General features: G+C 50.0%; 7 protein-coding genes and 1 non-coding gene across 18 annotated transcripts; 4 read left to right on the top strand and 4 right to left on the bottom strand.

The window, feature by feature from the left end:
• The first annotated feature begins 7,616 nt into the window (after nucleotides 1-7,616).
• Nucleotides 7,617-17,337, top strand: Ptov1 (PTOV1 extended AT-hook containing adaptor protein). 2 transcript variants are annotated; one of them, XM_027920476.3, is made up of 13 exons: nucleotides 7,617-8,016; nucleotides 10,554-10,691; nucleotides 10,822-10,904; nucleotides 10,976-11,033; nucleotides 11,121-11,228; nucleotides 13,457-13,612; nucleotides 14,232-14,321; nucleotides 14,439-14,512; nucleotides 14,586-14,643; nucleotides 15,077-15,181; nucleotides 16,586-16,783; nucleotides 16,859-16,928; nucleotides 17,210-17,337. In XM_027920476.3, exons 1-12 carry the CDS (start codon nucleotides 7,846-7,848, stop codon nucleotides 16,868-16,870), a joined length of 1,251 nt encoding a protein of 416 aa, XP_027776277.1. In that variant the 5' UTR covers nucleotides 7,617-7,845; the 3' UTR covers nucleotides 16,871-16,928; nucleotides 17,210-17,337. The 2 variants fall into 2 exon arrangements, with proteins under 2 accessions (XP_027776277.1, XP_027776278.1); XM_027920477.3 differs by having other exon boundaries at nucleotides 17,149-17,337.
• Pnkp (polynucleotide kinase 3'-phosphatase) lies at nucleotides 12,808-24,015 on the bottom strand. 3 transcript variants are annotated; one of them, XR_003580455.2, is made up of 18 exons: nucleotides 23,905-24,015; nucleotides 23,557-23,719; nucleotides 22,913-22,959; nucleotides 22,310-22,615; nucleotides 21,645-21,724; nucleotides 21,501-21,558; nucleotides 21,321-21,428; nucleotides 21,014-21,085; nucleotides 19,873-19,921; nucleotides 19,718-19,788; nucleotides 19,536-19,628; nucleotides 19,364-19,460; nucleotides 19,215-19,276; nucleotides 18,911-19,020; nucleotides 18,750-18,837; nucleotides 18,603-18,664; nucleotides 17,697-17,808; nucleotides 12,808-17,008 (listed from the first exon to the last, which is right to left on the bottom strand). XR_003580455.2 is itself a non-coding variant. In XM_027920472.2 (17 exons), the coding sequence occupies exons 2-17, from the start codon at nucleotides 23,705-23,707 to the stop codon at nucleotides 18,417-18,419; spliced, it is 1,572 nt and encodes a 523-aa protein (XP_027776273.2). In that variant the 5' UTR covers nucleotides 23,708-23,719; nucleotides 23,905-24,014; the 3' UTR covers nucleotides 18,360-18,416. The 3 variants fall into 3 exon arrangements, 2 of the variants coding, with proteins under 2 accessions (XP_027776273.2, XP_027776274.2); XM_027920472.2 differs by lacking the exons at nucleotides 12,808-17,008; nucleotides 17,697-17,808 and adding an exon at nucleotides 18,360-18,534 and having other exon boundaries at nucleotides 23,905-24,014; XM_027920473.2 differs by lacking the exons at nucleotides 12,808-17,008; nucleotides 17,697-17,808 and adding an exon at nucleotides 18,360-18,534 and having other exon boundaries at nucleotides 23,954-24,014.
• A 1,176-nt stretch (nucleotides 24,016-25,191) lies between these two features.
• On the bottom strand, nucleotides 25,192-32,421 carry Akt1s1 (AKT1 substrate 1). 5 transcript variants are annotated; one of them, XM_027920538.3, is made up of 6 exons: nucleotides 32,011-32,122; nucleotides 31,682-31,840; nucleotides 28,323-28,702; nucleotides 27,551-27,628; nucleotides 27,301-27,470; nucleotides 25,192-26,174 (listed from the first exon to the last, which is right to left on the bottom strand). In XM_027920538.3, the coding sequence occupies exons 2-6, from the start codon at nucleotides 31,732-31,734 to the stop codon at nucleotides 26,031-26,033; spliced, it is 825 nt and encodes a 274-aa protein (XP_027776339.1). In that variant the 5' UTR covers nucleotides 31,735-31,840; nucleotides 32,011-32,122; the 3' UTR covers nucleotides 25,192-26,030. The 5 variants fall into 5 exon arrangements, with proteins under 5 accessions (XP_027776339.1, XP_027776343.1, XP_027776344.1 ...); XM_027920542.3 differs by lacking the exons at nucleotides 31,682-31,840; nucleotides 32,011-32,122 and adding an exon at nucleotides 32,334-32,421 and having other exon boundaries at nucleotides 25,193-26,174; XM_027920543.3 differs by lacking the exon at nucleotides 31,682-31,840 and having other exon boundaries at nucleotides 25,193-26,174; nucleotides 32,011-32,121.
• A 190-nt stretch (nucleotides 32,422-32,611) lies between these two features.
• On the top strand, nucleotides 32,612-43,064 carry Tbc1d17 (TBC1 domain family member 17). Of its 2 annotated transcripts, XM_027920528.3 has the most exons (17): nucleotides 32,614-32,832; nucleotides 33,194-33,292; nucleotides 33,442-33,516; nucleotides 35,943-36,066; nucleotides 36,718-36,925; nucleotides 37,456-37,567; nucleotides 37,653-37,814; nucleotides 38,387-38,515; nucleotides 38,598-38,701; nucleotides 39,067-39,161; nucleotides 39,613-39,729; nucleotides 39,807-39,907; nucleotides 39,994-40,093; nucleotides 41,506-41,603; nucleotides 41,743-41,859; nucleotides 42,246-42,332; nucleotides 42,412-43,064. In XM_027920528.3, the coding sequence occupies exons 1-17, from the start codon at nucleotides 32,812-32,814 to the stop codon at nucleotides 42,607-42,609; spliced, it is 1,947 nt and encodes a 648-aa protein (XP_027776329.1). In that variant the 5' UTR covers nucleotides 32,614-32,811; the 3' UTR covers nucleotides 42,610-43,064. The 2 variants fall into 2 exon arrangements, with proteins under 2 accessions (XP_027776330.1, XP_027776329.1); XM_027920529.3 differs by lacking the exon at nucleotides 41,743-41,859 and having other exon boundaries at nucleotides 32,612-32,832.
• Nucleotides 43,065-43,293: 229 nt separating this feature from the next.
• Nucleotides 43,294-56,718, bottom strand: Il4i1 (interleukin 4 induced 1). 2 transcript variants are annotated; one of them, XM_027920532.2, is made up of 7 exons: nucleotides 56,590-56,718; nucleotides 49,342-49,580; nucleotides 47,898-48,010; nucleotides 47,001-47,202; nucleotides 45,286-45,354; nucleotides 44,844-44,980; nucleotides 43,294-44,483 (listed from the first exon to the last, which is right to left on the bottom strand). In XM_027920532.2, the coding sequence occupies exons 2-7, from the start codon at nucleotides 49,483-49,485 to the stop codon at nucleotides 43,310-43,312; spliced, it is 1,839 nt and encodes a 612-aa protein (XP_027776333.2). In that variant the 5' UTR covers nucleotides 49,486-49,580; nucleotides 56,590-56,718; the 3' UTR covers nucleotides 43,294-43,309. The 2 variants fall into 2 exon arrangements, with proteins under 2 accessions (XP_027776333.2, XP_027776331.2); XM_027920530.3 differs by lacking the exon at nucleotides 56,590-56,718 and adding an exon at nucleotides 49,666-50,625.
• A 1,764-nt stretch (nucleotides 56,719-58,482) lies between these two features.
• Nup62 (nucleoporin 62) lies at nucleotides 58,483-81,245 on the bottom strand. Of its 2 annotated transcripts, none has more exons than XM_027920534.2 (2): nucleotides 81,038-81,245; nucleotides 58,483-61,197 (listed from the first exon to the last, which is right to left on the bottom strand). In XM_027920534.2, the coding sequence occupies exon 2, from the start codon at nucleotides 61,132-61,134 to the stop codon at nucleotides 59,572-59,574; it is 1,563 nt and encodes a 520-aa protein (XP_027776335.1). In that variant the 5' UTR covers nucleotides 61,135-61,197; nucleotides 81,038-81,245; the 3' UTR covers nucleotides 58,483-59,571. The 2 variants fall into 2 exon arrangements, with proteins under 2 accessions (XP_027776335.1, XP_071460254.1); XM_071604153.1 differs by lacking the exon at nucleotides 81,038-81,245 and adding an exon at nucleotides 65,407-66,393.
• Nucleotides 68,733-68,833, top strand: LOC114079309 (small nucleolar RNA U13). The gene has a single exon (XR_003580464.1). It is a non-coding gene; the product is annotated as a small nucleolar RNA U13 (small nucleolar RNA).
• Atf5 (activating transcription factor 5) lies at nucleotides 80,895-85,218 on the top strand. The gene is made up of 3 exons (XM_027920536.2): nucleotides 80,895-81,112; nucleotides 82,308-82,601; nucleotides 83,854-85,218. The coding sequence occupies exons 2-3, from the start codon at nucleotides 82,424-82,426 to the stop codon at nucleotides 84,540-84,542; spliced, it is 867 nt and encodes a 288-aa protein (XP_027776337.2). The 5' UTR covers nucleotides 80,895-81,112; nucleotides 82,308-82,423; the 3' UTR covers nucleotides 84,543-85,218.
• The last annotated feature ends 16,439 nt before the right edge of the window (nucleotides 85,219-101,657 follow it).

Here is a 101,657-nt window from a genome sequence, read left to right as displayed (position 1 = left end):
CATACTAATATGAAATTGAATTTACATGCATGCAATTATGGAAATATTCATCATAATTTGTTTTTCATCATAATTTTGTGTATGTGTGTGACACAGGAGATTGAACCCAGGGGTGCTCTACCACCAAGCTACATCCTCAACCTCTTTAAATTTTTTTTTTTTTTTTAACTTTGAGACAGTTGCTGAGGCTGGCCTAAAACTTGTGATCCTCCTCCCTCAGCCTCCTGAGTTGCTGGAATTACAGGCGTATCACCACTTCACATGGCTGATAGTTTCTTAATCTTTTTACATAGGTGGTGTCGTCTATATGCTCTTCTTCAGCTCCCCACCCCCAACCTGGCCCACTTAAGTAATGGTCACCTGTCCACATCTTTACCTGTGGCTCTGTGTCTGTCCTGTTTTCAAGTGATTGCCATTAATAGCCCATTACATGGCTGAATTGCAAGTCTACAACCAACCTACTTGTGTAGGTTATCTGTTGGATTATGACAAACCCCACCACAAGCCCTTGGTGGAGAACAGGCATTCCTTGTCCCACACTTGCTGTGGGCCAGGAGTCCAGTCCCATGCTTGCTGAGGGTTGGGATCTCTGGTTTCTTACCATTATTAAGCCTCTTCTAGGGCAGCTCAGGATGTGGTGACCAGTTTCTCTAGACAGAAGAGAGGGTGCCTGTGGTGGAAGCTGCAGTCTTTTTGTACCTTAATCTAAGCCCATTGCCTCTGCCATATTCTGTTCATTATAAATTACTAGATGTGGCCCACTCTCGAGCTGAGAGGATGATACAAAAGCACAGTTATCTTGGTTGGGGGTGGTCCCAGAGGCAGCCATCCTTCAGCCTGCTTGCCACATCATTTGTGGCAGCCAGGTAGCCGTGCAATTCCTCATGTTCTCCAGAATGCTCCAAAGGAGGAGTGTGGGTGTGAGTGAATGTGAGCAGGGATGTGTGTGTGTGTGTGTGTGTGTGTGTGAGTGTTTGCTCACTGGAGCAGGCATTCCTATGGAATACATTCCTCACAGTAATATTTCAAATCGAATGTGCCAGTTTTATTTTTATTTATAAGCCTTCAAATATTGAATTTATTTTTGCATAGTTTTCAAAATGGTTCATACTTTGGTTCCAGAACCGAACCCAGCTCCTTCTAGAAATCACTTAGCAATTCCTTATGTGTCCTTTCAGAGAGATACGCAATGGGAGGAAGCAAATAGAGAAGCAGATGCGTTTTTTTTGGTGTTCCTGCCCAGAGGCAGCCTACTCTGTTCTCCAGCTTCATGTTTTTTTTTTTTAATTCTAACATATCTGAGAGTCTGTACCCGAACAGAAGCCCTCATCCATCTTCAGGGCTGCAGAGAGGTCTCTCCTATGTATGTGCCATATTTTTTTTTTCGTTCACCCTTGCTCCCTTTCTCATTCTCTGAGATGGGTCCTCACTGCGTTACCCAGGCTGGTCTTGAACTGGGCTCAATCAGCCCCCTATTGCTGTCCATTGAGGATATTTCTCATCTTTTTTGGTGCCTTTTTAAAAAAATATTTACTTTTTAGTTATAGGGACACTATGTTTTATTTCATTTTTATGTGGTGCTGAGGTTTGAACCCAGTGCCTCTGTGTGCTAGGTGAGTGCTCTACCATTGAGCCACAACCCAACCCTTTTTTTTTAGTACAGGGATTGAACCCAGGGGTGCTTAACCACTGAGCCTCATCCCAGACCTTTTTATTTTTTGAGACAGGGTCTCACTAAGTTGCTTAGGGCCTTGCCAAGTTGCTGAGGCTGGCCTTGAACTTGCAATCCTCCTGCCTTAGCCTCCCAAGTCACTGAGATTATAGGCATTTGCTACCACACCCTTTGAGTGCTTATTTTGTTTTGCTTTTGGTGGTGCAGGGGATTGAACTCAGGCCTCACGCCTGCTAGGCAAGGACTCTGCCACTGAGCTACATCCCCAGCCCTCAGTACCTATTGCATTTTATTTTTTTATTTTAATATGTATTTTTCAGTTGCAGTTGGACACAATACCGTTATTCTCTTTATTTTTATGTGGTGCTGAGGATCAAATCCATGTCCTCGAATGTGCTAGGCAAGCGCTCTACCGCTAAGCCACAGCCCCAGTCCCTTCAGTACCCTATTTTAAACTGAGACGGAACTGACACCTCACCCCTTCCATAAGGCATTTCCATGCTGCCCATCAACAGCTGTACCAATCTTTTTCTTACCACTTTACCTGGTGTGGACCACCTGGCAGCCATGGGGATGGGCAGTGCGTGGCAGGTTCAGCGCTTCTTGCCCTTGATGTGAGAAGTGGGCGCCTTGGGTTTGGGTCTTATAGCCCGGGAGCATCTGGAGTGGTGTGTGCTGGGGTGGCTGAGCAGCAGCTGTGAAAGGCTGCAGTGAGAAGTGGGGATGTCCCAGCCCTGTGTTGACAGTCACAGGTGGGTCAGAATGAAAGGTGAGGGTGTTCACTGCTCGTGCCCCATATTTTTCCCACCAAGTGAGTACCAGCAGCTTCTGCTGATGTTCAGGTAACACCTGGCCCCTCTCCCTCCATACCCATCTCAGTCTGTGAGCTTAGCCTTTTGCCTCCTGAGCTTTGTTTTCCCCATTCAAATGAGGGTAGTATTCAGAGGCTGAGGCAGGAGGAGTATAAATTAAAAGGCCAACCTCGGCAACTTAGTAAGACCCTGTCTCAGTATAAAAAAGGGCTGTGGATGTAGCTCAGAGTTGAGGTTGCAGCTTGCCTGGCATGTGCGAGTCTCTGGGTGCCATCCATCATACTGAAAACCAAACCAAAACCAAAAAAGAAAAGAAAAAGAAAAACGAATCATTAACTGTTTGATTTTCCAAGAATCTTTTTAAAAAATGAGGTGTTGCAGGCAGAGCACTATTTCATCATAACACATATTTACTGCTGCACAGCAAAGGGGCTGAACGCATCTAGAGAACAGCAGGTAAACCTGGCACTGTGGCTCACACCTGTAATCCCCGTGGCTCTGGAAGCTGAGGCAGGAGGATTGCAGGTTCAAAGCCAGCCTTAGCTTAGTGAGACTGTATTGGGGGGGGGGCGAAAGAAGGGAGAGAGGTCACAGATTTGCAGTTCATTCATCTGAACTGTAAGGTGAAGATCTGACTGTGTCTGTTGAGGTGAACTTGAGGGACCCTTTTGAAAACTGAATGAGAACTCAGTTTCCTGGTTACTTACTGTAACTGTCCACCATTATGGGTCATTCTTTGAGAGGTACAGCCTGAGTGAGAGGACTGTATAGGCAAAGGCCTGGAGGCAGGGCACCGGGTGGGTAGCGATGGCATTAGAGTTCTCCCCCTCCCATGCCCCTGACTGAGCTGGTCAGGCTCCTCCCTCCAGGCCTTCACCCAGTAACCAGTCATCCCTCTACTCCAAGGGACACTGGGAACAAGAGCAATAGAGCAAGATCCTGGGGAGTGCACCCTGCCCTTAACTGCTTGGGACCCGAAATGATGCCAGTGACATCATGCTCCCACTGTGAGGTCTGTTCAGGTCATTCCTGAATAAACTCTAGGGGAGCTGGGGCAGGTGGGTTCCTTATGACCAGGATGAGAAGCTGGGTGGCAAACGGTACACTGGCTGGGGGGTGTTATTTTGGTTTTGGTGGTCATGGAGGTTGAACTTGGCCTCCACAAGGTAGGCAAGGACCTGACCACCGAGCTACCAGCCCAGCCCTGTGGAGGAGGTGTTCTAAGTCTGGTATATATTTAGGGAGGCCTAGAGGTCACAGAGATTTCCTTGGGAGCTCTGTGACTGGGGGCTATGTCACCATCCACCCAGCAGGTAGTTTTTTAGTTTCGGCTTGTTCCCTATCTAATCACAAATTCTGAGGAGAACATTAAAGGTAGAATATACAGAGCTTGTGGAGCATATATCAGCCAGACTTTTTTTTAAATCATACATCATTTGTAATTGCAAATGAAAATGAAAAAATAACCCAAGACAGAGATCCTCCAACTGCCATTTCTCAGTATAAAAATGTATTATTTGTCCGTGTGTCTTCATGTCTTTTGTCTGTCATAATTAACATTCTTCCTCTATGTACTCCCAGTTCATCCTTTTAGGAAACTCAGACGGGCAGCTGACTTTAAACTCATGCTGGGTAAAACAGGACCATTTGTAAAGACGTGCCTTTGTCGGGTCAGGCCTGGTGTTGTGCAGTAACGCCTTCTAGCTGCAGTGGCTGGAAATGGCAAGAGTGGATTTTCTCTCACGCTGCGCTAAGTGTCAGCTTGGTGCCAGGCTGAGTTCACGTGAATCAAGATGGGATTTTTGGTTGTTTTTGTTTTGATGTTTGTTTACCGAGCTGGGGATGGAACTAGGGCCTCATGCAGGCTAGGCAAGTGCTCTACTGCTGAGTTGCATCTTCAGCCCTTTCTAAAATTTTTCTTTTGAGACAGGGTCTCGATAAATTTCCCAGGCTGACCTTGAATTTGCTACCTTCCTGCCTCTCAGGTAGCCCTGAGGTGTACATATGTCATTTCTGCTCATATATTATCCTGCTCAACCACGGAGGTTCAATTTCTGGGCAAGTAGAGTACTAGAAATACATGGCAAGTAGCACTAATTACCATCTTAACACTTTACATGTTTTATTTTAATCAAGACCATTTGAACAGACATTCAGCTCCATTTAGAACAAAGACCTTTTCTTTCAGTATTGGTCTCCCAGTTAGCATACAGCATCATATTCTTGTATTTTACTATGCTTACAAACCACAATGAGTGATCTCCCTTTTAATTAAGTCTTTAAGTGACTTGAGAGCCTGAACACATTTATGAAGCAAACTAAGAGTGGATTCTTGCTAGGTTTTTATGAGCTTATCCATTAAATCACTTACAGTTGCTTTGCTTGCACTTAATTTGGCAGCATTTTTTCTTTCTAACAACTCATCTTCATTCTTTCCAATGTAACCTCGTTTGCATACAGAGAACTCTTACATTAATTTTTAAAATTTTTTTTAAACATTGATGAACTGTTATTTATTTTATATGTGGTGCTGATAATTGAACCCAGTGCCTCACACATGCTAGGCAATCGCTCTACCATTGAGCCACAACTCCAGCCCCACATTAACATTTGATAGTGGATTAAATTATTAACTTAAGAACAACTGGATAAACAGGTTTGGGAACAACTACCTTACAGGAAGTAGGTAATCCAGCAGATGGAAGCAGAACTGTTTAGTCACAATAGTGGCCCAACAGTCTGTGCCCAGGTTTTACAGGTGAAATCGAGAGTTTATTTCAGATTGGCGGACTGGGTAGGTGACATGATTTCAGAGAGCTTTACTGCAGTATTACTAATAGAATTCAGCCTACATTTTCATTTCACCTTTTGACATGAGTTTCCAGTTTGGTCACCCTGGAGTATATCCTGGTATAGCTCTCTCTATGTGTGTATAGTCCTGGGCATTCATCCCCACATGTGTCCTGAAGAGGTCTGAAGGAAAAGGAAGTGTTAATTAGAGAAGAGGAAGGATGAAGAAGAGATCCAGAGATGATCTAGAGGGCAGCAGGGGACATGGCTAGGAGTTTGGGTTAGTTAATTCTAAAGACACTGGGAAGCCACTGAAGGTTTTGGTGAGAGGTGTGAGTGTTAAAGTGACAAAAGTTAGGAGGTGTCATCCAGGTAAGAGATCCTAATGGCTTGGACCAATGAGAATGGGGAGAAGTGAAGATTTAGAAGCTCTTGTCTATTTTCTCTCCTCCTTGCTATGGAGTTATCTGTTCATATCTAACTTGCTGTCAAGGAGCACTGACTCACCTTTTGCCACAATCCAGTTCATATTCTGGATTCAAGCCATTCCTGTGAAGCCCTTAGGCAGGACACTTAGTGGGGCAGAGAACTGACCTGGCCCAGGGGTTCTCCCCATTCACCAGCCACTCCTATCTCCTTTGTTATTTGCTCCCAAGGCTCCAGGGTTGGAGTGACCAGTCTCAATCCATATACAACACACTTGTTCCTCATCCATTCAAACACTGAGGACCATTGGTTTCCCTAGCCAGACCCCTCCTGTCTACACTGTTTAGTCAACATCTCAAACAAAAGTGACATTTCCCTCCTCAGCTTCAATTAGTGGCACTAATTCCCTTCTTCACTTCAATTAGTGGCACTCCTGTGCAACCCAAAACCTTGTTCTCAACCTTCTCTCAATGCACAAATCCTTTGGGCTCCAGCTTGAAAATCAATTTTGAAACTGACCACCCCCACTGCAGCCATCTTGCCCTTGATGCATCCTGTCCATGCCTCTTGCCCAGATTATTGCTACAGCCTCTCAGTTCTTCTGTTTTCACTGTTATTTTCAAAACAACAGCCAGAGGGATCCTTTAAAAAAATATTAAAAGTTAAACCTTCCAAAAGTAATTCTTCAGTAGATAACACTTGCTAAGAGAAGAATAAACAGAATCTGCATTTCAGCCGTGTAGGCCACTTTATTTCCCCTACCATCTGTCTTCTCTCTTTAGAGCTAACTGTGGAAGCATGCTGTTTCTGTAGTCTTTTTTTTTTTTTTTTTTGATCCAGAATTGAACCCAGGGGTTGCTTAACCACTGAGTCACATCCCCAGCTCTTTTTTTTTTAATGTTTTATTTAGAGTCAGGGCCTCCCTGAATTACTTAAGGCCTTGTTAAGTTGTTGCTGAAGCTGGCTTTGAACTTGTGATATTCCTAACTCAGCCTCCCAATCTGCTGGGATTAAAGGTGCATGCCACTGCACCCAGCTTCTGTAGTCTTATAGTGTGATTATGTGCATTTTACGAATGATTTGTTTATAAAATTGTCCCCCTGGTCCCCAGCCCATTGAGCTGTGCATTTGCTCTAGTCAGCAAGCATTGCAACTTGTAATATTTGTTTTCCCCAATGGATGACAGGCTCATTGAGGGACCTGGTGTGATCTGATCATCGCAGTATACTCACCGCCCAGCATAGAACCAGCCAAGGTATTAATAATAGGATTTTTTTCTTCTTAAAAGGTAACTAGAGTTACTGTGCCAAGCACTGATCCTGACACTTTATTAAATTCACTTGATTCTCATAACCACTCTAAGGTTGGAATATTATCACACTAGAGGAAAAAAGACTGAAGGAAGAAATCGTACACAATGACTAGTAAGTGACTACGCACTTAATTTTAGTTGAGTGAATCAACGAATAGCGGAGAGACAGAAGCTTGAAGGCGATGCAGAGGGTGGAGCCTGGGCGCGTAGCTGTGACTGGAGGGGTTTCCAGGGGCCGATGGCCCCTCCCAAGTCCCCAAGGGGCTCGCTGGGAGTTGTGGTCCCCTACCCACCTAGCCACGTCACCCCTCCAAGCTTTAAGTCCTCCCCTCATGCGTGGTGCTACCCGCGCCCTCGGGCCTCTTGGTAGCGCCCCCAGGGCTGTAGGTGAGGTTCCCAGACTCCCAATAGGGAGCCGACTTGGTATCACCTAGTGTCATTCAGCCCCCCCCCACACACTTTGGTACGGTCTTTGGCTCCGCCACGCGCCCCCAGTCGTTTCTCGTACCTCGGAGCTCCTCCCCCGTGCTGGAGCGGCCCAAAGTATCTTCCCATTGCCATTCTTCTCACACACCTTCTCTTCCAAAGGTTCCCCCAGCCCTTCTTGGTACGGCCCGACCACGCCCCCTCGCGGACGCCGTTGGTACGCGCCGAGCTCCCCCGCTTGCCGCAGTGGTTTGGCCGCGGCGACCCCTCTGGTAGCGCGTCCCCCGCGCTTGGTACGGCTCAGCCCGTCTCCCCTGAAGCCGCGCGCCCGCGCCCCTCAGTCGGTGGATCCCGCAGCCCCCCGTGTGGCCCGTGGCAGCCGTCAGCCCGCTCGGCCCTCGTTCGCCATGGTCCGTCCGCGCCGCGCCCCGCATCGCTCTGGCGTTGGGGGCCCCCTCGGGGGTCGCGGTCGCCCCCCGCGGCCTCTCGTGGTGCGTGCGGTCCGCTCGCGCTCCTGGCCAGCCAGCCCTCGAGGCCCGCAGCCACCGAGGATCAGGGCCCGCTCGGCCCCTCCCATGGTGAGCCCCCCGCCCTTTTTCCAGAGCCTTCCACGACCCCGCCCCCGCCGGCCCCTCCCTCCGAGATCACGCCTTTGTCCGAGGTTTCCTCCTCTTTGGGCTCTCCCCAGTGGCCCGAAGGGTGGTCCCGCCTGGGGCAGTGGCCCCTGTGGAACCCCCTGTGGTACACGCCGGGCTCTCTCCTTTGTTACGCGTTTCTGCTGCGGTGGGGGTGGGGTACGGGGGCGGGGCGGGCTCAAATTACTGCTGACTCCGCGGCCCAATTTAAACGCGGGGTGGGGGGCGGGCGGATGCCGCCCGCGGTTGTTTTTCCTATTGGAAAGTTGGTCCCTCTTCGGGCAGGAAATCTGAAAATGCGTGAGGGGGCTGGGCGATGGCGGTCAGTAGGGGTGGGGGTAGCGTTTTGCACACGCGCACCCAGATGTTGCAGTCGGGGGCGTTCTCCCCTGTGCCCGAATGATGCCTGTGGCATGCGCACCTAGAATCTGCACCCACGCCCAGATATGGGATGCCTTTATGGATTGCAATGAATTCAGGACTTAAAGGTAAACATTCAACTTTGGAGGTATGTTAGGGTGCACATGCTTCATCAGACCCCAAACATACACAGACTTTTCAAAAACCTTAAAAATGCTTAGGGGCCGTAAAAGTGCACATCACGGCGTTTCACACGCAAACCATGCACACACTTGCCCAGATGTGAGGCTTCTACACTTGTACTCAGGCTCTCTTAGAAACACTCTGCCCAGAGGTTGCCCAGAGCTGAAGCAGCTTTACTCAAGCCTCAAACACTCTCCTGCGGGTCTGAAACATACTCCACTGCCTTCCTACTGCCTGAAGCATTCCCATCTAGTTGTTCAAATATGCTTCCTAAATCCTCAAACATGCATTGGAAGACTTTAAACTTCCCTCCAAATCCCCACAGAGCTACCCTGTGCAGTAAACAGCAAATCAGCACAATTTTGCACACACTTGCCTAGGTATGAGATTTCCTTTGGGGTTGCTTTCAGTCTAGACCCTAACTGTGTCCTTCTGCTTCCATATGCTCATCCTGAAGTTGCAGGTGTAGGTAGGGTTCAGGCAAACATCCTGGTGTTTACCCACTGTGTGTGACTCCAGATCCAAACATAACAGATTCTAAGTGCTCAGTCTTCTCTTCTAGACAAGCAGACCTTAACTGTTTGGATCATACATTGGGCTAGTTCAGGTATCCCAGGTAAGCACTCCATAATCCCTGGGTCTTATGTATCATAAATACACCCCCATCTCCCAGGACTCCTGCAACTGTGTTTTTCCTACCTTTGCTCAGGTGTTGAGCCTCCCAGGTGGGTACCTGTAAACATGGGCTTTCATCACCTCTTCTCTGTCCCGGACACACTCCGGCCTTGAACACATCAACGCTTTCTTACACTGGAACGTTCTCTATCTAGTTTTCTTCCTCCCCCCCCCCCCAATGTATATCCCTGGCCCTCTCTGGTTTTCTTCTTGATCTTGTATGTTTGCTCAAATCCCCGACTCACCTGTCCAGGTAGACTGTATGCTTGCTCATGTTTTTATTCGTCTTAAGACCTGTATAAAATAAGTATTTTCCTGCTTGTCATTATTCTGGGATAAAAAGATCTCTATATGCTTTATAAGGAATGTGGAAAATATCCATTAGTGACTAGGTAAGAAGAAAGGTAACAACTCTTATAATTTTGCTTGTACCTACTACTGAGATTTTCACACATTTCCTGCTTCCAACCTCTTTCTAAAGCTTTCTCTTGTTTGCTTTGATGTGTTTGATTTTAAAAAGACAGGTTAGAGAGGGCCCTGTCAGAAGAACTTGTGCTTTGGTTTGGTAGTATGGTGCTTTCTGGTGTTTTGCAAGCATTCTGGTGTGACTCCTCCAGGATTTGTCATACCCTCTTCTTAATGCCTTCCCCTTTTTCCTGAATAGCCTGTTCCTCCGTTTATTTCTTGGTACTGCCTCCCTGGGGTCAGCAAGAAAGGCCACCCTGTGCCTGGAAAGGTTGGCACAAGCTGGCAAGGGAGTTTGGATTTTCTCTTTAGGATTTTAGGATGATGGGTAGTCCTAGAAGTATTCTGAGTATTGGAGGGACAAGACCAGCCACTGTACAGGACAGGGCTGGTTATATATGTGGGGCCTGCCAGCAGGCCCTGCTGGGTATAGGAATCCTCCAGACAGCTGGCTTTTGAGTTAGGTCTGACAAATTGTTCAGGCTGCAGAGGATGAGTGGTGGCATATCCCCTAAAGGGACGGGATGACATTCCAGACTAAGCACACAGCTGGAGCAGAGACTGAAGGGGGAACAAGACCTATTCAGACCAGTGTCATGTGACCAGTGGGCTGTGGGGGCGGGGAGGACATGGGGTAACCTTGAGGGGTGTTGACTACTAGGGCAAGGGGCTTGGATGGGGCCCTGGGAGTGTCTAGCATGGAATTTGAACATTGGGATGTCTTTTCTGGAGTGTGTGTACACAGCCTGTCCTTAAAGGTCTCCTGGTCTGAGTTTCTTCACCCCTCTCTGCCACAGGAAGGTGCTCGGGTCTTCGGGGCTCTGGGTCCCATCGGGCCTTCCTCACCTGGCCTCTCCCTTGGGGGTCTGGCTGTAAGTGAACACCGTCTCAGCAATAAGCTGCTGGCCTGGAGCGGCGTCCTGGAATGGCAGGAGGTGAGCAAGTCTTTGTCAGGTTCACTGGAGTTTTTGTGGACTGGCTAGGCTTCCACCAGTCCCCATGGGTGGGGGCCAGCCTGGGCTTCTAGGCTGTGTCCTATGACCCCCATTCTCCTTGCTCCCACAGAAACGCAGACCCTACTCTGACTCTACTGCAAAGTTGAAACGGGCCCTGCCCTGCCAGGCCTACGTGAACCAGGGCGAGAACCTGTGAGTGCCTGGACAGGGGACTGGGTGGGCTCATGGCCAGAAGGCGCTCCCTGACCTGCTCCTTCCTGCAGGGAGACTGACCAGTGGCCACAGAAGTTGATCATGCAGCTGATCCCGCAGCAGCTGCTGGTGAGACTCCCCCCAGCCCACCCAGTCTACCCCACCCCCATACTCCATATCCTCGTGGTGACCCAGTTGTACCCTCGTTGCCTCCAGACCACATTGGGCCCCCTGTTTCGCAACTCCCAGCTGGCACAGTTCCACTTCACCAACAGAGACTGCGACTCCCTCAAGGGGCTTTGCCGCATCATGGGCAACGGCTTTGTGAGTCGGGCAGCAGGGTGGGCAGATGTGGCATGTGGTGAGTCGGGCAGATCTCTACCCATAGCCCAAAGCAGGGAGGGGCCTGGGGTAGTTGTTCCCTTGCATGTGTGTTGGTCTCTCTTTTTTTGTGGTATTGGGGATTGAATCCTGGAGTGCTTTACCACTGAGGTACATCCCCAGTCTTTTTTTTTTTTTTTTAATGTTTTTTTAGTTGCAGATGGAGACAGTACCTTTATATTATTTGTTTTTATTTTTATGTGGTGCCACGATTGAACCCAGTGCCTCATGCATGGTAGGCAAGCTCTCTACCACTGAGCCAAAACCCTGGCCCCATGCATCCCCAGTTTTGACACAGGCTCTCACTAAATTGCTAAGGGTCTCACTAAGTTGCTGAGGCTGGTCTTGCACTTGGGATCCTCCTGCCTCAGCCTCCTGAGTTGATGAGAGTACAGGCATGTGCCTTCCTGTCTGGCTGCTGTTTTCAGTCTCTTGAGGAATTCTTAGTAGGACCAGGAGAACAGTAACTCCCCCACTTGAGTCTGTCTCAGGCCCTGAGAGCTTGCATTGGGGTGGGAGTGAGTGGAGGGACCTAGGCTAGCCATGTTGGGACCCAGAAGATGCTGGTAAATGGGTGTGTTTGGGGAAAAGGAGCAAACTAGCACAGTGTGTGTGGGGCTTAGTCTCCTCTAAAATGGGGCTACCAGGGCTGGGGATGTGGCTCAGTGGTATAATGCTTGCCTAGCATGCGCAAGGCATGTACTCGTTCTTCTTGGACGAGTACAGGAGCATGAGCTTGGATGGGGCCCTGGGAGTGTCTAGCATGAGTGCAATCCTTAGCACTGCCCAAAAAAAAAAAAAAAAAAAAAAGTGTGCGAGGTAACTACTACCAGGAGCCCTTATTTCATGGGGTCTCTGGGAGGATAGAATGTTTGTGTACAGTGACTTGAGTGCTCAGTAAATGTGAGCTGGTGAGACTGCCAAAGGACTTGCGGTTTGGACATAAGGCAGGTCACGAAGTAAGCCCATTGGAGTTGTGGGCCAGAATGTCCCCTCTTTGGTCTTGGTTTTGGCAATGGCTTCTGGCCCCTTGCAAGTTGTCTAGCTGTGGAAGGTGGGCTCTGGGGGCAGGTGAGCATCATCTATTCATGATACCCAGAGGATTGGTTCTGGGCTCATCCCCCAGTCCCTGTTCCCCTTTTAATAGTTGGCTCCCTCCTATTCTGTACCACCATCTCCAGAAATGCCATGTGTGGCAAGACCCCTATGTCTAGGTTGTTCCCCTTTCCCTCAGGACCTAGACACATCAGGACTTGTGACTGGTGTGAGGTCTCCTAGCCAGCAGGTCCCCTTCACTTAGTTCTTGCTGAGGGAGGATGTGTTGGTCCCCAAGACCCAGTCTTCAGGGAAATGAAGTGTATAACCTGTAGTGTGACCTGGGATGGTCCCTTAGCAGGTGGTCACTCACTGAGCCCAGGATCAGGAGGTTAGGTTGCTGGTTGTGGTGGGGCAAACCTATAACCCCAGTGAGATAGGGAGGTTGTAAGTGAGGCCAGCCTCAGTGACTTAGTGAGACTCTATCCCCAAATAAAAAAGTAGTGTTTACTTAGCATGTGCAAAGCCCTGGGTGGAAGCCCCTAAGCCCCCACCTCCCCCAAAATAGAAGTAGTTGCACAGGTAGCCTTGTCCTCCTAATTGCCATCGACAAGGCACTAGAAGCTCACATACTGAGCATTCATGTAGTACTTAGAGTGTGTACTGCACTGTCATTAACTGTGTTACAATGGGGAAACTGAGGTTGCAAAACAAGAGGTGGCTTGCCTTAGCACACAGCAAGGAGGTAGCATGTCTGGGTTTGCACCCGCAGCCTGGCCTGTGTGTGTTCTTAACCACAGGCCAGTTGCTGTCATCAGGTGGGCTCAAGCCCTTCCTGGAAGCCATTCAGGTTTAGGCAGCAAATCTAGTTTCTGCAGAGATGGAGCCTCTCAGGATCTTCACACCACAGTGTGGGTCCAAGATGCCACCCCAGCCTGAGTCACTGCAGGGTAGGGGAGATGCTGAGACACAGCACATGTTCTTAGAAAGAAAGGCACACTGTAACTGCAAGCCCTGCAGGAAGACCATGGCCTGGACTCTGACGACTTGTGCTCCTCTCGGTCTCTGGGTAGTGTGGAGGGCGAGTGGCTTCTCAGCAGTGTCCGGGGTTCCTGACCTGCTGGCCTCTCCCCCAGGCGGGCTGCATGCTTTTTCCCCACATCTCCCCCTGCGAGGTGCGCGTGCTCATGCTCCTGTACTCGTCCAAGAAGAAGATCTTCATGGGCCTCATCCCCTATGACCAGAGCGGCTTCGTCAATGCCATACGGCAGGTCATCACTACTCGCAAACAGGTCAGGTGTGCCAGTCCAGTGCAGCCTGGCCCCTAGCTGGTGGACATGGGCAGAGCATGGTATGATAGCTGGAGCAAGGAGCATTAGGGGGAGCTCCAAGGAGTCAGTGGCTGATTTCCATCGAGGTTCAATGGGACAAATGGCTTGTCAGGCTTGGGTTGGAGGGACAATGGATGGTGGGTGCTGGCAGCAGAAGAGCCTCGGGAACAGGGAGGCAACATTAGGTCTGGCATACGTATCTCAGGGAAGGTGGTGTGAGGCTAAAAGGCTCTGGAGGGTGACATGTGTCCTGGTTCATGCCTGTCAATTACTGATAGTGCTACCATTTCTGAGAAGTGTACCAGGTTTTACAACAAATTATAGGTTCTGTGGGCTTCATAAACCAGGTGAGGGGATGAGACTCGTCTCTGGACCCTTGGGAGTCATAAGGAGGTATTCAGCAGTCAAGGGGCAAAGCCACCTGAGGTTTCCCTGGGGCTGTGATCAAGGCAGAGAAGGAGGTGGGAGGATAAACAGGGCAGGAAGAAGGCTCAGGAGCCCTAGGACAGTGGTCCAGGGAGCCTCCTCTATAGCAGAGCCTCTCCTGGTGCATGGCCCACCCTGCCTTTTTCCCCCACAGGTGGTGGGACCTGGTGGAGTCCACTCAGGCCCTGTCCAAATTGTCAACAACAAATTCCTGGCATGGAGTGGTGTTATGGAGTGGCAGGAGGTGAGTCCTGGCAGGCTGGGGACCTGGACCCAATGTATCTCACTGTCTCTGGGCTTCAGCAGCTGCTGGCATCTAGTGCCCCACCCCTGAGGCTCCTCTCTTCCTCTGTCCCCAAAGCCTAGGCCTGAGCCCAACAGTCGGTCCAAGAGGTGGTTGCCATCCCATGTCTACGTGAACCAAGGAGAGATCTTGTGAGTGTTAGATTTGGGAGCAGAGGCTACTTTCTAGCAAGACGTATTCCTGACCCCATCCTTGTGCCCACAGGAGGACTGAGCAGTGGCCGAGGAAGCTGTACATGCAGCTCATCCCACAGCAGCTGCTGGTGAGTTGGATGGCAAGTTGTGTACATATGTGACTTCAGGGCTGTGGGGGGCTTCCCTGAGGAGGTGGCTCTGAAGTTGTCAGCTGGAGCAGCGAGACCGGCTAAAGATGGAAGGAAGCAGTGGCAGAGGCCTTGGGCTGTGCAACCTGTCCAGCAGGTGGAGGAGGGGCGTGGAGACAGGGTTGATGTGGACTGCTGTGGCTTTAGTTGAGTGAGGTCCAGACTTGGTGCAGGCTGCCATGAGAGGCAGGGCAGAGGTGAGTAAGGAGTAGGAGGAGGGCAGGACTTTCAGGTTCCCAGCATTTGCAGAGGTGACATTTTTCTGAGCTGAAGGGCAGGTTGGTATAGCATTAACAGATTGCCATTGACTGGTGTGGGAAGTGGGTGACCCGAGGGAGGGGACCATGGAGTCAGTCCCTTGGTTTCCCCACAGACCACTTTGGTGCCACTGTTTCGGAACTCCCGCCTGGTGCAGTTTCACTTCACCAAGGACATGGAGACGCTGAAGAGCCTGTGCCGGATCATGGACAACGGCTTTGTGAGTGGGGCTTGCACAGGCAGAGGCCACCGAGCAACATGTTGCTTGGAGCCTCAGGGGGAGTCCAGCTGGGGTAGGAAGTGGTGGCGGCGGCTGCTCTTGGGTTTGGAGACAAGAGTGGATCAGTGTAACTTTCCACAGAGCCAGCCAGAATGGCTGTGCCCAAGAGTGGGAATGTGTCCTGCACAGGCACCTGTGCTGCTCCAGACAGATATCCTCATTCTCTCAGCTCTCCTGATTCTGCTGCACAGGCAGGCAGCTGGTATGGGTTCCAGACCTACCCCTCTAATGCCACGTCCTAGTTTACTTTGTCTCAGGACCTGGTGTCACTGCGCATCACTAAAGCACCTAGTCAGTATCCTAGGTCCCACCTGTGGTCTTCCTCACCCTTGCCCCCCGCAGGGTTTTCCAATGGGAAAACTGGAGCTCTGAGCTTATGGCCCTTGCTGGAGGGTGCCTCCCAGACAGGAGGTCGGTCTGCTTCCAGCCCAGGTCCTATGCACTTGGGATTGTCTTGTCTGTGGTTTTAGCTGAGTCTTTTCCTTTCTCTGGACCTATTTCCCCATCAGAGGTGAGGAAAGGTAGCCTTCTGTGCTTCTGAACTCTTAACCAAGGATGTCTCCTTCTGGGTACTTGCTGTGCCTGGATGACATCAGTCTATAAGAACCATTGTTATTTACCTCTCCATTAGTCTGTAATGAAGGATAGCCCTGAAATCTGGGAAATCTGTTAAGGCCCCATTTTCTCCTAGGCCCCTCCCCTCCAATGGCTCTGGTGGGCACAGGCACAATTTCCTCTGGGACCCTTACACCACAGTCCCCTGAGGCAGTGCCCAGGCCTGAGGCTGCTCAGTTCTTTCTGGTTTTGGTGAAACTTATATGAGTCCCCACCCCCACCTTGGTTTTATTTCTATAAGGTGGGAGGGGTGACTTCCTAGGTAGTACCCAATGAGCTCCATCAGGGACAGCCATATCAGTGTCCTAGGCCTGCCTGAGACAGGTGGTCCTGGACGCCTGATCACGGTGGGGGCTTTGGCGCCATCTGCGGCAGCTTTGCTTCATGTCCCCCAGCAGGAGGTGGGGTTCGCATGAGGTGGAGGCACTGTGCTTAGTGCCACTTGTCTGTCCTGATGGGCTCTTTGGAGCCCTCCTGTGCGGCAACCTCTTGGGCTTCAGCAGCACTTGTTTTGCACAAACTGCTGGGTCATTCCGCAGAAGCCTGTGGGTTCTGGTCCACTTGTTGCTCCTGGCCTTGGTCTCCTTGTCCTCCAGATGGGGCGGCAAGGCAGGGCAGCGGGCAGCACTGGGCTGGCAGTGTACTCAGTGGCACCACCTTGGGGCTAAGGGTAGTATGCGGGAAGAGTGTGAGGAACAACCACCTCTGACACGTCCCCTACCCTGCCAGGCTGGCTGCGTGCACTTTTCCTATAAAGCCTCATGTGAGATCCGCGTGCTCATGCTCCTGTACTCCTCGGAGAAGAAGATCTTCATTGGCCTCATCCCCCACGACCAGAGCAACTTCGTCAATGGTATCCGGCGTGTCATAGCCAACCAGCAGCAGGTCCTTCAGCGGAATCTGGAGCAGGAGCAGCAGCAGCGAGGGGTGAGGCCATCCCCAATACCTGCCTTCCACCCCCACCCTCCCTACTGCTGACTCTCCCCCTGACTTCCTCTGCAGATGGGGGGGTAGTGCCCCTCAACAAGACCAGGCCCTCCAGGAGTCACAGATGAGGCCCCTGCAGAGACTGGTGAGTGCTGATCCTATTCAGTGCAGATGGATCTCCTCAGACTTGCCTGGGGTGTTAGGAAGAAGCAGGGTGTCCCTGGCCTGGGGAAGACCAGAGAGAAAAAAAAACATTGTGGTCCCCAGTGTTCTGTGGCCACCTGGGAATACTAGCCCCACTAGCAGGGAATTGAGTCTGGGGCAGCAGCTTCAAGGCCTAGGCATGGTGATTGCTCTTCCCACAGTTCCTGGGGCTGCTGAGGTGCTGTGTCCAGCTCTTTCCACTATATCCCCTGCCCCCCCCAGGTCAGATGCTTCTGTGCTGGGGCCCCTGGGACTACAACTGCCCAGCAACACAGAGGACAGCGTCCTGAGGTCTCAAAGGACAGTCCCCATCCCTTTGCATTTCCCTAATAAAGTCTTTTAAGAATCTACTTGTCAGCTCAGCTCACTGCCCGAGTGCTGGGCAGCTCTCCTGCTCCGTGTGATGCCGTGGCAGGGTCAGACAACAAGGCAGGAGACTGACCCCTGTCCTAGCAGCAGTCCTCACCTGAGTGTTTTTATGTCCCCAGGGCTGGCTCAGCATTTGAGCTGTTGATGGTGTTCGCTAGGAAGTATGTGTACTTAGCAGGTTACAAGGGAAAAGCTGTGTCTACTGATCAGGAGTTGCTCTTTGAGATCCTCGTTACCCAGTGTGGGAAGGAAAGTGGGGCTCAGTGTGGAGCCCCCAAGTTACCTGACATGGGATCTTCCCCAGCTGTAATAAGTGGGTAAGGGTGTTTGGTGGCCTCACCTCCTGGGGCCTTTGTGTCAGAAGCATGAAGCCGTGTGTTGGTTCTCTGTTTCCAGTACCTGGTGCCAGGGCCTCGCAGGTAGTGCTCATGGTTTCTTTCCCCTGGACTTACCTGTAAGAAAGCATAGGTCAGGGGCGTTTTTGCCTCCTGTAGCTGGAGGGGGGAATCCATAGGCAGGCCCAAGACCCACATCCCCTGCATTCAAGTCCAATGCAATAGAACCTGAGCCCTGGACATTTTGTCCTCATGCAGTACTGGGAGTTGAATGCAGGGCCTCACACATGATTAGGCAAGCTTGCAATCACTGTGCCCTCATGGGCCATCTTGAGCCAAGCTCTGGCTAGCTTATAGGGGCCCATTCAATGTCCTACATTCCCATGTCTCATCTCAGTCTCTTGTTTGACCTGCTCATGACAACCTCCTAGTGACACCTTTCCACAGCCCAAGGTGGGTGGAGTGGTTTGGTGTAGAACATGAGATGTGCAGAGGACCAGCCTGAGCCAGTCCAGGTCCCTCCTTTTCTGTTAACCTGAAAATGTAGAAAAGTGCGCGCGCGCGTGCGTGTGTGTGTGTGTGGGGGGGGGGGGGCGTGGGGTTGGCCCAGGCCTGGTGACGCACCTCCAAGACGACCACCCTTCCTCCCAGCAAAATGCTGGCCAAGCTTGGAGAAAAATAGCATTTATTGCCAGGTCAGGGAGGGGAGCATGGGGCTGGGCAACTCAGCCCTCAGAGAACTGCCGGTAGAGTCGCTCTAGTTGCGGCTCTAGCTGCAGCTGGAATGGGATCTCCAGGATTGCAGAGAAGCCTTCCGCCACCGTAGGAGCTTCAAACTGTTTCCTGGTGGCAGAGAAGGTGGTAAGGAGAGGCCAGGCCCTACCAGCCCACAGCCTACTAACTAGAGGTACCTGTAGCCGAATATGACGACATCTGACACTGGTGTGTGAGAGGAGCCAGTCATCTCCCGGAACTGTTAGGGGATGGTTCAGAGTGAGGCCATCAGGGGGACAGAGGGGCAGGGCAGGGCAGGAGGGAGGGGGAGGGCAGGGGCTCACCCGGTTGTTGTGGCGAGCCTGCTCCAATGTGGCAGTGAAGAGGAAACAACGGCAGGGAACACCTGCATCCCTGGCACACTGGACATACCTGTTGAGGCCAGGAAAGCGCTGTCACCAGGCCCTTGCCAGCCCTACTAGAGACCTCCCATGGGGCCAAGTACCTGGCCCTGGTCGGGATGTCTGGATTTGTGTTGTCGATCACCACGCGTTTCCTCTGCTTCAGAGCTGCCTCACAGGTGCTCACACAGCGCTGCCAGGAGCCTATCGTATCCTGGGGACAGAGGAGAGCAGGTCACAAGCAGGAATTGCCCAATAGGGAATAGAAGATGAAGGGGTGTCCTGGTGGGGGCAGGGCAACAAATCAGAACTGCAGGAGGGAGGCAGGGGTGCTGGGCGGCAGCCCTGAAGGCCCGGTTGGGGCAGCCAGGGAATGAACCAGTGGGATGGGGCGCGGCAGCCTCTTACCCTGTTCACGTGGACGTACCCAGCTGACACGAGATGTTTCTTGAGGAAGGTGGACTTCCCAGCTGAGAGGCACAAAATCACTATCAGTGGATACCCAGGACCCAGAAGGACACTTACAGCACCCAGAGATGGGGATCAGGATATCTCACCCCCAGGGAATCCCACGGCGACAACCACCTCTGGGTCAGAGCTCAGGAGGGAGCTGGACTCTGGGAGGCAGAGAGGCCCTGAGCAGGAGACAGTCCTCTAGGAGGGGTGGAACAAGAAGTTGAGACCCTCATTCCCCTGCTTGTTCCCTGCCTTCCACCCCTCGGGCCTCACCGGGTCAAATGCTGGGAGGACAAAGGCTGCTGTGGGCTGCTTAAGGAAGAACTCCTCCGGGGTGGCGAAGGGCAGGCCAAGGTTGAGCGCAAACTGGGGCAAAGGCAGAGGTGAGGCAGAGGTAGAGGGCGGGGTGCGGGGCTCACCATTGGTGACCGATCCCCAATCGGTCACCTGCTCACCAATCGGTCAGCGCAGGAAAAGTCTTTCTTCTTACGGCCAGGGGCCCAGTTGGCTGGGCGGCCTGCTGCATCTGGAACGCACGAGGATACCCTTCACTGCCAGCAGGTTTGGAGAGAAGGGTCTTGGCCCACCCGCAGCAGCCCCAAGCCCTTACCTCCCACGAAGATGCTGTCCCCCATAGAGATGGGCACGCCCTCGTTGGCCTGGAGAGACAAATAGAACCTACTGCTAACAACTGTCCCTCTGCAGTAAAGGGCTCCCTGGGGCAGCTCTTCTTGGTCTGTGCCCTGCATCAGGCCAGATCTCAAACCTCTCAAGTCCTCACCATTGCAGCGCTTCTCACGCTTCACTGCCTAGACTCAGGCCAGAGCGGATAGGCTTCCAGGCTCCCATCCCCACTTAGACCCTACACGTGTTCCTACTCTGCTCCCGTGGCCCCAAGGCGAGGCCCCACCCTCTCACTCACCTGGGTCCACCAGGTGGGCATCCGCACTGGTGAACACGCAAGGCTCGGGGCCTTCACACCAGCTGTCACTCTGGCCAGGACCACTTCTGCAGATATCCATGTGGCTTCTTCCCTCACCTCCCTTAGACTTTTACTCAAATGTCACCTTCTTAGAGACGTCCCCCTGGCTACCGTAGGAAAATCACACCCTACTTCCTATTTTATACTCATGTGTGCATTTATAGCTGGCTGCCATCAGCGGTCTACGAGTACTGCTAGAGCAGGCATGCCACTATTATTTACCAGGATTTTCAGCTCAGAACAAACCATTGGTTGAATGAATTAACAATCTCAACCACTGATTTTTTTTTTTTTTTTGGTGGTACTAGGGATGGAACCCAGTGACTCAGACATGCTAGGCAGGTGCTCTACAGCTGAGCCACATCCTCAGCCCTATTTTGTATTTTATTTAGAGACAGGGTCTCACTGAGTTGCTTAGTGCTTCACCTTTGCTGAGGCCAGCTTTGAACTCATGATCAGTGAGTTTGATCAGCTGCCTTTGAACTCAGCCTCAGCCTCCTGAGCCGCTGGGATTTCATTCATGCGACACTGTGCCCGGCTTATTTTATAGTTTGAGACAGGGTCTCCTTAAGTTGCCCAGGCTGACTCAAACTTACCCTCCTGTCTCTGCTCCTGATGCAACCTCTGACTTCAGCTTAATGGTACTGACCTCATATACCAGCACCTAGGACCTGACAGCTAAACCACATGACAAGGACTAAGGGAGGAGAGAAAGAACAAGCCCTAAGAAACAGGGGCTAGAGCAAGAGGAAGAGGAGGTACAGCTCACCTGCTCCTGCAGATGGTCCCACATGCCAGTCACCGGCTTCCGATACAGGCCTGCATGTGTAGCCACCAGCACCTGAAGTGGGGCAGGGGTCACACACCATCCTCAGCTCTTCCAAGCCCCAAAGAGCTGGGTACCAAGCCCCAGAGAGCTGCCCATGCTCTGGGATATACAGCTCATGACAACTGCTCATGGCTTGACCCCAGCAGAGGCCTCTGTCCCATACATCCCAGGGACTCTCTCTGGGTTTGTCTCCCACCCAAGGGTCTTTGTTACCCTACCCTGGCCCTAGCCTCCATTCTAGTCATACCTGAAAGGGAACCCCCAGCTTCTCTACCACAGCCTCCACCTTGGCCTTGAACTCCTCTGCTGGCAGTTTCCCTCGTCCAATGCCCATCTGGTTGGTGAAGATCACCAGCTAGGGAGCAGACAATGTCACCAGGGCCTCCTCATCAGAGACCCTGTCGCGCTTGCTCACATAGGCACAGACCTTGTAGCCTTCTGCTTCCAACTCCTTCAGCTTGCGTGGAATCTCTAGGTACAAGACCCTAGAATGGGTCGGAAGTGGACAAGTGACCTGGGGCCTGGAGGGGTCAACCAGCTCCACTCACTCCCTTCCCTTGCCCCTCCTCACCTCCAGTCACTGGGGCCAGTGGGAAACACCTTCCCAGAGCGGGTGGTGATGAGGGTCCCATCCAAATCAAAGGCAGCTACCTGGTGTCACCAAGAACAGAGGAGGGGCAGCATTGAGACACCTGTCTCTTCACTCACAGGATGAGTCACAATAACACTTTGATTCAGGGAGATGGTTTTCTGTAGATATGACCCAACAGGGATGAGGCACAGACACATCACCTGAAATCCTACTGTCCTGTCACTCCTGTGTCCACCCCACCTCTGCATTTCTAGTATTAAAATGAGGATTAGTTTCTTACCCGATCTCCTCCCCTGGGCTTTTACACCTTGGAGATTAATAACTACAGGGGAAATAAAACCAGAGCAAAGCTTTTTTGGGGTGCCCACTGCCTGTCAGGGACCAAGGCCACATACTTTTTGGGAAGTCATCATTTCAGAGGTGAGATGTAGACTCAGCATGGCCTTGACCACATCTAAGTGCAGTCTGAAGAGCCCCTGCTGACCTGTTCCTGGTCATCCTGCTGATTCCTGGGTGGCTACCAAGGGGCAGCAGGGACCAACCCACACTTCCCCCAAGGCTAAGAGGCTGACAGCCTTGCCTAGGATCACATTTGAAGTTCAGACTGAATGCCCAGCCTAGGGCAGAACCTCCAGCAGCCTCACCTTGCCCCGAGGCTTCACCCCAGGTGCTGTGAACACTAGCAGCTTCTCCAAGCTCTCCCAGCCAGGGGATGACTTCCTTAAGCGCTTTTTCTGCTGCTTAGCATCCTTCTCCTGCTCTTCATCTGAAGCTACTGGAGAGGTGCCAGGCGGAGTATCTGGCTGGGATCCTGATGTATGGGTCTCTTTCCAGCGCAGGGTCAGTGGGTGGAGGCCATTGACCAAATAGAGTGTGTCCCCCACCCCCAGAGAGCCCTCCAACCCTGGTTTCAACTGCTGGGTTCCAGCAGTTGAAGGGTTAACGCCCAGCTGCAGAGAAAGAGGGAGGGGCTGGGACCAGCTCCACCCACTGTGAGAACCTCCCCCCTGCCCCCTCCCAATACCACAGGGTGATTTAGTCCACCTACCAATCAGACCCTTATAGGCTTCCAGTCTTGCCCAGTTGAAAGGGGACAGATGGATACCCAAATAAAGCCGACAACTCTTTTTCACCAGCACACCCCCTTCTTCTGGCCAGTTTTCTAATGGGTCTATCCCCTGCCAGTTTGCAATTCCCCTCCAGACCCTACCCCCAGACACTGCTGCCCCTTGCTGAAGCACTGGTACCTGTTTCACAGCCACTGTCCGGGTCTCAGGGTCTGCAACCAGCTCCACTAGGGGATGAGGGGGTGGGGTCAGGATCACATCCTTGTGTGAAGGGCCCCCTCATACTGGGGAGCGGTGGCCAGTTTCAGGCCACAGAATGGAGCTACAGCATCCATTCCGGAGAGAGTAAGAGACAGTTTATTTCTCAATGGGATTGGATCCCACTGCGAGAGTCCCTAGGACTGCGCGTGGCATGGTCCTTGCCTATGAACAGGGCAGATACTTTCATATAAATAATAATAAGCGAGGCTTGACGCAGGCCCTGGGCTTGCCCTGTTACCGTCCACGTCCACCCGGCTTTTACTTTTCTCTGTAGGATCACCTCTCTTCACAAAGGTGGTGGCCAGTTTTAAACCTTCAAATGGCCCGAGAGCAGCCTCCTGTGCCCACTGACAATTCTCCCGGGGTTGGCACCACACCCTCTTCCCCAAGGTCAGGTACAACCTCTCCTTCTGCGCTCCCCAGAAGGCACCAATCGACCCCTGGGCTGGACGCACCACGCAACTGTGCCTAGTAGCCGAGCGTCCCTCGGTGCATCATTCTTTAGGATCTCATTCCCGCCTCTAGAGCAGGCCACACCCCTTCCCGCTCAAGCCCGTCCCCACCTTGGTTTCTGGAGCACTTCCGGTCCGTAACACGGGTGAGGGGACCCCGGCCCAGGACCAGAGCCTGCCGGTTTGAAGGCAGGAAGATGGGAGGAGCTCCCCCAGCGGGGCTCTCCAGCCACAGGCGGCCCTGGACCTCCTCCTCAGCCATCCTGCTGCCGGCCTAAGGGAAAGTAGGTTCGGGGGTCTGAGCGACAGGTCGACCTCGTGAACTACAGGAAGCCCCGCCTCCACCTTCCGGCACCAAGGTTCCCCTGCCTCGGTTACCGGCTCCGGAAATCCCACCCCCTCGCTGTCGCTTCCCAGGCGACAACGCCGGCCCCAATCCCCAGTGAGTGAAGTTCCCACCTCTCCCGGCAAAGGCCGAGAGCGTCGCGCGTACACCCCCAACTCTCACGCGTGCTCGCCGCTCCGACCAGGAAGGCTCTGCGAGAGGTTCTGTCGGCTACCCAGAGGGCGGCTTCCGGCGAACGGAAATGACTGTCCTAGCCCCGCCCCCTCCAGTGCTTTGGGTCCTTCTGCCGCTCTGCCCTTCTTCCCTCTTGCGGCATCGCGCGCCTCAGGCCGTTAGGCGGAGTGGATCCTCCATCCATAGATTTTTTTTCCCCTTTACACGTTATCCTCTTATTTTAATCTTCTTTGCTGGAGAAAATTGCAACAGGAGGAAGCTTTCCGATTTGACGACCATCGTCAGTAAAAGAAATTCAGGCCCCCTAGTCATCTATCCGACTTTTGTTTTACCCCCGATGCTGCAGTTAAATCCGCAACTATAAAGTGGAGATAATCGTTCCCAGTTGTGGGGTTAATAGGAAGATAAAGAGTTGATGTATGTAAGTGAGCGACAGTAAGGCTGTTTTGTCTTTTTCCATTGTTAACACTTCTCAGGTGGTAGTCTGACGATAGGGGATGAAGATTCCATTTTTTACCTTTCCCTGTTTTTTTTGCTTCTGGTATTGGGGATTGAATCCAGAGGTGGTCTGTCACCGAGCCACCCTCCCCCCCAGCCCATTTTTATTTTGAGGCAGAGTCTGGCTGAATTGCTCAGGTTGGCCTTGAGCTTGCTAACCTCCTGAGTCGCTGGGGTTACGACGTGTGCTCCATCAAGCCTGCTGAACCTAGTCCTATCTTCGAACCAGGTTCCACCTGCTGTCTAATCGCCCCCAGCATTCTTGTGGGAAACGCCCGCCTGAAGATTCCTGGCTTTGTTTGGGAACCTTAGCATGCTCTCCAGAGACCGATTAATTAAGGGCCATTACGATTCCATCACTCATTCCGCTTCAGGTTGGAGTTCCATAGTCACATAGGACTGAAGTGGTCTCCACGACCCCGTGAATTTAAATGAAAACCGAGACGAGGGGCTGGGGATGTGGCTCAAGAGGTAGCGCGCTCGCCTGGCATGCGTGCGGCCCGGTTTCGATCTCAGCACCACATACAAAAAAACAAAGATGTTGTGCCCGCCGCTAACTAAAAAATTCTCTTACTCTCAAAAAAAAAAAAAAAAGACGATAATTCCAACATTCAGCTTTGCACTGAGAATCAATTAACTGCTGCTCTCCGTCTTCGGAAAATGTAGAACACCTAACACACACTTGTAGAGGTAAAACTCTTTAATCTCAGAGCGCCCCTCCCAATTTCCGACCCCCCCCCCAACTCTCTCCCCCACACCAGGGCCGGAGAGTGAGCCCCCTGCCCTCCACCTCTGGTGGACGAGGGCCCTTTAAGGCACCTGTGGGGGTGGGGGAAGAGGAGCGGGAGCTGGTTCCGTCCTGGATGCAAGGACGGGCTTGGATTGGCAGGTGTTTGTGGGATGGAATCAATGAGGTGGGGTGTCAGAGGCAGACACGGGATTGGGCCATCCCTGAGGTGGCCAGGGTCACAACTGTCAGGACTAGGGGCAAAAAACGACCCCAACCCGGTAGTGTAAAGCCATAAACTGGAAGCCGCAGTTCTGGGCGCCGGAGGCTTGGCCGCTGTCCCCGCCGAGCCAGTGAGGTGGGACAATTCAGGAAGGGTGGGCGGGCCTAGGGAGACTGACCGAGCCCGCGAGCAGACTCAAGCCAATCACAGAGCTGCCCAGTCACCAGGCTCGAGTCGGTGCCACCACCCACTCCTGGGCTTGGCAGTGCTCCTTCAGGGACCGTCAAGGCCGCGAGAGCGAAACCACCTTCGCTTAGGCAGAGCTGACCCCGGGAGGTTTAGGACCGGCCTGGCCCCGACGGCGGGCGGAAGCAATCAAAAGAATCTGACGCTGGGCAGAAAAATGGGCGACAGACACCACGCGAAGAGTGGCCAGATCGCGCTCCTGGGCGGGAGATCGAGGGCTGGAAGGGCGGCGGGAAGTGCAGGGCGGGTCAGTCCTGGGACCGCGGATTCGTGGGGACTGTCCCGGCTCCGGCTGGGATTGGCCAGCCCCGGGGGCGCGGCGGGGGTGTAGTGTGGGCGGGGCGGACGCGGCCCGAGAAGCTTCGTGGGCCTCAGTATTTCCGCTTCAGCTTTTGGAAGTCGCTGGTGTTGAGCCGAGGTCGTGGCAAATCCCCGAAGACCTGGGTGTCCTCAGCCTCCCGCAGAACCAACGCGCGCATGCTCGCCGCGATGCGGTCGAGGTCCGGCGAGGAGGGCTGCAGAGACGTGGGCGGGGCGGGTCAGCACCCTCGGCCCGCGGCACACACCCAGAGCTCCAGCATTCAGCCCCTGCACCCGGGGCAACAGGCCCGCTCCCAGCTGGTCCCGACCCTCCCGATTGTGCCCTGCGATGCCCACCGCCAGCCATGCCCTCTTGCTCCGTTCTTCTACCCAACTCACACTTCCTCTGGCAGCTTTGTTGGCCTCTCCCCCTCCCCATCTTGACCTGTGTGCCACCACAGCTGCCTGTTCCACCGCGGGGAGGGGTCTCAGGCACCATTTGGGCTAAAGATACAGTCACATTCCAATCAGATCTCTGCTGCGGACTAGCTAGCTGTACATAAGAGATTTTGCCTTCCTAGGCCTCAGTCTCCCCTTCTGAAAGATGGGTATAACAGGGCCTGGGGAGGGCTGAAATTGGATAGTCATTTCAGAGATGGAGCAAGGAAGGTGAACTATCAGGTGGTCTGCACAGAAAGGACCCTCATATCCACCCAGTGCTCCTCCATCAAAGCCCTCCAGTAGGCTGGGAGAGGCCACAGGCACTAGTTGGTCAGGAGCCCATGAGGAGGACAGCCCAGGGTCCAGCACTAGGAGGCCTTGAAGGTTCAATCGGTTAACTGTGTGACCATAAGCTGCCAACATGGACAGCAGCACTGCACCTGATGCCTCACTGGGCCCTTCTACAACCTGGGGGCAGAAAAATGGGCGACAGACCCCACGTCCATTTTTCTGCCCAGCGTCAGATCACTCATCTCTAAGTAAATAGACACTGAGTCTTGAGGGGAACAATGCCAGGCCTTCTCCCTTGCAGCCCACTGCTCTTCTAAAGGAAGCTGGGTTCCGGTCTCAGACCTCTGGGAGGCCATGCGTCCTCAGTGCCTCACTTTCCTCCTGGCTTCAAGGAGTCCCAGTGTTCGGTAGCTGGAGCTACCCCAGGAGAGCAGAGGAGGCCTTCCGAACAGCATGGCTACAGGACTGTGGCTGGAAACCTGCCTCTCACGGCTGAGTGGGCTTCAGGGAGCTCACAGGTGAGAAGGGCAGCAGATCTGAGGGCTTCCTGCAGCAGGTGGCTCTGAGCCTGTCTAGCCTCCCTCCTCCCCAGCCCCACCTGCGCCTCACCGGCCCGTTCTCCTCATCTGATGACCGGGCCTCTGTCCTCTTCTCCTTGAAGGCCCAGACAGGCACCGACACGGGCAGAGACCGGGCATACTGCTGTGTGGGCAGCGCCGAGGCTGGGGGCATGGAGTAGGCTGGGGGGCCAGCTGGGGTCTCCTCGCTCAGGCTGCCATCTGTGAGAAAGGGGTACTTCAGCCTCTGTCCCTGTTAGCATTCCTGGTTCCTGGGTGTGGGGACAGCGGGGGACACTCACCATCTGTGCTCTCAGGGTCTGACTCGCAGAAGGGGGGCAAGTCCTGGAGGGTGGCATCCTCGTCCATCACAAAGAGCCCTGAGGATGGTGTCAAGAGGCCCTGGCCAGTCAGGTTGCTATCCTGCTACAAGTGCCCCAACTCCAGCCACTGTCACTGCTTTCTGGGGTCTCCTGCAATTATTAGTCTCTCAGCCTCAAATACACGGTGCTCGTTATCTGTCCGGTCATGAGGAGAATTCATCTGTCAACCTGTCACACCCTCAGATGCAAAAAATACCCTGGCTAACAAGGAGCCTCTAAGATCTGTTTTGGACAATCAATGTGACTCAGAACATAGGCTTAGAGAAAATGGCACAATTGTGACACCTGCTTGACAAGAGGAGAGGCTCTGACATATTGTGTCGCTGGCTGGAGGTCCCACAGCAAGTAAGTGACATCACCAGGATTTCAACTCTGCACACCTGGCTCCTGTCTGTACCTTCCTTCTCGGCAGGTGGTGTCCAGCAATGGGAGGAGGTCGAGGCCAGGCATTGGTGACAACAGAGAGTAATTCCTATTAATTGATTCCCCTGCACTCTCTCTCACTCCTCAGAACCTCAGTGTTGAGTGCAGCCTCTGGGAGGAACCCCTGCAAGCTGGCTGCTCCCTGACTGGGGTGGCTGCTGGGTGACGTTTCATGAGACACAGTCCCAAGGGCCTCGGCCCCCCTGGAAAGTCACAGCAGGCAGCTAGCCAGGACCAGATCCCCAGCCCCTGCCTGGCACCTTCTTACCTCCGTTATCGCTGCCACCCAGCCGCTCCCCGGAGGTCTCTGTCTCCGTTGGTTCATCCTCCTCGTCCTCCTCATCCTCCCTGGCCAGGGCAGGCTGGGGTGGGCTTGGGGCAGGGCTGGGCGGCTGTGGTTCTGGTGGGGGCCCGGGGGGCCGGGCGGCAGCAGCTGCCCTATGAGCTTGGGCAATGTCATGGAGGCAGCGGCGGGCAGCCTCAGCCAGGGCCCCACGGCCATGGGCTGCATAGGCACAGGGCCCTGGGCGTGGTGGTGGCGCAGCCGTCAGCAGCACCAGCTCTGTGCCTGTCCGGGCCCGGAAGCGCTCGGCGGCCCCCACCACAGCCTCCCACAGCTCCTCCGGCCGCCCTGACGCCATCAGCGCCCTGTGGGCCAAAGCAGGACAAAGGGGGATGAGGCTCAGGTGCCCATACTGTTCCCACCCAGCCTTGTCCACCTGCCCCCTGGATGCCACTCATGTCCCTCACATCCACTTTGCCCGGCTAAGCTTGGTGCTTTCTGCAAACCTGCTATCCCCGGACCCCTCACACCACCCCTCACTCACACCCACCTCCCTCCTGCCCCAAATATCTGCACCATCCTTTCCCAGCCCCAGGTCTCCTTTTGGCTCTGCCCTGTCCCACATGCGAGTCAGCAGTCCTTGGAATGTGGCAGCTACAAGCAGAGAGGTGCTATGAGCGTCACAGCCATGCCGGGTTTTGAAGATTCAGTATGAAGAAGCAGAAGGCAAAACTGCTCGGTAGCCGTCACTCACTCTGGACCCCATGTTGAAAGGATGGCAGTTACACATACTGGCCAAATAAAACAGATGGCAGAAATAAATTTCATCTGTTTTCTTTTTCCAGTGGCTTCTAGGAAACTGGCAGGCTGGCACTGCATTTCTGTTGAACCAGCTGCACCATCACCCCAGCCTCCAGTCACATAACATGAGGCCCAGAGGGTCATCTCCACCAAGAGCTGACCCTACCACTTGCGGAATTCCCAGGACAAGGTGGTCCCCACACTTGGAAGACTGGACCTCCATTCAAGGCCAACCAGTCACTCATCCTGTGTGAATGAAACTTCCCTCACCCCTGATTAAGCCAATTCCCCTCCTTGGGGCTCCTGCATCTGAGCAACCTCCTGTTACAGCCCAATCCCCTCAGGAAAGGATTGAATAAAGGGAAAAAAAAAAAAAAAAACGCCATGTGAGCTGTTCTCTGCCTAGAAATCCACCCACTGAAAGCTTTGCGCTTCCTATGAGATGCTGTCTTGCCACCTTGTCTGTAAGTCTTCCTTGGTTCCCAAGTGGACGACATCCTCCTCAGCCCCCACAATGCTTAGGCTCCCTCCATCCTAGTCAAGTCACCTCAGCTAGTGACAGCTGTACCACTGACTGCCTCTCTTATCAGACTGCAAGCTCCCCTAAGCAGGAATCTGTCTCTAGGACAAGTCAGCTTTGGGCAACATCGGTGGGAAGGCCAGAGGCAGGGGACTGGCTTCCTGCCCTGATTCCAGCCAGCTAGCTATGTGACCCTGGTCCACTCTTCCCTCCTTCTTCCCCGTTAACCAAAGCAGTGAGCCAGAGCTGCTGGGGAGCTGAGGAGCTTCCTTGGAGACATAATTAAGTACCCTGTCACTGGAGGGATTCAAGTCCACCAGAGGCAGGGTGAAAGGAAGCAAGGAATCGGAATTCAACTTTCAGGCCCTTTTTGATTTGTGACCACAGAAATGGGTACAGGAACTCGATGTCCTCACCTCACCTCCTCTCAGCTCACTAAGGTGGGGGCTGATAACCCACAACAGGGTTCAGGGAGTACACAACTCTGCTGGGAGGGAGGTCCACGCAACACATTCCATATTCCAGGCAGGGCCTGAGGGTGGAATCAACTTCATCTCACTCCCCACCCTAAGGGGAAGGGAGAGTATCACCCCACTTTACAGTTGCAAACTCAGGCTCAGGGAAATTCAGTACCTTGTCCAGGGTCACACAGCCAGAAATAGGAGGGCTGAGGCCAGGACTAGGACAAGATCTAGAGAGTTCTTAATCCTGCCTGCCTCAGGTGGGAAGATTCATGATCTTCTTATCCAGATGGGGAAAATGAGGCTCAGTGAGCTTAAGAAACTAGCCAGAAAGCACACAGCTGGACAAGGCAGAAGTGGGGCTAAAACCGCTGTCTGTCTGATCCCCAGGTCCTGCAGCACTGGGAGGTGTCCAGTGTCTTGTACACTCTCAAGTTCTTTCCATCTGATGCAGGAAACTCAGGCTCAGAGCAGGTACAGACTGGTCTAAAATCACAGGCAGGTCCTGACAGTGACAGACATGGCCTGGGCTCTCACTTTCCTGGGCCCCCTATGTGTACATGCAGAAAATAGAAGAGGACATTAGGATCCAACTACCTCTTTGCACTAGAACTTGGGGTGGCCACAGAGCTGACCAGTGTGAAAACGGAGGCAAAGCGGGTTGTGAAGGTCCCTGCACCTCAGACAGTAGACAGGGGCAAAAAGGACCAGGGACTTACACAACCTCTCTGCCAAGGCATGAGGGCTCTCTGGACTGCTCCCCAACAGGGCAGCAAAGAGCTAGGAGCCTCCCGCCCCCTCCTCTGGGAGCGGGTCCAGTCGCCTCTCAGGAGCCTCACCCCCGTGGAGTTTAAGATTGGGGGTGGGACATGTCCCCTACGGGAGGGCGGGGGGCGGCGGCAAGGCGACTGGCCCCTTCATATGGGATGTGGAGGGAAGAAAGGTGAGGAGGAGGGGAGGGGGAGTGAGGAAACTGACTCCAGGAAGCGGTGAGAAAAGGGCAAGCTCCCCCCAAAGCATGAGGGATGCTAGCGAAGCCCCCCACCTGTCAAGCTGGAAGCGACCCTCGCCCGGAGGGGTGAGGAACGCGAGCATGCACGCTGGTGCCGGGGCAGGGTGAACGTCGGGGACCAGCTCCGCCGCTCAGACCCATTCCCACCACGCCCGGGGTCCAGGGAGGACCCACTTCTACAAGAAAAAACAGGAAATCCCGCCCAGGTGGGGCCAGGACCGGAAGTCCCGCCTTTGGACGGGTGAGGGGCGCCGCGAACCCCCCCGAGCGACACCTAGGTCCCGTGGCATGGCCCACGAGTCAAGGTGAGGATCCTGTGGGTAGGGACACCGGAAAATAAGGTTGTCTAGGATTTTCCTGAGGTCAGACATGACGGTTCCCATGGGAGACTCTCTTCCAGCATTCAGCCAAAGGTCGCTGGACGATCTCTGCCCGCTGAATGATGCAGGCCGTACCCCTTCCGTGAACCGATAGCCCTCCCAGCGCCCCCTCTGCCTCCGGAACGCCAAATCCTCCCCACACCGCGGTTCACAACGCCGCCTCCACTCACGTGCCCGTAGCCAGCATGGCCGGCCCGGCGCCGTCGCCGCCCTCAAAAGGCATGGCGGCGCTGCGTCACTTCCGTGTAGTTGCCCCTCCTCCACTCCGCACACTCCTCCTCCCTTATTCGGGTCTCCTGAGACCAAAATGGCAACAATAGATGCTTCATCTAGACCAATGGGGGCAATAGTAACAGCAGAGTGCCCATAAATGAGATGGTGAAAGAAAGGTTTCCGCGCAAGCCTAGGCCACTTCGATTTGCCCCCAAGAAATATGGCTGACAGCAGATCCTCACACAGGATTGTAATAAACTCAGGCAAGTGACCTGACATCCCTCACCCGTAATCAAGTTTTTCCGCAGACACAAAAAATGGAGGAAATCAGAGCCCGTCAGCGACATGGCATCCAGTCTGGCTTCATTTTCTCCCAATGTGTATGGACACTCCCTCCCACCAACCTACCCCCCAGCAGCACCAAGACTGGCAAATATCCAATATGGCAGCATTTCTTGCTTCGGTTTGCCCAGCTTCAAGATGGCGGCTCAGCCCACTTTCCACGGTGACTCAGGAATTCGTCTGGGACAGCTTCGTTTCTGGGGGCATTTACGGCTGCATCCCGTAATCCCGAGCCCCTCCGAACGTCTTGTGTACATCTCCTCTCACCTTTATCTGTTCCTCTTTTCCAACACCTCGCTTTCGTGCCCCGCGAAGAGATGAGACTGCCCCGCATTAACATGGCCTCGGCCGACCTGCTAGGGCCGTGCCCTTGAGCAAAATGGCACCTCTTTGACTTCGATGCCAGTATACAGCATGGAAAAATAAGTGGACTTTTTGGGGCGAACTCGAGCTGGGGGGGCGGAGCTCTTGGACCCTCCCACTTGTTTACTCCGTGGCGAGAGCGGAGACGCTGCGCCTGCGCACCCTCTGACAGCTCCACCTTCAACGTCTATGCCTTGTGACTCGAACCCTTGCAGTTCAAGTTCAACTACCCCATTCTGAAAAGTGGTTTCACCCACTCCTGCTTTAGAATGGTAAGGGCGCTACCACCATCTGGACTTGAGGGGGCGTGTCCTTTCCGGATGTGACACCACACTGACCCGGAAAAGAAGGAAGCTGGGGCAGTGGGGCCTCTGTGGCAACTATGGAGGGATCCGGCTACAGGGTAAGTACTCAGAACCCATTCCTTCGCTTCTGTCTATACAAACCTCCCCCTTTCGGTAGTCTACTGGCTGTGCATGGGTTATGGGAACCAGGCAAAGCCTTAGCAAACACCATTCCCTGGTAAACGCGCTGTCACCCTTCGCTTGGCTGTCCGGAAGGACACCCTGCCTTTTAGCCCCGCCCTCTTTGGAATGCGCACCCACGCCGGAACGCGGGTCTGGTCTTCAGGTTTGGTCACACTCTCCCTAACCCCTCCGCAAAGCCCCAGGCCCCGCCCCTGGGACTAGCTCCGCCCAGGCCCGCTCCCATTGGCTCCCTTCCGTGCCGCCCCTTCATGAGCCCGCCCTGGTTGTGGCCCGCAGGTGGTGTTTGAGAAGGGAGGTGTGTACCTGCACACCAGCGCCAAAAAGCATCAGGACCCAGACTCGCTCATCGCTGGCGTCATCCGTGTCGTGGAGAAGGTGGGCTGGAAGAAAGCAGGGCCTTCAGAAGGCAGGGGTGGTAGGGTGTGGAAGGCTGAGTGAGGGTGGTGACTGCATTATTTGGGAAACTGCACTGAAAGCTTTGAGGTGGTTTGGAGAGCCCACTAATTCCTCTTCATTTACCCCAGGACAATGACGTCCTTCTGCACTGGGCTCCTGTAGAGGAGGCTGGAGATTCCACCCAAATCCTCTTTTCCAAGAAGGTAGGGTTCCATCGAATCCCGCTTCTTACTCTTTTCTAGGTCTGAGTAGCAGAGGCATTGAGGGACCTGGGTACCATCCTAGACACCTGTGGGGGCATGTGTGAGCCTGGCTGAGATCTAGGAACTTTCTGCTCCACTGTTCCTCTTTGTGAATGGGCTGAAAATGCCCATTCAAGGGAAGAGGATGGGAACCATAAGATTCATGGCTGTGAGGACACCTGCTCCTGTACCCTTTGCTCCTTGGGGGAGCCTTGCCAGAGTGGGATGGGAGAGCTGAGCCTGTGCATTCCAGTTGCTTGAAGGGGTATGACATTTCTTGGGTGTAGTCTGCCATCATGGTAGAGAACAGCTCACTGAGGCTTCTTGTCCACTTCTCCCCTCCCCTCAGTTCTTACATACTTTGTCCCTTTCCTGTCTTTCACGGGTTATCACCAGCACTACTGGCTTTCACTCTACTTAGCCCTCAGCACAGCCCTTGTCTGCACCATTTCACAGAATCTGTGCAGCAGCCCCTGAGCTGGCACCATTAAGAGCAACCACCATCTATGGCTCTTATTGTGTACCAGCCCCCATAGTGGGGATTTTGTTAGTTTCATAACAATCTGTGAGTAAACAATTTTTTTTCACTGTTGAGATATAATTCACCATAACACTTTTTTTTAAATACTTATTTTTTACATATAGGTGGACACAATGTCTTTATTTTTGCTTTACGTGGTCCTGAGGATCGAACCCAGTGCCTCACACATGCCAGGCAAGCGATCTACCTCGAGCCACAACCCCAGCCCCATAACACTTTAATATACAGTAAGAAATTCATTTATTTATTTTTATATGGTGCTGAGGCTCAAACCCCAGTGCCTCACACATGCTAGGCAAGCGCTGTTCCCCAGCCCATAAAGTAAAAAATTTAAAGCATGTAGTTCTAACTAATTAGAACAAATTAAAAAAAAAAAAAAAAAGCACGTAGTCCAATGTATTCACCATCATCACTAAGTTGAAAACATTTTGTCATTCCCCAAAGAAACAGTATGCCTCTTGGTGGTCACTCCCTGTTGTCTGTGCATAGCCGTTTGTAATTGTGGATCTGTCTCCCCAATGACCCGTGCTGACGAGATGAGCTGGCTACAACATTAAGCTAAGAAAATGGCGAAAAAGCACAGGACACAGAAGTAATTTTCATATCAAGAGCAGGACTGCTCTGTGACCTTAAAAGTCAGCTTCCACACTGGAGAGAGCACTGGAAAAGAGTGTGCACCTGGAATCTCTTTATTTTTATGGGGGCGGGGACACAGAAAGGAGGTTCAATATAATGTTCTTCATCAAATAAGGCAGGGGATAAGGTTTCAAATGGGGGGTTGTTCAATCCCATTGGGTAATGCCCAAGTCCAGAGCTGAAGCAAACTTCTTTGCCCAGTGGAAGGTAAAGGCCACTTGCTTTGCACAGCGCGTGGTGTGCAATGCCAGATCAACATCCCCTTTACTCAAGGTTGAGAGGGGATGCTTAGCTCATGGGCAGGTGGCCTCCCACAGATCTATTTTCTTTCTTTGACTTTGCCTATTTGAGATGTTTCCTGTAAATGGAATCATGCAATCCTTTTACTCATACTTGCAAGGACCATCCATGTTGTAGTGTGGCCCTTTTCCTTCATGAGGCTGAATAGTATCTGGCCTTCATGTCACCTGGATATGCAGCATTTTGCTTCTTTATCAGTTTGATGGATGTTTGGGTAGTTCCATCTTTTGGCCATTATGAATTATATGCTGTGACCATGTCTGAGTTTTTGTGTGGACATAGATTTTCCTTTCTCTGGGGCCCATACCTAGGAATGGATTGCTGGCTCATCATGGTAACTCTATTTTTTAATCTTTTGAGGAACTGCCAGACTGCTTTCCAGAGCAGTGGCACCATTTTACATTCCCATGAGCAGTGTAGGCAGGTTTGTTTCTTTGCATCCTTGCCAGCGCTTGTTATCGTCTGTTTAATTCAGCAATTCTGGTGGGTATGAAGTGGTATCTTCTTTCTTTCTTTCTCTTTTTTTCTTTTGTGGTGTTGAGATGGAACCCAGGGCCTCATGCATGCTAGGCCAAAGCTCTGCCACTGAGCCATACCCCAGGCTTGTGATTGGCATCTAATGGTGGTTTTGTAGTGCAGTTCCCTGTTAAGTGCTAGCAACTTTCTTTAAGCACTGCAGTCTCGCTGTCTCACTGTCTCACTGCAAAGCTACTTGCTCAGTAGCATTCATCCCTACACACTGGAAGACCTGGGTTCACGTCCGGCTATGCTGGGTGACCTTGCTCGAGTGCTGTGCCACTGTTGTGCCTTACTCCCTGTTCAAACGGACTGCCTTCTAACAGAGACTCTAGGCTCAGATCTGGAAACTCTGAATCCGTAGCACCTCATTCTCCTCCTTTCCTCCCTCAAGGACTCCAGTGGGGGTGACTCCTGCACCTCTGAGGAGGAACCTACCTTTGACCCAGGCTATGAACCTGACTGGGCTGTCATCAGCACAGTGCGGCCACGGCCACATCACTCAGAACCCACAGAAGGTAGGCTGAACTGGTGTTCCTGGGAGGCAGGTGGAACACATCTTGCCCTTAGTGGCAAACATTTTGTTGCTTAGTTGGAATGGCCACCTGGCACCACCTTCCTGTCTTAGGAGAGTGGAGTGGATTGGCTTCGGGCACCCCCTTGGGTCCTACCCGTGAAGGTTTCTAGGTTGGTGGGTGTGACAGATGCAGCCAGTTATCAGCTACAGCAGGGCTGATAACTGGGTTATCAGGGTTGGTCACGTCCCACCTCTCTGAGGGACACTCAGGAATTTTCTTTCCCAGCAAGGCCAGAAGAAGGAGTGCAGGGAGTGTTGTGGTTGAGTGTGGGGTCTGAACTGAAAAGGAGGTTGGAGGTGAGACAGAAAGGAATCTGATTTGGGACAGACCTGAAGGACCTCAAGTAGCAGATTAAGGAATATAGTCTTCACCCTGAAGGTTGTAAGGAGCTTGAGAAGGTTCTGGAATAGGCACATGTCTACCAGGCTTCTTTCCCATTTTATTGTTTTATTCTCTAAGAAATATAAGGTGGCTCAGTTGTAAAAGATTGGGACATGGGAACCACTTTTGGTGGGACCTCAGGAGACAACTGTGCTGACCTGGCTGCCTCTGTACTTCTACGCTGCTTCCAACACAGTGCTGTCCTCCTAGGTGCAGAGCCAAGCTCCACCCGGGGCTCCTGGGCCTTCTCGGTGAGCCTGGGGGAGCTCAAGTCCATACGCCGGTCCAAGCCAGGCCTCAGCTGGGCCTACCTGGTCCTGGTGACTCAGGCTGGAGGCTCGCTGCCTGCTCTGCACTTCCACCGTGGGGGCACCCGAGCCCTGCTGCGTGTCCTCAGCCGCTACCTGCTGTTGGCCAGGTGAGCCTTCTCTCAGCTGTAGGCTCTGACTAGGCCCTGGCCCTCTGCAGCTGCATCTTGACCCCTTCAGATTGCAAAGAAGACACAATTCAAACTGACTTAAAGGAAGAGAAAAGGAATTGCCTGGCATAACAAAACTGAGAAGCCCAAGAGTAGTGTGGATTTCAGTCAGGCCCTGGGACCCACAATGCTAGAGATTGCTTCTTTTCCCTTTGAGCTTCTGTCATTCTCTGAGGCCCCTAGCAGCCCAGACTTAGCAACAGGCTGCATGGAAACATCTTCCCATCACATTCCAACAGAATCCCACAGCTGCCTCTCAGGCTCATCTCTGAGTCGAGTCACCCTGGCCAGGGAGGTGCAGACCCTTATTGCCCAGCTCTAGTCCCTGACCTCTCCCTGCAATAACATACCTGAGATGAGGGATTCCTCAAGAGCTGCTGGGATGCTGAAATGAACAGATGTGTGCCTGGACAGCCCAGGACACTGGGTCTCCACCGCGCATCACCGGTGCATCCCCTCCCACCTGCCAGCTCACCACAGGACTCCCGCCTCTACCTTGTCTTCCCTCACGACTCTTCCGCCCTCTCCAACTCCTTTCACCACCTGCAGCTCTTTGACCAGGACAGCTCCAACGTGGTGTCTGTGAGTGTCCTCTCTACCAGGCCAGCAGGGTGGGAGTGGGGCAGGACCCAATGGAACCTGTGATAATCTTTGTCTCTGTGCCCAGCGCTTCCTCCAGGACCCCTACTCCACCACCTTCAGCAGCTTCTCCCGAGTGACCAACTTTTTCCGAGGAGCACTGCAGCCACACCCTGAGGGGACCTCCTCCCCTGACCTTCCTCCACCACCTGATGATGAGCCTGAGCCTGGGTTCGAGGTCATATCCTGTGTAAGTATCAAGTGGGCCCTGCTTGTTACTTTCTGGCTGTTTCATGGGCACATGACTTAATTTTCCTGGGCCTCTATTTCCTCCTTACAACGTGGGACAGTAGTGGCACCACTCTTCTGGGGTTGCATAAGAAGTAATTTCAGTTGGATATGGTGGCATACAACTGTAATGTCAGCAACTTGAGGAGCTGAGGCAAGAGTATCATGAGTTCAAGGCCAGCCTGGGCATCTTGGCAAGACTCTGCCTCAAAATAAATAAAAGGCTGAGACTGTAGCTCAGTTGTCCTGGGTTTGAACCCCAGTACCAAAATTTAAAAAATAGCAAAGGGGAGTGATCTGACAGAAGCACATTCGGCTGTGCCAAGCACAGAGCACACCCGATGGCTGTTGTCACTGGGGGCTGTCCTGCCTTGGGTGGCCTTGCTGCTGATTCAGGGAGGGCGCTGCTTTCTGTCCCTGATCATTAATGGTCTGTTGAGCTAAGAAGGGCTCTGAGCTCCCTTGGAGGTGGACTGAGATGGTGCTAAGGGCCAGATCTGGCAAGCCCCAGGCTTACCTCCTCGTGTACTGCAGGTAAAACTGGGGCCACGGCTACCTGTGGAACGGGCTTCCCCAGTCACAGAAGGGGAATGGGCCCTCCACGTGGGCCCTGAGGGCCGCCTACAACAGGTCCCTGAATTGAAGAACCGGATCTTCTCAGGGGTGAGCACCAGAGGATGGGGGGATGGGCAGGGCTGGTGGCATCAGGAGATCCACTGAACTACCTCTGCCACTCTACCCCCAGGGTCTGAGCCCCAGCCTGCGACGAGAGGCCTGGAAGTTCCTCCTGGGATACCTCAGCTGGGAAGGCTCAGCTGAGGAGCACAAGGCCCATGTGCGCAAGAAGACGTGAGTGAGAAAACATGGCCCCTGTGTTCTTGGGGCAGTTTTGCCCTTCAAAGCTTTGGCTTCCACCTCCCTAAGTCTCCCAGGTGGATTAGAGCTTCTTGATCAACAGCATGTCCCATGAGCCAGCACGGCACCTGGCTCTTCACAGGGATGCTGTAGACAATAGGCTTGTTCCATGAACACTGGTTTTGAGCCTGCCATACGCTGGGCACTGTGCTGTGCCAGAGGATATGGTGGTGAACAAGTCAGATCTGCCATCCCCATGTGGTCTGTCTCCAGTCTGAATTGCTGCTTCATTCCTGGACCATGCTGTGTCACTAGTCATAATAGTTTTGTGGTCAGCCTCTGCCCTCCCTACTCCTTAGGGATGAGTATTTCCGCATGAAGCTGCAGTGGAAGTCTGTGAGTCCCGAGCAGGAGCGGAGGAACTCACTCCTGCATGGATACCGCAGCCTCATTGGTGGGTGTGCTGGGTTTTGGGGTGGTACAGAGATGAAAGGGTGGGAGAGAGAGGAAGTAGCGAGGAGGGCTGGGGCAGGGATGAGGTCATCTGGGCAGGGAAATGGGGGTGAAGCATGGTAGAAATGGCCTGGGGTGACAGGCCAGGGACGGGGGCAGGGGAGCCTTTAGGATTAAATGTCAGTTGTCACTGGGAGGTCTAGACAAGTGATTTTACCTCTCTGGGTCTCGGTTTCTTCGCTGGCAGGATGGGGTAAGCTGGTGAGTTGAAGCCCAGTGCCTCACAGCAGGAGTGTTAGTGATGATTTTGGAACCAGTCCCACTCCTGCCCCAGAGCGAGCGCTGAAGCTGGGGGCTGCCAGGGAGCAGAGGAGGCAGGGCTGGTGCTGGTGGCCAGGAGGAACGGGGGCCTCACCTTTTTTACGTTTGCACTCTGCGCTGGGTTCCTGCAGAGAGAGATGTGAGCCGCACTGACAGGACCAACAAATTCTACGAGGGCCCCGAGAACCCAGGGCTGGGCCTCCTGCATGACATCCTCCTCACGTACTGCATGTACCACTTTGATCTTGGTGCGGAACTGGCCCCGGCTGGGGGTGGGGTGAAGGAGCTCTGCCCTAGATCCTGACCTTGCCCCCCTCCCCCCCAGGCTACGTCCAGGGCATGAGTGACCTTCTCTCCCCGATCCTCTACGTCATTCAGAGTGAAGTAGATGCTTTCTGGTGTTTCTGTGGCTTCATGGAGCTTGTGGTAAGGCCCACTACAGGAGTGGGAAACAGACCTCTGAGAGTCAGGGCTGGGGGCTCCTGATACCCGCTGCCTTCCTCTCCCTGCAGCATGGAAACTTTGAGGAGAGTCAGGAGACCATGAAGCGGCAGCTCGGGCAACTCCTGCTGCTCCTGAGGGTGCTGGACCAGCCACTGTGCGACTTCCTGGGTATGTCCTTAGGGCTGGTGGGTGAGTAGGCAAGGGATTCACAGACCTTGCCAGAGATTCTCTGTTAGTAGCCACAGAAAGTGTCTGGGATGCTTGGTGCTGATCTGAACAAGAGATCCTGAAACTTAAGTGTAAGGGCTGAATGGCAGTTTGGAACTGAGCTTTGGCATTGCCCGTGATCCTCTAGCCACCCCCATGCTTCCCTCCACCTGAGGGGCTTCAGCTACAGCGTGGTCTGCCCAGGGTGTTTCAGAAACAGGGAATCTACCATCTCTGTCCATCCTGCTCCCGCTCAACCTAGGCCAGGATCAGAAACTGGTTTTGTGACTCCTGGGTGGGGCTGCTGCATGCTATCTATAAGCTATTTGTTCAATATAAAAAATGCTGAAAATTCAGATGAAGAAAAAAGATGATGATAAGGTAATTTATTTATGATATTTCCTTGAGGAAGCTCTAAGACTCTTGGGGGAGGGAGATAAACGCCTCACCTCACCTTCTGGGGCATGAGGACCTGAGCTGCCTCTTGGCAGCTGAATGCGTGGAATTGTCTATGCCTGAATGCGTCTGAGATCCTCTAAATGCATGGAATTCTCTTCCCTGAAAGACACACGGAACTGATTTATCCTGATGGACATCTGCAGTTTCTTATCAGGATAAATAGTCTGGAAGATATGTTAAGGTCAAAATTCAAAAAGGGAACTGACCATGTCCAGGGCTTTTGGGCTGGGGTGTGGCTTAGTAGTGGAGCACTTGCCTAGCATGTGTGAGGTCCTGGGTTCCATCCCCAGCACTGCCAAAACTTTTATAAACCCCCCCCCTCCACACTGGGAATTTAACCCAAGGGTGCTTTACCTCGGAGTTACATCTCCGGTTCTTTTTAGTTTTTATTTTGATATAGGGGTCTTGATAAGTTGCTTAGGTTGGCCTAGGACTTGTGGTCCTCCCATCTCAGCCTCCTCAGTTGTTATGTGCCATCTTTTGAACTGATGTCCTCATCACCACTTGCCTGCAAAGTTATCACCCCAGCTGACATTTTGGCCAACAGTGTTTCTAGGGGCCAGTGTCTACAACCCTCACCAGCACTGGTGGCTAAGATTTTGTTATCCTTGGGAGTGTTTATCTTGTCAGAGTGAAAGATGTGGAGGTAGTGCACTTCCTCTGGAGAGTGGCAGGCATGGTGGGAAAGCTGGAGTGGGCTTCTGAAGCCCCCAAGCCTGCACATATGACCTGCCTGCACCCAGGGAGGGCCTGACAACCAGGACTACTCAGAGGCGTTGTCCAGCTGTTGGGCATGTTGTGAATTTTTTTTTTTTTGGAATTGGTTTTGAGTTTGGGGGGAATTGGGTTTTGAATTTGCTTATTATAGGGCACCTGCTCTGGGTGAAGCTGAGTCACGCATTGTCCTCCCCCAGACTCCCAGGACTCTGGTTCTCTCTGCTTCTGCTTCCGGTGGCTACTCATCTGGTTCAAGAGAGAATTCCCTTTCCCGGATATCCTTCGGCTGTGGGAGGTGGGCCAGCCAGTTCTGGTGGGAGGACTGAAGAGGAAGGAGAAGTGGGAGGGGCTGGAAGGTTGGAGGGAGATGGGCAGACCTGAATGGAGCAGACTTGGGTAGGACTTCAGGCATAGGTTCCTTCTGGCACCCCCAGGTGCTGTGGACAGGGCTTCCTGGTCCCAATCTGCACCTGCTAGTAGCCTGCGCCATCCTGGACATGGAGCGGGACACCCTCATGCTGTCTGGCTTTGGCTCCAATGAGATCCTTAAGGTGAGGGCTCCCCCTGTCGTCCCTGGCAATGCCTTGCCTGTGCAACAGTTGGACTATTGAATGGATGGTTGGCTGTGAACACTGTCAGGGTGGATCTGCTGTTCTCTCCTTTCTCCTATGCCTGCCTCCTAGCATTGTACCCACGGAACAGGTGAATGGGGACATGCCCCTCCCCTTCATTTTACAATATATCTGCCAGCAGTGAGCAATGGGAATGATTACTGTAGGACTGAGAAGCCTGACTCCCTGACCCCACAGCCCTGCTCTGAGCCCCTACAGGGTCATCCCTGTCTTCCCTCCATTCCCCAGCAGGCAGGTGTGTAGAGTAGGCATTGGGTGGTGATGGTGAGGGAGGGCTGTAAGCTTGACCCACTCCCTCTCCACAGCACATTAACGAGCTGACCATGAAGCTGAGCGTGGAAGACGTGCTGACACGTGCCGAGGCCCTCTACCGGCAACTGACTGCCTGCCGGGTGAGTCCTGGCTCTCCCCACAGTGGTCTCCCAGCTCTTCTGCTGGCTCACCACTGACTTTTTGCCTCCACGCCCCTAGGAACTGCCCCACAACGTTCAGGAGGTTTTGGGTCTGGTGCCACTCTCAGAGCCCCGCAGCCCCTCGCCCCTGGTGTCCCCACTGCCACTATCACCTACACGGGCCCCGCCTGCCCCGCCGCCTCCAGGGGACACAGCCCCACAACCTGACAGCAGCCTAGAGATCCTGCCAGAGGAGGAAGACGGCCCAGACTCCTAACCTGTATTGACCAGTGGCCTGCACAGGTGCTTTATCTGCCTCTGGGGGCTAAGGGAGGGACCTGTGAGGAGGGCTGCTGCCCACTGCACTCCTGATAAACTGGTTTCATTAAACTGACATTTCTCACTTCACTTGGCATTATGGCCAGGATGGGGAGGTGGTGGCATGTGGCCCCTGTGCAGAGCCCAAGCCTGACCACCTGACCTGGGACTCGGCCAATGAGACATAAGAGGTGGTCCCCGTAGGGCGTGTGGAGGCAGGGCTTTTTTTTTTTTTTTCCAGAAGTCTTTGGGGCTTCTGGAAAAGTAGAAGATGAGGTGTTTCAGGGCCACAGCAGCAGGCACCTCCTGGATGTAATGGCAGTGAGGGGCCTGCAGAGCTGCACACTGGTACCCTGCCCATCAGCTGCTGCTCATGTGAAAAAAAATAAAATAAACTTGTTTAGCCCACTGGAAGTCAGATTTTCTGTTGTCACAGACCTGGTTGGGTGGGGAGCACTATAACACTAGTAGTGCATTGTCTGTCCTGTCCCCTTCCCCCATAGAACCCCCTGTCAAGGAAAAAGCTAGGGACAGCTTCTGGGGCTCCAGGATAGGCCCCTTCCCTTTGAACTGCAGGGCTAGTAGCTCTTGTCCAGGCAAACTGGGGAAGCAACTGAGCAGGGAGGGGGCTGAATCACATGACTTTTTCTGAAAATACTTTAATTCAAGCTGCTAAGGTGGTTGGTGTGCTGGACAGATGGGAGCTGATGGGTTGCACCATGGGTGGGTTCTCCTTTTCCCTCTCTGCACGGGGGATAGCTGGCTTCCTCCTGGACATCTCCCGGCCTCTCGTGGACCACATCCACGTGTGTCTCATGGACCACGTGCTGCTCGCGAGGCTCCTGCTGGTCCACGCGCTGAGGCTGCAGCTGCTGCGGCTGCGGCTGCTGCTCCTGCTGGTCCACGTGGTGCTCGTGGTCCACGTGGTCCTCGTCCACGTGGTGCTCGTGGTCCTCGTGGTCCACGTGCCCTTCGTGGTCCACGTGCCCCTCCACGTGCCCCTCGTGGACCCTTACTACATGCATCTCCACACGCCCTTCTTTGCCCTTATCCACACTCCCAGGCCATTCCCGGGTGTTGATTTTTATGGCGACCCGCAGAGCCGACTTGACAGCCGTCTCCACCCAGCCATGTGGGTGGGCAGTGTGCTCCCCGGCGAAGTAGATGCGGCCGTAGGGGACCACCCAGTCGAAGTCCTGCCCATCGTCCTGGTCAGTTTGCCAGAGAAACGGCGGCTGCACCACGAAGCCACCCTGACTATGTGGGTCATCCTCCCAGCGCTTAACGACACCGCTGCCGTCCCAGAGCCGGTACACAAGCGGCCCGTGCAGCCTCGCCAAATCGTTGAGTGCCAAGCGCATCGCATCATTCGGGCTAAGGCCAGAGAACACAGCCGCGGAGTCTGCCCACGTGTAGGAGGCCAGCAGCAGCGTGCCCTCATCTGGTGCCGGGTAGAATATCTGACGCGATGGGCGATCGGTGTTCGAATGGCCGCCTTCAATACGCTCGTCATGCCAGAAGGCCCGACGGAAGTTTAGGAACACTTTGGTGGCGGGCACATAGTGTAGTTGGCGCAGCGCCTCCTGTCGCTTGTGCGACAGCGGCGGTGAGAAGGTGATACGCTGCAGCGCGGGCCCGCTTGCGGTCAGTAGCACTACATCTGCCGTCAGTGCCTTCGGATTCCGCGACGTGTGCGAGGTCGCAATGTGCACGCGCACTTCTTGCATGCCCTGAGTTATCGCTATGACCGGAGCGTTCAGCAGCACTGGCCCCGACAGCGAGCTCAATAGCGCACGCGGCAGCAGGTCCCAGCCGCCCACGATGCGGCTGTACCTGTGGTCAGGCATAAGCGTGAGTGGATATTTACAGCGGGATTCCTCAGCGCAGGCCCCTGCGCGTTACTTGCTCCTATTGGCACCCCCGTCATCCCCCTCATCCTCCCCACCCCTCTCTGGACCTCAAGGGCAGGAGGCCTGCAGAGTAAAGGATATATGACCCGAAACCACACCTCTTCTCTGGGTTACACCCTTCTGCAGGAACCTTTCTTACCAGGTCCTCTGGAGGACCTCTGTTGCCCAGGTAAGCGGGACCAGACCAGAGGGACTGGCCTCTCCAATCCTTTAGCCCATTCCTTCACCCCTGCAGACCGCGCCCTTCACACCAGCTCCACCAACCCACCCATCCCACGCTCACCGGAGCCGGTCGCTTAGACAGCTGTGCGCCCGCAAGGCCTCAGTGAAGCTGAGGTGGAAAAATCCGTCCTTGGACATCACGTCTCCCAGAAGCTGCACGGCGGACTGGCTCAGGTTGCTTTCCCAAAGGAGGTATTCCTGCGGGGCCAATGAAGGCCCAAATCAGGGCCCAGGTAGGCTGCACTTGCCAGCGGTCAGCTCTGTCCCTGCTTCCCTGAGAACCTCTCCCTAGCTGGGTCTCCTGTTTCTATGCCCTGGACCTTAAAGATTTGGTCCCCTCTTGTAATGGATGAGGGAAAAAGAGGTTCAAAAAACGGGTGTGTCCAGCCCCAGGGGAAGGGAGCAGTCACACTGGAGCCTCAGATTCCTTACTTCTTTGGGAAAGCCCCGTGGACACCCTCTTTGCCTTCATTTCTGACAGCAAAATCGAAGCCACCACTCACCAGAAGCGTGAGCCTGTCAAATCTCTTCATTGCCTTTCTGCAGCCCAGCACCATGACTTCTTTGAGGGCCTGTCCGGGAATAAGCAGATGGTGCCAGCAGAAAGGGCTGGGTTCCCCTGGTTCTGCCCAAGGCCAGACATCCACCACTCCTTCAAGCCCCCAGGCCTCCACCATCAGCATTGCCCTCCACTGCAACTCAGTTGTCACCATGGGGAGGAGTACTCTGAAGTGTTCATTCCCCTCACCCCTCATTTGTTCAGTCCAGCCTAGGATTGTGTCTGTGCCAGTTGTGCTGTGTCCTTCTGGATACTTGCTGGCATGGACAGAAGATGAGTCCCCTCTGCCGTCAGCATCAACAAGACATGATGGCTAAGAAGGTGTAATTCCCCAGCCTTTCTCTTGACCACTACCCTCTGGCCTCCTCTTAGCCCGGTGTTCCAGGTTCCCACCAGCTCCTTGGTCAACCTTTCTCAAGGCAGCCCTGGTTCTACAGAACAACGGCCAGTGCCTTGGCTGCCCTTAGTGCTCTCCTACCTTCGTCGCTGCACTGTGGCTTCCTGCCTCATCTATTCCTGACACAGTGATCACCCTTTTCAGTCTTTCAGTTTCCTACCAGAAGCCTTGCCGCTCAGGTCAGATTTCAGCCTTCTCATTTGTCCACCTGCTTTTCACTCCCGACCAGGAACTCCCCACAGAAGGATGTGCCCCTTCACTCTCCACTCGCTCACTCAGCTAGCATTTCCCTAGGCTCCCTGTACTATCAGTGTCAGGTCACAGAGCTGACCAGGACTTGGTGCTCACCCTTGTCCATGGGAGAAATGGACAAGTAAGGGGCTCCTGGAGTTGGTTGTGGCCAGTCCACCCTAAGGGCATCTGGAAGGCCTCCTGAAGGGGAGCTGGCTCTCAAGGGATAGACAGGAGTTCCTTGGTGGGGAAGGAAAGCAGAGCAAGCAGGAGGTGTGGTGGGGGTGCAGGTATGGGATGACAGATGAGCATAGAAGACTTCGAAGAGCAAAGAGCAGGTGCATCTGGACCACTAGGAGGACTTTGGGGGTAACATAAATTTCTTAGAAAAGAAAAGCAGCAGAGGCTGGAGAGCTGGGGGAAGTAAGGCCATTCAGAGCTGACACCTGAGTCTAAGGACTGTGACTTTGTCCTGGAAGGTGTGAGGAGTCAAAGAGGGCTGTGAGCAGGGTTAGCTCTGAGTGGGAAGACTCTTCTGGTGCAGGAGGCTGGGCAGCCATGGAAGAGACTGGGGTGAGGGTTCAAGGAGAGGATGGGTGTGGGCTTGGGCTTGGGCTTGGGCTGGACACAGAGGTGGGAACATGCAGTGTGGGTAGGAAAGAAGGGAGTGTGGATGATGATGACACCTGTGGGTCTGTCCCATGACTTGGGGCTGGTGGAATCATTGTAAGAAGGAACCTGGGAGTACGAATGGGTTTAGGGAAAGATACTAAGCTCAATACAGCTGAGGGGTGGCCAGGGGACATGGCACAGGTCTGGGTTGCAGGGAATAGATTTAGGAAACATCACCTGGGTGATCAGTTTTAGTCAAAGGTATAGAAAGGTGAGGTGGTCCAGTTCAGAGTGCAGTGGGAAGGGAAAGCTTGTGGCAGGGGAGCTAAAGGCAAGAGCCAGAGGCAGGAGATGATTAGGGACCACTGGGAAGGTGGGGCACAGAAGGTCAGGGTGGAGGAGGACATGGGGCCACCTACTTTGTGGAGAGCCATTTGGTAGATTTCTTCAGGTGAATGACCCTTCTCCTTGGGGCGCAGGTTGTAACCCAGCTTCTCGGGCATCTTCTCTACCACGTAGTTCCGCAGCTTCATGTCATTCACTTCTGTCCATGTGTTCTCATCATATTGGGTAAATTTTGTCAGATTGAGGCCCAGGCTTTTGCAAAGCTCCTGAAGGATCCTGAGGGTGTGGGAGAGGTTGGGTGAGGGCCAGAGTTGGCAGTCCTAGTGGGGTTTGGAGGAGGGAAGTATGTATGGATGTGAGGCTGGGGTAGACTTGGGATCATCAGTGCTGGGGATGGGAATTAAATGTGGACAATGCTGAAGGCTGAGGGTGGAACGAGGATGAGGACTGGGTCAGGAGCAGGGATTGTTTTCACTGGGGATGAAGTTGGAGCTCAGATTTGATTTGAGAACAGGAACAGAGTTCAGGATGGATAGAGGTTAGGGATGGGGAAAGGGCCAGAGGCAGTGGCCACGCTTGTGCCTGGGGTCCTGAGGGTGTTGGGAGAGGGAGAACTGGGGAGGCTTGAAGGGGATGGGATGGTACTGGCTTGGGCTAGGGGCTCTGGCTGTATAAGATGACCTAAGTTCTGCAGCAGGTACCACAGCAGGACTGGTGCCAGGGAACCATGAAGTTAGGAGAAAGATCAAGTTGCAGATTAGATTTAGATCCAATTTGTGTGGGACATCTAGGTTTGAGGGTGAGACACTGGAGTGCTGTGCTCATTGCTAGAGCACTTGCCTAGCATGCATGAGGCTCTGGGTTCCATGAAAACAAATGAAGACACTGGAGCCTAGAACTGGGATAAAATTGGGGTTCTGGTTGTGTCTGGGTACAGAGGTGGGGCTGGGGGCAGCCAGATCAGGCCTCACCTGTGGGAGTTGGGCATGCGCATAGCTCCCAGCTCCCCAATCCAGCCTGTCTTCCGGTCCCGGAAGGTAAGGATGCGGCCCCCAATTCTATTATCTGCCTCCAGGATGGTGACCTGAGAGATGAGGGGAAAGTGGGGACCTTCAGTTCCTTCTACTGAGCTTCCCACCTCTGCCAGACCCTCCCTTCCTCCATCCTACAGTGGTGTGATCTAGATCAGAAGATTGCTTTCTTCCTCCTTCCTCTCCCCCTCTTCTTTCCCCACCCCCCAGTACAGGGTACTGAACCCAGAAGTGCTCTACTACTGAGCTACATCCCCAGCCCTTTCTATTTTGAGACAAGGTTCTCGGACTTGCAATCCTCCTGGTTGAAAGATTCCTTTCTTTATGGGTGATGAGAGGAGCTGGGAAGAACAGAAAATGGGCATTTCCAGCAGGAAGGCCACTGGCTGGATTGCAGAGGGACTTCCCAGCTTAGGAAAGGAATAGGGTGATTTCCCATATGCATAGAAGTCCCTGGGCTGGCCCATTCTCATTCTTGGATTTCAATAGGGAACACTGTGGTTAGACCTCAGGTGTCACTTCCACTTGGAGTTTCTACCTCTATCAAACACAAATCCCCATCCTGGCTCCCACCTGATATTTAGAGTGATTTAGAGCTGGGTGCAGTGGTACACACCTATAATCCCAGTGACTCAGGAGGCTGAGGCAGGAAGATTGCAAGTTTGAGGCCAGCCTCAGCAATTTAGCAAGGCCCTAAGAAACTTAGCAAGACCCTATCTCAAAATAAAAGATAAGTAGCTGGGAGTGGTGGCACTCTTTGGTTTGGGAGGCTGAGGCAAGAGGATCACAAGTTCAAAGCCAGGCTCAGCAATTTAGTGAGGCCCTAAGCAACTCAGTGAGACTCTATCTCTAAATAAAATATTAAAAAGGGCTGGGGATGTGGCTTAGTGGTTAAGTGCCTCTGGGTTCAATCCCTAGTACCAAAAAACAAAAAAACCAACAACCAAAAGAATGATTTAAGCAAGGTACAGTGGCTCATGCATGTAATCCCACTGGCTCGGGAGGCTGAGATAGAATTGCAAGTTCAAAGCCAGCCTCTGCAATGGGAGGCACTAAGCAACTCAGTGAGACTCTGTCTCTAAAAAATATACAAAAAAGGGCTGGGAATGTGGCTTAGTGGTTGGGTACCCCTGAGTTCAGTCTGGCAGCCTCCCTGGACTGGAAAGTACCAGTACGAAAAAAAAAGAAGAAAAAGAAAAAAAAAAAAAAAAAGACTGAGGAGTGGGACTGGGCACGTCAAAGATCTCTCAGGGCAAACATGTTAGAGCGGGGGTTTCAGGAGAAAGGATAGGTCTCTTTCTACCCCCACCACTCTGCCTACACAGGTAGGATATGGTGTCCTCCACCCAGGACTCCCAGGGAGACTGTAAAAAGCACTTCTCACCTTGTGTCCAGCATTGCTGAGCACCTTGGCAGCCACCAGCCCAGCCACGCCAGCACCAACTACAATCACTTTCTGGGGCTTCAAGGTCCGATTGAGGCCCAAGGTCACCACCTTGAGCAGCTGCTCGTAGTCAGGATCATGCATGCATTTCTCAAAGGGGTCCTGGCTAAAGGCCACCTTCCAGTCCAGGGAGGCTGCCAGACTGAGGAGGATTGGCACAAGGGTGAGGAGGCGCAGGGCTGAGAACAGGAGGAAAGGGTCAGTGCACATATGGGGGCAGGATTCTGCCCCGCTTGTCCCATGGCCCCTCCCCTGCTTACTTACCCAACTGGGCCATGACTCTCAGGTGGGAGATGCTGTCTGGGGTGGAGGAAAAGCAGGGGCCACTGTGACCAGCGCCTGTGTTCTCCCAAGCCTGACTGTCTCCCTGTGGAGTGCCTGGCTAAGCCCTTGCCCTGCAGCCGTCTTTCTCTCTGGGCTTGTGTGTCCCCTGACTTGGCCCTCCTTCTCCTGCCTGCCTGCCTCTGCTCTTATCTCCCGGTTTCTGCCCCTCTTTCCCAGGTGTTTCTTCTCTCTGCCCTCCTTCTGTCTTCTCATCTGACAGTCTCTTGTTTCTCTTTGTCCTCCCCTCTCTCCCTCTCAGTCCAGGTCTCTGCAGGCTCCTCTCTCCATACCCTGACACCAGCCTCTGTAGCTCTACCTTCAGTTCTCTGAGGACTAGCTGGCTCTGCTGCCCCTCTCTCTTCTTAAACTAGCTGGCCCCACCCTCCCTTTCTTTGTGAAGTCGGGCTGGGGAAATGAAACTGCTTGTTTGGAATCTCAGATGTCAGAGGCTAACAGAGGCTGCAGGGGCAGCCAAGGGGGAAAGGGGTTGGAAGGAAGTAACTCACTCTATTTTCTGATAAATTGGTATTCAGGTAACCATGCTGAGGGTGGGGACTGCCCCCTGAGCCTGCCCCATCCTGGTTACCAGGTCCCTGTTTCTACTTTTCCTGTGCTCTCTGCTCCTGGACTCTTGGGGCAGGGGGACCAAGGGTTTCTTGTCTTGGGGCTTCATGTGCCTGGGCCAGACCTCCTTTCTCCTGAGTCCTTCCCTCTGTTAGCTATGGCTGTGCCTGCAGGGCCCCTGCTGGCTCCATTTCCCTTCCCATATACCATTCAAGCCTTAATTTCCCCTCTATGGAATGAGGACAGCAATGTTCTCTCAGGCAGCAGTGCAGTGGGCAGGCTGTGGGCTCTAGGTCAGCCTGCCTTGGTCCTGGATCCAGTGCTTGCCACCCTTTGAGCAGGGTCTTGCCCTCTTTTTTTTTTTTAAACTATTTTTTTTTAATATTTATTTTTTAGTTTTTCGGCGGACACAACATCTTTGTTTTGTATGTGGTGCTGAGGATCGAACCCGGGCTGCACGCATGCCAGGCGAGCGCGCTACTGCTTGAGCCACATCCCCAGCCCAGGGTCTTGCCCTCTCTATGGTCCCTATGTGCTGCTGTCAAGTGGGGGCTGTTACAGTGTAATGGGATGGGGTGCATCCTGGTAAGATCCTATAGACAGCATCTTGATTAGACTAGAACCTGCCCCTCTGGTCAGCTACTGTGGCAGCAGGGACATTGGGGCTTCCTAAGTGGCCACCTAGCAGGTGAATGCTTGACCCTCCTTTCCATTCCTGCCTTGAGAATTACCATGTACTCCGTGCAGGCCACAGTGTGGGGTGGCACCTTGAAGAAATGGCTTCCAGGAGCCTCTACCTTTGTTCTTTGCCACAAGGTCTTCATGTCAGGCAGCAGTGAGACCAGGTGACTTGGAGTCATCTCTGAGCCTCTCTCTTTTTTTCTTTTTTTGGTACCGGGGATTGAACTCAGGGGTACTCGACCACTGAGTCACATCCCCAGCCCTATTTTGTATTTTATTTAGAGACAGGGTCTCACTGACTTGCTTGGCCCCTCATTTTTTTTTGCTGAGGCTGGCTTTGAATTCCCAATCCTCTTGCCTCAGCCTCCTGAGCTGTTGGGATTACAGGTGTGTGCAACCGAGCCTGGTTTATCTCTTGAGTCTCTACACTTAAGTCCCTAAACCAATGGTGAAGAAGCAATCAGGGATTAGAGAGAGGGAGGAGTGGCTGAGGAGAAAAGTCAGAGGCAGCTGGTTCTCTAGCTAGGGTGGGGGGCATTACCAAGAAAGAGTAGGCTGGGAAATTCTGCAGTAAATCAAAGGAGGATGTGGTTTGGTGCAGAAGACTGGGTACACAGGAGGACTGGGTGCATAGGAGTGAGTCAGAGAAATTGATGAAGGGGTTGGGGAGGAGTGACCAAGGGGCAAAATCGGTGAGCTGGACAGATCCTGAATGCTGACAGAAAAAGCTCAAGTCAGGGGCCAGGGTTGTGGCTCACTGGTAGAGTGCTTGCCTAGCCTGTGTGAGGCACTGGGTTTGATCTCTGGCACCATATAAAAATAAATAAAATAAAGGTATTGTGTCCATCTACAACTAAGAAAATATTAAAAAAAAAAAAAAAAAAGAAAGAAAAAAAAGCTCAAGTCAGCATGAACAGCAACAAGAGACTAAGGGACCTGTCCCACTGCAGTCTCCACTTGGGTTACCCTATGCTCAGGACTTTACATGCACTGTGATCCTTACAAGGCCTGCATTTGACAGATGAGGAAATTGAGGCTCAAACACGGCAAGGAGGACCACAAGGCTCAAAGGGGAAAGACTTGCCCAAGGTTCAACAGTGGGAGCAGTTGCACTGGGGATTCCTCAATCCTTGCTAGCCTGGCTCCTGACCTGAAGACCCTGGGCCTCCATATCCTCATCACATCCTACACCAGTTAAAGGAACTAGGAACCACCATGAAAGGGTGGAGGTGACAGAGCCAAGGGTTACTAACACACATCAGGGCAGGTGTTTGGGTCCCCAGGGTGGGTGAGTGAACCCCCCTTGTCCTTCTGGCAATGGGCTACTCTGTTCATTGCTCCCCCTTACCTGGCAGAATCTAGGGAGCAGGAGGGGGGCATAAATGGAGAGTAGGGTCCTACCGCATAAAGCATTGTAAATCCTGAGCTACTGATAGCAGCTACTGTTCAGTAGTATTTAACTGTAGGCTAAATACATTTTACAGTGAAGAAAACTGAGGCCCAGCTAAGTCACTAGCTAGAGTGATGAGCCTGCATTTGATGTGTGTGCAGCCTGGCTGCAGGCTTGTGTTCTCAACTGCTTCTGCTATAACAAGCTCAGATTATTTTTTTTGTTTTGTTTTGTTTTTTGGTTCTGGGGATTGAACCCAGGGGCACTTTAACACCTAGCCACATCCACAGCACTTTTTATTTTTTGTATCTTTTTTTCCCCTAGCCTCATTGGTACTGACAATTGAATCCAGGGGCACTCTACCACTGAACTATATTCTCCTGTCCTATTTATTTATTTATTTATTTAATTTATTTTGAGACAAGGCCTCGCTAAGTTGCTGAGGCTGGTCTCAAACTTGCAATCCACCTGCCTCAGCCTCCAAAGCTGCTGGGATTACAGGCATATGCCACCACACCTGGCTCAGATTTATGCGTCAGGGTAGGGTCTCTTTAGTTTGGCACTATTGACATTAGGCCAGATAATCTTGGGTGGAGCTGCTTTGTGCACTGCAGGATGCTGATTGGTTCCTCTACCCACTAGATGCTATAGCACCCTATCCTCCACTAAAGTGCAACAACCAAAAATGTCTCTGGACACCACCAAGTGTTCCCAAGGGAAATGGGTAAAGTGAGGGTGGGATCAGGGAGGTATGGGCCACAAAGAAGAGTAGCAGAGGTTAGGCTTGGTGTCCTAGGTGTGGGCAGGAGACAGGACAGGATGCCCAGACAGATGGCCAAGGTCAGACAACAGGGTGAGAGGTGGGGTGGTACTGAGAGAGGGCCACACTAATTATCTGTTTGCTTCCTTAGTTTTGGGAAATCCTGGAATTTAAGATGGAATTTCAAGAAAACAACTTTAATCCTTCTAGGTAGAAACGGTCTTTAGGGGGAAAAAGCGTATCAGGTGGTTTAGGTTTACTTCCAGAATCATAATGATAGTTCTAATGGGATTTAGGTCATATCCACAGCAGCCAAAGACCTGGCCCTGGCCCCACTGGAGGTCTCTGTGGCCCAACAGGACAGGAAATGCTGATAGTGACCATGCAGACATCCCAGGGACTGGGCTACTGCCTGACATTTTGTAAGCTTTTCTCTGAGTCTATCTGAAGACCCTGAGTGGTCAACATTCAAATTTTCCCCAAGCCAGGCAAGGTGGCCCATGCTTGTAATCCCAGCTACTCAGGAGGATAAGGCATGAGGATCCAAGTTTGGGGGCAGCCTAGGTAGCTTAGTGAGGTTGTGTCTCAAAAACAAACCAACAAACAAAGGGATGGGTGTAGCTCAGAGAGCTTGTTTAGCATGCATGAAATCCTGGATTCCTTTCCAGCATTGAAAAAGCAACAAAGCACTCCAAAGTCACAGAGGAACAGGGATTACCCAGGGAAAAGTCATGGGTCCAAGCCCTGGATGCAGGGGGCACAGGGAGCAAAGGACAAACTTACCAAAGGCCCCTGATATTTTGCCTGACCCTCAGAAAGGGGTTCTCTTCCCACAGAGCCCTCCTCCCCAGTTTCCAGAACACCCCTGGACCCCAGATGCAGGGGGACGGGGCACTCACTGCATGGCCGGCTGTGAGGGGCTTTCTCAGTGCCCATGGCCTTTCTGGTTAGCCTGGGACAGAAGTCATCATCAGACATATGCAGAACTGGAACGAATGGCAGTGGCTTTGTCGTGCTGCCCTTGTTGGGTCAGAGATGCCAGGTCCTGGTGTGGGTTAGAGTAGTTGGGAGGCTGTGGAGGGCAGACTTTCCTTTCCTAAAAGTGTGTTATCATGGAAACTTTTCAACATATATAAAAACAGACACTAGGATGATGAAGCCAAGTGCTTCTACCATCTCATAGCCCTGGTTTCTAATTACATTTTATTCCTTCCCAAACTGGATTATTTTGAAGCAAATCCCAAATGTTGTTTTATAAATAAACACTTCAGGATATTTGTCTAAAACAGGGAAAGGCAAACTTTTCCAGTAAATATTTTAGGTTTTACAGGCCACATTTTTTTTTTTACTTTTATTTATTTATTCGAATTCACATGTCTCTGTTTCAATGTACCCATATTCAAACCAATATATAAGTGAGGGTGTGGCTATGTTCCAATAAAGCTTTATTCACAGTAACAGGGCCATAGTTTTCCATTCTCTCATCTAAAAGATAGGAAATTACTTGAGATTGAATCCAAGGGCACTTAACCACTGAACCACATCCCAGCCCTTTAAAAATATTTTATTTAGATCCAGGGTCTCACTGAGTTGCTTAGGGCCTCACTAATTTGCCGAGGATGCCTTTGAACTAGCAATCCTCCTGCCTCAGCTTCCCGAGCCATGGGAATTTCAGGTGTGCACAACCCAACAAGAACTTACTTTTTTTTAAAACTATAATTACCACTATCACATTTTAAAATGGCAATAATTCTTTAGTATCACTAAACCAATATTCATATTTTCCCAATTGTCTCACAATTTTTGTTTGAATCAAGATTAAATTGGAGTTCACAAGTACATTTGAGTGATGAGTGTCTGTCACTTTTGGTTTTGTGGATTTGGGTTTTTTTTTTTTAGAACCAGGGATTGTGATGGGGTCCTTGGGGACCAGGTGAAGTGCTAGCAAGGCTGTGCAGGTCTGGTTCCTACCACAGAAAAACCTTTTGGTATTCATGGAGGTTGAGGCAGATGGTGTCTTGAGGTGAAATGGAATTAGGGGTACCCAGATAAGTCACTGAAGAGACCAGGTGTGTAGTGCTGTGGGACAAGTCTGGGGAAGCTGGAGTTATTTTGGCCTATGGGGAGTAGGGGGGTTTGCGGGGGCGGCTGGTATCCCAGCAGACCTGGCTCCCAGGGTGAGGGATTTCACTCTTGGAGAAATTGCATAGAGAGCCACTGCCCCTGAGGTTATGAGGGCAGACTTAATTTTTTAAAAATTTTTTGGGTACTAGGGTTTGAACCAACAATCTACATCTCCAGCCACCCCCACCCCCACCTCTTTCTTAAATTGGAGACAGGGTCTTACTAAGTTGATGAACTTGCTGGCTTTGAACTTGCAATCCTTTTGCCTCAGCTTCCCAAACTGCTGGACTTTTTTTTTGGTACCTGGGATTGAACCCCGGGGCACTTAACCACTAAGATACATCCCAGTCCTTTTTTATATTTAGAGGCAGGGTCTTGCTGAGTTGCTTAGGGCCTCCCTAACTTGCTGGGGCTGGGTTTGAACTCAAAATTCTCCTGCCTCAGCCTCATGAGCTGCTGGATTTATAGGCAGCATGCACTACCATGACTGGCAAGGGCAGATTTTTTTTTTTTTTTTAAGTTGGACACAATATCTTTATTCATTTATTTCTATGTGTTGCTGAGGATCGAACCTAGGGCCTCGCATGTGCTGGGCGAGCACTCTACTGCTGAGCCACAACCCCAGCCCCAGATTTTTTTTTTTTTTTAAAGCTCTTAATTTTTGGGTTCCCTAAAATTTAGAAGCAGTGGCACGCTGGAGCTAGCTCCATCAGATTCACAAGAGCTGATTTAAATTTTCAGGGTGTTGTTTTGTAAGTAACTCAGTCTTAAAAAGATACCTACAATTTAATAAATATTATTATTATTATTATTTGCAGTACCTAGGGATTAAACCCAGGGGCAGTCTACCACTGAGCTCCATTCCAGGAAACCCAACTTCCTCCAGAGTTGCTGGGATTACAGGCATGCACCACCTCTTCATATTTGAGTATGTTTTACCCTATTACACATGCTCATGAAGTGAATGTATTTTCTGAATTGGTGTGTGTCCGCTCTCAAATCTGTGTTCACCAACCTCACGTGGACAGCTAGAAGTCAGCTGTGGTGTGAGGAAACACACCATGCAAACTGGCTTCTACTGCCTTTAGGCTTCCCCACTCCCAAGACTTACTGTTAAGACACTATCAGCTTGCCACTGCCAGGGAACCATCTATTCCCAACCTTCCACAGGGGTCCAAGGCTACTCTTCTTCTGGAAACTTATACCCGTTTTAGAAATCTGACCTTTCCCATGCAAGCTGAGCCTGATGGTTTAAGGACGTCATCTAGGGGAAGGGTCTGGGCTGTAAGGTGAGGGTCATCCCTAAACAGGGTAAAGGAATGCAGGGAGAGCTTTTGAGAGTCACCTTTAAAAGCCTTGGATTCCAAATCTAGTCACCACCTGTTTGTTGTCTTCATAATAGTTAATGAAGAGGAACTTAAGAGGAGGGGCCAAATGCTGGACTGGCAAGGAAGCACATCTGCCTGTTTTCTTCCTGAAAAGGGACAAACTGCAGTTATAATGAAGCCATCATGCTAAGGGAGGCCCCAGTAGAGTGCTAATCCTGTTTGTTCTTGGGGACCCTCCATGACTCCCCCAGGCCTGCTGGGGCCATTTCCCTATGGATCCAGAGAACTATGCACAGTGATCCATATTTATCTTGCTTGTGTTCTTCAAAGTGGGGTGCCCAAGGTCCTCCAGGGTGTGAGAAGAAAATATTAGAACTCCAATTTGTTTTTTATTTTTTAAATACAAGAAAGCTGAGAGTATAGCTCCATGAGGCAAAAAATCCCTCCTGCCTGCACCCCCACCTGCACACACACAAAAACCCAACTATAAAAGTAATTAAGCCTTACCCTTGTTTAATATGCAAGGAAATAAGAATGTTATATATATTTTTTGTACTGGGGGTTAAACCCAGTGGCCCTTTACTACTTCACTCAGCCTTAGCAAAAATTCATTTTGAGATAGGGTCTCCTCAGTTGCTTAGCGTCTTTCTAAACTTCTGAGGCTGGCCATGAGCTTGTGATTCTCCTGCCTCAGCCTCCAGAGTTGCTGGGATTACAGGTGTGTGTTACTGGCCTGGCAGTGATAGGGATATTAAACACACACACATGAAACGTTTGCTCAAAATAGTTTTTTCTCTTCACATCTGAATGGCTCTTGCCAGTGATGGGCAGAGAAACACTGCTCCATTTTCTAACTACATTGCTAGATCAGAACTGGTGTAAAGCGCATGCTCCAAAAATGGATAATGAAGGAATAAACACAGTGAAACAAGCAGTTTTTTTTTCTTTTGTTTTCTAGGGGAAATTGAGGCCTTCCTTTGGGCAAAGGGATCAGACAGGCAAGAAGGTCCACAGCAGAAAAAGGACAGTTAGCTGGCAGAGCTTTTAGGGAAAAGCCACTAGGGCACTCAGGGCTCCTCTCCTCTAGTTCATTCTGCTTCCTCTCCTATGGCTTCTGCTGGAACTAAACTCTTGGTATTTAATTTTTTTTTTAAGTTGTTGATGGACTTCATTTATTTATTTATATGCAGTGCTGAGAATTGAACCCAGTGCCTCACTTATGTGAGGCAAGCACTCTACCACTGAGCCACAACTCCACCCCTAAACTCTTGTTCTTTAGTGGAAGATAGTCCAAGGAAATAATCACTCATGACCTCAACTTTGGAAAACTTCTGGAAACTGGGCCATAAATCTCCAAAATATGTGGCCCAGCTTAGTGTTGAACAGACTAAGGAAAGCCAAAGGGCCAGATTCTCCATTCCCCAGAAGAATGAGACTCAAGTACTTGAGATCACTTGAGCCCATGGGGGTCTGGAGGGCTGAGGCAATGGGGCTTTACCTGCAAAGTGCCCTCCCATACAAACCCACACTCTAGAGCTTCACCTCTTCACCACTGAAGCATAACCTTAATCCCACAGCTGGCCCTGTGACAGAGAGGAATGCAGTCTATGATGTCACTATGACATTTACACCCGCTGGGGTGGTGTCTTACATATGGTGGCGGATGACAGCATTCACACATTATTTCAAGACAGGATTCTATAGAAAATATGGACCCTGCCTTGGTGCTGCTCTTCCACCTCTAGTTAAACTGTCCCACCAGAAGAATGCTTGTCTTGAACTTGTGTTGCTTCCTCACCATAGGTCCAATCACATATTGATTGGTGTCTATGAACAGTGTAGTTTTGCTTGTTTCTGCTTTTCAAACTGAAAAGCAACTCTCTCCTTCTAATATTTACCCAAACAGCAGGTTTTATTTCACAATACACTTTATTTAGGAAAGCAACATACCATCACAGGTATTTCAAAGAATGCAGCAAAGTACAAAGACAAGATATGAAAGACAACTGGAATACAACCAACTAACTGGCTTTGGCCTTCAAGACACTGGATCTTACCATGACTAAGTTAACTTTGGCAATGGGAAGAGAGCAGAACCAAGTCTGTGGCTGCCTCTGGCAACTCAGGCCATATTACACTTTAACAGGTACTTTTGTAGAGTAACATGCTGAGTTTTATCTTCATTGTTTATTGAACATGTGACAGGACTGTGATGGGGACACAAAGGGGAATGACAGTCAGTCTCTGCCCACAGGAGCTCACAATCTAATGGTGAGATAGAGAAGCACACAGTCAACACAATACAGTGTGAAGTGCTAGCTCCAGTGTCCTAAGGGGACCCCAGGATGGTTACCTAACCCAGCTTTGCACAATCAAGAGGTTTCCAGGAGGTAGCAAGCCTAAGGCAAGTCCTGGAGGATGAACATGTATATTAACCAGGCAAAGGGAGGCCTCTGGGTGTGAATTCTGACCTTTTGTCATCCCTTGTGGACCCTGAGGGACCATCTCTTCCTCTGAAACTCTCTATCCCATTGTCAGTTCCATTTTTTTGTCTTGGTGGTTAATTTTCATGAGCATACGTCTTGCACTCCAAGACCAGGCTGCCATCTCCTCAAATGACAGGGAGTAACCTTAGTCTTTTTTCAGCATACCCAAGACTGAGTTGGACAGAGTGGCTGCCAAACACAAACCCTGGATAGGGAATAGATTGTTCTTCAGTGAATGAGCATTTCTCCATCACTTGGCTGGAACAAGAAAGAAGAGGTGGGTGGTTGTAGTAGGTGAGAGGGGCCAAAGATACACATATAACACAAAAACCACCCATTATGTTGCTGCCTGGACCAGAGGACTCAGAATATTTCCTATTTGCTAATGGGAAAAGTCCAACCACAGAACCATTCTCTCAACAGCACAGTAATTTGAAAGAAAGTTATTTCACTGAAACCCAACATGACCCCCACCCTGCTGCCCCAAATCCATGGCCCTGAAGAGACCTGCATTCAGTCAAAGGTGATTCGGAAGCTGCGCTCCTGCTCCTTGCGACGCCCTTCGCACACTTTGGTCACTTCTTCCACCTTTCTCTGCAGCAGGGCTGAATTCTGGTCAATCCACTGCAGAGAGTCCATGTGTGCATTGAGGATCTTGCAGATCTGCTGTAGAGGGTCACTGGTGTCGGCAGGGCCTCCAGATGTGTTCAGGTGCTCGATGATATCCTTGAGGTCCTGGGCCATACGTTTCAGCTGTGCATCAATGTTCTCAGCCAACTTGTAGGTCTTCTCACGCTCCTCGTCAGCATGCTGCAGGTAGATGGTCCCGCTCTGTTCCTTGACTGACTCCTCCAGTGGGCTCAGCAGGTCTTCCAGCTCCTTCTGTTGCGATAGGATGAAGTCAAGCTCTTGGTCCAGCCGCTTCTGATCCAGCTTCACCTTCTCTACTTCCCGGTGCAGGCTGGTGATCTTCTCCCCATTTTCAATCAGGGTGCGGTCCCAGGCATTGACCTGGGTGGCCTGCTGAAGGAAGTGCCGTTCCTGATCCTCCAGTTCCAGGCTCCACTTGTTGATCAAGCTCTCCAGCTGCGCATAGGTCATCACAGGACAGGTGGCTGCTCCAGCAGCTGTACTGGTGCCAGGTGGAGCTGTCACAGCAGCTGGTACATTGCTGGGGATCCCACTTGGCACCAGTGGTTTTAAACTCAAGGCAAAGCCAGTAGAAGTGGTGGTGGTGGTGGTGGTGGTACTGGAAGAGGATGTTGCTGTGGAGGCACCAGAAGCTGCTCCAGGAGCCTTTAAGCTAAACCCCAGTGTACCAGCTCCAGGAGCTCCGGCAGTGGTTGCTGGGGCACAGAGGGAGAGCCCTGTGGTGCTGGATGAAGTGGGAACAGTTGCTATTGAGGCAAAGAGAGTAGGCCCTGCACTGGTGGTGGCAGCAGTGGGTGTGGGAGCGGCTGGCTGTGTGGTCCCCGCTCCAGTGGTTGCTGGTGCTGCTGGAGTGAAGGGTAATCCAGACAGTGCGGTGGGCTGGGCAGAACTGCCAACGGAGCCAATGTTGAAACCAGAGGTTCCAGTCTGGGACGTGCTTCCACCAGTGAAGGAGAACCCTCCAGATGTGGTAGATGGGGCTGCAGAGGTGGTAGAGGAGCCAAACACAAAACCAGTGGGTGCTGCCCCTTGGCTGGAGGTAACAGTGCTTGAAATGGCATTGGTAAGGGTGCTGCTGCCAAGCCAAAAGCCACTGGGGTTCCCTGTGGCTGGGCTGGTAGTTGTATTGCTCAAATTTAGCTTTGGAGCATTGATTCCTAAGGAAAAGCCAGTTCCTCCAGAGGCAGGAGTTGTTCCAAATGTGAACCCTGAGGACTGTGTTGCTGGAGCTTGGGTAGTGAGTGAGAACAGACCAGTTGAAGGGGTGGTTGTAGTTGGCTGTGAGGAAGTCCCAAAGTTAAACCCTCCAGTGCCCGAAGCAGAGAAAGAAAACCCCGTTGCAGGGGTGGTGGTTACTGTCTTTGTAGTGCCAAATGTGAACCCGCCTGTAGGAGCCCCAGTGCCTCCAAAATTAAACCCGCTCATGACTCCAGACTCTGGTGGCAGCAGCTACTCCAGCTTCCAAGCAAATCCAACAGCGTCTGCAACCTTGGGGAAGATTTTTAAAGCAGAGGAAGCAACATGATCAGATGGCAGTTATGAAAAGGCAACCTCAATGGCATGATGGAGCACGCTTGGTTTGGAGGGTGGTAGGGCTAGACAATTACAAAACAGGCAGCAACCTTTCCTCTTCCTTCTGTATAACCCTAACTAGACTCTGCTAAACTAGCAAAGGAAGCACTAATCCATGCTCCAAGAGTCAGGTGCTACAAGCTATGTGTGTCTGGGTAGTGTGCGAACATGTTCAGGACAGTGGGAGCCTTCCACTGTAGGGAGAAAGTGGGAGACCGACCCTGAAGTGAACTCAGCCCCCATGAGGAGGTCCAAATGGAGGCACTTCCAGTGAATGAAACTAGAAGGATACAAAATAACACCTTTGGGACCTGTTCCCAGGGTGGGACCCAGTGAGGTTCTCCTGCTGGCTATAAACAGAGCATTTGGGAACTGATCTGGCTCATGCTGCTGAGAGGTTGGCTCTGGCACATCCCTCACAACTTCAGGGGGCATAGGGCAGGCTGGAGCCTATGTCATTCTTGGATGGGTGTGAGACCTGAATGCTTAATCAGGGCACTAAATGCCTCTGGATGTGATGACTGGCTCAGGAATAAAGTGAGATGTGGTCAGCCAATCTAGGGTTTTCCACCAGGCTAAAAGGCAATAACTTCTTTTATTTGCAGATGTAGCCACAGTGGGTATGTATCCAGGCTTTCCCCTGGGCATCTTCTTAGCCATCTGCAGTGGGAAACAATGAGTTGCCAACAGAGAGTGATGGGTTTGGGGAGAGAGAAGGGAGAGGGATAAAGAACAACCCAGAAGCTCCCAGGGCCAGAACATCTCCATTCACTTTATTTTGGTACTGGGGATTGAACCCAGGATTGTTTACCACTGAGCTACACACCCAGCCCTTTTTATTTTGAGACAGAATCTTGATAAGTTACTGAGGATCTCACTAAGATATTAATGGCCTCCAACTTGTGATCCTTCTGCCTCAACCTCCTAAGTAGCTGGGATCACAGATATGTGCCACAAGCCCTTCAGGCCTTGGTTTTTGAAAGAACCAAATTACAGAGTATGAATTCATTATAAGGAACTAGTGGACTCACACAGCCAATTTTTATAATCACAATCTGAATGGGATACACTGAGTTAATGAATTAAACAAGCCATCCTAGGCTGGCTTTCTGTCATATTGTGTCTCAAAGATGATGGGGAAGGGGACCCTAGACCAGGTAGGAGTTAAAGGCGGCATGTGTAAACCACACAGGCCTGGTCAAGGCATAAGAGTATAATCTTTCCAGGTGGGCAGTAAGTAAGGACCCCTAATTGGTTTCCAATAGAGTTTGGTGTGGCAGACAGTATAATGATCCTCCAATGTGTCCACTGGGAGTACATCACCATACACAGTAAAAGGGACTACGTAGATATGATTTAGAATCTTGTAATGGGGCCTGGCATGGCAATACATGATGCAGAAGGATCACAAGTTTGAGGCTAGCCTCCAACTTAGCAAGACCTTAAGCAACTTAGTGAGATCTTATCTCAAAATTGGTTTCAATCAATCCCCAGTACAACAACAAAGAAGACAAAAACAAAAACCACACAAAAAAACAAATAAATCTTGTAATGGGGAAATTATCCTGGATATCCAGATGGCCCTAAACGTAACCACATGTGATACTATAAGATGGATGCAGAGGGAAATTTGATGGGAAAAGAGAAGGCCACGTGATGATGGAAGCAGAGATGGAACTGATGTGCTTTAAATCAAAAATGGAGAAAGGGGTCCCTGACCAAAGGAAAAGCAGGGAAACAGTTTCTCCTCTGCAGCCTCTAGAAGAACCAGGCCTGCCCATACCTTGATTTGGCCCTATAAACTTAACTTCGGACTTCTAACCTGCAGAACTGTACAAGAACCAATGTGTGTCCAAGCCACTAAGTTTATGGTAATTTGTGAGAGCAGTCAAAGGAAACGAATATGGTTCTGAAGTAGAAGATGCTCAGTTCTCTCCTCAGGAAAGGTGGGGTACCATCTGGGGTACAGCCAACATAGGAAGGGTACAAGCCTGGGTGCTCACTATCACTGTGGCCACAGGGCAAAAACAAAACTGCATTTTCACATTGTGGATGCCTCTGGAAGATGGTGAGAAAAGGGACTGGGAGGTACCGTAAACACCAGCTGTGAAGTTCTTTCATAAAAGACCCTGGGTGTGGCTGACCTCAAGTTTAGTATGAATTCACAGTTTGTTAACACCGTTCAGTGCATCCTTGGGCAACAAATGTCAATTCTTAGAGCTTTCTGGGGCAGCTGACTCCAACTCTAACAACTTTGTGTAGTTAGCACTATGCTATACTTTCCTCACCAAGACCCTCAGCTAACTTTATAACTGTCATGGGAGGGAGGTCAGGATTTTGGCCCTTGTGCACAGTTAGGGGAAAAGGCTGAGGTGGAAATAGGTTGTCAATTCTTTTTTTTTTTTTTCCTTTTCTTTTTTAAAAATATTTATTTAGTTGTAGATAAACACAAAGTACCTCTTTATTTTTATGTGGTGCTGGGGAACCCAGTGCCTCACACATGTAAGGCAAGCACTTGAGCTGAGCTACATCCTCAGTCACAAGAAACCTCCTACAGCTGTCCTCATCCCTTTTACTGTATCCTTTGCTTTCCTCATAATCCCCTATTTTTTCCATACAGTCATGCGGGAGATGTCCCCACGGTCACCATGCTGGATTGGCCTGGTCTAAGCCAGTAGATCTCAACTGGCTGCCCAGTGGCACTACCTGGGAGCACTCAAAACATGCAAAACTGCCAGGTCAAAGGTCAACTCTCTGGAGGTGGAATGCTGGCCTTGTCATTTTTACAAAGCTATCCTAGGAAATTCTGTAAAAGATTCCTTCATGCTGGGCATGATGATGCATGCCTGTAATCCTAGCGACTCAAGAGGAGGCAGAAGGATACCAAGTTCAAGGCCAGCCTCAGCAACTTAGCAAGACCATCTCAAAAAATTAAAAAAAGGCGGGGCTGGAGATATAGCTCAGGTGACAGAGTGCTTGCCTTGCATGCACAAGGCAGGCCATGGGTTCAATCTCCAGCACCACAAAATAAATAAGTTTAATTAAATTAAATAAAAATGGGGAAAAAAGAAAAAAAAAAAAAAAAGGCTGGGATGTGGTTAAGTGCCCCTGGGTTCTTTATCTGGTATTCCCCCGCCCTCCCCATAAAAAGTCCCTTTATTCTCCAGAGGCCATGGCAGATGTCTCAGCTCCCAGACCTTCTTGTGTAAGACCACACTGAGCCACCTTGAGGTGGGTTTGTTATTAGAAGCCAAAAATAGCTGACTGGCTAACTTATGTCTCAGTTCTCAAGAACTCAGTTTGAGAGAGCTTTTGCTATTAATAAGTTGAAGCTAAATTTTTCACAAGAACATTTATAAAAAGTTCTCAACTACTGCAAGAGCCAGGTGCGGTAGTGCACGTCTGTAATCCCAGCAGCTGGGGAGGCTGAGGCAGAAGGATCATGAGTTCAAGGCCAGTCTCAGCAACTTAGTGAGACCCCGTCTCTAAATAAAATATAAAAAAGGACTGGGGATGTGGCTCAGTGGTTGAGTGCCCCTGGGTTCAATGCCTGGTACCAACAAAACAAAACTACAAGAGCTAGACATAATAGCACATGCCTATAATCCCAATGAAGCAGGAGACTGAGGCAGAAGGATCATAAGAGTTTGAGGCAGCCTGGGCAACTTAATTCAACCGTCTCGAACAAAACAAAAAAAGGCTGCTAGGATTTAGTTCAGGGTTAAAACACCCAGTACTATGAAGAGGAAAACAACAAAAAACAATCTTAGTAGACTACAAGAGAAAAAAACTTGTGGGCTTGACTGGTGTAATGGCTCACCACTGATTAAGTGCTCCATCAGTTTTCCAACAATATAGGAGCCAGGATCTATTCCTGTGGTGCACACATGCTGATCCAACCCTGTTCTACATGCTTCTGACAGATTATTATTCACTCCTGAAAGCAAACTCTTCAGGGTAGGTCCATCTTGTCAATAAGGACTACGAGGGCCAGAGTTGTGAGCTAAGCCATGGCTCCTGCCATCAAGGTGGTCAAGAGATATGTCAAATGTGAGCTTCAGGACCAGGTTCCAGGTGGGGACAGGGCTGGGGCACATGTCACAGGAACAAGGAAGAGGCTCTTACCCTGGCCTGGGTTCCAGGGAGTGTTGAAAGAATCAGGGTTGTCAGGGCCAGCCAGGAGCTGGGTAGGGAGGATCCTGTGTAAACACAACAGAGCCTGAAACAGCAGGTGTTTGGGGTGTCAAGAGGGGCAGTGGATGTGCAGTGAAGGGTTGACTTGGCAGGTGTGAGCTGTGCAGACCGTAAACATTCTATGAAGACTTGCTCTTGCCCAGCTCCTAGGAGAGAACCTCTAAGACCCTGGAAAATAGAAACTGTGTCATGATTCCCCTGTGGCCTTAGGCCATTCCAGGTAGTTCACACCAACAATGATTTATAGTGGACATTGAGGACTGAATATCTAAATTTATCCATAAAGATATTGTAGGGACAAATGCATGGAGTACCGCATACATGGCATATGTTAAGGGCGTCTGAGTGGCAGGCCATTCCCCTTGTGCTAGGCGTTGTGAGCGGCAGGCACAGCCCTGGGTGTGAGGCCATGTGTTGTAATCCCTGTGCTTGCTCCATGGCCCACTCCTTGATTGGTCGCTGCAAGGACAGTTAGCAGAAATTGTATTGGTGGCTGCCTGTAATCTGCTTAGCTACTGCCTGAGTATATATGGAAACTGTGCAATAAAATCAGACCTGCTTCCTGCTTGGTCTCCGAAGGTCTTGAATATTGACTCCACAGCCACACTCTCATCTACCCTGTTCTGTGGGCCTCCTCACTGGATGAGAGAGCACCCATGCAAGATATTCCTTGCCAGTGGAACTGATCCCCCACAAAACTTTAGATATCAAGGTTCAGGTGAGCTTCCCTGGTTAACACTACAAACAGTCCCTTATTTACAATGGTTCTACTTAAAACTTGCCCTTTTTATTTTTTATTTTGAGACAGGGTCTCACTAAGTTATTGAGGGCTTAGCTGAGTTGCTGAGCATGGCCTTGAACTTATGATCCTCTGGCCTCAACCTCCTCAGTTGCTAGGATTACAGGCCTACACCACCATGCCTGGTTCAACTTACAACTTCTTTTGACTTTGCAATGGTGTAAAAGTGATATGAATTCAACATAAACTGTACTTAAACTTTTACTCTTTTCCCAGGCTGGTGACACATGGAATGATCCTCTCTTGAGATGCTGGGCAGCAGCCAACCAGGGGTTGCTTGCAGTCAACCCTTCAATCATGACAGTAATCTGAAGTGTGCAGTGCAGCTAAACCAGCTTGTTCAGGTTAGGCATACTTCATCCATTTTCAACTTATGATGGATTTTCTCAGGACACAGCATCATGTTAAGTCAAACAGCACCTGTACTCCACATGTGCTGCCACATGTTGTTGCCGGGAGCACTAAATGCTGTCCATGAACTCCAAAAGGAGCAACACCCGGAAGCTTGTGCTTCACACCTATGCACCTCTCCCCTTGGCTGATTTTAGTTTGTGGCCTCTTGCTGTAAAAAACTGGCCACAAGTATAACAGCTTTGCTGAGCTTGGTGAATTGTAGTGAATCACTGAGCCTGAGGGTGGTCTTGAGGACATACAGTTACACAAGATGTGGTAGGAGAAATCAGCAGAGTCACAAATATTAGTCTGGTAACTTAAAACTTTTTGTTGAGGGAGCCACAGGGACTGTAAGGGGTAGGAGTTATTATGGCCAGAAATTAGGGAGCACTAGATTAAGGCAAGGGCAATGGTCTGGCTGAGAATTCAAAGTCTGACCTGGGACTCTTTAAGAATAGAGGTGAGAGAATCACAATTTGAAAAATGTGCACAATGTGACTTTGATAAACAAAGTCACTGACAGCCAAGACTTGGAGAGTTTCTCACAAATGCAAGCTAGCTTGAACTCTGACACGGGCATTTCCATTTTTACCATCAGGGAGAATTTTCCTAAGAGAAGCCAAGGGTGCCAGAGGAAGCAAAGAGGAACCCAAACTAAGGAAGTGGTGCATCTCCTGGTAAAGCGGAAGGGAATGCTTGCACCAGGTGCTCAGGGCTGGATGGCACAGCTGAAGCAACCTGTGGCTCACCTGGATTACTGGTCCTCTTGCCACTCCTCATATATCTGTTCTTGTGTTTCAGAGCATCCCTACCATCTGGGAGCTGAGGAAAGACCCACCTGGGATTGTGACCTACAGATTCATCCCACCCCCCAGCTTGGGAACCATGGTTCTCTTCTGTCATTGCCAACCATCACTCAGTTCTACTAACTCACCTCCATCTTAAGTTGTTTTGCCACTCCAACTTAACTTTACCTGAATTGTTTACTTTAATAATTCACTCAGTACTACCCTGAGTAAGGTGATGACAACACAGAGGGGAATAAAGGCTTGTTCCTGCAAGGCACAGTGGCGCACAACCATAATTCCAGCAACTTGGTAGGCTGAAGCAGGAGGTGCCCAAGTTCAAGGCCAAGCCTCAGCAACTTAGCAAGGCCTTATCTCTAAAAAGGGCTGAGTATGTTGCTCAGTGGTTAAGCCCAGCTGCTGGGTTCAATCCCCACTACCAAAAAAATAATAAAATAAAAATTGTGGAAGAGTAATCCTAACTACTGAGAAGGCTGAGACAGAAGGATCACAAGTTTGAGGCCAGCCTGGACAACTTAGTGAGACCTTGTCTCAAAATGAAAAATAAACACTCACTCACTCTTGGGCACCACCTTCCCTCACTTGCCCTACCACATTGGTGATGGGCCTGCACCTTTGCTACCTGTGTTTCTGGAGGGATTACCTGTCCAAAATCCCATCTTTTGTCCATTTGAGCATATTCACTGGGCAGCATATCACCAGCCAGCAAACCCAGCATGTCAAATAGGACTTGCTATCCATTTATCATAAATATCCTTTGAATCAGCTTCTCCCTCTCCCTCCTGTCAAAGAAAACCCTAGAAGCCTCAAGGGACAGATCAGCTCAGAGCCTGATTTCAAGAATGGAAACCAACTGATGAACAAGAAGCACCTTATTAAGACCTCAGCCAAGGCAGAGGTGCCAATGCTCTTGGAAGAGAAAGCAATGCAGAGGAAAGGCAGGTATTGCCGGGCAGGTTCTGCAGTAGAAAGGCCTGTGCGGCCAGACCAGAGCATGAGTGTGGGTGGTAGTAGGCCATAAGAGGGTTCCACCAGGCAGACTCATCCTGGTTGCTGACAGGAGATCCTAGTGGCTTAGGCTGTGTTTCATCTTTTTTCTCCAAAATGAATCACAGGAATCTTTAGAGCACGTTCAGACACTTAACATTGAAACGTTCATGTGTTCCTGCATGCTACCTGCCATAGAGGCCTTACCATACCTGCCCCATTTCTCAACCACCTCAATGACACACTGATGGGCTTTAAAAATGACAAACTTGATCTTTTCTGTTCCTAAGTATGATGAGTGAGTGTTCACACGTTCTGTGAGATGTATCTTCCACTAAACCTTGCATAACATGCACACATTACCTAACATATAAAATTAAAACAAACAAACAAAAAACTACTCTCTTAATTCTATGAGCAGGTCCTCATAATTCTATGAAGAAAAGGTACAAAAAGGAATACTCTGGTCCTCTGTCCCAAGCCACTTAGCTCTCACTCCTGGAGACAAGTTGTTATCTGTGCTTCTTTCTAGAGGTTTTCTGTACACTCAAGCAAATTCGAAATTTGTAGTCTGTTTGTATCTAAGAAACAGCATCCTAGATGCACTGTTATTTTTTCATTTAATTTATCTTAGCAGGCCTGTTCTCCCCATTGGGTAGAAAAGGAAATTGAGTTTCTCAGAGAGGCACTGACCTGTCTGAGGCTCCCAAACTATGTCTGTCACCTGCTGCATAGGGTGGTACCTAAATGACTCTTGGATTCTTCGAGGTCCTCAACCTTCTGTTCTTCCCTCTTTCCCTTGAAAAATACTCTTTCCCAAGAAGTCACAACTAATTAGCAATTATATTTTCTTTCCTACTCCTGAGGCCCAGCTGCACCTAAGGAGCTCAGGTGGTGGGACAAATAGCAATTTTCCCCATGGGAACGCCAATCAGCTTAGACATACATGGTAAAGAAGCCAGGAAACAACCACAGGAGTAGATCTTAAGAATTTTTTTTTTTTTTTTTTGGTGGGGAGTGGGAGGTGATGGTGCCAGGGATTGGACTCAGGGTCACTCAATCACTGAGCCACATCCCCAGCCTATTTTGTATTTTATTTAGAGACAGGGTCTGGGTTGCTTTGTGCCTCACTTTTGCTGATGGCTTTGAACTCGGGATCTTCCTGTCTTAGCCTCCCCCAAGCCGCTAGGATTATAGGCATGTGCCACTGTGCTGGTCTGTTTTTTGTTTTTTTAAACAGAGGGTCTCACTGTGTTGCAAAAGCTGGTCTTGAATTTCTGGGCTCAAATGATCCTCCTATTTCAACCTCCCAAGTACAGGTCCATGCCAATGTGCCTTGCTCCTAAGGAGTCTAGAACCACCGTTCTTAATGTAAAAATAATAGAACTGGAAGATATCTGAGGAATGCTCTAGTGCTGGGACCCTATCTCTTTGCTAAGATTGTTTTCTTTATTGTACTGAAAAAATTCCACCCAACTACATTTTTAACATTTAAATTTTAACTATATAATTAATAAGTCATTTCTTTAGGCATATTTTTTAGAGCCATTACTGATAAAACTAATCCTCCCTTGAACACTACCTTACACTCTGGTCCACAACACCTGTGAGGTAACCCCTATTAAAAAGCTACTGTGTAGCAGGGCACAGTGGCACATGCATATAATCCAAGCAGCTTGGAAGGCTGAGGCAGGAGAATCACAAGTTTAAAGCAAGACCCTCTTTAAAAATAAAAACAGGCTGGGGATGTGGCTCAGTGGTTAAGCACTGCTGGGTTCAATCTCTGGTAACAAACAAAGACCTGCTGTGTATCTTTCCTCTGTTTATCTGTGTGCAGTCATAGCCAGAATGTTTTTATGTGTCTTTGCTAATACATAGGTCATCATACTGTAAAGCATCATTCTACAGTTTGATTTTAATTCCTTCTAATGCTGTCAATCAGACCACTGTAGAGACATATCACATTTTATCTATTCTTTTACGATGGAAACTTAGAACTTCTAATTGTTCTTCATTACAAACAATGCTGCAGTAAGTATCCTGTTCACATCTTTGACACAGGCTATAGATGTATTCCCAGGACAGATCCTGAGAAGCAGAATTGCTAGCATGCTACCTACATTCTGAGTTTCCCAGAGACTATCAAACTGCCCTCCACCCTTCCTGTACCTGTTCATCCTAATAATGAGCAGTACCGGAGAGATACACTTCCTTCCAACACTTCCTTCCAACCAGTTAAGCACCTGAAATTACAAAATTTCCAATCTAAAGTATCAGTTGTATTTACTAAAAATGATAAAAGGCATTAGCCACTCGGCACCCACCATGTGCTGGCATATGTTGAATAATTCACAAATATACCTCATTCATTCAACAAACATCCACTGAAACTTAGGACAGGTTCAGCTCTGTGCTGAGTCAAATAAAAACAATATGTCAGCTGGGCGTGATGGTGCACACCTGTAACCTCAGCGGCTTGGGAGGCTGAGATAGGAGAGTCACCAAGGTATTAAGCAACTCAGTGAGGCCCTGTCTCTAAAATACAAAAAGGGCTGGGGTGTGGCTCAGTGGTTAAATACCCCTGGGTTTAATCCCCCTGTACCAAAACTAATATGGCATGGCTACTCCCCTCAAGAAAGTGTTATTCAAATGTGATTAAAGAAAAACATATCAGGACTGAAAACAGGTCTTCAAACAAGAACTTGCACATAAGTGTAAGGTGCCTTCATCCACTATGCTGCCTTTACCTCCTTCATTCTAGTTTAGCTTGAGGTTTCCTGCTTATACTTTGGACTTGCTCAAACCACTCCTGCCCCAGAAGGTTTGCATCTGTGGTTCCTTATCCCTGGAATGCTGCTTTCCCTGAAGAGGACCTCCCTTACTTCCTTAGGCCATGGCTAAAATGTCACTTACTATGAGGTCTTTCCCTGACTCACTTTAAACCTATGCAAAACTAAAATCCCCTCATCCCCCAACACTCCTGAATACCTATCCTTGTTTATCCTTAGGACTCAGGGGTCACATGAAACACATCCTTACTTTTTGGATCTTGTTTATTTTTTTGTCTGATGTTCCCACTGTGGGCACTCAGTAAATGCTCAGTAAAACACACCAGCTCCAGAGATTGCTTTGTGCCAAGCATACTGCTAAAAACTTTAGTGACTAGCTCATTTATTTCTCAACCCTTCCCCCAGAGGTTAAGCACCATTAGCATGTTCTTTTTAGAATTAAGTGGCTTCCTCAATATCAACATAAGTGTCAAAGGCAGGATACAAGGTCCTGGTCCTCAAATAATTCAAAGTTACTGGAGATAAAAGACAGAAAGGTAAACTATAGGACAATATGTTGGATACTATAAGAGTTTTGTTAAAAACTACTGGAAACTCTGGGAGCAGTGGAGATTAACTTTCCCTGGGGGATGGGTGAAGGGAGGGATCATAGAAAGTGGAGGAAAGGCAATCCAAGTCTAAGTTAGGTCAACTATGTCATTCTAAGCAAAAGCTCAGATGGGCAAAGGCCTATTGCCTTGGGGACAGGAAAACAAAGAATGCCAAAGAAAATATACAAATGGCTGATGAGCATGTGATAAGATGCTTGACATTATTAGCTACCAGGAAAACACAAATCAAAACCACAATGTACAGCCAGGTGTGGTGGTGCACGCCTGTAATGCATGTACCGCAGCTAGGGAGGCTGAGACAGGAGGCAGCCCTAAGCAACTCTGTGAGATCCTGTCTCTAAATAAATAAAATAAAAGGGGGGGGGGGGGGGGGCTGGGGAAGTGGCTCAGTGGTTGAGTACCCCTGAGTTAGTTCAATTCCCAGTACACCCCCCCCAAAGAAAAACAATGGGATACCACTTCACATCCACAAAGGTGATTCTATTAAAAAAAGATGGCAACAAGTATTGTTAATAATATAGAGAAACTTGTAATCAGCATTCCTTGTTGGTGGATATATTAAATATGTTAAATGATGCAGCCACTTTGGAAAAGTCTGGCAGTTTCTCAAGAGGTCAAACAGTTACCCTATAGGTACCATTTAAGAGAAATAAAAACACATCTCCAGTCAGACACGGTGGCACACACCTGTAATCCCAGAGGCTTGGGAGGCTGAGACAGGAGAATCACGAGTTCAAAGCCAGCTTCAGCAAAAGTGAGGCACTAAGCAACTCAGTAAAGCCTTGTCTCTAAATAAAATACAAATTAGGGCTGGGGATGTGGCTCAGTGGTTGATTCCCAAGCTCAATCCCCAGTAGCCCTCCCCCGGGGGGGGGAAACGTGTCCACACAAAAACCTGTACATGCATCTTCACAGGACAGTAACATTATTTGTAAGAGCCCCAATGTAGAAATAATCCTAATGTCCACCGATGAAGGGATAAACAAAAATGTAGCACATCCATATAATAGAATATTATCCAGTCCTAAAAAAGGAATGAAGCACTGATGCTGGGTGCAGTGGCACACGCCTGTAATCCTAGTGACTAGGGAGGCTGAGGCAGGAAGATTGCAAGCTCAAAGTCAGCAACTTAGCGTGAACCTGTCTCAAAAATAAAAAAAATGGTGTATAACCAAAAAATATGAAAATTGTGCCCTGTATGTGTAATATGAATTATAATGCATTCTGCTGTCATATTTAACAAATTAAAATTTAAAAAATGAAAGATTCGTTTACTAACATATTAAAACAAATTGACAAAAGTTTAAAAATAAATAAATAAGAAGGGGGCCAGGGTTGTAGATCAATGGTAGAGCATTTGCCTAGCATGTGTGAGGTCAGCACCACATAAAAATAAATGAATAAAATAAAAGCATTGTCTTACATGAACAAGGCCCTTGGGTTTTATCCCCAGCACCACCAAAAAAAAAAAAAAAAAAAAAAAAAAAAGACACACAAAAAACCCCCACAAAATAAAAGCACTGTGTCCCATCTGCAATATTAAAAACAAACAAATAAACAAACAAACAAACCTGGCTGGAGATATAGCTCAGAGGTTAGGGTTAAGATTCAATCTCTGGTACCCCCCCCCCAAAAAAAGTCATGAAGCATTGATATATGCTTCATTGCAGATGTACCTTGAAAACATGATGTTGAACTGGGTGTGATGACACACGCCTAAAATTTCAGAGATTTGGGAAGCTGAGGCAGGATTGCAAATCCCAGACAGTTCCAGCAATTTAGTGAGACCCTGTTGCCCCCCCCACCCCCGAAAAAAAGGGTGGGGGGATGGGGAGGTTAAAAATTTAAAAATTGAGCTCAATCATTCGACTCCCAGGGTGCATGCGTGCGTCACACACACAGAGAAACATGATTTTGAGTAAAGAAGCCAAAAACTAAATGAAATGTCTAGAATAGGTAAATCTATGAACAGGAAGTAGATTATCGTTGCCTAGGGCTAGGCAGGAAAAGAAGTGAGAGATAATGGCCAAGGGCTTCTTTTTGGAGTGATAATATTCTAAAATTGATTGTAGAAGTGGCTGCACAACTCTGTGAATGTAATAGAAACCACTGAATTGTATACTTTGAGAAGCAGATGTGGCTTATACATTAAACAAACCAACCAATAACCTCAGCATGCTAGGAAGGTCAGGTCAAGGGTAACAGTGAGGCTGCAGAGGTGGGCAGGAGTCAGGCTGTTCTAAAGACAGGACCACACTTTCTCTTACGGTGGCTGGTAATGCTGTTTGAGAACAGGCTCAACCAGGAAGAAACTGGAATTGAATGCACTGGTCACTTATGCAGGCCATCAGGAGGTTCCATAGGGAACATAGCATGGCCTGGATAGGACAGAGACCTGAGAAGGGGCAACTTTTAAAAAAAGTTACGGGGGTGGTGGGTAGAGAACCGCACATCACTGTGCTCCCTCCTGGGCCTCTCTCCTCTCAACACTAGTTTCCTGGGGGAAAAGCAGTGATGTCAGTGAAGAGGGAGGGAAGCATCCAAATCAGGCTGTGGGAGCAACGGTTACTGTGGAGGAAGTCTCTCAGGGAACTACGTGAAAGCAACCAGAGGTGGGGGTGGGGTGGCTTTGATTCTGAGAACTAGACCCAACCACAGTCTCTATCCTGGCTTCTGGGTAGAATCACCACACTAATATTCCAAAGGCATCTGTTGGGTGCTGGGTCCTGTTTTCAGGGCTTTACCTGCACTATGGTTACAACTCTGATCTAGACTGTTTGGTTCCAGGGCTGAGCTTCTAACCGTTACTAAGCCTCTCCTGCCTCTCCAATATGACATTTTTCCACTCCCTACCACCACCACCCTATGTCATGTCTCTGATGACATCTTAGGCCATCTCCATGATCTTCCAGCCCAATCTGAATCCAATTCACCTTATCTGCCTCATGGCATAGAAGTAAGGCAAGAGGGGTATCAGCTGCTCTTGCCCCTCAATTGCTCTGTTTCTGGAGTTCCTGCTCCATGGTAGGAGCAGGGAGAAAGGTCAGAAAAAGTATCAAAGGACTTGATCTAGCAGACCTAAGGCTCAGTGTTATGACTCTCAACCTTCTCCACAGGTAGTGTCCACAACACTGCTGAGGGAACAGCAAAGAGCCCAGGGGTCCTGTGAGGTCTTCACATTGTGGTTCCCTCTTCTTCTTCTCTCCCTTCAGCTTCCATTAAGACTGTCCAGCCCAGGAGAACTGGCTGGGTCCAGGCGCAGATACTTTTCCTCCATGCCCAAGTACCCCTGTGGGAACATGCATCATGGCCTGCCAAATGAGGGGAGCTGCCTCTCAGTCCTGTCAGCTCTCTCATCCCCCTTTCCATATTGGCAAGATGCACATTATCTGCTGTGAGAAACAGAAGAACAGCCCAAATGTCTAGGCCCTGGTGCTCTCCTGCTGGATGCTAACATCAGACAAGACCACTGTGACCATGGTACACTGAGAAAAGACACTCTTGGAATCAAATCTTAACAGACAAAAACATGAAAGCTTTCCAAACTACAAAAATGATCACTCACCCCTGGCTCAGAGCTGATCTGTGCTTCCTAACAAACTACAGCACTGGCTCCAAACAGTCCTCCTGTCTCCACAGTGTAAACATCCAACCCAGAGCAAAGCCCCCCTTTCTGAACCTGCCAAATCACCTGACACAGCCCTTCCTAACACTCCATGAGATGCCCCACCCCCCAGGGCCTCTGTGGATCTCTCCCTGCAATAAGATGTGGTCCTGGTGGCCTCTGACTGAGGCATGGAGGGCTGATAAGAAACAGACAGGGTACTAAGCCTCTTCTCCCAACAAGTACCTTTTCCTCACAAGTGTTGTCTTGCCAAACTTTACACAGAGTTGGCCCATAACTGAATGAGACCCTTTTCCTTTTCAGTCCTAAATCCAGCAGAGAGGGGCCTGATCCCAATTCTCAGTGACTCTGTATAATAAGCACCTGGCTCTCTGCTATGACCAGAGAGGATTGCAAAATTGGGAAAGGGAAATCACTGAACATGAAGGTTACAACGGCCCACAACCTGAGCCCTAGACACACTCATGATTTGTCAGCTGGAGTTTTTTTCTTAAGTACTTGTTAATGCTAGATTTAAAAAAAAAAAAAAAAAAAAAAATCTTGATTTCCAACCCCTCTTGTAAAATCTGTACTGTTAGTCTGGTGTTGCTGCCTAGTATAAAAGGTTGTCCCCAAGTAGTATCTGTGCCTTCCAGGTGGTCCCTGTGCTTTGGGGGCCCACCACTCTTTCTGGGTCTGTGAAAGCCCTGTCTTGGGGCAGCTCATACTTGCTGAGTCAGACATTGGTCTAGACCTTCCCATGTGTTAACTCTGATCCTGATCACTGTCCTCTGAGGGAATTCTGCCATTGTCCTCATTTTCCGGATCAGGTAACCATGGCACAGAGGGGTGGAGCCACACAATTAGTGATGGCATTCTGGGCTCCAGAACATTAGGCTGTCAACTGTCATCAGTCTGCCCTGTTCTTTTCCCATTTCCAGTCCCTGTGGAGATGCAAGGGAGGATGCACCCAGGCCTGGCCCATTCTTTACCTGCCAGATAAGGAAACAGACTATGAGAGGAAGGATATGTAGGCTGAATAACAGCTGCCCAAAGTTGTCTATGTCCTAGCCCCAATTACCTTATTGACTCTGTGCAGACATGATTAAATTAAGAATCTTCGATGCAGAAATCATCCTGAATTATCCAGGCAGGCTCTAAATGCAATCACAGAGTCTTCATTAGAGGGAGAGCAGGAAAATGAAGAGGTATGACAATAAAAGAAGCTAGAGTGATGTGAGGAAGAAGCCAAAAGCCAAAGAATGAGGCAGCCTCTAGAAACTAATAAGGACTAGGACACAGATTTTCTCTTAGAGCCTCCAGAGAGAACAGAGTTCTGTCCTCTTGCATCATCAGGCAGTAAAGGTGTGTTGTTCTGAGCCACTGAATTTGTGGCAACCTATCACAGCAATAAGAAGAAACTAATATAGTTGGTAACATTCAAGATGCCAAAGCTGGTCAGGAACATGGGCCTAACCAGTCTCTGAGAGCTGTGACTATTTCTGAAGAGGGGCTGAGGTAATCTGAGGGCAGGGGAGGGGCTCTGGAGGACTCTGAGCCACTGGGCCACGCGGCAGCCTGTGCTCTGCCTGCCCAGCCCCTGCACTGTTCTTTCCCCAGCTAAGCAGGCCTTGGCCTTCCTGCCCTTGTTTGTCAGGATACCCACCTCCAACCCCTGCCCCCATGGCCTGTGTGACCCAGTTACCTTTCCTGGCATTGATCAGTGACCAGGAGAGCAAATTCTTCAGCCTTTGTGCAAGTGCAACTCATTAGAAATGTATTTACACTCATGGAGGTGATTGCACAGGGTTAGGAATTGTGGCGAACAATTCTAGCAAAGAGGAAGTTAGTGACACACTGTAAGCGTTTGGGGCATCAATCATGTACACTAACATCTGTCTCTGAGATGGCTCCGAAAGCAGTACAAAGTGTAAAGGGAATGGGAAGAGAAAGAAGCATGTATAGACCCTGAGTTCATAGTAAGAACTGGGCTTTACCTGTGTCATGTCCTTAATCCTCCAGCACCTGGCATCTTATACAAAAAGATCTAATGCTCAGAGGGTACCTCCCACATACCCAGCTGTTTTAGGCATTTTACATATATTAATGTACATCACTACCCTATGAGGTGGGTCTTCTTAGCCCCATTTTATGAGTGAGGAAATAATCAGAGATAATGACACTTACCAAGGGTCAAAGAGGAGCAGAGCTAGGATGTGAATCTAGCAGGCTTGCTCTGACCCACTCTGCAGAAGGCAGCTGAGGCTTAGGCACAGTAGACCTTTGCTTCTAACCCTAATTAGAACTAAATGTTGTGAGTTCAGGACCAGAACATTAATCCATCAGACACAAAATTCAAGAGTGTTTTCTATCAGGCTAAGCTACCCAGATTAGGAAACCAGCGAGAGATTGCTGCAATAGGGCAGGTGAAGAGGGCCTTCTCGAGGGCAGACAGGATGGCAAGGGGCAAGTGGAGATCAATAGAATTTGGCAATTGTGAGCAGCAGCAAATCTGAGTTGAAGGTCCAGGCTTAAAGGTCTCATGGGGTCCTGGAAGCTGTGCAGCACCATGATACCTGGGCTCTATTTAAGGAGTAATTGATTCTGCACAACCCACTTTATCTCTTGAGGCCTCAGTCTTGTCTCCTGAAAGCCAATTTGGGGGCTTCTGTGATGTGAGGCCCTTTTTTGGCATCAAGTCTCAGGTTATCAGGGTCCTGCAGATGGCTAGTCTCCCTCCCCCTTTGCACCCCTGCTCCCTTGCTGTGCTGGATCCTTGCCTTTATCCAGAGTTCTGCTACCTAGGAGCCACTGCCAGGTGCTCGGAGGTCCCCAGAGAATTCCTTTACTCCCCCTCCCCTTCAAGGAGCCAGGGCTGATGCAACCTGACTGCAACTGCCACCTCACTCCCCAAGCTAGGCCCCTCCGCACTGAAAAAGAGTCCCCAGCAGCCCCACCCTTGCTCCAAACTCCTACCAGAGCTAAAGAGCTGGGCACCTGGACCCTAGAAGACTTTGTGAGGCTGGGAGAGGTCAAGGCATCTGAGTCCAGAGGGTCTAGGTCAGGAACAGATATTGGTAAGGGATCAGGATTCTAAGAGCTGGGGTGGCAGGGAGCCACTGATAACTCACCATCACAAATTAGAATATGCTAGGAAAGGCTGGATAGCTAAGTGTGTGAATTGGCACCCACTCAGCAAAACCAAGTCAAACTGCTTAGGTAGAGGCACAGGTGAACTTGCGCCCTTTTCTCTTAGCTAGAGAGAAAAGGGCACAAGAGGATGAAACAGAGGGGCCAGAGTCCTGGCACCATTACCTTCTCAGTTAGTATGTGCCACATATAGCCAGAAACAAGATTCTCCTACTGAGAAAGGGCATTTCTATTTTTTTTTTTTGGGGGGGGGGGTTGTTTGTACTGTACTGGAGACTGAACCCAGGAGCACTCTACCACTGAACAACCTCCCAGCCCTATTTTATTTCGAGGCTCGCTCTCACTAAATTGGTGAGGTTGGCCTTGAATTTGCAATCCTCCTACCTCAGCTTCCAGAGTAGCTGGGATCACCAACAAGCACGATTACACTTGTTTTTTTGTTTTAATTTTTTTCATTTTTGTTTACTTTATATTTTTGCACTTGGTTTTCCCAGTTAACAGAAAACAAAGGCATTAGGGAACCACTAGTGAAACTGGAACAGAGTGGCATTTAGTCAAAGGTAATGCACTAATTAATGTTTGAGACAAATGTGTCCTAGTAATAATACAGAATGTTAACAAGGGGGAAAACTGGGTGAGGGCATGAAGAAATATCTTTGTAACTTTTCTAAACAAGACCTATGGGCTGGGAATGTAGTTGCTGAGGCTGGCCTCAAATTTGCAATCCTCCTGCTTCAGCACCCTGAGTAGGCTGGAATTATAAGCATGTGCCACCATGCCCAGCAATCAGTTTTAAAACACTAGTTAGCAGCAAAGACAGAACATATCCACCTCAATGATAATAGTAACAACCCCTATGCAGCACCTACTATATGCTAGGCACTAGTCTATAAAGGCTTAATGTGGACTAAATCACTCACTTCATCCTCATAACAGCCTAAAGGGTACTATAACTATCACTTTTTAACTACAGAGAAAACAGCCATAGTGAAAGAAAACTGTCATGGTCATAACAGCTAGCAAGTGTGGTGCACGGTTTAAACACAAAAAACCTGGCTCCAGAATCATCTTAATTTCTACACTATACCGCCTATGTTATAATATAGCCCCTACAGGCCCAAGAAAATATAGAACTCAAAAAGTGCTCTAAAGGAAGGTGATCAGATTCCAAGGACATCCTGCATGCAACTAGGAAAAAGGGTGTGGAGGGTGAAGTAATCTGCCTGTAGCGATAAAGATCAGATCGGAGTCCTGCCCACCACCTTCAGTACTGGGGCATGAACTTTGGGCGCTTTACTGTTAAGCTACATCCCCAGTTCTTTGAGACAACGTCTCCCTAAGTTGTTAAGGCTGGCCTTGAACTTGCAATACTCCTGCCTTAGCCCCCAGAATGGCTGGGATCATAGGTGTGCACCACTACCACTGGTTCCCCTACCTTCTTTGTATCCTGAAGTCAGTTTCTTAACTGCCACGGAAAAAAGCTAAACCCTATGTGCAATGTTCTAATGTAGCTGGATGCAGGGTGGGAAAGGAAGGGGTTTCTGCAACAGAGGAAAGACTCACACCCACCCAGGCTGGTGGAGGGCCAAGGCATGGGGAGAAACATGAAGGATGGTTACCATGGCCCCTCTTTAAAAGGTGATCAGGGGTGGAGAAAAGAACACTGGGACCTGAAGCTCTGTGGAGGAACGGGCTGAGCACTGGTCACGCCACTCTGTTCCAATTTCACTAGAGATGTGAGAATGACTATCTTCAGGATGGTGTTGGATGTTCAACTGTCTGGGGGCAAAGGAGGGCCCTAGAATGAGACTGGATCCTAGAGTTGTTATTAATAATAAAATACCTTAAACAGGAACGGAGGAGCCAAGCTCTCCTTAGGGCTTCGCTGACATCACCTAGTCTGATTTCCACAAAGAAGTCCGCCAAGTAGAGTTGATTTTTATCCTCATTTTATAGAAATGAACTGTTGCGAGTTTGAGGTAAGAGAATGGGGCCAGATCTCCAAAATCATAAAGAGGAAAGAGGGCCAGGACCTCGGAGTCAAGCAAGGAACTAGACCCTAGAATCAACGGGAAGGTGGCAACTTCAGAGTTATAAGGAGGGGGACGGCCCCCAGGTCAAAGGGGGTAGACCCGAGAACCCCACAGGTCGTTGGGGGTTGGGGTTCAGATTCGTGAATCCAGGAGAGGAGGCCGGATCGCCTCCCGTTGGGGCCGCGCGGAGGCGGGGCGCGGAAGGATCCGAGCGGGCCGTGCTGCGCCGCCCCCTGTATATCTGTCCCCAGTCCCCGAGGTTGCCTCATTCCCCGTCCTCTGATCACAGCCTCTCCTCACGCTACCGAGACGCCGCCTCCGCCCGCGTAGCCTCGGCCATGGCTCTGTAGCCGCGACCCGTTAGTGCCCCCGGCTCCTCTCCGCGCTTACCGCGCCAACGCTCTCCGCTTCCACCGTCTTTCTTCAATCGAGGCAGCCGCCGCCTCTCCTTTCCACAGCCATGGAGTGAGTAGCCGCTCGCGCCTCTCTTCAACTGCCTTTCCCGCCCTTTAGCAGCTCGGGGCACTCCAACAGGGCCTTAGGGTGGGGAGACGCCGGCAGGGAATCACGGTCGCGCAGGCGCAGAAGAGGGACGACGGCCGTCGGCGCGCGGCTGAGCATGCGCACTTGGCCCGAGTGGTGGGGGGAGGGTGAGTTCTTTCCGTGAGTTGCTGTTTAAGGTCGGCCCGCGTGCGATTGCGCCTGCGCACCAGCCTCCAGAAGGGGTAGTTGTTTTTTTCCTCTGAACGATTTCGTCCACGCGCGGTGCTCCTGCGCATGAGCCCACCAGAACCCTGTACTATGAGGGGTGGGCTATAAACGGTTGCACATGCGCACTGATCCCCAGGAAGGCTGAGGCCTGCTAGAACAATGAACGACTCTATGAACGGAGCATGCGCTTTAAGCTCGGCGAGAGAACCGCACGAGGGGTGGGGGTTGGGCTGCTGTTCTCGGCCCCTCCCTTTCAGTCTCCCGGTCTCCACGTGGCTCTTCTGGCTCACAGTTTTACTCCCTTATTTCAAGCAGACATCTGCTGGGGCACGGAGTAGCCTAGATTGACAGTACAGAGGGCGGGGCGTAGGAGCCACCTGTCATTAAGGGGATGGAGCTCAAGTCCACAGCTTTAGCGAAGAGGCTCTTAGGGGAAGTCCTTGTGAGGGGGGGGGGGGCTTGTGGGGACATCCGAAGTCGCCTTAAAGTTGAAAGAGAAAAGTGGAATTGGAGTGGATGACCTTGATGAAGGGACAGGGCATGGAGAATTCCCCTGGGAACTGATTTGGGATGGAATCTAGGAAGGGAATTGGGCCTAATGGAAGTATTAGGAAAGAGCATGGCTGGAAGAAAATTCCCCTGGGATTGAATTTTTTTATGAAGAATATTATGAAGTGGGTGGGAGGGGCTCAAGGTAATTCCCTTGAGAAACCATTAGGGTTCTGTATTGGGGGAAGAGGTGGACCTTGGGGAATCAAAAGAAAAGAATTCCCTTGGGAATGGGTGGGAGTCAGAAATTTGGGGAAAGAAAGGGCAGATTTAGAATTCAGAAGGGACAAGACTTGGTTCCAAACCTCCCTTGGAAGGGGGAGGGAGGAGCCCCATTGGCATGGGGTGTGGCTTGGTTTTCCTTTCACCGTGACGTGATACCCTCTTGTCTCCTGTGCAGGTACTCCACTTTTGCCTTGGTGCCTGTCTTTGCCCAGCTGAGCAGCCCACAGAGCCTCCTCCCAGCTGTTGGTGTAACCTCTTCTGCCTTCGGTGCCCAGCGCCTGTGCCACAGTCATGTCACTCCTGGCGACCCTGGGGCTGGAGCTAGACAGGGCCCTGGTCCCAGCTAGCGGACTGGGCTGGCTGGTAGACTATGGGAAACTCCCCCTGGCCCCTGCCCCCCTGGGCCCCTATGAGGTCCTTGGGGGAGCCCTGGAGGGTGGGCTTCCAGGGGGAGGAGAGCCTCTGGCAGGTAAGGGCAGGTGGAGATTGGAATGGGGTGTGCTAGGGGCTTGGGGGTGGGGGAAAGGAAGAATTCATCATTCCTTTACTTGTTCATTTGATGAGTATTTATTGAGGGCCTACAATGTGCCAGGCACTGTTTAGGTGCCATAGATAAAGCAGGGAACAAAAGTAACATGATCCCTGTCCTCTTGGAGCTCACAGTGTAGTGGGGAAACAGGCAAGAGACAAAAGATTATGTATTGGGAGAAGTGGAAAACACAGCAGTCACTTAAAAATGAGGCCCCACTCCTCCCCCCACCTTCCCCCCCCACAAGCATGTTCCCTCCTCCTCCCCTTCCCCACTTTTGACTTCCCCCAGTCCTCTGTCCTGGATTCCCTTGACCTGCTAGCCATCTCCTGCTGCAGGGAGGTTGAGCAGGGGGATGTGTGCTTGATGCCCCTCGCCCCACCTCAGCAGCCTCCTGGTTCAGAGTTCAGGTAGCCAGGAAACCACCAAGTAGGTCATGTACAGACGGAGGCCTAAAGGATGAGAAGAAGTAAGCATGAAAAGACCAAAGAAAGAACATTTTAGGGGAGAGAAGAACATATGCAGGGATCCTGATGCAAAAATTAACATATCCATTACTATATCCCAAATGCTTGGCACATAGTGGGTTTTCAATAATTAATAAATAGCCAGATATGGTAGCATGTGCTTGTGTTCCTAGCTGCTTGGGAGGCTGAGGCAGGAAGATTGTGGAGCCCAGAAGTTCAAGGCTAGCCTGAACTAGACCCAGTCTCAAAAAAAGGAGAAATGAAGAAAACTGAAATGGTGTGTGTGTGTTTGGGTGTGATGTGATCTTGCTTGCCTTTTAAGAATAGAGAATAAATTGGAGAAACTGCAGATATAGGCTCTCAGGAAAGAGTGTACCAGATGATTGAAAAAATGGTTGGTTGACTGTTTTATTAACAATGGGGTCATTATTTGGTTAACTCTTTTATTCTTTGGTTGATTTATTGGTTTAGTCAACTAAAATTAGTTAATGGGTTGATTGGTTAGTTGATTCCTTGAATGGTTGGTTGGATGACTGATTGGTTATTTGGTTGACTGGTTCATTTGTTCCTTTACTGTGTGGCTTGTCGACTGGTTTGATGACTTATTAGTTGGTTGACTGATTGAATAAGACAAATGAGCCTGAGACAAGACATATAAGTGATCACTTGATTGGGTGGAGGACCCAGAAACTCAGGGCACTTTATGTCCCCCCTCCACTCCCTAGGTGACGGCTTCTCTGACTGGATGACTGAGCGAGTTGATTTTACAGCCCTCCTCCCCCTGGAGGCTCCCTTGCCCCCAGGTGCCCTGCCCCCACCTTCCCCACCTCCCCCTGACCTGGAAGCCATGGCTTCCCTGCTCAAGAAGGAGCTGGAGCAGATGGAAGACTTCTTCCTTGAGGGCCCACTCCTCCCTCCACCTTCACCACCACCACCACCACCACCCCCACCCTCCCTCCCCCTCCCCTTCCCCTTCCCCACTTTTGACCTCCCCCAGCCCCCTGCCCTGGATACCCTCGACCTGCTGGCCATCTACTGCCGCAGCGAGGTTGGACAGGAGGAAGTGGGCTTGGTGCCCCTGGCCCCACCTCAGCAGCAGCAGCAGCCTCCTCCTCCTCCTCCTCCTCCTCCTCCTCCTCCTCAGTCCTCTCGCCCAACTCCCTATCCAAATCCTGCTACCGCCCGAGGGGACCGCAAGCAGAAGAAGAGAGACCAGAACAAGTCAGCAGCTCTGAGGTACCGCCAGAGGAAGCGGGCAGAGGGCGAGGCCCTGGAAGGCGAGTGCCAGGGGCTGGAGGCGAGGAACCGGGAGCTGAGGGAGAGGGCTGAGTCGGTGGAGCGGGAAATCCAGTACGTCAAGGACTTGCTCATCGAGGTGTATAAGGCCCGCAGCCAGAGGATCCGCAGCAGCTAGGGGCTAGGCCTTTGGGTTCTAGGGGCTGCTCATCAGCTCAGGTCCATTTTTGTCCTGGGGCTGAGGTGGGAGGAGGGGTCCTCCTGCATCCCTTGGCCTCTATCCTTATTCTGCCCCCCCCCCACACACCTGCTTTTGTCCTTGTCTCCTCTTGCCTATTCTGGATTTTGTGCCCCTCATGGGAATGTTTAGCCTTAGTCAACACTGACACCCACCACTACAGTGAGGAGCCAGAGCCCACAGGGAGCTCAGAGCAGTGGGAGCCAGGAGCCCTGCTCTCTCAAATTTCGAATTAGTGGCTTCTTGCAGGTGCCCTTGGTGGGGTGGACTGACTACAAGACAGAGCAGGCTTGTGAGGCCAGGAAGACATGTAGGGAGACTGTGCAAATAAAACCCAAGTGGGGGGCGGGGAAGGGGACCCATGTAATATAGGTGAAAAAGCAAGCCAAGTGTCCTTGGGAATCGTTTCCTGGAGGGAGCCACATACACAGAGCAGGCAGATCTGCAGGCCAATGGGGAGGAAAGGGGATGGCTATAGTTAGTGACTGGGGGATCATTTAGCTCTGGGAGAAAAATCAGTGTTTTGTGAAGGTTTGTGGGGAGGGGCTGCATCTAGGTGAGGGGGTGTGATCCTTTGGGAGATTGTGAGCAGAAATAAAAGTGGAGTTTTCTCTGACCTGTGTGTTTCGTCTTTGGAGAAGTCGGGGAGTGGGACTCTCAGCACAGACAGTAATAAAGATTACAGACTTTGTTCGTTGTCATGTGCATACACTTGGCAGAAAAGTGACAAACTCAATTGGTAAAAATAAAAGAGCCACTTTTAGATTCAGACCATTTAATTGTTAACATTAACAGCAGAAGAAAAGCTAGCCACAGGTGCCAGGCCCCATGACCTTTGTCATGCATGTCAAAAAATAACAACACAAGGGGCTGGGGATGTAGCTCAGTTGGTAGAGTGCTTGCCTTGCATGCCAAGGCCCTGAGTTCAATCCCCAGCACCAAAAAAAAAAGAAAAGAAAGAACAACAGAAAACTGGGCCACTGCAGTGAGTCAGGGGTGACCTCTGGCTGACTGCCCACCCACCCATCTTTCACCTTCTGGAGGATCACGAGGTGTACTGCCAGGAATGAGTCACTGTGGATCCAGCTTCCTGTGTGGCCCCTGTGCCTGGGTTTGAGATTACTACAGATCTTGGTGGAGACATTCCCCTGTATTTGTTGAAGGCTTACTATGTGCCAAGCACTGTTTTAGGTACTTAATGTGCATTATCAGTGAACCCAAGAGGAAGGTATGGTTAGTTAACTTTTGGATGAAGAGACAATCACTCAGTCCATCTGTGCAGTTCCATCTGCCAAGTGCTGGTAGGGAGGGCACAGGTGGGCACACAGTGGTGAACAAGTCATATTTTTCATTCATCCTGTTGGGGAGACCATTACATCAATTCACTTGGCCAATTGTATCAGTTCCAAATGCTTTTGGCTGCAAGTGACAGTTCTGACCATGGGTTGCATAGAACAGAAGTTAATTTTTCTCAAGTCTGCAGTGGGGAGCTGCTGGCACTGCTCACAGGCTCAGGTCTCTGATTTTCTTGGCCTTTGGTCAAAACCTAGAGGCCACAACTGCAGGCATTGTACGTGAATTCAAGGCAGGAAGTCAAATCTTTCCTAGGGGATTCTAGCAGCTTCTGCCTCTCATCTTATTATTTAGAGTTATGGCACTTGGATATCCTAGCTACCAGGGAGGCTGAGAATGCATGTATGTATCTAGTGTCTCTACTGCAGGTAAATTGGACAGGGTAGGGAATGGATGTTGAATGTGGGTAACAATGTGTTTTACCCATAAGACGACTCATTAATGGGCCAAAGATTTTGACTTGGGCACCCTAACTGAGCAGATGTGGGAATACTAGCTAAGAAAAGGAAAATCCAGTGTGTACTTATTGGGCACCCTCTCTACGTGCCAGGCATGGTGTAGACACAGCCTAGAGGAGTGAACTGTACAGATGTGGTTCCTGTCATGGAGCTCACAGTTCAGTGGCGGAGGAATCGGCCAGACCACAGTGCACAGTTAGTTCTGGGATGGTAAAAATATTTCCTTTTATGGTATTTAAAATTTTAGTGTGGTAAAATACATATAAAATTGATCCTCTTCACCATTTTTTAAGTGTATGGTTCAATATTGTTAAGTACGATTCATATTATTATTCACATTTTTGCATGACCAATCTCCAGAGCTCTTTTTCATCTGGCAAAATTGAAACTCTGTACCCATTAAGCAATAACTACCCGTTTCCCTTCCTTCTGCCCCAGATGACCAGCCTCCCACTTTCTGTCTCTGAATTAGACTGCTCTAAATACCTCAGGTAAGTAGAACCTGACCTCTCTCCCTTTGTGATTGGCTTGTTTTGCTTAGCATAACGTTATGTTACATGTTGTAACATGTGCCAGAATTTCCTTCCTTCCTAAGGCTAACTGATATTCTATTGTATGTGGGTGTGCAAATTTCTCCAGACCCCACTTTCAGTTCCTTTGGGAATTGCTTGTTCAGTCTGAGGTCTTCAGTAGGTTGAATGGTGGCCCTCCAAAAGATATGCAGCACCCTAACCCCCAGAACCTGTGAACCTGACTTTATTTGGAAAAAGACAGATTCGGTCTCTAAATTCAATGACAGATGTCCTCTAAGGAACATGGAAGAGAGACAGGAGAGAGCCATGTGAAGGCTAAGCCAAATTTGGAGCCGTGTCACCAGCCAAAGAACTTCTGGAGCCACCAGAAGTTGATAAAGGAAAGAAAGGACTCTGCCCTAGAGCCTTAGAGGAAAGGCCTGTGCCATCTCCTCGATTTCACACTTCCAGTCTCCAGAACTGAAAGAATAGATTACTGTTTCTTTAAGCAACCAAGTGTGGTAGCTTCTTATGGCAGCCCTAGGAAACTGATACACCATTGCAGTTTAAAATGGTGATCATCATTTTGGGGGGCTTTTTCTTCTTTATCCTTCACTTTTTGGTGCTGAGCAGAGCAAGTTTAAAAAAAAATAAAAAGAAGAAAAAATAACTTCATGAGATGCCATAACCATTGATCAACCTTCCTGTGGATTTCCACCTTGGCTTCTCAGATGGAAGCTGTGACCCTCCTGGCTTGAATTTGGTTTGAAGCATCCCTGATTGGCAGAAGCAAACACAAATGTCAAGGCCTGAATTCAAGTTTGCAGCCAAGGCCCTCAGGACAAAGCGTCTTCATGCTTACCTCTCAGGTTCCCCCTCTCCTGTGGACTTGGACCCGGGAAGACCTTGCCCATTGTTCACAAGTCCTTGTCCTTTCTGTGCAGATGTTTTCCTGATGCTTTATATAAATTTAAGTGAAATGGTTTGTTTGCACAATCTAGAATAGACTACCACACCATCAACCAGACTTTTCTTTCTTTTTTCTGGTGTTGGGAACCAAACTCAGTCTCATGCATCTCAGGCAACGGATCTACTACCAAGTCTCATCCCCATCCCTCAACACAGACTCCTAATCTCCATCTCAGATTATTTTGTACATATGAAGATTGGCATTTTTAAGCCCAGGCTCAAGAACATCATTAGCTTCCACTAAACAGTGTAAGAGAAGGGGAGAATGGTGCAAGCCTGAAGTCCCACCTACTTGGTAGACAGAAGTGGGAGAATCACTTGAGCCCATGAGTTTGAGATCAGCTTGGGCAATATATTGAGACTCTGTCTAAAACAAAACAAAACAAAATAGTATAAGAAAACAGCGGGTCAATTCAGGTCAATCTTATTGGAATAATAGATAAAGGATTGTATTAAACTTCTCCTTGATAACAATGAAATTAGGAGCAATTAGTGATTTTTCTCCTAGGGTGCAGTTGTGGGGTGGGGGTGGGGGTACTGGCACTGTCATATTTGAACTGTGTGGCCTTGGACAAGTGTCTTCACTTCTCTGAGCCCAGATTCCTTATCTGGGCTCAGAGATGGCAATGCCGAGTCTAAGATGCAGCAATGTAGAGAGAGAACACCTGGATGCTAACACTTCCTCCATCACAATCTTTGTGAACTGAAAACAAAAAAAGGCGTAGGTGGGCATCTGTTACAGAGCCTGGGACTCAAAGGATTCAGAACAATGTTTAAAAATAGGAGCAGAATAGAATGAGAAGCATCATGGTGGTATTTTGGGAAACTGCATTCATGTGAAATGATGTCTTACTGGGCATCATGGTCAGATAAGTTTGGAAGCCACTGGCAATGGTACTCAGCGTCCCACATCGGTTTTCTGACAACTGTACATTATCGCACCCGCCATCACCTGCCAGTGGGTCACCAATTCCACTCGCCCCGCCCCCAGTCAACGTTTCTGTCTCTTGCGGACTTAGCAGAGCGCTGCCGCCAGGGGACGCCCGTTCCCCGCCCGGAGTGGGTTTTGCGCCATCCTCGACTAAATAAATGGTCCCGCTTCGTTCAAGGATCCTGTTTACTGGGACTAGAAACCCTGACCTCGAATACAGTTCCCGAAGCACAGTCCTTTAAGGTCTTTCAGGCAGTCAGATGGGCCATGGCTCTCCTAAGATATCCATTCATCCCTTCCGTTCACAATGTTCATTAAATACCTCCATGCGTCAGAAGAGGTCCCAGCCCCAAGAGCTGAAATCCCAGTGGGGAGAACAAAGGCTTCCCAAATGCGAGGCACCCTCATACAGGAGGGATCCGGTCTGGGAGTTAAGAGCCAAGCTTCTGCGGGAGCACACTCCTGTAATCCCAGTGACTTGGAGGCTGAGACCAGGAGGATCGCCAAGTTCAAGGCCAGCTTCAGGAATTTGGTGAGACCCTGTTTCAGAATAGAAAAATCAAAAGGTGGTTGGGGCTGTATCTCAATGGTAGAGCCTTGCAAGTGTGAGGCACTGGGTTCAAACCTCAGCACCACATAAAAAAAGAATAAATAATAAAGATATCATGTCCAGGGCTGGGGTTGTGGCTCAGTGGCAGAGTGCTCGCCTAGCATGCATGAGGCACTGGCTTCGATCCTCAGTACCACATAAAAATAAAATAAAGGTATTGTGTTCACCTATAACTAATATATATATGAAGATATAGTCTCCATCAAAGGGCTGAGGATGTAGCTCAATGAGAGAACACCTCTGTGCTCAATTCCCAGCACCAAAAAAAAAAAAAAACCAAAACAACAAAAATCCCAAGCTTCTGGTGCCCACAGCCAAGACCCCACCAACTGCGTGAACTTGGGCCACTTGCTTAGCTTCACTGTACCTCTATAAAATGGGAATGATAATGGCAACCACTTCGTTGTGAACACTGCATGAATTAATCCTTGCAAAACAGAAGGGGCCTCGCATATTTTTGAAACCAGTTGCTTAAAATTCCCATTTTACAGAAATGAAAATAGAGGAGCAGAGCAAGGTAATAAATCTCCAAGCCCACTTTTTTTTTTTTTTTTTTCCTCTCAGAAGAGGATTTCAGAGTTAAGTCCTGGGATTCTGATTCCCACCCCTGAGGCTGTTTCTTTCCATGGGATCTGCAGCGGGAGTGAAGACAGCGCCCTGAACATAATCAAGGGCTGTCAAATCCCAGCATAAAATGTTCCTGCTGAGGACACAGGCCAGCGTCAGTGTTAAGGCTGGAATTTGAGTGAAGCTCTGGGTCAGGGTCTCTGGGTTGGGGATGAGACAAGTAAAACCCATTTAAATAGAATGAACTGCCTCCAGATTGCCGTAACAACCTGGGTGGGGGAGTAAAATGAGCTGGCCACTGCATTGGTAGAACTGCACTGCCTCAGTGGTATGGAATTGTAATACATTAAAAAGTAAAGAGTGGGGAAAAGAAAGCCAACAACATAACCAACAGATGCTCTCTAGCCAGGTATAGGATCTCAGGAAGTCATTAACCTCTGTCCTTGTGTGCTCCTTCATGGGGAAGAAGCAGTAGGAGCTAGCATCCTGTCCAGACTGATGGTCTCTAAGGCCCCTTCCCTGTTCTGTGATCCTCTGTGCTCCCTCCATAAGGAGGTTATAATCAAATGCAATAGTAAAACATCCCACACGTGTCACGAGTCACCCATGGGCTGTGTGTGTGAACTATGCACATAGTAGCCATATGAGGGGATGGGCTTGGCATTTTGGGCTGCACAATGCAAGTGCACCTTCCCTTTAGCTCTGCCTGTGATCCCACACAGCACCTGAGTTGGTTGGTCTTGCCAAGATGTCAATCAATCTGCTGACCACAAGACATCACAAAGAAAGACTACACCCTTCAAACCTCATCCCCTGCCTTATTTGGCGAAGAACATTCTATCAAACCTCCTTTGTATGTCTTTCTATAAAAATAAAGAGACTCCAGGTGCACACTTTTTTCCCAGCACTCTTTCCAGCATGGAAGTTGACCTTTAAGTTCACAGAGCAGTCCCGCCCTCGGTATGAAAATTACTTCTGTGTCCTATGCTTTTTCGCCATTTTCTTAGCTTCATGTTGCAGCCATCTCTTTTAAACACATTTCATCTCGTCTGCGCGGGTCGCTGGTGAGACACAGGCTTTGCCAAGCAGCTGCTGTAGCTCATTACTTTGCAAAGAGATAGTGAAGAATTTTCCGTGTGGATGAATGATGAGTCCTTAATGTGCTTCTTGTTTTCTTCAACATCAGCTTCCCTTTAACTTTCCTTGTAACTTTCCAGGAAAAAAATTTTTACTGCCGCATGTGCAGAATGGGCCCAGAGCCAGAAGGGGTCGCAGTCAGTCCAGGCTGAGTAAACTTTTGTTCTGCTCGTGGGCTGTGAAATCCTGCTCTCTGCTTCAGCTGGATGCTGCTTTTGTTGCTACCAGAAACCTCATAGCTAAGCAACAGCACCACCTGTGGACTCGTGCGTGGGCTCTCTCTTGTCCAGCGAGGAGGTCCACAGAACAGGGTAGAGGAGAGTGTAGCTACGGAGTTATGAATCAAGATCTCGAGAGACCAAGCAGGAAGCAGGTCTGATTTTATTGCACAGTTACCATGTATATATATACTCAGTCAGTAGCTAAGCAGATTATAGGCAGCCACCAATATAATTTCTGGCCAACTGTCCTTGTAGCGACCAATCGAGGAGCTGACCTTGGGGAAAGCGCTGAGACTGCAACATGTGGCCTCACACACAGGACTCTGCCTACAGGGTAAGCAGTTTGCCGTTCACACGCCTAGCACCAGGGGAGTGGTTTGCCAGTTAGGCTCCCTTAACATATGCCATGTATGCAGTACTCCATGCACCTGTCCCCATATTTCCCCCCTCTGACTGTGCTGCAAGGACTTCAGCCAGCATTGCAGTTTTTTGTTTGGTGACCTTTACATAGTTAAATAACTGTCTCACAATATAAGAAAAAATTATCACTATCATAAACAGTAGGGCCAGGGTAATAACATTATAAGGATGAGTTAATTTGTTATGAGGTAATAACATTATAAGGATGAGTTAATTTGGCTATTAATGTTCAGTTAATCCCTGGAAGAAGAGGCTGTTAAGACAGACACCTGGGCTGGGGATGTGGCTCAAGCGGTAGCGCACTCGCCTGGCATGCGTGCGGCCTGGGTTCGATCCTCAGCACCACATACAAAGATGTGTCCGCCGATAACTAAAAAACAAATATGAAAAAATTCTCTAAAAAAAAAAAAAGACACCTTAGTCTCATTGATTTTGACAATTGTTGGGACAGTTTATTTAAGTCATTTTGAACGCCAAAGGCTTCAACCATGGCAGTAGACACATTGTTCACAGTCTGAGCCATATGGATACTCTGAGTGAATGAAGCAGCGACAGTGGATGTGGCAGCAGTGGCAGTCACCAGGGCAATAATTCCAGTGATGATGAGGCTAATTGCATGCCTTGTCCAGTGTAGGATCTCATTCAGAAGACTCTTCATCTCCATGTCCCCTGGACTCCTCCACTCTCTAGACAGGTTCACTGGAAGCCAGATTGCTGGGGGCACTCTGAGGATAAATATATTCTTAGCTTTCATATCAAAAGTTCGAAAATTTGTGAGCCAGGAGGATGTATTGATTGAACAAGGGATCTCTTGTGCAATATGAGTGATATTTATGTCATCAGTATCATTGATTTTTTAAAATATTTTTTATTTATTTTAGTTGTAGTTGGACACAATATCTCATGTCACTTCTTTATTTTTATGTGGTGCTGAGGATGGAACCCAGGGCCTCACACTTGCTAGGTTAGCACTCTACCACTGAGCCACAACCCCAGCCCCAGGTATCATTGATTATTAGCATAGCAAAGGGTGGCATAACACAAGCTTGTACATGATGGATATGGGTGTAATTTGGGACAAAGATAAATCCATGGTTAGGGCCTTGTTTCAATATCAACCCATCCATTCAGCCGGCAGCTGCCCATTTGATGGGTCTAGTGGCCAGCAATATTGCATGACATCCATCATACCATATTGATTTCTTGCATACTGGTTGGTAACGGCTTGTCCCATGTAGCAGTTACTACAGTAGCCCATATGGGTTTTGGGCCCATCAGTTACATTCCAGGGAGCTGCCCCCATCCAGGCACATAGATGCTGTTCTTGCCCAGAGAAATTCCTCTTATCAAGGAAATAAGGTATGGCTATGACACATTGATGCTATCATTATGGGATGCTATCATTATCTGAGGGGGCTTTCCAAAAAGTGTTGTTGGGTATGTTGGCAGCAAGGGTTTCTTGCATTTAATGCTATAGGTAGCATTAACTATAACTCTAAGGTCAGTGAGAGACAGCCCAACATATGATCTATTATATTTATAGACAATAGTTTCATTGGCAAGAGCAAAACAGAAGGGACTGTCTGGATTATGGGTTTCATTATCTACTACAGAGAAACAAATGGGTAGAGTAGGCATGGAAATGCTGGTGTTCCAGGGTACGGTCACCTCTTGGATGGATAACTCAGGATCAATAAGGTTGGAATTATATGAAAAGAGCTTAGGAAGGGCTCCTTCCCAATTGGCCACCGCTGAAGGTGGTGGCATAGTGACTAAAGCCCAATTTACCTGATGGGAGGCTTCACTGTTAGCAATGAGTGCCGCACACAATAGGACCACCCATAGGCCCAGGGATGGGGTTGCCAGCAGATGAAGGGGCTAATCTGGCTTGGTCAACAAGACCTTTAATATCACCCCAGGTTACTTTATGTGAGGTCTGTTTGCTTGTGAGGTTTTTCCTCCAGGGTTAGGTCTTTCATCTTCTTGGTTGGTGGTTCTGGGGGTCCAGGGCTTGACTTTCTGGCAGGCACCCAGATGGGGTGAGATTCCTGTTAACATATGCAAACCCTCCACCCATGGTTAGGAGAGGCCTGGACCATCCCATGCACTTGTTATGGGATCATTCCATGAGACCACAGGTAGATGGGAGGACCCTGTGAGGGGGGCGGGGCCCAATGCTTATGGGCTGCTGTTTCTGTAGAAAATTCTGAAATTGAAAGAAAATTTAAAGTAAATAGTTTTTTTTTCAAGTCATTGTGAGGGGACTTGGTATAGTTTCCCCCTTTGTTTTGTAGCATGGTCTTTAATTCCTTGTGTGTTCTTTCTGTGATGCCTTGAGTCTAAGGGTTGTAGGGGATCCCAGTTAAGTGCTGTATATGCCAATCATTGCAAACTGCTTGAAATGTCTTGCTAGTACAGGCTGGCCCATTGTCAGTTTTAATAAACATGGGAACATCCATAATTCCAAAACATTTAAGTAGATGGGAAATGGCCTTTTTATGGTTTCTCCTGTGGAGGCTGTGGCCATTACACAACCTAAATAGATGTCAACAATTACATGAATGTATTTTGAATTTCCAAAAGGTGCATAATGAGTGACAGCCATTTGCCATAAAGCATTAAATTTTAACCCTCAGGGATTCACTCCAGCAGGTTGTAAAGGGCCAGTGGGGAGAAAAGGTGCACATTTTTTGCAGTCTCTGATTAGCCGTCCGCAAGCCTTCTTAGTCCTGCTTTTATGCAACGGCCATGATTAAGGCCAGCAGAAAGGCTTGAGCTGCTTGTGTCCCTATATCCTGGGTGGCCAAAATCCAGTCATCAAGCATGCCATTTCATACTGGCACCACCTCTGCTCTATGTTCCTTGTTAATCCCCCCCAGACCAACTCCTTGTCTAGGACCTCCCTGGCTCCTTCATGAGACACCTTCCCTTCTACCGCCTTGTTTACTCTGTCAATAAACTGTGGCAAGTCCTCAGTGGCTCTCTGCCTTAGGCCCTGTCTAGAAACTGTACCTCCCAGCTAGCAGTTTTCTCCAGGCTCTCAAAGCACAGAGTCGTGCCTGACCAAAATAATTTGGGGGGCCTGTGGCTTGTACCACAGGGGAACTGTAGATTCCCTCTCCCTGAAAGCACTCAGCTTTTTTTGTGGTGTGTTACGATCCCCCTGCTGTTCACATTCATCATAGAAGAATGCCTTCCACTTCAAAAATATTGTGGGCTCAAGACCCACTCTGGCTAGGTCTTTCGAGTTTGAGGGCAATTAAGTTCAAGGCTGAGTGCTTTGAGCATTTGCTCTGTGAACGGCACCCAGGGCCCATCCTCTTTTACTGCTTTCTTTAACTCCTTCAGGGTACCCCAATGCATGTGGACATCAAGTGTGGGGGCCGTGCTGTCTGGGAAGTCTTGTACTCCCTCACCCCACTTCTCATCTCTTATCTTACATAGATCTTCAAAAGGATCTCTGGCCTCTTGGAATAGGTTTCTGGGAGACCATGGCTTGGGCCTGTCCAGTGGCCTGGTCATTTCCAAACTGTCATAGTCCTGCTGGCTTTGTCATTGCCTCATAAGGAGGCAGTTGCCATTGACTCAGGGAAGATATAATCTTTGCCTGTCAGTAGAAGGCATACTTGTGCCACTTGCAGTCACCTCTTCTTGCACCCTGCAGGCTAGCAGTACCACTTCCCATCTCTCTCCCTCCTGCACCTGTTGTGGTTGCTTGCTTTGAAGTAGATTTTCACACACACCCCTTTTTCCCCTTGTCTGTGTCTCAGAGTCTTGTCTTCCCTCAGGGCCATCATTATATGACTAGGGTCTGTTGTAGGGCCCCCTAAACTTTGCTGAATGGCTGTCACAATAGGAAAAAAAAATGTAGTGGTGATGTATACCCCTGTCTCACTTCAGCTTGCCATACATTTGCCATTATCTTGTCCCATATCCTAGGATCAAAAACATCAGTGGCACTAATCCAGGGGTAGTGTCTATTACTATGTCCTATTACTACTATAAAACTTCTGAGCTTCTCTCTTATTCCGGGTTAAACCTCTAGTATCTAAGACAGTGTGCAGCACTTGCAGCTGCGAGTCTGTGGTGGAACTCAGTAGGTTCCCCATTTTCCCTTCCTCACCGCTCTGTGAGGGGCCACACCCTGCCTTATAGGCTTACCTCATCTTAGGAAAATAAGACAGATGAGCTAGCTCTAAGTCTTACGGAGCTAACTGTCCTACTAGAAAAGTAAGAGTTAAAAAGTCCACCAGTTTCCAAGGCCACGGGAGCGAGGTAATACAGAAGGACATGGGAGGCAGGGAGGTCAGCTCCGCCATTTAGCACAGTAAAACGCACACCCTGAGGTGGAGGTGTGTCTCCTCTACATGCGATGACATCATGAGACCTGGACCCTGCTGCCCTGTCGACGTCTGAAAAGCTCTTCCCTTGTTCTTGGTTGGAGTCAGCCTGGGATTTCTGTTCCTCACGTGCTTTCTCCTTTCTTGCTCAAGCAGAAGTTCCTCAATAAAACCTTCTCTGGGCTTTAGTGCTTTCCAGATGCAGAGTTCGTTTCTATAATTCTGGATCCAAGAAGCTGAGTTCCAGCAACACAGTAGGAATTGAGAGCTATGAAAGATGGTAGCCAGGTGGGGAGGTGTGTACCTAGTAGGAGGCTGAGGCAGGAGGATGGTTGAAGCCCAGGGGTTTAGAGTCAGCCTGGGCAACAGAGTAAGATCCTGTTGAGAAAGAGAGAGGGGATAGAGGGGAAGGAAGGAAGGAGAGAGAGAAAAAGAAAGGTAGAGAAGAGGGACTGCGCTGGCCCTGCTGTCTGTCCACCTGCTGCTGCCTCTTCACTGATGGCCCCTGAGAAGAGGGAATGTTACTCTAACTGATCAGAGCCCAAGACCTGGGCTGAGTCACATGAATTGACAGGGACTCATCCCTGGCCCCTGCTGTGTGGCTGATGGGTTGAGCCCAGAGGACTTAAGAGACTTTGGCTGCATCTGGGGACACTACTTAATAATAGAATTGTATTTTGCTTCCCAATGTAACTGTCAGGGCAGAATCTGGAAATCCTGAGGTCCTGGATTCCAGAGCCTAAATTCTTTCTGGATTCATTATATGTTTGTACAACTCTGGATCCAAGAACCCACATTGGGCTAACAACTGATTAGTACAGGTAAGGAGGTGCCCTGATGGTATCCTGAAACAACAACAACAACAAAAGGTAGGAAATAAGGAGTCTGGGCTGGGGTTATGGCTCAGCGGTAGCACACTTGCCGGGCATGCGTGCGGCACTGGGTTCGAGTCTCAGCACCACATATAAATAAAAAAATAAATAAAGATCAATCAACAAATATTTAAAAAAAAAAAAGAAATAAAGAGTCTGAATAAAGTATGGACTTTAGCTAATAAAGTTATTTCAAAATTGGTTCATTAATCATAACAAATGCATTACGCTAAGATAAGACATTAGACAGGGAAACTATTGGTAGGGAGAGGGGCTCTTTGAACATTGTACTCTCTGCTTGTGATGGTTAAATGTATGGATCTGTTAATTTATGGTTGTTTTTGGATGAAGTGAATACTAAAATTGGTGAATTTTCATTAAGTAGATCAACTCCTTAATGTGGGTGGACCTCCTCATCCAATCAGTTGAAGGCTTGGAGAGAATAAAAACACTGGCCTCCTGGACCGAGCAAAAATTTGGACTTCACCTGCCTTGTCTTCTGTACATTCTCCAGGCCCCTGGTCCACACTGAAGATCTGGATTTGCCAGCCACGGTAATCCTGTGAGCCAGTTGCTTCAATAAATTAATAAACCAATTGGTTTGGCTTCTCTGAAAAAGATGATTTTCACTTCTTACTTCTCCCTTTATCGTCAATGGCAGCAGAGCAGGGGACCCTGAAGGACTTGCCCCATGGTCCAGCCTTGGCTCAGCCTCAGGACAGTCAGTGCTGGGAGCGGGGCTGGCAGGGGAAACAGGGGAGTGGGGCCCCAGGGGAGGTGATGGGGTCCATTCACTCACTTCATCATTCATTCTCCAGGCAAACTTTTACTCTAGGCAGGGGCTGAAGAGAAAGAGGAGAACATGACCCCCAACCCTTGGCCCAGGGTCTGTATCTCATACCTCCTCTCTCCAGCCAAAAATGATACCTTCCACCATCCCCTCCTGAGCTCTGGGATGCTCAGGGAGGAGTCATTCATCCTGGGGTCCCTGAGGAAGTTGAGAAGACGTTTGGGTTGTTTGTGGTCATAAGGTCACTGGTTTGGTATCAACTGCATTATGTACAGATCGGTTGAAGAAAAATTTGTGGCTAGAGGCATCTCCTCTGGGGGACTCAGCTCCAGATTTGCTAATCTAGTACTAACAGCGAAGACATTAAACATTCCTTTTCAATATATATATATATATATATATATATATATTTTTTGTGTGTGTGTGTGTGCTGGGGATGGAACCCAGGGCCTCTTGCATGCTGAGCAAGCGCTCTGCCACCAAGCTACAATTCAGCCCAGATATTCTGACATAAAAAGTTGCCCTCCTGAGCTGGGGTGGTGGCTCAGTGGTAGAGCACTTGCCTAGCAGTTGTGAGGCACTGGCTTCGATTCTCAGCACTGCATACAAATAAATGAATGAAATAAAGGTCCATCAACTTCTAAAAAAAAAATTTAAGAAAAGAAAACCTTAAAAAAAAAGTTGCTCTCCTTTACCCATAAAGAGACCATTCATGTGTGCTGTGTCCTTGTGGGTTTCTTGACAGCCTGGAGCCCCCCATAAAACACACAGACAAAATGAAACCAAGCCACCCCTCACAGACACATCAATTTTCTGTTTGTTTTTGGTATGAGAGTTGAACCCAGGGAGTGCTCTACCATTGAGCCACATCCCCAGCCCTTTTTATTTTATATTTTGAAACGGGGTTTCGCTAAGTTGCCCAGACTGGCCTCAAACTTTTGATTCTCCTGTCTCAGTCTCCTGAGTTGCAGGGACTTCAGGAGTGTGCCACCATGCCTGTCAGGAACAGGATTTAAAAACATCAAAAGGCATAAACAAAAACACAAGTGTCTTGTAGGAGGTCAGGAGACGCTTTGTGAAAGGAGGCTTAGGCTGTGTGCTTGTATTTCTATATGTGCTTGTAGCTCTGAGTTTGAAAACATTTGCAAAACAACAGTCTGTGTGTGGGTACCACAATCCAAGCTATGAATGTACCATAATTCATTTAGCCAAGGTTGTGTTGAGAAACAGATTTTCTCCAACTTTCTGGCAATATAAATTCTTTATTCCTCTTCTCCTTTATCATATTTTGGTTTAAATTCCAATATATTATTTGCTTATAAAATCACTTGAACCAAACTGAAATGTGTGGCATAAAAGTGAAAGTTCCTGTCCCCTTCCAGCCCCAGGCCCTAGTCCTATATTCTCTTTTTTGGTGCTGAGGATTGAACCCCCCAGGGCCTTGTGCATTGAAGGCAAGCACTCTATCAACTGAGCTATATTCTCAACTTTTTTTTTTTTTCTACCAGGAATTGAACCCAGAGTCACTAAACCACTGAGCCGTGTCCCCCTTCCCTACAGTCCTACATTCAAAAGCAAGTTCCGGTCAAAAGGAACCTTACTATTATGTATAAATATTATGTACTAAAAATAAATTAAATAAAATTTTAAAAAGCAAACCCTGGGGCTGGGGGCTAGCTCAGTGGTAGAGCCCTTGCCTAGCAGGTGAGAGGCCTGGGTTCCATCCCCAGCACTGCAAAGCAGAGATAAAACCCCTAATCTCTGTAGTAAGTGTACTGCACACCTATTGCTTCATGACAAACCACCCAACTAGCCCTATTTCATGTGTTAGGATGATTCAGGGCAGTAGTTAGGGCTGGGTTCATCTGGAAGGTTCTGCAGGTCTTATCAGGGGACATCCTTGCAGTGCTACATGTGGCAGCTAGACGGGGGCCCGACGGTTCAAGGGCTGGTGTGTGTCTCAGAGATGAACACAGGAGCTGATCAGACCCCACATCTGAGGACACACTATCCGAGAACATTCTCCTGAGCTCCCACGGATGCCCTCTTGTGGGGGGTCATCTCAAGTTCTCATCAAAGCACCTGAAATGGAGCCATCTTCAGGCAAGGACACCCTGGTGAGCTCACTGAGCCCTGAATCCCGCCACGCCTGAAGCCAGACCCACCTGGGGTTGTCAGCCTCCAAGAACCAAGACACTGCCCACTTGATTAAAGAGGCGTCTCCATCCCTGGCAACCAAGAATCCCAGATGACCCAGGGAATTCTTTTTTCTTCCCCTGCGCCTGTCTCAGGCTGAGCAGCCTGTCCTTGGCACTTGCTACTGCAGAGCAGGTTTTTTGCTGCAGAACAAATCACCCTAAAAGGTCGGGTCTTGGCTTTGAAATATTTTTCTCTTGAAAAAAGCTTGCTCAAGGGCTGGGGATGTGGCTCAAGTGGTAGCGCGCTCGTCTGGCATGTGTGCGGCCCGGGTTCGATCCTCAGCACCACATACCAACAGAGATGTTGTGTCTGCCGATAACTAAAAAAATAAATAAATATTAAAAAAAAAAAAAGCTTGCTCTTAAGGTGACTGCATGTAGAATCCCTTCCACAGGAGACTTGAGCGGTGACCGCAGACTCTCAGTGAGTTGCAATTTAGTGGAAAACATCACATTGATGATATGTGGCATCTCAATGCCACTCAATTTGTGGATTGAGATGCCACAAATACAGATTTTGGTGGCTGTTGGTGGGAGGTGTGGACGGTGCTGATTCCAAGTGGAAGCCCGGGGTGGACGGCCGGGGGAAGGTGCTGGCTGTGGGGCCACGTTGCACAACACGCCCTTCACACAGCTCCTGACGCCTTCCTGGGGCAGAGGAGGCTTGTCATGAAGTTGTTCTTACCGAGCCCTTATAATACAGACCAAGAGCTGGCTGCCCAGCCCGCACAGAGCAGTGCTGTGGCACTGGAAAAAGGAAAAGCTGCGTGTTGAAGGCCACTCATCAGGGACAGAGAGCAAAGGCTGGAATCTGTCTCTCCAGCCACTTGTAACTGAGGAGCTTCTAGGAAGGGGCAGGGAGCAGCTGCTTGTGCTCAGAGGGCAAGAGGGGGAGGTTTGGGGGTCCTCTTGCATAGAAACGACTGCTGCCCTTCCTCTTGACAGGTCACAGGATTCTTCTGGGGGCAGTTACCATGTTCAGCAGATTCTGAGTTTCTGATGTCTAAAGGTCATTGACCAGCGGAGTGGACTTCTGCCTATGCCCATTCTAGACGAATTGGTTTCAAATCAAATTTGGAGGCTTTTCCTGCAGAGCAGCTTAAGCACTTTGCTATGTAAAGAACTGTATGGCCTGACCCCACTTCCCTTATACTGTTAGAACTGAGCAGCTAAAGGATTTCTTTTAGTTCTTTTTACCTTTGAATTTCTACCATGCTGTATTTTCAGTTCTCTTGCATTGAAAACCCCCATGAGAGAATGCTGGTTTTATTTCCATGAAGCAAAGAACTCATCCTGTAGGCTGATGAAAAGTCTCTTAGTTCCCTCTCTGTTGATATAACAAAACTCCTGAGGCGGGGACTATGTAAAGCAAAAAGGTGTGTTGAGCTCACAGTTCTGGAATTTCAAAAGCGTGGCGTGTCTGGAAAGGACCCTGTGGCACATGGCACCACAGTGGCAGGAGTGTGGGAGAAACAGAGACCTTAGAGAGACTGGAAGCCAGAGAGGGGCCCAGCAGGGGTGTGGCTCAGGGGAAGGGCACCTGGCTGGCTTATGGGAGGCCCTGGGTTTGATCCCCAGCACTACAAAAAGGTGGGGAGGGGAGTCAGGCTTGCTCTTCTTGGGAGGAGGATTAATCTCCTCTGAGGACATGACCCATGAGCTAATCCCCTTCAGCAA

Source organism: Marmota flaviventris, chromosome 18 (genome assembly GCF_047511675.1).
Source record: "Marmota flaviventris isolate mMarFla1 chromosome 18, mMarFla1.hap1, whole genome shotgun sequence".
Taxonomy (NCBI): Eukaryota; Metazoa; Chordata; class Mammalia; order Rodentia; family Sciuridae; genus Marmota; species Marmota flaviventris.
This window is presented reverse-complemented; position numbering and strand designations above follow the sequence as displayed.

Excerpts from the sequence above, each read along its gene's own strand:
- Ptov1 (XM_027920476.3), top strand. The coding sequence starts at position 7,846 with ATGGTCCGTCCGCGCCGCGCCCCGCATCGCTCTGGCGTTGGGGGCCCC. Across the intron at positions 14,322-14,438 it reads GTGTTATGGAGTGGCAGGAG|CCTAGGCCTGAGCCCAACAG; the intron begins GTGAGTCCTGGC and ends CTGTCCCCAAAG. Across the intron at positions 14,644-15,076 it reads TCATCCCACAGCAGCTGCTG|ACCACTTTGGTGCCACTGTT; the intron begins GTGAGTTGGATG and ends GTTTCCCCACAG.
- Atf5 (XM_027920536.2), top strand. The coding sequence starts at position 82,424 with ATGTCACTCCTGGCGACCCTGGGGCTGGAGCTAGACAGGGCCCTGGTC. Across the intron at positions 82,602-83,853 it reads GGGAGGAGAGCCTCTGGCAG|GTGACGGCTTCTCTGACTGG; the intron begins GTAAGGGCAGGT and ends TCCACTCCCTAG.
- Nup62 (XM_027920534.2), bottom strand. The coding sequence starts at position 61,134 with ATGAGCGGGTTTAATTTTGGAGGCACTGGGGCTCCTACAGGCGGGTTC.
- Pnkp (XM_027920472.2), bottom strand. The coding sequence starts at position 23,707 with ATGGCTGAGGAGGAGGTCCAGGGCCGCCTGTGGCTGGAGAGCCCCGCT. Across the intron at positions 21,725-22,309 it reads GGGTGAAGCCTCGGGGCAAG|GTAGCTGCCTTTGATTTGGA; the intron begins GTGAGGCTGCTG and ends TGGTGACACCAG. Across the intron at positions 21,086-21,320 it reads AGCTGGGGGTTCCCTTTCAG|GTGCTGGTGGCTACACATGC; the intron begins GTATGACTAGAA and ends GCCCCACTTCAG.
- Il4i1 (XM_027920530.3), bottom strand. Across the intron at positions 44,981-45,285 it reads TTGACAGGCTCACGCTTCTG|GAATACCTCCTTTGGGAAAG; the intron begins GTGAGTGGTGGC and ends TTGGCCCCGCAG. Across the intron at positions 44,484-44,843 it reads TGTCTAAGCGACCGGCTCCG|GTACAGCCGCATCGTGGGCG; the intron begins GTGAGCGTGGGA and ends GCCTGACCACAG.
- Tbc1d17 (XM_027920528.3), top strand. The coding sequence starts at position 32,812 with ATGGAGGGATCCGGCTACAGG. Across the intron at positions 36,926-37,455 it reads CGCTACCTGCTGTTGGCCAG|CTCACCACAGGACTCCCGCC; the intron begins GTGAGCCTTCTC and ends CCCACCTGCCAG. Across the intron at positions 39,908-39,993 it reads GTGGCTTCATGGAGCTTGTG|CATGGAAACTTTGAGGAGAG; the intron begins GTAAGGCCCACT and ends CTCTCCCTGCAG.
- Akt1s1 (XM_027920538.3), bottom strand. The coding sequence starts at position 31,734 with ATGCCTTTTGAGGGCGGCGACGGCGCCGGGCCGGCCATGCTGGCTACG. Across the intron at positions 27,471-27,550 it reads AGACCCTGAGAGCACAGATG|ATGGCAGCCTGAGCGAGGAG; the intron begins GTGAGTGTCCCC and ends CCTTTCTCACAG. Across the intron at positions 26,175-27,300 it reads CAGATGAGGAGAACGGGCCG|CCCTCCTCGCCGGACCTCGA; the intron begins GTGAGGCGCAGG and ends ACGTCTCTGCAG.